Source organism: Emys orbicularis, chromosome 1, assembly GCF_028017835.1.
Source record: "Emys orbicularis isolate rEmyOrb1 chromosome 1, rEmyOrb1.hap1, whole genome shotgun sequence".
In the NCBI taxonomy this organism is placed as follows: domain Eukaryota; kingdom Metazoa; phylum Chordata; order Testudines; family Emydidae; genus Emys; species Emys orbicularis.
In genome coordinates, this window is record NC_088683.1 from 210,047,535 (window position 1) to 210,191,713 (window position 144,179).

Below are 144,179 nucleotides of genomic sequence, written 5' to 3' on the forward strand. Positions count from 1 at the left end.
GGGCAGTCTTACATATTGTCAGCATTGTTAGAGTTGAATAGCTCGATGGCTGATCAGGGCAGCACAGGACATAATTTCTAGAGAGACTTCCTGTGAAGGCTTCCTTACTGGAATGGGAACGTCTCATTTTTCCTCTGCTCTTCGTATTTCAGAGAGATTAAATTTCTGCTGCAGCAGAGCAATAATTGTGTTCATGATTATTACTCTGCCAGAATAAACGTTACTGCTGGAATGAAAGAAGGGAAGCAGTATATACAGTAGGGGTAGGCAACCGATGGCACGCGTGCCAAAGGCAGCACACAAGCTGATTTTCAGTGGCACTCTCACTGCCCGGGTCCTGGCCACAGGTCCGGGGGGCTCTGCATTTTAATTTAATTTTAAATGAAGCTTCTTAAACATTTTAAAAACCTTATTTACTTTACATACAACAATAGTTTAGTTATATATTATAGACTTATAGAAAGAGACCTTCTAAAAATGTTAAAATGTATTACAGGAACACGAAACCTTAAATTAGAGTGAATAAATGAAGACTCAGCACAACACTTCTGAAAGGTTGCCGACCCCGATATACAGGATGAGTAGTAATCATTACTGGTAATTTCTTGTTATCAGATTAATAACATACATGGATGGAGATTTTGTGATTCTTTGTGGTGTACACAGTATGGAGTGTCCAATGTATTTTCCCAAATGCCAGCTGTGGCCAATTAGGTCTTGAAATGCTGTGCACAACTACAAGAACAAGTAAATATTAGGACTGTAGGGGGTTTACTGCTATTTCAAAATGTCTACACATCTATATGCAAATGAAATGCAGCCTTGGGCTCTTTGCCAGCTGTCAATGTCATACCGGTGTTGCAATGTGTTCACGTGCCTGTGATAGGATGAGCAAAATTTACAGGGCTAGTTATCCTAAGGTTTCACATTTTCCATCAAACTATGAATTGCATTTCACTCCGTGGTTCATGACACTCAGAGTTATCCCAATGGACTCATCCTTATTTACTGGTCTCTGTCAATCTCCACTGGCTCATGTTTGTCTATTTAGCACAATCTTGTAGCCAATCAGCACTCAGCTATTGTCTGCATCAGAAAGTGTCACAGGTTTAACTTAAAACCTGTTTTTACAGCAGTTTAGTTAAACTGACACAAACCCATCTGTGGACACTTTTTTCCATTTAAAATTGGCTGATTAGCTTAAACTAGTTCCTAGTCAACTAAAACTGAACCAAAATAAACCTATCTGAAGGAAGCATGTTCACCAACTCTTTTGCCCAGTTTAAAATCACACCTTAAGTTATACTGGTGCAACCTACTGGCAGTCAAGCCCTGAGTAATCTTTGAGTTCTCCTTCTCTATATTAATCTTCATATTGTTTTATTACTGGTGCTGCTTTTACAGCTTGTCAGCGGGCATTGCCCTGTAAAACACGCTTCGTCCATTGCAGGGACAATTGTAAGGAGCATTTACTTGAAACTTTGGCCAGGTCTGATTTCACTCTTGTTGTTCTTGTTCTGTTATACACACAGTCTCTGCTGTTTTCTCATGCGTGGTCAGAGAACTCATGTCATTTTATCATTCCCTTTACACTCAACTTTCTAACAGCAGGCTCTAGCCTAGCATTTGTATCAGTGCATGAATACTCCCTCTCTTACTGCAGACTTCTCTGAGCTCTGTTGGACCTATTAAGTTTTGTCTTATAAGCTTCCATAACCATTAACGTACTATAGGTGAGCAAAGCTTGGCTTTAAAAGCTTCAGTCATTCAGGTCACATTTTAAAGGATTTCTTCATCGAACAACTTCCCTGATGCTTCCTGCAAGCTCTGTCTGTACTGGAGCTTAGGGGAAGATTCATGTCATGGTTCCATTGAAGTTAATTTACATCAGCAGGGGATCTGCTGCTAGAAGCTTAGGCCTTGGCTACACTTCTGAGTTGGAGTGCATTAAATCAGCCCTGGGTGCCCTAACTGCTGAGGTGTCCACACTGGCAAGGCATGTAGAGCACCCGGACTCCGCAGCTGGAGCCCCCCTGGTAATCCACCTCCATGAGAAGCATAGAGCTTGCTGCGCCCCGGCTGGAGCACCGCGGTGCTAGTGTGGACACCCTGGTCAATAAATGCACCCTGATTGGCCTCCATGAAGTGTCTCACAATGCCTGTTCTAGCCACTTTGGTCATCACTTTGAACTCTACTGTCCTGTCCTCAGGTGACCAACCGTCAGACCCGCCCTTCAAATTCTCTGGGAATTTTGAAAGTCCCCTTATTGTTTGCTCAGCAAGGCATGTAGTGCTCTCAGCGCATCTTTCCAGGTGACCATACCTCCACGCGCCAGGTGATCCCCAGTATGGAGCAATGGCGAGGTGCTGGACCTCATCAGTGTTTGGGGGGAGGAAGCTGTTCAATCCCAGCTGCGCTCCAGCCGTAGGAATTACGATACCTATGGGCAGATATCAACGGCCATGATGGAAAGGGGCCATGACCGGGACGCACAGCAGTGCAGGGTTAAAGTGAAGGAGCTGCGGAACGCCTACCACAAAGCGCGGGACGTAAACCACCACTCCGGTGCTGCGCCCATGACCTGCCGTTTCTACAAAGAGGTGGATGAGATACTTGGGGGTGACCCCACCTCCACTCTGAAGAGCACCATGGATACTTTGAGGCCGTGGTAGCCCAGAGTGCAACAAGGCAGGAGGAGGAAAACGGGAGCGAGGGTGCTGAGGAGGGGGGTCCAGAGCCAGAGGACGGCCCGGCATCCATAGATGCATGCAGCCAGGAGCTGTTTTCAAGCCAGGAGGAAGGTAGCCAGTCGCAGCAGACGGTGCTTGTGGAATAACAAACAGCAGAGTAAACGGCTTTTATTTTGGGAAGGGAGTTGTTCGGTGCGGGCTGCTGGGGCGAGGAGGGTTGCAGAAAGAAGGGTCAGGGCTGCGTGCATACCTAGATGCGGAATAGGGCATTGATGTGCTCTCTCACATCGCGGTAATTGGCCTCAGTGATCTCATCGAAGGTCCCATGCAGAAGCTGGGCAATCCGCTTGCGCAGGTTCCTTGGCAGAGTACTGTGCTCCTTGTCCCAGTAAGGCTAACATGTCCGTGCCACTGTGCTGAGAGGGGTTGGGGGGACCATTGCTGCACACAGACAAGCAGCATTGTAATAGAAGACCCTCAGCAGCGAGATATCTTCCAGGACAAACTCATCCTGTGGAAAATGTTGGGACAGTGTTCAGTATAGGGGCCTCCTGCAGCTGTTGGCTCTCCCCAAGGCACAGAACCCCAGAGGACAGTACAGCCCTGAAACAATAAGTCACGCTTGCCCCTATGGTTACTCACCATTTCGGAACTCTTGTGGGTTATGTGCGCTTGCTTTGGGACAGGCATTTCTGCTATTTGCACTGTGCTTGTCTTTTAGTTCGGCAAAATCATTGCTCTGTCTAGTGTTAACAATGTTGCCTCTGTTAAATGTTGCATTTTGGCTTTACAGATGCAACCCTGAGATCCCAGCCATCCTTGTTATCAATGGCCGAAAGGCTGCAAAGAATCAGGAAGTGGCCGCGAAGAAGCAAGGAGGACATTCTGCATGAAGTCATGCAGCAGTCCCTTACTGAAAATCAAAAAGTACAGGAGTGGCGGGAGACCGAAAGGAGGCTCCACCAAGAGAATGCAGATCGCCGGCAAAAAACCACGGAGCAGCTCCTAAGCATTATGGAGCGCCAAGCAGACTCGATGCAGGCGCTCATAGCACTGCATATGGACCAGATCCGTGCCAGCTCCCCCCACCCCCGCAGCCCTTTTCCCAAAACTCTTTCCCTTGTGCCCCCATGTCACCGCCTAACCACTTTTCCCAACATCTGGTTTCTTATCACCACCAGCTGCCTCCAACACCTGTAGCTTCACCACCCAGCCCTGCAAACTACAACCCTTACCCACTGCACTCAACCCCCATCACCATGCATTTTAGCCAGCTTGAAGTACAGCACTCATTGCACGGCCCTCCAGACAGGAAGGCCGTGCAATGATATGATAATAGGACATTTGCAAATCTGTGATTGTTCCGTTCCCCACCCGGCCCCCTTCCCTCCTCCCACACAGCACAGATGTGTCATGCCATGTGTGTTTCCCCAGCAGTTGTGTTTCTTTTCAATAAATGAATTTTTTGGCTTTGCAAACATTCTTTATTGCATTAAGTAAAAGATAGCGTAGCCCAGGAAAGCAACAGGCACTGCAAGTCAGTGCATCATATGTAGCAAACACAGATGCCTACTAGAATTGGAACCACTGCACTTCACTCCTGTGCAGGGCACCAAACATTACTGGTGGCTTTCAGCATCAAATTGCTCCCTCAAGGCATTCCTAATCCTTACAGCCCCACATAGGCGCCGACTCCATGGGTGCTCCGGGGCTGGAGCACCCATGGGGAAAAATTAGGGGGTGCTCTGCACCCACTGGCAGCCAAGCTCCCCGCCCCACCTCACCTCCTCCTCCTCCCCTGAGCACGCCTCGTCCCCGCTCCTGCACTTACCTCCCAGCACTTGCCGCCGCCAAACAGCTGGGGGAGGAGCAGGAACGTGGCACGCTCAGGGGAGGAGGCGGGGAAGAGGTGGGGCCGGGGTGGGGATTTGGGGAAGGAGTCAGAATAGGGGCAGGGAGGGAGCGGAGTTGGGGTGGGGACTTTGGTGAAGGGGTTGGAATGGGGGCAGGAGGGGCTAGGCAGGGGTGGAGTCAGGGCGGGGCCGGGGGCAGAGAGGGGTCGAGCACCCGTCGGCGCCTATGCAGCCCCGTGCTGGGCCCCTCTAATAGCCCTGGTCTCTGACTGTTCAAGTTCAGCCTCCAAGTGTTGAACCTCCATAGTCCATGACTGAGTGAAGCTTTCACCCTTCCCTTCACAAATATTATGGAGGGTACAGCTCGCAGCTAAAACCGTAGGGACGTTGTCATCAGCCAGGTCCAGCTTTCTATACAGACAGTGCCAGCGGCCTTTTAAACGGCCAAAAGCACACTCAACAGTCATTCTGCACCGACTTAGCCCGTTCTTGAACTGTTCCTTACTGCTGTCAAGGCTCCCTGTGTATGGTTTCATGACCCATGGCATTAAAGGGTAGGCGGGGTCTCCAAGGATCACATTGGGCATTTTGACTTCCCCTACGGTGATCTTCTGGTCTGGGAAGAAAGTCCCGGCTTGCAGCTTCCTGAACAGACCAGTGTTCCGAAAGATGTGTGCGTCATGCACCTTCCCAGACCAGCCTGCATTAATGTCCATGAAACACCCACGGTGATCCACAAGCGCCTGGAGAACCATCGAGAAATACCCCTTCCAATTTATGTACTCGGAGGCTAGGTAGTCTGGTGCCAGAATTGAAATATGCGTCCCATCTATCGCCCCTCCGCAGTTAGGGAAACCCATTTGTGCAAAGCCATCCACGTCATGCACGTTGCCCAGAGTCACAGTCTTTCGGAGCAGGATGTGATTAATGGCCCTGCACACTTGCATCAACACAATTCTAATGGTTGACTTTCCCACTCCAAACTGGTTAGCGACCGATTGGTAGTTGTCTGGAGTTGCCAGCTTCCAGATTGCAATAGCCATGCGCTTCTCCACCGGCAGGGCAGCTCTCAATCTCGTGTCCTTGCACCGCAGGGTGGTGGCGAGCTCAGCATACAGTCCCATAAAAGTGGCTTTTCTCATCCGAAAGTCCTGCAGCCACTGCTTGTCATCCCAGACTTGCATGACAATGTGATCCCACCACTCAGTGCTTGTTTCCTGAGCCCAAAAGCGGCGTTCCACTGTGGTGAGCGTGTCCGCGAATGCCAAAGCAATCTCGTGTTGTATGCGTTATGTGTGTCGACATCATCGTCAGACTCCTCACTGTCACTTTGTAGCTTAAGGAGTAACTCGACTGCAATTCGTGACGTGCTGGCGAGACCCATCAGCATAATCCTAAGCAGTTCGGGATTCATTCCCGCAGACCAAAAGGGAAGATAGCGCACAGTAAAAAAACCGCTGAAAGATGGCACCAAATGTGGATGGCAGTACAGGGATTGCTGGGATGCGAAGCGATGCATCACGGGGCATTGGGACAGGACCCAGGATGCCCCACACTCCCCATTCCGCCTTCCCACAAACCACAGTGCCAGAATGGGAAGAGGTGCTCTGTGGGATAGCTGCCCAAAATGCACTGCTCCCAATGCTGCTGCAAGTGCCGCAAATGTGGCCATGCCACCGCGCTTGCAGCTGACAATGTGAATACACGGCAGCGCTTTCCGGGCTGCGGTCTCCGAGGGCTGGTTTAACTCCCGGCGCGCTACATTTGCAAGTGTAGCCAGCGCACTTAGAGTCAAGTTTTAAATGAGTTGGGAATGCAGATACAAACATAGCTAGAACTTGGTTTGTGGCAACACACAACATAGACCTTAATAATTCTGTTACAATCATGTTCTAACCCTTCTGGGGACCCGGGGCACCGACACATCTATGTTCTATTGCCTTGTCTGCACCAGATAGTTTTCAATGGTATATTTTTGTTGGTTTTTTTCCCAGCAGGAACTACCTTGACTTCACCAACATTTTGTCTCTTTTTGATTTGTCTCATACTTTTTATCAGAATAATTACACCTCTTTGGAAGTGACTTAGCTCTGTTTCAGTAGGACTTCTATAGGTAAAAGGTTCATGTGACTTTATCTCCGTGTTGGCATAACTATACCGCTACAGTTAGTTCTTCCACTGGTATCATACACTGCATTGCTTCACACCTGGAATGGCTTGTCTGGTTACCTATGTGCACTCTAGGGTCATCTGGACTGGATAGCGGAGATGTTGGGCACAGGCACCATCTCCAGCTCTTCATAACACTCTGACAGTCCCTCCATCTCTGCCTGCCATGCATCACTGAGGCCCTTTCCCTTGGTTTTAACAAATGTTGTGCAAAACTCAGCAAGCACCAGTAACACGAGGCAGCTACCTCTAGGATGCCTCAAGTCATGTCATGAGACACCTCCACCTTCCTAACAGTCTTCCAGATATACACTCCACAGATTTTACTATAGTTAAACAGCACCTTCAAAGGCTTCCTAAGCCCCGGAAGCACAGGGTAAGCTGGGTCTCCCAGGATAACAGTTAGCATTTTAACACCATTAATGCCCATGGTGTCTGCCAGGAGCAAAAATTTAGCTTTTCATTGCATTAAATAAGAGTGAGTTTCAAAAGATTCTGGCTTCATGGATGTTTTTCCAGGCTACTCCACACTAATGTTAGTGATCTTGCAGTGGTGATCAAACAGACCTTCCAGGACCATGCAGAAATATCCTTTTCTCTTGAACTCTGAGGCCTGGTGTAGGGGGCAAAAAATAGGTCTCATCACTGGCCCCTGTATAATTTGGGAACCCCAAACATTCAAAGGCATCAGTTGTTCTCTGTGCATTGCTAAGCTTTTTGACCCAGTAGCTCATGTACCTTCATCACAACTGAATGGTGGTGCTCGGGGTGGTGAGCTTTGCTACAAACCTCTTGATACGGAAGGGAGCGCTCACATAGGGCCCAGCATTGCCGCTCTGCACAGATTTCCAGGAAAGTGGCCTTCTGCATCCAGGTTCTCCAGCCACTGCTGGTCATCCCAGGTGTGCAACACTATCCTTCCCTAACACTCGGTGCCGGCCAGCCAGGCCCAGGAGCATCACTCCAGCAAGTGCAGCTGGTCAAGGAATTTGTCAGAGTGCCTACCTGGGGCCTTCCACTTCCTCCTCCTCCTCTAAAAGTAGCTGTGTGGAATCACACTGGTGATGGTGATCTGCAAATCTTCCCCGGCTGCATGCTGCCAGTAAGTTACTCACCCGTTTTGTGTTAATAAACGGGATCACTGTGCTTCCTCCATGCTGCGTGACAGCAGTTTGAAAATGGCTCTCGTTAATGAAAACAAGATGAAGCATGGAATATTGCAGGAGGGATCATAGGAGCTTGACCCCTGAGTCCCACAATTCCCCTATGTATTGATACAAATCCCACAGTCTACTGCAAAAACCAACTGTAATGCATAATGCTTAGTGACATTACTTTGGATCTTGGGACACACTTCGAAGTCCTTTGAATAACATCTGTTTATTTCAATAAAGCCAGCTTCTTCCCCCTATTTATAAACTCCCCAAAATGTATAATTTTTTTTTGGGGGGGGGGAGGGCCACAATAATCTAACTACTTAATTTCCAGTACTGGTCACATGGGATAAATCAAGGCACTAAATGAAGACTATTCACTACAAAAACATTCAATTCAGAGCAGGTGTAACTGACACAGTGCTTCAAAGGGTGAGCTCCCAGCTTTATTAACACTAGATAAGATAAACTGTTTGCCTTGTTTTATTACTAGTGAAACGGACATCAAAACCGAAAACAACTAGAACTAGGGTGTGTCAGATGATCTGTGTTTGGAAGCCATCAGACTTTACTCCCACTACAAAAGGTTCTATTAAATGTAACCAGAAACAGATTGCTTCCAGATCTCAGCAATCTGGAGAAGGAGGTTGACTCTTGAGCCTACTGAATCTGGGATACAGGAAGAAAAAGACGGCAACAAGGTATTAAAGCTATTGATAAGTACTACAGCTAGTAAGGTACTATTTATTCCACCACAATATTTAAAGAGTGAAGGCTTTCATGAAAAACAAATTTAAAACAGGTTCATCTGACTTCAAAACAGTTCAGCCCTTGTGACTCTCAAATTTTTTTGTGTGAACTGAAAAAAGCAATATACCGAACTATCATTTCCTTTACACCAACAAAACCCAAACAAAATACCTTTTCATTTGCATAAAACCAAGTAATGAACAACAATTTCACTAAGAACTGTAATAAACAGGTTGAACACGTCAATAAAAACTTGTTTAAAAATGTAATAGCGATCTTAAAACATTATCTGTTTTATCCCTGTTTGTTTCTGGAGTTTTTCATAATTCAAGTGTTTCAGAAGATGCAGTGAGTTTTTCAGAGCCAGCTATACTTTTACTTATTTATTAAAATAGCACAATTAAACTTTTAAAACTAAATAGGCATTTCCTCAAAGTTGGTGGATCAGTAGCATTACGTCTGACTATGGGGGACCACAGCCCCAGCAAGTTAAATCTTGGAGAAAGGGAGCTGGGAGATGTACTGATGCTCACTATCAGATTAACTGCTTAATTTCCAGTATTGGTCACATGGAGATAAATCAAGGAACTAAATGAAGACTATTCACTACAAAAACATTCAATTCAGAGCAGGTGTAACTGACACAGTTCTTCAAATGGTGAGCTCCCAGCTTTAGTAACACTAGGTACGATAAACGTGTAAGATAAAATTGTAAGGTTTTTACCAAAGCCTCCAATGTGGATGGAAGTGCTGAGCGTGCCTACATACACACACGCAGACAGTCACACTTTTTTTTCCTGTTGCTTACTGGCTTCCAATGGTTTGATTAAAAACATTAATGGGAGAACACCCCTCAGTTGAAAAGTATGTGATTAGACTTTGTTTTTTGCCTTTTACTATACTTTAAAATTAAACACTTTCTTGAGTTGATAGTCCAGGAAATTAGAGACTATCACCATTTTGATTTCATCATGGGATGGTATTTGGTCAAGGTAAGAAAACAAATCCAAAGAAAACATATTTTAATAACTTGTGAGATTTTACTCTGATCAACATCTGCACATAGTGAGTATTGTATATTCTTGGATCAGAAATAGTATGAGTCCCACTAAGTGCTCTTGGCATCTTTTTCTTTTACTCACCCCTATCTAACTTCATTTGTGATATCAGTCTCATATTTTGTGATAACCCTTTGATTTATGGCATATATTCTGGGAAGTTTATATATTGTATTTTTTTCATTCAGTGCTAATTAGGATCCACTGAATTTTTTAGTATATTGGCAAATTTCTGCAACGAGGCGCTTTACATCCATTTCTACTAATTTTCTAACATTGAATATTTGTAGCATTGTGCAAAACCCCTTTTCATGGAAGCTCTTGCAACTATGTCTTTATCTAATGCATTTTATAGTTTCTCAGCTATAAAACGACCCATTAGCCATAACAGCTAATTAAGGGACAAAATGCATTTATTCTAAGGATTCCACCCTAAACAGAACAAGTTTGTATATATATTAAAAAGAAGTAGCTACAGGATTCTTTTTATGTATCTGACTTGACTTGCACTTGATTTAATGTAACCAATTATGCTGCATTGTGTCATCAATGAGTTCAGAGGCACTGGGGCCCCACTTTAGCAAATCACTTAAATGTGTGCTTAACTTTAAGCCTGTGGTTAAATCCCAAATCAAAGTTAAGCCTATGTTCAGTGCTTTGCTGAACAGGGATGGAACTTTTAAGCTTTACATTGTTTTTTGTCTTGTGCTATTTGAATAATAAAAAAAATGCTGTAGCGTGATGCAGATGCAAGACACATCACCAAAATTGTCTAAAATTGATTTTAGAAGATTGTGTTCTGAGTCTTCTGCACAGATGTAAAAGTAGAAGACACCAATGCTGCATTTTTGTTAATATGTTGGGATCTTCATTTTTCTTAATGTGTTGGCTTCATCGGTGAAGAACCATAACACCAGTGGGTAAGAGGAAGTTGTTGTTTCTGTAAAAGTATGCATCTTATCTGTCACTGTTTCCAACACTGTCACATTGCAAGCTATGTTACAAACACAAGAAAACTGGAAATGACAGCGTTATTGATAGACATAAATCATAGCATTACAAAGTATATAATATAGCTGGTTTGGGTTTTTTTTAATTGATGTAAGCAAGCTTAGCCCTAATAAATAATGAGAATTTCAAATAAATACACCAGTGTTCATGACAGAGCAGTAATTAATTTTAGCCTCTTTGGCTATGGAACTAGGTATATTGAGACCACAGCAATCTTTTCCCTTCTGCAGGGCCTATGGGAAGCTCAGTTGCTATTATTCATGGCAGCTGCAAACTCAGTTCTCCAGCAGCTCCACTGAATTTGAATGAAAAATTCTAAAGCAGAATCTAATACACTCCACACAATTCCAATTGTCTTTGATTAGAAAGGATAAAGAAAAGAAACAATAAAAATAAAAATGAAATTTCTTGTCTTCTGAAACACTAGAGTTATAAAAAGCATCAAAGTTGACTTTTAGCACACTAATTATTAGAGATGGACTGAATTGGACCAAAAAGGTTGGCTATCCTTGAAAATAAAGAATGTGCTGCCTATAGTTCAGATTATTTTATTCCCTATGTATCACCAGCAGGTCATATGGTTTGGATCACTTTTGAAACACGTTATCAACAAAACCCTATGAAATAAATTAAACCTGTCATTCTTCTGGGAGCTCTTCTAGGATTATGTTCAGGCACCTAACAAACAACATGTTGTTGTTTTTTTCCACGTATTATTTGGATTGGGTTATCTGGCTAGTGGCAGGGATTCTGATACAGGTAACTAGCTAGATTGAAATGATTCAATCCAAGTCCACCTCTACTAATTACTTGTATATTTTTAAGCTGCTATATTTTGCATACACTTGCAGAATAAAAATATGGGGAAAATGTAAACAGTTGATGTCATAATACTCCAGCGACTATGTCTCTACACTTCACACTCTAGGATTTTGAGGTCTTCAAGCAGTTCTTGCGCCAGTGTTTGCAGCTCTGCGTTGCGGCTCTTTGACAGCGCTATGATACGTTGAAATGGCAAGGTGTCACGCATCTCAGGCGCTGACTTTGCTAAAACTTCTGGCTCTAGAATCACAGACTGGAGAAGCCGTAGAACATGCAGACATACTTCTGTATCTGGGTCTAGAAATGAGGAAGAAACGATTCCAGCTACTTGTTACATGCACCCTTATGCCAGGACTAACATTATAGCTCTACATCACCATCCCCCATGGACCCTTGGTAAAGAGAGAGTGGCTGAAGTTCTGCTATTCTCAGCTGCTGAAATGGCCCTTTGGGGCTGGCCGGCCCCAGAATATGAGAAGATATAAAAGTGGCTTAAAACCACCACTGCACTCCTCCTCCGTTCCCTGTGCTAAGCAGTGGTTGGGAGTAACTGGTAATCAGGAATATTTTGTTCCCTTCTTCTTTACTCCAAATGGAGCAAATCCCACAGATATGTGGATTTATCAACAACTTTGTCAGTAGCCAAGATTTAGTTTGCTGCAGTTTCACTTGGAGCAGGATAAACTATGTCCCATTACTATTTAGTCTGTTTTAAAACACTCATTCTGCAATTCTTATAAGGCTTTTCTTTATCTATATAAGATTCAGATTCCATTTAAACTCAATAAAACCTCAACTTTAATCAAATACACTTGGTAATAATATGCCAGTCCTCCAAATACTAAAAATTCAGTTGACACAAACTGAAGTGTTGGGTATATTTGATTTTATGGTAGTGGGACAAATCTGGTTTAACTGCTTAGGAACATGTCAGAAAAACATGCCTAGGAAGATGTACAATTAATTTTGATTTCCATTGTTAAAGGAACAGGATGCATTTATTACTACTGAAATATTAGGAGTGATTCTATTTTAATTATACCCAATAGTTTGTTGGGTGTCTGTTTGTGCCTTTGCTAGACGCACCCAGTAGGTGACTCCTTTTATTTTTATGTTCTCTATTTTGCATATTCCAAACTTGTTTTTCTAATGTATTTTATAGCTAAAATATCTATTTATTTGTATCAGGTGCTGTGCATTTCTACTATGTCTGTCACTGTCATACCTAGATTTCAGGAAAGCCTTTGACAGAGTGTTGTACGAAAATGTTGAGAAAAATTAATTGAAATTAATTTGCATACCAGCATTGCCATGGGGACTGAAGTCTTGCAGTAGGACCACAAATCAAGTGCAGTGATAAATCACAATGCCTTGAGCTGGAAGGAGGTGTCAAGTGGGCTAGAACAAGGTTCTCTTATTAGTCAGCTTACTTAACACCTTTATTAATGATCTGAAATCAGGGTAAGCAGAATGCATTAAACTAATGCATCACATACATTAAATTGGGAGGTGTTGAAAACACCAAACAGGATAGGGAAACAGAACAGGCCTTAGAAAGATGAGAAATATAGTCAAAAAATGACAAAAGCTTTGTCTAGATGGGGAATTTTATGAAATTCCCACTGGCACTGCCAGCAGTTCAGCAGAACAGGCATTAAGCACTGGTGGCTTCTTGCAATTTTAACACTATGTTAGTTAAACCTGACTCTGCCAGACTTCCAGTGTGACTGAGGACAGGTCACAATCTTTCTGTGCCTTAGTTCCCCAGCTGTACAATGGGGTAACATATTTCCTTTCTCCCGCCCTTTGCCTCCTCTGTTTAGATCGTAAGCTCATAAGGGCAGTGACAGTCTCTGACTATGATCATGTCTACCCTACAGAGCCTATGTTGGCATAGCTATGCCAGCCTAGGCCCCTAATGCAGACACTGTGTATTCTCACAGAAGCAGTTCTTCTGCCAGCACAGTAACACCACCTCCCAGAACCATGTTAGCTATTCCAACAGAAGCACTTTTTTGTTGGCTTAGCTGCGTCTATACTGTGAGTTCTGCCCGCATAACTATATCACCTGGGGGGCTAAATTTTTCACACCCCTAGCTGACATAGCTATGTCAGCAGAACTTTGTAGTGTAGACTAGGCCTATGTGTCTATACCAGTGGTTCTCAACCAGGGGTACATGTACCCCTGGGGGCATGCAAAAGTCTTCCAAGGGGTACATCAACTCATCCAGAAATTTGCCTAGTTTTACAACAGGCTGCATAAAAAACACCAGTGATGTCAGTACAAACTCAAATTTCATTCCACCAATGACTTGTTTATATAGTTCTATATTTTCAGTGGTTCTCAAACAATGGATCGCGACCCCAAAGTGGGTTGTGAGTTCGTTTTAAGGGGGTCACAAGGGCCAGCATCAGAGTCCCTGGGTCCTAGGGCAGAAAGCTGAAGCCCGAGCCCCACCACGTGGGGGGTGAAGCCGAAGCCTGAGCCCCACTGCATTGGGCTGAAGCTGAAATCCGAGTTTTTAAGTGAGGTGAAACCCGGGGTACCCAAGACAAATCAGACTCTTGGGGGTACAGTAGTCTGCAAAGGTTGAGAACCACTGGTCTATACAGTAATTAGCATAATGGAGGCCTCATCTCATCATATTTTCTGCTTGCTACCAAATACTGTGTCACCTTAAGTGAGTCATTTATGGCAAAATTTCCAAAACTGTCCCTTAATTTTGGGTGATCAGCTTGAAAACAACTAGAGGCCTGATTTTCAGAATGCTGAGCACACACAACTCCAGCTGAAGTCACAGAGAACTGCAGCTACTCTGCACCGCTGAAAGCACCCACAAATTAGGGTACCCATACTTAGGCCTGGTCTACACTAGGAGTTTATATCGAATTTAGCGCCGTTACATCGAATTAACCCTGCACCCGTCCACACCACGAAGCTATTTAGTTCGACATAGAGCTCTTTTAAATTCGACTTCTGTACTCCTCGAAAACGAGAGGAGTAGCGCTAAATTCGAAATGGCAATATCGAATTAGGCTAGGTGTGGATGGAAATCGACGGTAATAGCTCTGGGAGCTATCCCACAGTGCACCACTCTGTTGACGCTCTGGACAGCACTTCGAGCTCGGATGCTCTGACCAGCCACACAGGAAAAGCCCCGGGAAAATTTGAATTCCTTTTCCTGTCTGGCCAGTTTGAATCTCATTTTCTGTTTGGACAGCGTGGAGAGCTCAGCAGCACTGGCAACGATGCAGAGCTCTCCAGCAGAGATGGCCATGCAATCTCAGAATAGAAAGAGGGCCCCAGCATGGACTGATCAGGAAGTCTTGGATCTCATCGCTGTGTGGGGCGATGAGTCCGTGCTTTCAGAGCTGCGCTCCAAAAGAAGGAATGCAAAGATCTACGAGAAGATCTCTAAAGCCATGGCAGAGAGAGGATACAGCCGGGATGCAACGCAGTGCCGCGTGAAAATCAAGGAGCTGAGACAAGGCTACCAAAAAACCAAAGAGGGAAACCGACGCTCTGGATCCCAGCCCCACACATCCCGTTTCTACGAGGCACTGCATTCCATCCTAGGTGCGGCCGCCACCACTACCCCACCAGTGACCGTGGACTCCGAGGATGGGATATTGTCCACGGCCGGTTCCTCGTCGGAAATGTTAGCTGACGGGGAAGATGAGGAAGGAGATGAGGAGGACGAGGCAGTCGACAGCGCTTGCACCGCTGATTTCACCGACAGCCAGGAGCTCTTCATCACCCTTACCAAGATCCCCTACCAACCGTCCACAGCCCTTACCCCGGACACCGAATCAGGGGAAGGATCAAGCAGTGAGTGCTTTAAACATCTAAACAATTAATTTTAACATAACTGGAATATTTATATTGTTAAGAATGGGCTTTTCAGTCACTCATTTAAACATAGAAACTTTTATTTATAACAAAACGGGAATATTAACTATATTAGCAATTTGTTGTTCATGATTTAGTTGGCTTAGTCAACTATTTAGTCCTAACTATGTATAGAAAATCAAATAATGTCCGGATATTCATGATTAGTCCACCACAGGACGCTCCACTCTGTAGTCCCTTATGCTGCACTTAAATGAAAAGACGGTCAATGTGCCCGGGAATGGACAGAGAGTCCTCCTGGGATAGCTCGGCATAGCTCTCCTGGAGGTACCGCTCAAGCATGCGCATGAGGTTACGCGGCAGGGCGATCTTGTTCGGTCCCCCGTGGTAACACACGTTCCCACGCCATGAGTCCATCAGGTAGTCCGGGATCATTGCACGGCACCGCATGGCGGCATACGGCCCTGGCCTCTGCATGGTCTCACGAAGCATCCTTCCCCTCTCAGTCTCCGAGATCCTCATCAGTGTAATATCACACATGACGCCCTGCTTTAAATTAGGGAGGGGAATGTTAGTATTGGGACTGCTTTACAGCCACGCGGTGAAGGCGGCAGAGGGGCAGCATACAGGGAGCTTTCCCGGGGACAGCCGCGAGGTGGTGGGACAGGGGCAGAGCTCATGCTTCCCTGATTGCTGCCAGCAGAGAGTGGCCTTGCATTCAGTGCGAAAGGAGCCCAGTGCTACTATTACATTTTTAAGCTGCAACAAGTCTACGGCTTACCATGTTTTCCTGCAACAGAGGTAGAGGTGTCCTGCAACGCTTCTCTGATCGCAACTGCAGGACCCCAGGCAATGAAGGCGAGGGCAGAAAATTCGACCTTGTCCTGAGTGCGCATGTGAAAGGTCCAGTGCATGGTGTGGTTCACAGAGAAAGACTATGTTCTTTGTTAGCAACTTCATTTATCTGTCTCAGGAATTTACTCCCTTTTTCCCATTCCCACAGACACATCTGCGACTGTCTCCCAACCCAGCCTGGCATCACACTCCCAGAGGCTAGCGCAGATTAGGAGAAGGAAGAGAAAGACGCGGGAAGACATGTTTTATGAACTTATGGAGTGCTCACGAGAGCAGGCAGCCCAGACGACACAGTGGAGGGAGAACTTGTCACAAATGCACAGAGCAGTCATGGAACGGGAGGAGAGGTGGCGCCAGGAGGACCAGCAGGCTACTCAAACCCTGCTTGGACTAATGAGGGAGCAAACGGAGACGCTCCGGCGCCTAGTGGATGTTCTGCAAGACCGGAGGCAGGAGGACAGAGCCCTGCTGCTGTCTATCTCTAACCGCCCTCCCCCGCCACCAAGTCCCACACCCCCCTCACCAAAAGTCCAAAGAAGGAGGGGCGGCAAGGGCCGTTAAAACTTTCAGTCGGCCCCTGCATACTGCTGCAGCAATGGAAGGCTCTCGTTCCAAAGTTTGAAAAGTCCTTTCCTACCCATCTCACAATAGCCCACGTCCAAGTTTCCTCCCCCCCCCTTTTCATGTGCGGTTCATAATAAAACATCTGTTTCTGTTAAGTACTGTTTCCGAGAGTGTCTTTTACAGGGGATTCTGTCTGAAGGGGGGGAAGGGGTTTGTTACTTGGACAGGACAGTCACCTGTAGCAGGCTACAGAGGCGGGGGCAGGTCCAGCATCAGGACACATACACAGTACAGTCACCAGTTACCCTGGTCAGTCTGGGAGGCGTTTTTCATGTTCTGGGGTGCGAGGGGGTTGATCTGTGACTTTGTGGCGGGGGAGGGCAGTTAGAGATCTTATGCCGCGGTCCTTATCCTGGATCACAGAGCCACGCAGCAGGGGATCTGTTACCCTCCGCCCCCTGCCAGAAAGTCACTTGGCCGACACATACATGCAGTCCCACCCAGGACTGCTGGCAGGCTGCGTTGAAACAACCAATCCAGCACTGCGGAGCCTGTCATTCCCGGAGTTTAGAAGCATCATTTGCATCAAAACACTAAACCCGCCCCCCGCCACAGTCTGCGTCCCCGGTTTAAAACATTCCCGCGAAAACAGTAAGAAAGAGAACCTTGTTCATTAACAAAACGGAACAGATTTTATTTGTTGGGAAGGTGGGGAAGGGGGTATGTAACTTGGAAGGATAGTCAACAGTAACTGGGTAAAGAAACGGGGGCAGGTTCAGCATCTGTGTCCACAAAGTAAACAGTCACTGGAGACCCTGCTCAGTCAGGAACCTGGCTTTCAAAGCCTCCCTGATGCACAGCGCGTCCCGCTGGGATCTTCTAATCGCCCGGCTGTCTGGCTGGACGTAATCAGAAGCCAGGCTATTTGCCTCAACCTCCCACCCCGCCATAAAGGTCTCCCCCTTGCTCTCACACAAATTGTGGAGCACACAGCAAGCAGCTATCACAATGGGGATATTGGTCTCGCTGAGATCACAGCGAGTGAGTAGGCTTCTCCATCTCCCCTTGAGACGGCCAAAAGCACACTCCACCACCATTCTGCACTTGCTGAGCCGGTAGTTGAATAGTTCTTTCCCTGAGTCCAGTGCGCCAGTGTAGGGCTTCATGAGCCAGGGCATTAGCGGGTATGCAGGGTCCCCGAGGATGACTGTAGGCATCTCCACATCCCCAACAGTTACTTTGTGGTCCGGGAAGTAAAGACCTTCCTGCAGCCGTCTAAACAGACCAGAGTTCCTGAACACCCTAGCGTCATGAACCTTGCCAGGCCATCCAACGTAGATATTGGTAAAACGTCCCCGATGGTCCACCAGTGCTTGCAGCACCATGGAAAAGTAGCCCTTTCGGTTGATGTACTGGCTGGCCTGGTGGTCCGGTCCCAGGATAGGGATGTGAGTCCCATCTATAGCCCCACCGCAGTTTGGGAATCCCATCTCGGCAAAGCCATCTCTGATGAGCTCCACGTTTCCCAGGGTCACTACCTTAGATAGCAGTAGCTTGACGATTGCCTTGGCTACTTGCATAACAGCAACCCCCACGGTAGACTTGCCCACGCCAAACTGGTTAGCGACGGACCGGTAGCTGTCTGGCGTTGCGAGCTTCCAGAGGGCTATGGCCACTCGCTTCTGGACAGTCAGGGCTGCCCGCATCCGGGTGTCCTTTCGCTTCAGGGCAGGGGACAGCAACTCACACAGTTCGAGGAAAGTCCCCTTCCGCATGCGAAAGTTGCGCAGCCACTGGGATTCATCCCAGACCTGCAGCACTATGCGGTCCCACCATTCCGTGCTTGTTTCACGGGCCCAGAATCGCCGTTCAACAGTATCAACAAGACCCAGTGACAGCGAGATGTCCTGGGCGCTGGGTCTCATGTTCTCAGAGAGGTCGGAGCTAGTGTCCGACTTCATGCCGTCACGGTGGTGCCGTAGCCTCCTCTCATGATTGATCTGCAGCTGCCTCTGGTACAGGTGGAGGAGAAGCTGCGAGGCGTTGAGAACTGCCACAACTGCAGCGATGGTCGCAGCGGGATCCATGCTCGCACTGCTGTGGCGTCCGCGCTGTCAGTAATCAGAAAAGCGCGCGAACTGATTTCCCGGCGGCGCTTTCAGGGAGGGAGGGAGGGAGGGCGTGAGTGACGGACGGATGACGACAGGCGCCCAAAAGCACCCTCGACACATTTTTTTACCCAGAAGGCATTTGGGGCTCGACCCAGAATTCCAATGGGCAGCGGGGACTGCGGGAACTGTGGGATAGCTGCCCACAGTGCACCGCTTCCAATGTCGACGCTTGCCCCGTTAGTGTGGACTCACAAAGTCTCACAAAGTCGAATTACTGTCCTTAGTGTGGACACACACGTTCGACTTAGTAATATCGATTCCACATAGTCGAATTAACTAAAATCGAAGTACTCTCGTAGTGTAGACAAGGCCTTAGTGGATACTCTTAAAAATACAGGCCACAATCCAACATTTTCAGAAGTTTTTATTTTTCTGATTGTAGATCTATCCAAAATAAGAGAAAAAGATTGTAAATGTGTCTTCAATTTTTGTCTTTAGGCTTCTAAGACTTTATTGTTTATTTCTGGCAAAATTGAGATTGAAATCCAAACACATACATTTCAAAAAGAATATGACAAAGCCAAACTGTTCTCTCTAACACAGGACCAGGTTCTGCTACCTTTACTTGTGTTGAACATTACATTACTTGCAATGGGGCTGTCGTGGAGAAAGGTGCTGTGTACTGAGAGTAAGGATAGTAAAATATGGTCCAGTGAGGCGGAAAAGAAGCTTATTGAAATGAACTGGATATAGGTAGTCACACCCCTCTTGTGTTTCAGTTTGCCCACCTATAAAACAAGTCTACGACTTTTAGTACCTCACAGAAGAATTGTGAGGCTTAGTATATATAAGTTGCTTTAAAATCCTTGATGAAAGGTGCTATGTTAGCAAATACTATATGCATTTACATTAGTATAATCTGCAAACATTAGAAGTGTGTACATATTAAGGAAGAGAGGAATTGCCTAAGGAGGTATAACACTATGCAACAAAGCTAAGGAAAATTATATCTAGTTGCACAATAGGAAAAATTTCCATTGAGATCTACTGGATTCTGGAAAGAGTCTCCAATGGCAGTCATAGAATCCCTATTGATTGAATCACTTGAATGAAGAATATATTAGGCACTTGGTGAATATAATGTTGCATCAGAAGAGGTATGGATAAGATAAACTCAGTATCTCTCGTCTCTGATTTCTATTGTTCTACATGTATTGCAAGACACTTAGAGTTACACAAATGGATACATGTTAAAACACACACATATACACCTTATCATGACTGTATATGGTTTTGGAAATCTGCTTGTTAGGGATATTTATATTTTTGTAATTTTCTACTTGGATTTTAAAATATACTCAAACAGCCCTTTTTTTGGTCTCCCCAGTTTCATTAAGGATTTCTCTTTTAAAAGAAAATAAATTCTAGTAGAGAACAGGCAAAAGGAAAGTAAGTATGGCAGGGATCTTCATTACTCAGCATTATCTTTATTTCAATAGCTTCCAGAATTAGTCATTTCTATACTAGTTGAGTAATTTTATTTACATGAAGCCAAAAAAAGTCTTAGCTGTAATCATATCACTTCATCACATCCTCTCAACAACAGGCGCACACATTTCTTAGCTAACATATTCAAGTCTAATCATTAAGGGGAAAAAATGTAGCTGTTTGTCTTGGTCTTGAACAGCATGTGTAATATAAGCCTACCACAGTTATAACATACTGATGCAATTTTAGCAAGGAACTGTGCTGATGTTTTGTTAACTGCTAACAAGGTACTGTCTGATGTCACTGGCACTCAGTCACTGATAAAAACAGCTGATAAAGCAGGCAGATTTTACAGTCACATCTGTCATTAGGAGTGTGCTCTCAGATGAACTATTCCCTACAGCAGAGTTTAAGTAACTGCATTACATCAATGAGAAACCGCCTATCTACAATTGGCTCTGTGAGTGGTGTGAATCCAATGTACATGTGCCTGTAACATTTCCTGGCCAACCTGGATGCAGTATTTATTGTTGGCAAATGATCTGCAATAGAGTTTAAGGTTCTGCCTATGCCAGGACAATATTTCAAAAGTTTCACATCTTGGCTAACACTACTTCAGCACCACCAGAGTTAGCAATCCTGGGAGATCTAGTGTGGAGGGGCCACCAGCTGCTGCCCCCATTTTAAGCACTATCTCACTACCCATGATCACACTAGGTCGAGCTAATGGTGAGGCAAGCTGATGGCCCACCCATACAAAGGCTCCTTATATTGCTAACGCCTGTAGACCTGAACCAGTGTCGGCAGTAGCAGAGAGATTTTGAAAAATTACCCTACTGTTGATAGGGCCAAAGAGATAAGAAGAAACATAATAAACAAAGTATCTGCAGTGGGGAAAATGCTAACACAGAAAGCATTTACAAAGAATGAGCTATGCTGCAACAAGTCCTAATATTGAAAGTTTGCTTTTTCTATGTAACATACCCTTTTATACTCTCTTTTTTTAACTCCAGTTCCTGTATAACTGATGTCAGTTCAATCTTCCCTTTTGTCAGGGGACTGTTCTCATTGCTATCTGAGGAGATCAGCCAGTCAGCAATCCTATCTGTTAGGACCAAAACTAGTTTCCACGTGTAAATCCATTAAAGCCAATAGTGCTACTTTAGATTCACATCAGAGCTGAGAATGTGTCCCATCTCCTCCACAACATACCTGATTATTCACTGGACATGGAAGTGAGAGTCCAGAGGTCTTTCACATGGCAAAGTGATGCACTGTACATGTACCTCTTAACTAGACAGCTGTTTAAGTAAAATCTTAAGCACAGTACCTAGCACACACTGAGACTTCGATCATGGCCGGGAACTCTGCGCACTATCACAATACAACTAACAGAACAATGAAGAAATAGCAAATTATTTCTTATACTGATGGTCCACTGAAGCACTAAAATATATTTATCAGATTATTTATAAGAAATCTTAAAGGGTTCTAAACTTAAAGACAAATATAAATTCACTGTGCTACTCATGAGAGACTTGATTTGGAGGAATTTGTTTTTAAGCATGAGGATGAAGACTTAGTCATTAAATGAGTGCTGCAATGAATGCAGTCCTGAAGTGGATAAGGGCACTCTTCTGAAAACTGATTTCAAAGTCTGAAGAATTTGAATTGTTTGAGAGTTGGCTACTGTGAGAATTAGAGAATCTAAGAATTAGAGGATCTGATTAATAAGACATTGAGCTAATAGAAAACCAAGATGACTTCTAAAAGAGGTGCTACCATGAGAAGGACCTGGATCTTCAAAAAATTCTGAGACACACAGATGATCCAAACAGAAAAGCTATATATTGGAAAAGTTTAGGATCAAGTCATGAAAAGCAAATATTGAAGATGGCAGGGAGTATTAGGAATATGAAGGTATCTTTCGTTGAGATCTATATAGTAGAGATAGTCATTTGCAGAAACTTCTTGGATCAACAATAAGGGTTTTCAAATGGAACTGTGATCGCTTCAGGAGAAAATTGAGAGAAGAGAGATCTAAGAACACTCAAGAGCTTCCTGCCCTCTTTTGTTTTATGAAATACCTGAGTAATTTCCCTAGAGCTGAGGGGAATATGGCACAGCGATAATCCCTCCAAATTCTGTAACACCTCTGAGTCCAAATTCAACAGCACCAATCTTTTGGCTGTGTTCAAAAAAAGAAAAGTGGCCATAAAGAGATAAGAATGAAGGGGACTATCAGAGTGTGATGGGGCACAGTTGCCCCTCATTAGTATGTAAGGGGTTTTAAAGCAACCCTGGGGAGGCTGTGCAGGAGGCAGCCAATAAGGAAAAGGCTTGTAGTGCCAGCCAGTTAGGGGAAGGTTTATTGGAGGAGCCAATCAGGGCCAGGCTGGCCCATATAAGAAGGCGCTGCTGAGCAGAGGAGGTGGCAGTCACTCCCTGAAGGGTGAGGGAGAAGGACCATGGACAGAGCAGTGCTGGGTGGGGTCAGCAGAGTATGAGAAAGCTCCAGGCTGACGGCTGCCAAACTAAGGCCCTGATACAAGGGCAGAGGAGGTACTAGGGCTGTGGGCCAGGGAAGGAGATGGTGGAGTTGGAGGAGGGGCAGTACATGGCTGTTGGCTATAGGGTACCTGGATTGGGGCCCGGAGGAGGGAACCGGCCCGGACTCCCCTCCCTTTTGCCACCACTGGCCACTGAGGAAAGTGACCCGTGCACGGACTGCAGTCTGCCACGGAGACAAGTGGCTAGAACCTGGACTGCAGATTGCCACCGAGGCAAGTGGTTGGACTGAGGACTGTTGGTCCCCTGGAAGGGGGGAAAGAACTGAGTGAGGCACAGCCGGAGGACTGTGTCCAGAAGAGGATGCGAGTCCTGCATGAGGAAACAGGAATGACGACAGGCAAGACACCATCTGAGGAGGGCGCACTGGCAACCACCAGCTAATTCCCAGGACAGCCAGCAGGAGGTGCCGCAGTGGTGAGTTGAGCCCCGTCACACAGAGAATAGCCCAATGAATTCCCTGTATGCTCCTTTTCTTGTAATTGTTTTAGCCCAGGAGAAGTGGCAAATCTGAGTCTACTCCCAAACCGTAACACTTGGGCCAACTTCTCCTTGATGCTTAATGTGGTGATTAACAGAGAAAGGTGTTCTTGGTCTAGCACTTTGTAAGAGAGAAGATGAGACGTTCCTGTTGTATTCGGAGGAATGAAGCACTAAGAAATCAGAAGAGTCTCAACAGGCTTTGTATCAGAAAGGAAATGTATGTTGCTGAGAAAGATGGCGCTTCTTTATATTTGCAGATAATATAATAGCATTATCCAGGACAACACCACAGAGACACTGGCCTTTGAAAAGCGCTCCTATCACACAGGTGAAAAGGTGAAGAAAGTCCTGAGCGCAGAAAAAGCTGCCTGGACCTCCTGCTGAGGAAGATGATGGGAGTGAGGGTAGATCCTGGGCTCATCCTCTGTTCAGTACTGTTGGTCTAGTTGCACAAACTACTCCCCACCTCTGTCAACTGGAAGCAGGCCTTCCCAGCACTCAGGAATCTGAACTGGCAGATGCACACTGCCTGGGAATCCTTGTCCTTTCTCAGAATGTAAGAATTTCAGCTTCAGAAAGTAAAGGTATTATATAAGCCTGTCTTTTTTCCTCACTCCAGACACAGATGAGCAACACCTTTAGAATGCACAACAGCCTTTCAACCTCTTTTCCCATCAACAATTGCAAATTAAATACTATCAATTGTGTATCATACTTTGTCTGCTTATGTGACCGTAGGCACTTTAATTAAAAAATAAAATCACATCAACTATCTAGCTCCAAGCAAGATTAACTTATTCTATCAAGGTCTTTTGAATGGGACATTTGGGAACTTCAGTCACCTTATTTTTGTTAGAATAATGACCTAAATATTAGTTTGTCATAAAGAAGAAAATGTGGAGCAATGCGTGTAAGGTTTCTTTGTACTGTAGGGCAAAAGACCATATACTCAGGTTCCTCCACTGAGCGATTCATCTCCCCCAACTATGTATAAATCTATAAAATGAGTATGATATTTTATAGGGGTGTTGTGAGGTTTAATTAACTGTGATCCTTTGAAGAAAGTTATTTGATAATGAGCCTGAGTACATAATTTGTACATAAAAATGTATGTGAGAGCCATGTAGCATATAGGAAATCCCTAAGTTTATTGAAATACCATAGATCAAACAACTCCAAGCATCAATCTGATCCTTGCATCAGCAGGTGCAACTCCCATTAACGTCTATTATTATTATTTGTACTACAATAGCCCTGCTGCACTAGGCACTGTACAAACACAGAGACAAACCCAGTGCTGAAGAGCTTAGTTTAAACAGAAAAGACATGTGAGAAGAGAAACCAACACAGAGGAGAATTTACTTACATGAGGTCACACAAGTGGCAGAGCTGAGAATATACCCTGTATCTCCTGACTTTCAATCCAATGCCCCATCCACTAGACCATGCTGGATCTTATCAATGGGAGCTGGACTCACACCAGGGATGCATTTAGTTGCAAAGGTTAATTTGTTTCAAGATCAAAGACTAAGCCTGATCTTACCGTACATACTTTTCAGCAGTTACATTTTTATAGTGTCTCATAGATCAGCGATATTATTTTAAAGTCCATAGATGCAAGTACAGGTGGCTGTCTTCCATTTGCTTTATCAGATTTCTCCCCTCCCCCCATTGGGATACTGCCATCAATAACTCTTACATGAATTGAATGTTATACACTAGAATCATTGATAGAAATACTTATATTCATCCCTTCAGTTATTTCCCTCTCTTTGGACCTTTATTATCTCATAAATAGAACAAGGTCACAGATCTGAATTTCTACTCAGCTATTATCTGTATCTATTCACAGCTATTATCAAAAAGTCCACAATTTGAACTGTTGTAACAATCTTACCGTTCAATAGCCACCAAAGTAATGGAATAAAACCTGGACTTTCACTAATGTACTTCAAGCCTTTCAAGTTGATGCTCACATTGTACAGTGACATCAGCATTAGCCTAAAATAAAATTAAAAAGGTGATTAAATTGCATCTTAAACTGCATCATTACAATAACTGCATCCAATACTTACGATGAGCATCTACAGATGGCTAGATCCTGATGCATATTTCAAACTCAATATATAAGATACAAGATACGTACCTATGTCATGTTATATACATACAGCTACATGAATGCAACAATGTGAGAGATTTTATTTAAATTTATAAATCAAAATATATTAATCATGTAAAAGTCAGCCAATCTGACAGCATTTAAATTCCTCTGAACTGAATGGGACTAGTCACATGAGTAGGGCAAGCAGAATTTGGCCTTACATGATCACTCACCATATGCAACAGAATCCTCTTAACTGGGACTCCCCAGAAGGCAGCCTATCATCCTGATTAAGCCGCTTGTCTCAACAAATGAAAGGGCCACTTAAAACAAATAAAAGGCTGCAAAGATTTTATAACAATTACTATACTGAATCAAAAGAACTAAATGAAATTTGCTGCATTTCATTCATTCTTCTTTTGATCTTTGACAACTTCTGTATTAAAAAAAAGACAGCAGCTTAGAATTTCACAACTTTAATACCTAGCTATGCATCTCTTAATCATCCGACACTGGCCACTCGTGTCCCTGTCAAACAAAGTTTATGCTAATTCTATACCAATTAAAGCAGCAGTCAATCATTCTCCTTATTAGGATAAATCTGTTCTCTGGAAGACATCCTGATAAAGGAGATGTCCCGAATCTAAGAGGTGCTGAGCACCCTGACTTCAGTGGGAGCTGAGGTCACTCAACACTTTAAAGGATCAGGCTACAGGTAAAGCACACTCTAAAATAAAATCCGACAGAGAGGTTAAGAGAGAAAAGGTGAGACTCCATTGTAGTATATTGCAGATGATGTATTCCTTACGCCATCTGATCTTAAATCGAACTTCGCACCCCTTGATAATCTGTACGTTATTCCCTGATAACCTGAAACTTCTACGCTTAAACTCTGTACCGTTCACTTTTTTTAAACATCATCTTAATAAAATTTTTACTCTTTGCCAAACAATGTGTCTTAATAGCCAGTGGGACCATGAAATTATCCCAAGCAGACACAATGCCTCCTGGAGTGCCACCCTTAAAGAAGGCACAGTGGTATCCTCTGCCACCATACTGAGCCAACTCCACTGGCTGTTGTGGACAGGGTTGGGGCCACACCCATCTTTTTTTCATCCCACACTAAGTCTAGTGCTAGCAACAGCACTGGACTCTAATAGTCTTTGTGCTGAAGGGACTCATAAGGACTGTGTGTCTGGCATCTGTGCAGAAGGTAAGGGGGTATTACGGGAGAAGACACACTTCTTGTTGCCCTGCTCACCCTTGCTTAGGCATGAAGAAGCCAGGCAAAATTCAGGCCCAACATATATAAGCCACTAAGAGTAACTGTTGCAGCCACAGAAAAGCAACAAGCCTTGAGTGTGCTGTATTCTCAGCTGACTGCCAATCCACATGTCAAGAGTGAAGGGGACGATTCCGGCCCCAGTTCTGGCAACATATAGGACTTGCAAGAGGTTGGAGAAGTCCCCTGAAATAGGAGCAGCATAGGACTTATGCAGCCTCCCTCATCAGCCCTAGCATAGGGCCTGCACCGGGGCAGATATGGAGGGAGGGGACATACCCACAGCGCAGAGTACTCCAAGGGATTCTGGACTGCTGCAGGGCTGTTCTAATTTATACCAGGGGCCCTGGCAGCAGCCCAGAAGCCAGAGGATGCAACGGTGATGTAAAGCCACCACTGCCCCCTGGGCTGCACCTCCCAGAAAGTACAGCACAGAATCTGTCCCTGGCATATGGAAACGACTTAAGCCATCCTTCAAGCATCTACCCAGGGCCCCTGCAAGTACAACTTAACACGACCCCCATAATGTGACAGGATGGGAACTCATCCGTTCCTGTATAGGGGAACTGAGAAGGAAGCCACTGTTCTGCCACCCTCTGAAATGTGTTTAGGAGTCCTTCACCAGTTCAGAGAGGATCGTTCCTGACAGTGCCAGCCTAGTTCAGTACTTGCACCCACCAGCCATACAGTACTGTCCCTGTCAATGTCTCCATGTGCTCCCCCAAACACCTTCGCATTCACACAGGGCCAGACAATTTGGTCCTTAAACTGTGGCTATACTGTGAAAAATGTATTTTTGACTCTTAAATTTCATCATGGATCTATTGTGCCTTATGGATTCCACATCAAATTTGCTCAGTCTACAGGTAAAAAGATTTTTTTTTTAATTGCCAGCCCTGCAAATTCAATCTGCATCTGAGTCAAAATGCACTCTTGCCTTTGCACACATCACCAGCAGTCACAAAGATGATGTAAACCAAATGATGCTCTCAGTTATACCTGCATAACTTCACTGCCTCCAAATACCTTAACACCTGTGCAACCCCACAAGCCTTCAGTGGGTTTTCATAGGATGTAACTGAAGGCTTCTGTTGGCCTTTTTATTTTTGGTGTTGATGTCTGAAAAGGAAAGAACCCAGCTTAGCTTTCAGATCACAGGTTGAGTCTCTGGGACTAGCAGTTAGAAAAAACATCTTTTATTTATATATCAAAAAATTTGACATGGCATCACACACACATTTTTAAAGTCAAATTACATTTAATGTTTATGCAGCAGAATGAAAATGCAAACATTTACAACAGAAAAGGTTAATATCTTTGGACATGGTCTTTCAATCTGTTCCTCAATGAAAATGTCAAACAGATTTAAAATGATGTAAAAGGACACTGCTAGTTTGTATTTTCCTTTCGCTTGTTTGTTTTGTGTGGAGCAGAGGGACTGGTTGTGGTGAGCTAAAAATGTTGGAATGTTGTGGGGAGAAGAAGAAGAAGAAAGTTTCTGAGTTTTAAACCCATTTTGCTAGCCACTCAGAAGATCTAAGCCCAAAGTAATAATATATTATTAACAACACCATAATGTGGAAAAACTCTTTATGCCACTTTCAGCTCTACTGCTCCTTATATTCTCTCTATATAAACACACTGTTTTTCCTTTGCTCTTCTCCCTATTATTACCGTATATACTTGTTCATAAGCCGAATATTTTTGGTAAAAAATTGACGCATCAAAGAGCAGGGGTCGGCTTATAAACAGGTCTACACCAAAATTTAATGATTTTAAACTCTATGGCAGGGATCGGCAACCTTTGGCACGCAGCTCACCAGGGTAAGCACTCTGGCGGGGCGGGGCGGTTTGTTTACCTGCCGCGTCCGCAGGTTCGGCCAATCGCGGCTCCCATTGGCCGCGGTTCGCCGCTCCAGGCCAATGGGGGCTGCAGGAAGCGGTGGCCAGCACATCCCTCGGCCCGCGCCGCTTCCCACATTGGCCTGGAGCGGCAAACCACGGCCAGTGGGAGCCGTGATCGGCCAAACTTCTGGATGCGGCAGGTAAACAAACCGGCCCGGCCGGCCAGACTGCTTACTCTGGCGAGCCGCATGCCAAAGGTTGCCGATCCCTGCTGTATGGAATCATTAATTGAATATCTAATATACTGTCGTTTTGTTTACCTGGAGCATCTGCAGGCATGGAGCCCCTCAGCTCCCTGTGGCCACAGTTCGCCGTTCCCATTGGCTGGGAATGGCAAACTGTGGCCACAGGGAACTGAGAGGCTCCATGCCTGCAGACGCTCCAGGTAAACAAAACGTCCTGACCCTCCAGCGGCTTACCCTGACAGGCTGGGAGCCAAAGTTTTCCAACTGAAATATAGGGTCGGCTTATGAAAGGGTCATACAGTTTTTGCTATTTTTCCTTATCCATCTTGGGGGGTCGGCTTATAAACGAACGGGCTAATGAATGAGTATATATGATATATTCCTCTCACTCTTATTTTTGTTATTTCCCCCCATCCTCCAAGTAACAAAAATTGGAAATGCATAACTTAGTCACCACATCTCTGAAGTAGCTACACTTATTTATAAAGTAATTAGTTGAAAAAAATCCCAAAATGTTTCAAACCAGTATTTCCTTTGGTCAGTAGAAAAGATGTCATTTGATTTCGGAATCTGGACTCACACTTGTTTCTACAGCTTTTACTTGTACTGGTTTCTTAAAAATAAATTGTGTGACAACCTGTGCAGGCCTCACAAGTTTGACTATCAAACTCTCTAACCCAAGAGCCAGGTTTCAAGGCACGAGTGGGAACAGAATGTTTTTTGTCACTTAAAACAGGTTTGTGATGAATCTTTGGTTTGAATCCAAATCATACATGAATCCAGCCACCTTGATCAGCAAACAAGCATAAATATCAGTCACAACACCAAATATTAGGTAGTAGTCTTCATCGAATGAAGAATATAAATAGGATCAAAGATGATCATTGCATTATGTAAGATACTGTAAAATTTATTGTAGCACTGCTGTAAAATTAATTTGTGCAGTGCCTCTTCTAGGCTGTATGCTAACCCAGTTTGATGGACTTTATATACTGATATTCTACAAACTAGATGTCCCCTGTTGAGTCTTTGGTTTGTCTGTAGGATTGACTTGCACATGTTTTCAAATGGTTGTTGCGAGGTAGCTGGAGATTACACCACCATGAGAAACTGTTTGGCAATCAGCTTTCGTTGTCTTTACAATAAATAACTTATTTTTTAAACTCATTTACAAAAGGAAGCCCTTGAAACACTGAATGATGACAATATTGCCAAGTGTTCAAAAATCAAGAGCCAGCCCCCAAAGCTCATAATATTGGCTTAACAATCAAAAGATTTGTAGAAGTCTGGGCTCTTTTTATTTGCCTTATGGATTTTGAGTCTTTAGAGCAGGGGTTCTCAAACTGGGGGTCGTGACCCCTCAGGGGGTCATGAGGTTATTACACGGGGGGTTGTGAGCTGTCAGCCTTCACCCCAAACCCCGCTTTGCTCCCAGCATTTATAATGGTGTTAAATTAAAAACACTTTTTAATATACTTATAAGGGAGGGTCGCACTCAGAGGCTTGCTGTGTGAAAGGGGTCACCAGTACAAAAGTTTGAGAACAACTGCTTTAGAGGTCACATTTTCAAGCTTTTCTCTGCAATCATGAGGGCAAGAAACTTGAATTTTAAAAAAATGAAAGTTGTGATTCTCACATAATCATATGACTTCAGAAATTGGGGCTTTCAGAAAAATACCAAATAATATGAAAGTTGGCTATCCTATTTTGAATGTTGACTTCCAAACCCTTTGCTTGGGAAACAGCATGATAGACATTAAGTAATGCTAAGGCACTCTGTAATGATATACATAAATAACAAATCATTAATAACATGGTCATTCAATATTTATGCTTTTTCACAGATCAACATTCAAATATCTACTAAAATAAAATACTGCATACATGAATCAAAGATTATTCACATCAATAATATTTATCTTATTAATTTACTGTATCTTAATATTCACCATCACCATATTAAAGCTCCCAATCCCTATAGTATCCAAGCGCCATATACATATGTCTAAGACAAGCTGAATTTCATACCTGCCAGGTACAACTTGCTTCAATTAGTAATATTGCTCAGAAAATGGCAAAGAATGTTAATGTGTTTCATTTTTTCATTTACTGGAAAGTCTGACTTTTCCCCTTTTTGGATTGTGTATCATAGTATTTTTTTTTCAATATTTCATAGCATCATAGATTCATTTGTCTCACAGGGCTTCTTTACAGACACCCCTTTACCAATGTTGATGATAGCAGCTTGTGAGTAATAAGGTGGCAGGAGGTCATTTACGCTTTGCTGGCCTAAGACAAATGCACATTTGGTACATATGTAACCTATTTATTTAACTAACCAGGCATAGTATTTTAACAGATTATTTTTCATTTTGGATGGCGATACAGGGTGAGTCCTACATTTCTCTCAGTTCTTTTCCCTACTTTAATACTCGAGCCTCCCTTAAATACCATTCATCCCAGCAACTCTACCTCTTCCCAAGGCAGTGATGGGCACATCTCCACATTGCCTATTATTCTGGTGCTTGATGGACCTTGCAGAGACACTGATGTGCCTGCAACACTGGCTGAGGGGAATCGGTATGCAGCCACCAGCCTTGCAACCACACCTAGTATATTTGTGAGGAATGGATGCTGTGAATATTATTTCCAATGGACATATTTCCTCTCCAGTAAAGTAAATAATGAATGAATCTGTGACGTGGTGTGTAAACCCCACACCAGCATGGAAGGAGTTAGGGAGCTGCTTGGGGCTGGAGTAGCCCCATCCTGCAGCACCTGCAAGTCATGCCAGGAATGGACAAGGAGCCTCAAAGGAGGAAGTTCCCCTCAATAGTGGACAGCCCTGGAAGAATGCAGGGTGCTATGCTTCCCAGCTCCCAGGAAGGCCTGATGTCTAGTGCAACCTCTGCCCTCACAAAAAGGAAACACAGATCTCCTGTGCTAAAAGGAGGAAGAGACTTATCCTATAGCTTTTGCTGGAGACCCAGAGGATTCTAAGGTGGACTATAACCCATCCAGGGCCTCTATGAAGAAAGAGGTCAATATCCTGGTCAGAACTGCCTATATGTTTTCTTTTTTTCTTGGCCCCTTTCTTTGGCCTGGTCTACACTGGGGTGGGGGGGGAATCAATCTAAGATGACTGCTGCCACTCCCCTGTCGACTCTGCCTGCGCCTCGCACGCCGGTGGAGTATAGGAGTCAACAGGAGAGTGCTCGGGGGTCGATTTATCACATCTAGACTAGATGTGATAAACTGACCCCCGCTGGATCAATCGCTGCCCACCGATCCGGTGGGTAGTATAGACATAGCCTTTAACTTCTTGTGCTGCCTTCGGATTGTTTGTTTCACCTGTGACTCTGAAAAGGGGAGAAACTGCCAGAAGGAGGGCTGAGAGCCCACCTCCACTAGACTGTCACTGAACATTCCTGCTAAAAGGACTGGATTTGTGTGACTGCTACTTTCCAAGTGGCATCCAAAGGAGGCATAGAGTAGTAAAAGAATCACTCAGTGAATGGAGGAGTACTGTGCTAGTGCCAAAACTTGTTGGCATGACATGTTTCTGCACTGATTTTCAAAAGGTCAATGTGATTTCAAAATTTAATGCATAGCCAAAGCCAACAGTGAATGAACTATTACAATGGCTGAGAGCTGCCAGATATATATCCACTTTAGAGCTCACAAAAGGGTACTGGAAAATACCTTTGCCAGAAACTGGGGGAAAAACAGCTTTTTCCACAACCTTTGGTCTATATCAGTGGTGCGCAACCTACAGCCCACCACTGGTCTATATCAAGTCCAAGAAATGTTTTTGGTCACTCTGAGGCAGCAGAAACGTTCCAGAAGCTAACGGACCGAATCTTGTGGCTGCATGGGCAGTATGCAGTGGCCTACTTAGATGATATAGTTCTCTCCAGCCAGGACTGGGACAGTCGCTTAAGAACGGTCACAGCAGCGCTCCAGTTCCTCGCAGATGAAGTAAGGCCGGGAACCGCAATGTCACGTACTTAGGCTACACCAGGGGTCAGCAACCTATGGCATGCATGCCAAAGACGGCACGTGAGCCGATTTTTAATGGCATGCTGCGGCCGCCGCTGGCCCTGCTCAGCTGAACAGGACCAATGGCTGGGACCCCGGCAGGCAGCAGCATGCCATTAAAAATCCTGCCCGGCCCAGCCTGCTCTTCTCCGCCCCCCACCTACCGCTCTCTCTGGCGGGGGCATGGGGCAGAAGCAAGCTTGGTTCTGCCGGCTGCTGCTGTAGGGCAGGCTCCGCCGGCAGCCAAGCTTCCCCCTCCCCGGCCTCTTCCCTCAGCGTGCTGCGTCGTGCCCCGCCTCCTCTCCCTCCCTGCCGCCGATGGCCCTTGCGAGGGAGGGGGGAAGAGGAGCCCCAGCGCCATCGCTGCTCAGACCGGGAAGGAGGCGGAGAAGAGGCAGGAGCAGGGCCTTGGGGAAGGGGGATGGAATCAGGGCGTATCCCTCTAGCCCCCTGCCATGAGCCGCTCAGGGCAGGGGGCTGGGAGAGCACCCCCCCAATCCCAGCCCACCCCTCTGCCCTGACCCCTGCACCCCCCTCACACCCCAGCCCCTTGCACCCCCCCATGACCCCAGCCCTGACTCTGGCACCCCCCACACATACCCAGCCCCCCACACCCCATGCCCTGACTCCTGCACCCCCCTCACACGCCCCCAGCCCTGACTCCTGCACCCTCCTCATACACACCCTGCCCTGACTCCTGCACTCCCCAAACATACCCAGCCCCCGCACGCCCCCTGCCCTGACTCCTGCACTCCCCACACATACCCAGCCCCCCTACACCCCATGCCCTGACTCTTGCACCCCCCACAACCCCACCCTGAGCACCAAACGGGAGCTCCTGCACCCCCCCCCCCCCACATTCCCACTTGCACCCCTCGCACCAAATGGGAGCTGCCCAGGTAAGCGCTCCACACCCAAACCTCCTGCCCCAACCCTGAGCCCCCTCCCTCATTCTAGCTCCTGGCCAGACCCTGCACCCCAACCCCCAGCCTGCTCCTTCACCCCCAGCCCTGTGCTCAGTGCACCCCCACCCTCAGCTCAGTGCAGAGAGAGGAAGAGAATGGGCCAGAACCAGGGAGAAGGTAGGTACCCACTCTATGTGGGCAGGGCCGGGACCCCAGACCGGCAGTGGGCTGAGAGGGGCCGGCAGCCGGGACCCCAGCTGGCAGGAACCAGCAGACAGAACCCCAGACCGGCAGCGGGCTGAGCCGCTCAGCTGGCTGCTGGTCTGGGGTCCCGGCCCCCAGCCCCACTCAGCCCGCCGCCGGTCTGGGGTTCTGGCTGCTGGCCCCTTGCCAGCTGGGGTCCCGGCCCCCAGCCCCACTCAGCCCGCTGCCGGTCTGGGGTTCTGGCTGCTGGCCCCTTGCCAGCTGGGGTCCCGGCCGCCGGCCCCGCTCAGCCCGCTGCCAACCTGGGGTTCTGGCTGCTAGCCCCTTGCTAGCCGGGGTTCCGGCCGCAGGCCTCACTCAGCCCGCTGCCGGCCTAGGTGAACGGAACCCCAGACTGACAGCGGGCTGAGCAGGCCGGCAGCGTAAGATCAGCATTTTAATTTAATTTTAAATGAAACTTCTTAAACATTTTGAAAACCTTGTTTACTTTACATACAACAGTAGTTTAGTTATATAATATATAGATTTATAGAGAGAGACCTTCTAAAAAACATTAAAATGTATTACCGGCATGCGAAACTTTAAATTAAAGTGAATAAATGAAGACTCAGCACACCACTTCTGAAAGGTTGCCGACCCCTGGGTTACACCATGAGAGAAAGCCAACTACGACCCCTATTGAACAAGCTCCAAGCCTTGATAGATTGTCCTGTTCCCACGACAAAAAAACCCAACCAATTATGGCACTTGTGAGTTGCAGGCTGTTATCAACGTTTTGTGCTGGGATTCACCACTACCGTGGCCCTCCTCACAGATCTCGTAAAGGACAGATGCCCAGAAAGGGTCCAGTGGTTGAAAAGCCTGCAATAAGGCATTTAGGACACCAAAGGAGCATTTATGTAAGGAGCCAGTCCTTTTTAATCCACACTTTTCAAAAAGATTTATTCTGCAAATAAATGCCTCACATATAGGACTAAGGTTGATCCTTTTGCAAAAACATGAGGGGGAAGGACATCTGGTATTGTACAACAGCCAAAAGTTGTTCCCCAGAGAGAAAATATACTCCGTGATCAAGAAGGAGGCATTGGCAGTGAAATGGGCTGTGGATTCAGTGGATACTATCTGCTGGGAAACCCTTTTTTAAAAAAAATCATAGACCACACTCCACTTAGGCGTCTGAACACCATGAAAGACACCAATCCAAGGATAATCCGCTACAACCCTATAGCTTCCAGGTACTCAACTGACCTGATAAGGCACATCAAAATGCTGACTTTTTTTCACAAGACAGCAATTCCAGCACAGGGGATGGCACCCTTGCCCCTGCCTTGAGAGGGAGGATACGTAAACCCTACCCCATTATGGAGGCGGTTAAGGCACTGCTTTGGGCTGGAGAAGCCTCATCACACCACACCTGCAAGTCATGCCAGCAATGGAGGAGTTTGAAAGGAGTAAGCTCCACTCAGTAGTGGGCAGCCCTGAAGGGGAGCAGACTGTTAAGTTTCCCAACTCCCAGGAAGAAGCCTGATAGCTAGCAGAATCTCGGTCCTCACAAAAAGGGAACACAGATCTCCTGTGCCAAAAGGAGGAAGGGACTGTATCCGATAACTTGTGCTGGAGACCTACAAGTTTTCCTTTTTATTTTTCCCTTTTGTAGCCTTTGGATTGTTTCACCTATTACTCTGAAAAAGGGGAGATATAGCCAAAACGAGGGCTGAGAGCCCTCCACCGCTAGACTATCACCAAATGCTCCTGCTAAAAGGACCGGATCTGTATGAATGCTACTTTCCAAGTAGCATCCAATGTGGGCGCTCTGATGGGGGCAGATCCTTAACAGGATCATTAGGTAAAGAGCTGTAGTAATAATGGTCTACATTGTAAGATAACATGCTTCATTTTAAAAATATCTGGCCTTCATACACTTTCAGTTTGGTACAGAGTCCTGGCTTCATGTCTCCCAGAAGCTGCATCATTGTGTCCAACAACACCCGACTTGAATTAACCAGGAATTCACGGCCACATGCCAATGCAGCAACATCTACAACAGAACACAAAATAAAATAATAAAAATCACATTCCAAAAAACAGGAAAATTAGTTTGTATCTAATACAATCAAATATTAACTACCTGTAGGAACTGTGAAGACTGAGCTGTAACATCTATAAACCTTTCCCTAAATGTAGAGACAGAGTCAATACGGAATTGTATAATATGTTACTGAAGCAGTAAACAATACCTAGCAGTCAAAAAACCTGTTTATAATTATACATTGTTCATTAAAATATGTATTCAGGGTGGCTCCGTAGCAAAATTTGTAATGCAATGAGTTATGAAACAGGTATGATTCAAAAAGCTCTGAACTGGCAGCATCTGTGGAAATAATGCAAAGTTGATCCTAATGGTCTCAGTTTTAAAGGAAGGAAGATGTAGATCAGTGGTGGGCAACCTGTGGCCCATCAGGGTAAGCTGATTGCGGGCCGCGAGACAATTTGCGGACGCTCAACGTCCGCAGGCACAGCCCCCCGCAGCTCCCAGTGGACGCAGTTCGCCGTTCCCGGCCAATGGGAGCTGCGGGAAGTGGCAGCCAGCATGTCCCTGCGGCCTGCAGCTTCCTGCAGCTCCCATTGGCCGGGAACAGTGAACCGCGGCCACTGGGAGCTGCACGGGGCCATGCTGTGGACACTCAGCGTCCGCAAAATGTCTCACGGCCTGCAATCAGCTTACCCTGATGGGCCGCATGCAGCCCACGGGGCTGCGAGTTGCCCACTACTGATGTAGATTGTTTTATATTTATTCCCCCTACGTTCCCGGCTAGAGTACACATCTAAAGCAGCAACAGAGGTCAATATGCAAGATCTTCCCTGCTCTTGTAGGAGTGCTTCCTTATGCAGTGGACAACACAACAGGCAAAAAATGCAGAAAGACTATTACTCTGCTAAGGATACAGTTTTCTCTTGAATAAACTTCTTGTACTATAGGAAGCAAAACAAGTTCAAATGTTAAGCAGTGAGGAATGAAACAACATTACAGCAGCTTGCTTTTAAAAAAAAATGAGCCTGACTCTCCTCAGACAGATGTAAATCAGGAATAACTTGACTGAAACCTACAGAGTCATGGCAGGTGTAAAACTGGAGTAAGTGAGATGAGGATCAGGCCCATTGCAGTGTATTGTGACACACTGAACCCTTAAAGAGAAAATATATTGTAATCCTCACATTAACATGACAAAATTATGAGAATATATACATGTAGTCTTGCTATATTATCAATCACAAAATGGTTAAAAAAGGGAGAATATATATTCACCAACAGTAGAGCGGAAAGAAAGAGAAATAAGTGCAAAAACGCGACATTTTAGAAATTACAACCCTCGTCTGGAATGGATTTACTGTAAGAAAATCTGGCAGGTGGTATTAGGCATCTTTTTTCCTATTTGCTCTTTTTACTGCTGTTTTTTTAACATTTGCAGGGTGCTTTTAAGTAATGACTGTGACACTGACAGACCACTTCAGCTTGATGCTGAGAGACCAGCTCAAATCAAAGCCATAGGCCAATTCACTTGTGGTTTGAATACCAAAGAAATTTTAACGTTATTGTCTTCACTTACCTATAATCTGTTGTTTACTATCGCATTACATTATGTATACCCTGTACTTAATTAACCCTAGATCAAAAGTGTATGTTAGTGAGAATTTAATTGATGTGTAAACTTCATGAAAACTAATGAAAGATTGTTTGGATTGCTGTAACTAAATGCATTGTGTATATCTCTGTAATTGGATTGCCCATCAAATGGGATTGAAGCCTTGGAAATATAAATGAAGAAGCATGCTAACTTCAAAGCATGGGTCATTGTGTTCGACAATGGGAACTCCACAGACCCAGTCTGCATTTAGTCAACCAAGGAAAAGCCCATTCTGTAATGGAAACATTTGCCAAATTGCTTTCCGGGGAAGACAGCTGTAAGAATGGATCCAGGGAATGATCCTGAATATCTGAACTGTTTGGATTCTAACAGGGTTGAATACTGAGCAAGTAGACAGAGATCCCCAGAATTATTTGGATAAACCCTGAGAGACTTAGGGAAAGCTAGCAGATTACTACATCTCTGCTACTGATTTGGATGTACAAACTTAGACTCACCTGTTAATGTGTTTTACCTGCTTTAACTTCTCAATAACTCATTTCTTTTTCTTAGCTAATAAACCTTTAATTAGATTACTTGAGAAACTGGCTGCCAGTGTTTTTGGTGCAAGATTGAGAGTATCCATTGACTAGGGAAAAGTGACCGATCCTTTGGAATTGGGAGGACTAATGTGAGGTGATTTTTGGTTTTAATAACACTGGTCTACAATTTTTGAGAAGTTGTCTGCTTCAGAGATAAAATGTGCTATTTATTATGTATTTTGATGTGCTGAATTCAAATATGACAATTAAAACAACTGATTGGCTACTGTTTCTAAGATAATTAAGTTTTTACATTTTATGTCTATGTATATTGTGTAGATAGTAGAGTTTTAATCATAAATTGTAAACCTAGGTCTTTTCATGTGTTTATGGTTGCTTTACATGACAATATTTCACCTGTCCTGTTTATGTAACACTTTAAAAATCAGCAAAAGGGTTATATAAATAAAATTTATTATGAAACAAAAGGCAAAAAACTATTCTGTACATAGTTTAGTCCTGTTCAGTGTCTACTCGGCGCTTCTTGGCTTGTCTCTTGTATTCATTAAATGGAGCATCTCTTGTCACTGTCCAGCAATAGTCTGCAAGCATTGATGGGCTCCATTTGCCCTGATAGCGTTTCTCCATTGTTGCAATGTCCTGGTGAAATCGCTCGCCGTGCTTGTCGCTCACTGCTCCGGAGTTCGGTGGAAAAAAATCTAGATGAGAGTGCAAAAAATGTATCTTTAGTGACATGTTGCAACCAAGGCTTTTGTATGCCTTGAGGCGGTTTTCCACCAACAACCTGTAGTTGTCTGCCTTGTTGTTTCCGAGAAAATTTATTGCCACTAACTGGAAGGCTTTCCATGCCGTCTTTTCCTTGCCACGCAGTGCATGGTCAAATTCATCATCTCGAAGAAGTTCACGAATCTGAGGACCAACAAAGACACCTTCCTTTATCTTAGCTTGACTTAACCTTGGAAATTTTCCACGGAGGTACCTGAAAGCTGCTTGTGTTTTGTCAATGGCCTTGACAAAGTTCTTCATCAGACCCAGCTTGATGTGTAAGGGTGGTAACAAAATCTTCCTTGATTCAACAAGTGGTGGATGCTGAACACTTTTCCTCCCAGGCTCCAATGACTGTCAGAGTGGCCAATCTTTCTTGATGTAGTGGGAATCTCTTGCACGACTATCCCATTTGCAGAGAAAACAGCAGTACTTTGTGTATCCAGTCTGCAGACCAAGCAAGAGAGCAACAACCTTCAAATCGCCACAAAGCTGCCACTGATGTTGGTCATAGTTTATGCACCTCAAAAGTTGTTTCATGTTGTCATAGGTTTCCTTCATATGGACTGCATGACCAACTGGAATTGATGGCAAAACATTGCCATTATGCAGTAAAACAGCTTGAAGACTCGTCTTCGATGAATCAATGAACAGTCTCCACTCATCTGGATCGTGAAGGATGTTGAGGGCTGCCATCACACCATCGATGTTGTTGCAGGCTACAAGATCACCTTCCATAAAGAAGAATGGGACAAGATCCTTTTGACGGTCACGGAACATGGAAACCCTAACATCACCTGCCAGGAGATTCCACTGCTGTAGTCTGGAGCCCAACAGCTCTGCCTTACTCTTGGGTAGTTCCAAATCCCTGACAAGGTCATTCAGTTCACCTTGTGTTATGAGGTGTGGTTCAGAGGAGGAGGATGGGAGAAAATGTGGGTCCTGGGACATTGATGGTTCAGGACCAGAAGTTTCATCCTCTTCCTCTTCCTCGTCTGACGCAAGTGAGAATGATTCTGGTGCATCAGGAACCGGCAGTCCTTCTCCGTGGGGTAGTGGGCGTATAGCTGATGGAATGTTTGGATAATGCACAGTCCACTTTTTCTTCTTTGACACACCTTTCCCAACTGGAGGCACCATGCAGAAGTAACAAGTGCTGGTATGATCTGTTGGCTCTCTCCAAATCATTGGCACTGCAAAAGGCATAGATTTCCTTTTCCTGTTCCTGTTCAACCACTGGCGAAGATTTGTTGCACAAGTGTTACAGCATATGTGTGGGGCCCACCTCTTGTCCTGAGCTCCAATTTTGCAGCCAAAATAAAGGTGATAGGCTTTCTTAACCATAGTGGTTATACTGCGCTTTTGTGATGCAAAAGTCACTTCACCACAAACATAGCAGAAGTTATCTGCACTGTTCACACAAGTACGAGGCATCTCTGCTCACTTTGGCTAAACAGAAATGTGTCCCTTTGCAAAATCAAACACTGACAAATAAGAGAGCACGACACTGTATGATTTCTGGAGCTGATATAGGGCAATTTGTTCAGCAGAGTGATGTAAGCTTCGTTATGATTGCATCATCCATGACTTCTAGGAATAACATGATGCAATTCATATCATGTATGCTTCAGATTGCATCATTCATTGTTTTGCCTAAAAAGCAAGTACTGTCCAAACCCAGTCATAGATTTATTCATAGATCCAGTCAAAGATGTATTTTAGTCATTTCTGGTTTAAATTGAGATCCCTTCCCTTTATAACTCACTTATCCTCCGCCATTCCCAAGTCAAGGGTCGTATATACTGACCCAATAGCATATCTTGAAAACTAGAGCCAATCAACAATTTTAAGCATCATTTTCGTTCTCAGTGACCCAGAATTAGTAAAGTTTGACTACATTTATTTCAGAAGTATTTTGGCTGTAGAGCAGTGTAACCTTTCATCACAAAGTCTAGTTTGTCTGGGTAGCAAGATGTGCTGGAGAGCCTAAGGGGACTGTTTGTGACTCCATGGTAAGACTAATATAGTGATCCAGGAGTGCACATGTGCTACTGGTGTGGTGAAATCTAATTATAGAATATACTACCAGTTTGGGGGGTCTGCCCTGTTTTCTGACAGTCTGACCTGAGATTGGCACTCTCAGTTGTGGGCTACTCTAGACAGTGTGACAATGATTTTGCAATCAACTGATGGTTTAGGTTGTTTGGAAGAGTAAATCATTGCTGGACTGGTTTACTGTTTCTGAAACTCCACATTGGTCTTGTTTTCTTTTTTTCTCTCCTGCTTAATAATTATTTTTACAAAAATCACCATAAAATATTTTTTTCTTCTTTATTTGTTCTAAAGGAGAAAGCAGCATTAAAAATAATTAACAAACTTACTACATCATCCACTTCAAACCAATTTCGAAACAATTTTATATCTAAAATCTGGGGAAAACACTTGATACAAAAATCACAGATGCCCACTTGACATTTTTATACATGAAAAAAAATGACAAATGTCAAAGTATGAGTATCACTGTATGTGCTAATATTTTAAGAGATGGAGATGATGAGAGGGCAAAAGCATTTAAAATAGGTTCAGGGCCTGTACTAATGCGAATATGTTGGTTGGGTTCAAAGTCCTGCTCACCATTCTGTATCTTCAGGCGGCTAGCCCCAAATTTGTTAGACATTTCAGTAACAATAAATATCGCTCTCACATGAATACACTTCCAATGCTGAACCCAATGAACCCATTAAAGACAGAGAATACCACTTGAAGAAGTAACAACATACGTCATAAAAATATATCTTAAAAGACACAGAAACAGAGGAATTCCCATACTAGCCAGACTTACATACATCTAGTTCAGTATCCTGTCTCCAACAATGGCCTGCACCAGAAGAGTCAGGCCTGGTCTACACTAGGAGTTTATGTCGAATTTAGCACCGTTACATCGAATTAACTCTGCACCCGTCCACACCACGAAGCTATTTAGTTCGACATAGAGGTCTCTTAAATTCGACTTCTGTACTCCTCCCCAACGAGGGGAGTAGCGCTAAATTCGACATGGCCATGTCGAATTAGGCTAGGTGTGGATGGAAATCGACGCTAATAGCTCCGGGAGCTATCCCACAGTGCACCACTCTGTTGACGCTCTGGACAGCAGTCCGAGCTCGGATGCTCTGACCAGCCACACAGGAAAAGCCCCGGGAAAATTTGAATTCCTTTTCCTGTCTGGCCAGTTTGAATCTCATTTCCTGTTTGGACATCGTGGCGAGCTCAGCAGCACTGGCAACGATGCAGAGCTCTCCAGCAGAGATGGCCGTGCAATCTCTGAATAGAAAGAGGGCCCCAGCATGGACTGATCGGGAAGTCTTGGATCTGATCGCTGTGTGGGGCGATGAGTCCGTGCTTTCCGAGCTGCGATCGAAAAGACGGAATGCAAAGATCTACGAGAAGATCTCTAAAGCCATGGCAGAGAGAGGATACAGCCGGGATGCAACGCAGTGCCGCGTGAAAATCAAGGAGCTGAGACAAGGCTACCAGAAGACCAAAGAGGCAAACGGACGCTCCGGATCCCAGCCCCAGACATCCCGTTTCTACGAGGCACTGCATTCCATCCTAGGTGCGGCCGCCACCACTACCCCACCACTGACCGTGGACTCTGAGGATGGGATATTGTCGACGGCCGCTTCCTCGGACATGTTAGCGGACGGGGAAGATGAGGAAGGAGATGAGGAGGACGAGGCAGTCGACAGCGCTTACAACGCTGATTTCCCCGACAGCCAGGATCTCTTCATCACCCTTACAGAGATCCCCTACCAACCGTCCCCAGGCGTTAACCTGGACACAGAATCAGGGGAAGGATCAGTCAGTAAGTGTTTTAAACATGTAAACATTTATTTTTAACAGAACAGGAATATTAACAATATTAACAATGGGTTTTTCATGATTACTTTGCCCTAGGCGCTTAACGTTTCAGTCCTTGGCAGTGCAACTACTGAAAAAAAATCTAACAATGTCCGGTTTAGCATGATTGTTTTGCCCTAGGCGCTCTACTGTTTAGTCCCTGCCAGTGCAGCTACAGTAAAATCCGGTCTATATGTCCGGGGATAGAGCAGAAATCCTCCTGGGACATCTCCACGAAGCTCTCCTCGAGGTAATTGGAAAGCCTTTGCATCAGGTTCCTGGGGAGAGCGGCCTTATTGGGTCCTCCGTGGTAGGAAATGTTTCCGCGCCAGGAGACAAGCAAGTACTCGGGGATCATTACCTTGCAGAGCATGGCGGCATACGGCCCTGGTCTTTGCAGGCTTTCCCGAAGCATCCGTTCTTTCTCCGTCTCTGAAATCCTCATCAGAGTGATGTTGCTCATGGTGACCTGCTTTGAATTAGGTAGGGGAATGTTAGTATTGGGACTGCTTGCCTGTTCCTTTACAGAACTGTAACCGGCGGTTTAGAGCCACGCGGTGGAGGCGGGAGAGGAGCAGCATACAGGGATCTTTCCCTGGGACAGCCGCGAGGGGGTGGGACAGGGGCAGAGTTCATGCTTGCCAGATTGCTGGCAGCAGGGACTGGCATTGCTTTGAACGTGAAAGGAGGCCAGTGCTATTATTAAAGTTTTAAGCAGCCACAAGTCTACGGCTTACCATGTCAGCCTGTTACCCAAATTCCGCTGTCCTGTCCCGCTTGTCTGATCTGCACTGCAAGACCCCAGGAACTGAATGCGAAGGCCGAAAATTCGACCTTGTCCTGAGTGCGCATGTGATAGGTGCTGTGCATGGTCTTGTTCACAGAGAAAGACTATGTTCTTTGTTCACCCAAAAATTTATCTTTCTGAGGAATTCACTCCCTTTTTCCCATCCCACAGCTGCGACTGTCTCCCGAACTACCCTGGCATCACACTCCCAGAGGCTAGCGCAGATTAGGCGTAGGAAGAAGAGGACACAGGAGGACATGTTCTCGGAACTTATGGGCTGCTCCCGAGCCCAGGCAGCCCAGCAGACCCAGTGGAGGGAGAACTTGTCCCAAATGCACCGATCACACATGGAACGGGAGGAGAGGTGGCGGCAGGAAGACCAGCAGGCGACTCAAACGCTGCTTGGACTAATGAGGGAGCAAACGGACACGCTCCGGCGCCTTGTGGATGTTCTGCAGGACCGGAGGCAGGAGGACAGAGCCCCGCTGCAGTCTATCTCTAACCGCCCTCCCCCGCCACAAAGTCCCATACCCCCCTCACCCAAAGTCCCAAGAAGGAGGGGCGGCAGAGTCCGTGAAAACTCTCACTCCACCCCTGCAGACTGCTCAAGTACCAGAAGGCTCTCATTCCCCAAAATTTGATAAGTCCTTTCCTTCCCGCCTCACCCAAGCCCCCGTCCCAGTTTCATCCCCCAGTTTCATGTGTAGTTGCTAATAAAAAATACGTTTCTGTTAATTACTGTTTCCATCATGTTCTTTTAGAGGAGAGTCTGTTTGAAGGGGGGGAAGGGGGTTGGTAATTGGACAGGACAGTCACCTTTACCAGGGTACAGACGCGGGGGCAGGTTCAGCAGCAGGGCACACACACATTGCATTCACTAGTTACCCTGGTCAGTCTGGGAGGTGGTTTTCATGTTCTGTGTGGGGGGGGGGGGGCTATGTGACTTTGTGGCGGGGGAGGGCGGTTAGAGATCTTATGCAGCGGTCCTTATCCTGGATCACAGAGCCACGCAGCAGGGGATCTGTAACCGTCCTCCCCCTGCCACAAAGTCACATAGCCCCCACACACAGAGTCCCGAACAGGAGGGGTGGCAGGCTCCGTTGAAACAACCAGTCCACCAGTGCGGAGCCTGTCATTCCTGGAGTTTAGAAGCGTCCTTTGCATCACTACACTACACCCGCTCCCCACCACAGTCTGTGTCCCAGGTTCAACACTTTCCCGCGAAAAGAGTAATAAAGAAAACGGTGTTCATTAACAAAATTCAAGTGATTTTATTTTTAAACGTGTGTTGGAAGGGGGGGAACGGGGTGAACGGGGTATGTAACTGGAGAGGATAGTGAACATTTACTGGGTAAAGAAACGGGGGCAGGTTCAGCTTCTCTGGAAACAAACTTAATAGTCACAGGTTACCCTGCTCACTCAGGAACCTAGCTTTCAAAGCCTCCCGGATGCACAGCGCGTCCCGCTGGGCTCTTCTAATCGCCCGGCTGTCTGGCTGGGCGTAATCAGCAGCCAGGCTATTTGCCTCAACCTCCCACCCCGCCATAAAGGTCTCCCCCTTGCTCTCACAGAGATTGTGGAGCCCACAGCAAGCTGCAATAAGAATGGGGATATTGGTTTCGCTGAGATCACAGCGAGTCAGTAAGGTTCTCCATCTCCCCTTGAGACGGCCAAAAGCACACTCCACCACCATTCTGCACTTGCTCAGCCGGTAGTTGAAGAGTTCTTTTTCAGTGTCCAGGGCGCCTGTATAGGGCTTCATGAGCCAGGGCATTAGCGGGTAGGCTGGGTCCCCGAGGATGACTATAGGCATCTCCACATCCCCAAGAGTTATTTTGTGGTCCGGGAAGTAAATACCTTCCTGCAGCCGTCTAAACAGACCAGAGTTCCTGAAAACACGAGCGTCATGAACCTTGCCCGGCCATCCGACGTTGATGTTTGTAAAACATCCCCTATGGTCCACCAGTGCTTGCAGCACCATTGAAAAGTAGCCCTTTCGGTTAATGTACTGGCTGGCCTGGTGGTCCGGTCCCAGGATAGGGATGTGAGTTCCATCTATAGCCCCACCGCAGTTTGGGAATCCCATCGCGGCGAAGCCATCTATGATGACCTCCACGTTTCCCAGGGTCACTACCTTTGAGAGCAGTAGCTCAACGATTGCGTTGGCTACTTGCATCACAACAACCCCCACGGTAGATTTGCCCACGCCAAAGTGGTTCGCGACTGACTGGTAGCTGTCCGGCGTTGCAAGCTTCCAGAGGGCTATGGCCACTCGCTTCTGGACAGTCAGGGCTGCTCCCATCCGGGTGTCCTTGCGCTTCAGGGCAGGGGACAGCAACTCACAAAGTTCAAGGAAAGTTCCCTTACGCATGCGAAAGTTTCGCAGCCACTGTGATTCATCCCAGACCTGCAGCACTATGCGGTCCCACCAGTCCGTGTTTGTTTCCCGGGCCCAGAATCGCCGTTCCACAACATCAACATGACCCATTGCCACCATGATGTCCTCGGCGCGGGGTCCCGTGCTTTGTGACAGGTCTGTGCCACTCTCAGACTTCAGGTCCTCACCGCGCTGCCGTAGCCTCCTCGCCCGATTTCTCAGCATCTGCCTCTGGGAAAGGTGGATGATAAGGTGCGAGGTGTTGACAACGGCCATAACTGCAGCGATGGTCGCAGCAGGCTCCATGCTCGCAGTGCTGTGGCGTCCGCGCTGTCACTGACCAGAAAAGTGCGCGAACTGATTTCCCGCCGGCGTTTTCAGGGAGGGAGGGCGGGAGTGACGGTTGGATGACGACAGTTACCCAAAACCACCCTTGACACATTTTTTTCCCCAGAAGGCATTGGGGGCTCGACCCAGAATTCCAATGGGCAGCGGGGACTGCGGGAACTGTGGGATAGCTGCCCACAGTGCACCGCTTCCAATGTCGACGCTTGCCCCGTTAGTGTGGACTCACAAAGTCGAATTACTGTCCTTAGTGTGGACACACACGTTCGACTTTGTAATGTCGATTCCACATATTCTATTTAAGTAAAATCGAACTACTCTCGTAGTGTAGACATACCCTCAGAGGAAGGGGCAAGAAACCTACAGCAGGCAAATATGGAATCCCATGAAGATCTCACTCTAATCCCCAATGGATAAAAACTGGTTTAAACCCGGAAGCATAAAATATTGTCTCCCTTCAACAACTCTTTTTTTGCAGTAACTATAACAAAACTGGATAATCTTCTTAGCTATATAAATATCCAGTCCCTCTTTCAATCTTACTAAATTGTTGGCCTCAACAGCAGCCAGGGGCAATGAGTTTCACAGTCTAATTACATGTTGAATTAAAAAGTATTTCCTTTAATCAATTTTTAATTTGCTACCTTTCAATTTTATTAAATGCCCTCGTGTTCTTGTGTTGGGAGGCAAGGAGACCAGAATCTCCCAATTTAGAGCAGACCTAATCTAACCTAGAAGACCCAAATTGTAGGCCAATCTGGTTACACATGATGGAAATTCTGTTTTGTTTTTGTTTTTTCATTTTTTCATTAAGAAATTATATCCAAAAAACCTACCTTAAAAATGTTAAGGTTGCAAAACCAGGATTAAGGTTCAATCATTCATTACAGTGTATCCTTTACCATATTTCTCCTTAAACATTCTCCTTTCCAAATTAAATAGACATACTAGGTGAAATCTCAGCAGCACTGAAGTCACTGGCAATATTATTTTTATTTTTAACTCCCACCGAAGCCTTCCTCATTCCACAAACCTCTAAACATTGTCATTGTCAGTCTCTGGACCTTTATTTCTGTTATGCTTTTATAAATGAAGGGATCTGAGGCAGAATAAAATCACACCTTTAATTTGTTGAAGGAAATAATGTTTTCTATATTATTCTTAATAGTCTTTCATCTTACTCACATTTACTAGATATCTTAATGAACTAGCCACAGTGACACCTAGATCACCACCATCCCACTCTAAAAATAGGTTATTAAATTCAGAACCCACTACTGTGTATGAATAATTTATGTTGTTGTTCTTATTTGGAACATCTTGTACTTGCCAATGTTGAATTTCATCTGCCATCATTTTGGCCAGTTTTCCTAGTTTTATTAGGAATTTGTGTAGTTCTTCTCAATCCTCTCTATGCTTCCATCTCAATAGTTTGGCCCTCTTTCACGATGTTGATTCCAGGGGCACACAGCTTTTAACATTTTTCCATGCCAAGAGCAAACAGTTAGTTCTTTGGCTTCCTATCTTTTACTTCTCACCCTAGGATATCAGGCTTTCTTAATAACCATTTGTGAGGAATATCAACCTTCTGGAAGTTGAGATAATTAGCTTATGTCTTCTACTAATATTATATTAGAAGTGAAAGCCTTGTCTAAACTTCTGATTTCAAAGCGTGATTATAGCGAGAGAGAATCTAAACGGCAGCTTTTTCTTTTCAACAGATCTGCTCCCAGGATGAATTCAGAATCATATTTACCAACTTACTTTAAGTTTTATCATGTTTTACTCTTCTTAGCATGGCAGAACCAACACAGCTAGAAGATAATGAAGCTTTCTAGAACTTGAAGAGAATGGTGATTCATAAATGATACCAACATTTTAAAAAAATCAGTCATTTAGTCAAACAGCTAGATATGCATCATCCTACATTTACTGCAATATATGCTCCTTACAGTACATGTGGAATATAGTCCTGACATACAAAACTGACTTACTTGTCACAATCCCTGCCAAAGCTAATACAAACTGATTTTCATCAGAATCCAGATCTTGGTGTTTGGTATCTTCACCTAATGACCTCACAAAGCTCTCCATAGTTTGTCCCGTGATTGTGAAAAACTTTACTGCTTTGCTCTGTAAGTGCGGAGGGAAAACATTCACTTTCACAGGTTGCACTAAGTAATACTGAAAGGAACATACAATAGGATACAAGTGTTGCCTTTACCCACTGTACATGTCATATTTCTTTACATGCTATAGTTTATTGTCTCTTGCAGAACTCCTCCCTTATGAGACATCCTCCAGTGACTAGAACTCAGCTGCCAAATTCAGCAGTTACATAAATGGTAGAAGTTGTTAAATGCGGAGTGCAAACTGATCAGAAAACTGGCAAAAATGGTAAAGTAGTGCAACTTGAGCTCATCTAAGTGGCATTTAGTGTGATAGTAAAATGAGCAACTTAAATATGGCAGGGACAGAAGCAGCATTGCAGAAAAAGCAACTGATAACAGAGTGTAAGATAAAGCTGTGTAAGTTATACTCATTTTGCACATCCACTGAATGACAAATTAAGGTCAATTTATACCAAAAATGTATCTTATACGGTATGCTCCCAATTATCTGAATAGCATGGTGGACATGAATTTTGTTTAGTGAATCAGGAGTTTGGATAATCAAGAGAACAGGAGTGACACTGCAGGGAGCCCTCTGCAAGGTGCTGGGGAGGAGGCTGTACTGGCTGGGCAGAGCAGACCAGGACTCTGCTCTGACCCACCAGGACTGCAGCATTCCCTGCACCTTGCATCTGCAGGGAATGGGTGTCACCAGCCCTAGGATAGTGCAGGGAGCCGTCTGACGCTGTGCTGTCATGGCCCTGCTCACTCACTCCTGTGGCAGCGGGGCTGCAAAGGGCTCCCTGCCCTGCCCCAGGAGCCATTCACCAGCAGGGTTACCTCTCCCATGGCTGAAGGTTTCTGCTCTATTGTCCGAACCTTTCCATTAGCCAAATCCCAGGGAGCAAGGAAGGGATTTGGATCATGCAGAAGTTCAGATAATAGGGTTTGGGAAAATTGGGAGTATACCGTATTTCCATTTGTCACCCAGAGAATTCCAGAGCAGTTGCATCCATTTACACTTGGCATGATTTTAACCTTTTTTTTTTTTCAAACGATTCCTGGGCATTGAGAAATAAGTAGCCAATTCATCCTCAGTATAATGACTTTAACGCAGTGCACTGACAGTACATTTGTATATTCCACATAAACTAACCAACATATCCTAGGTGCCTATTACTATCAATGTGCAAGAAGTGCAGATATTTTAAAATCATGATCCATGGAATATTCCTCAAAGGCCTGGTCCACACTAACCCCCCACTTCGAACTAAGGTACGCAAATTCAGCTACGTTAATAACGTAGCTGAATTCGAAGTACCTTAATTTGAACTTACCGCGGGTCCAGACGCGGCAGGCAGGCTCCCCCGTCGATGCCACGTACTCCTCTCGCCGAGCTGGAGTAGCGGCGTCGACGGCGAGCACTTCCGGGATCGATCCGGGATCGATTTATCGCGTCTAGACAAGACGCGATAAATCGATCCCAGAAGACTGATTGCTTACGGCCAGACCAGGAAGTAAGTGTAGACCTGCCCTTAGGAAGTGACATAATTGATGTTTTGAATGAAATGTGTTAGTATGGCGAAGTAGTTCCAAACATGCACTTCCTTCACCAAAGTAACACGGGTTAGAATCTTAGTCGATCATAGTACTCTATCACTCTTCTCCATTTTAAATTGGTTTTAAAACAATCACTTTTAATTTTGTGGGCTAGAACAGAGGAAGAAACATCCCATTGTTCTTTGTGTTTCATGGCCTGAGAGGTAGACTGCGCATTTTCTGATGAGCACTGCAGTGCGGAGGACTGGTTGGTAGGTACGAACATTGGAGAATGAGTGGGCAAGGGAATTGCTGAAGTAATGTGAGGGATTTTTTTCCCCTGGTGGTGGGTTTGCAAAATTATTTACACTGTGATGGCAGTAATCTGCATTTTCAGTCTGATAGCTGGTGAGAGAAGAAAATGTCCCTCTTATCTGTGTCTTTTAACATCAAATATTAAATTACTGTTTGTTCCCTGCTTGCTCTACATTCAACCATTTATAGACTATAAAAATTGGATAGACCAAAAAGAATAAACAATTCAGAGAATTATTTTGCTATATGTTCAATTACTGAAATACACCTGTGTTAAGATACGTTACCTACAGCACGTTATCTACCTAGAACACCTAAGCATTCCCATTAAAATGTATACATCTGTAGTACTCACCCCTCCTAGAATGTTTTTAACTGCTTCCTCATTGCTAGAGACACCCCATAACAAAGTACAGACTGCAGCTCCCATTTCTGTACAATATTCTGCCTGCTGCAGTAGTTGTTGTCTTGCCTCATTCAGCTGCTGTCGAAGGGCTAGTTTCTCCTAAAATTAATTTAAGTAAATTTTGGGAGATTAATACTGAAGGGCATTTCATTTGGTTTCAAAGCATCCCAACTACGTTTCTACCACTAAGCCAGAGAAAGGGAGACAATATTACGGCCATATATAAAATGCGGCAATTCACAGTACTTCCACAGAGCTAAATTCTCTCTCCAGAGCAGTCTGAATAACCATGCTGTGTGCTGGGGAAGTCAACAGGAGCTAGGAGTCTGCCACCTGCAACTTATGGAGCAGTGCTAGAGTTAAACAATGACAGCTACAATACCCTCAGTGGTTCAAGTTAAAGTAGAATCAGCTTCTACTACACAAAGAATTGCATCTCTCACTGAGAGACAAGAGATTTTAGCAAGACAGGTGAGTCTTGGGGTAGCAGTCCTGTGAAAAACTGCTAAGTATCTCAGCCATGTGAGATAAAGTTGCTTGTGAGCTAGAATAATGCCCCAGAAAAAAATAGAGGCCTATCTAAGAGAAGCTAGAGGCTATACTTCCCTGACATGCAGTGGCAGAATGAGACAGGATCCCTGGAGCGCTACGCTCTAGGCCCGAGGTTTGGGATGGCCTCCAAATTTAGGACCACAGATCACTGGGCTCCAAGGATCTGTGATCCATGGTGTAGGAGCAGCAGTCCCATCAGGGGTCTGTCTGCTTCAGTGCTGGGTGAACTGGTTTTGTGCTTGGCTCACAGAGCACTTGACTGGTAAATTCAACAAGACCTGGAAGTATTTTGGAGCGGCAAATATTTCTCACAGCCATATGGGATGCTGGCAGAAAGAGGGACATGAAATGAAGATACTCCCAGGTCTCATTCAGTCTTAAATTAATCCTTACTCCCTAATCAGACAGACTAGCCTGACCAGACAAGAAAGAAGAAAGACAGGAGCAGACCACAAAGAAAACCAAGAGATACCAATATCCTAAAAAACCCTTCCAAATTGATGCCTAACCAACATCACACTAAATAATGAACGATGGCTGAAGGAAAGAGAGAGCAGAGCTACCAACACTTGTGAAGATACTCTGAGCATTGTGGTTTGGGGGCAGTTTTTGCAGCTGCTTATAAATAAACGAACAGCCATATGCACCTCAGGATTTCATACTTGCAGCCTGCAGCTTTTGCTTTGGCAGCCTGTGGTACAGACAGCAGCATAGCTGCTGCAGGCAATTCCTGAGCACGCCTGGCCACTCAATGGGGAACAGAGCATATGCAACACTGAGGGGAATGTCTACACTGAAATTATACAGTTGACTCAGGCTTGGGCTAAGGGGCTGGTTAATTGTTGTATAGATGTTCAGGCTCAAGCTGGAGCCCAAGTTCTAGGGCCCTGTGAGGTTGGAGGGTCCCAGAGCTCAGGCTGCCCGAGCCCAACGTCTACACCACACTTAAACAGCCCCTTAGCCAGAGTCAGCTAGCACGGGCCAGCGGGGTTTTTAATTGTAGTGTAAACATACCCAGAGAAGCCCTCTCCCACTGAAGTAGGAAGCAAGTCTCCTGCCCCCCATTACCACTACATTGGGGTAGCAAAGTTAAGTTAGATAGGGGGGATCCCGGCAGGGCAACCCCCCATCCCTACTCCCAGAATAGGAGCTTTTCCTGCAGGCTGGGATGGGGGGCACTTGCTGAGGCCTAAAAGGGAGGAGGGAGCTGGGGCACTGCTGGAGTACAGGATGGGAGTTGGAGGGGCACTGCTGGAGTACAGGATGGGAGTTGGAGGGGCACTGCTGGAGTACAGGATGGGAGTTGGAGGGGCACTGCTGGAGTACAGGATGGGAGTTGGAGGGGCACTGCTAGAGTCTGCTGAGGAATGACGGGTATGGGCTTCTGGGCCACTCAGACTATCCCAATGTGTGCAGTGCTATACAGGCTGGGGGAGTAACATCACAACTGGGGTGCCAGGAACTGGAAACAGGGAGATGGAGGTGGTGGGGGGCTGTACCAAACCTCTCGGGGGGGAGGCTACTGGAGAGTGCCTTGAGCAGAGGGAGTAGGGGCCAGTAAAGAAAAGGATGCCAACTGAAGAGTTAAAAATGGGGAAAGTACAGTCCATGGCAGAAGAAAGCATCCTGTTTGTGTGGGTGCCCTGTGTGTTTCCCATCCTGACACATATAAGGGCGGGGGGAGTGCGGGGGTAGTATATTTTCTTAACAAGTTTGAGTATGGAAAAAAAAACAGAGCCAAACATATGATTTAAAAAAAACCAAACCAAACGAAAAACACCACACTCAGGATTTCAAAGCTAGGGATCTCAATTTTGGGGGGTTGTCTAAATTTTTGAAGTTGTGGGGTTGAAAATACCGAAAGAGTTAAAGTCACCTAAAGATAAGCTGCTATAACATGGTACCCCTATCCATCCACAATGCTTCACAGATTCATATGTTACTGTTAGAAGTGATTACTTTAATTAGATCTCTCAGGTCCCATTGGTCTAAAAATCTACTTTGCTGATCTTTTCTTATGTCCACATCTAGCTGCCTACATCACATCTTATAGCCACCTTTGTGTTGATTAAATTTGCTGGCAGAAGGAAATGCAACGTGTGATTCACTGTTTTGCAAATGAAATGTATTGAGCAGATTTTTCAGCATCAATCCACAATATATTCTGTTACTGTAGTCTACTCAATAGACTTACACTAATTACTGATACCAAAGAATCTGGGACTTCCGTTGCTGGTAAATAAATAGTTTTTGGAACATTTTCTGGGGGTACTAAAAGCAGCCTGTTATTAAAACCAGCCATTAAAATCTTGTTAACTTAAAAATGAGTTTGTTGAATTTACTCTCTTTTCTCTAAACTCAACATCAGATCCATTAGCTTCTGACACCATCTTGCAGCAAGTCTTCTACTCAAATACACTGAACTTTCTTCCTATCCCTCTTCTTTTCTGTATTGCATTTATTCAGTGTTTGCATTTTGCACTTAGGAGGGGAAATGCGATGTTGATTAATAAGACATAACTTTGGTAATGTCATAACTGGATAAGCCTGTCAGAATGCAAAGCCACAGCAAAAAAATCAAACCCTTCACGAACAACATCATAGCAAATGAATAAAAACCAGAAATAATATTTACAAGATCAGGGGAATAAACAGACCCTGCAAAAAACACACTAACAACCCTCCAAGAAGCAATTCTACTGTGGGTGCACACCACTGACTAGTTATTGTGCTGTGCAACATCTTCCAAGAAGGGTCAAACTTCATGACTACGACAGTGATAAACTACGTAACTAGAAAGTGATTAGTTAAGACGACGGTAGTGAACCAAAGATGACATTTATGCTTCCAATTTTGCTCAGGTTCAGAGGGTGTCTTAATTTCCTAAAGACGTTATTGTTAGGGACAGAGACGTAGGCAGTTTGGCCTAGTAGTCAGAGCAGGAGTCAGGGTCACAGCCAGGACTGATCAATGCGGTTGGGAGGTGAGGCGCAAAGACAGGAGGAGAGGCAAGGATCAAGCATGGAGCAGGCGCACAAGAGGGTACAGGAGCCAAGGCAGGAACAGGGTTGGGTGCAGTAAGCAGAAACAAGCAGGCTCCAATGCAGCCACAACAGGACACCACCTTGTTACTCAGACAAACTTCCTGTTCCTCCTCCTGGTGGAGGTGGGCGATCCTCCAATCAGAGTTCCCATAGGTGTTGCCTTGGCTGAGGCTACAGCCCTAGTAGCTTCTCAAGCACACCAGGTTTCCATAGTCATTGGGTGGAGGTCAGGATGGTGCAGCTGTCTGGGGATTCCTAGGGCCTGGGTTTGAGACCCGGACATCACAGTTATCTAAGTTTGTGAAAAAACAGTGGACTACAAAACGATTATTCATTCTTGACCAAGAAAAGAGTATTAATATTATCAACAAGGCAGAAGGAATGCAAGCCAAAATAGGGAAAAAACAGGTTAAAGAATATTTAGAAAAGCTGGATGTATTCAAGTCAGCAGGACCCGATGAAATTCATCCTAGAGTGTTTATGGAACTAGCTAAAGCAATCTTGGCATCATTGGCAATTATCTTCAAGATCTCCTGGAGGAGGCTGAGGTCACAGAAGACTAAAGAAAGGCAACCATGGTACCTTTCTTTTAAAAGGAGAACAAAGAGGACCCGGGGAATTATAGACCAATCAGCCTAATTTGACACTTGGAAAGATACTGGAACAAATTATTAAACAATCAGTTGATACGCACCTGGAGGATAACAGGATTAGAAGGAACAGCCAACATGGATTTGTCAAGAACAAATCATGCCAAACCAACCTAATTTCCTTCTTTGACAGGGTTACTGGTCTACTGAATAGGGGGAAGCTCTAGTTGTGATATATCTTGATTTTTAGTAAGGCTTTTGACACAATCCCCCATGACATTTTCATAAGCAAACTAGGGAAAAGTGGTCTAGATGAAATTACTATATGAGGCGTGGCCAAAATGCAGCTCTTTAAGAGTTTGAGTGCGGATCACAGAGCTCGGGGCTGTCGCCCCGCCAGAGGAGCAGAGGCTCAGGGCTGCAGCCCCACCAGGAAGAGCCAGTGCACGGGTCTGCGGCTCCGCCAGGAAAAGCCAGTGCACGGGGCTGCAGCCTCGCTGGGAAGAGCTGATACATGGGTTTGTAGCCCCATGGGAAGAGCTGGTGCTTGGGAGTCCAGCCCTGCAGGAGGTGCCCAGGCTCGGGATTTCAGCTGCACATGCCCATTATAACAGGAAATTGCTTCACATAGTACTGTGTGGACCTCCTTGCTTGGGATCTCCCCACATTCTGCACAACATAGGCTGCGTTTACTGTTCATAATTCAGATTTCAATAGTTTTAGATTTAAGTGTTAACCCTCCGTTAATTTCGTGGATGACAATGACATCTTCAAATTGTAAGAAACGCAAGTATGAAGAAAACTGAAGTTTTAAGCCAGAATGAGAGGAAGAATTTGCATTCACTGTTAAAGGTGGTAAACCCCTGTGCCTTATCTGCAGAGCATTGCTCACTCACTACAAAGTGAGCAACTTGAAACCTCACCACAAAACTAATCATAATAACTTTTTGTCTAAATACACTCCTGAATCAGAATTAAGGAAGAACAAGCTAACTGCATTAAAATCACGCCTAAACAGTCAACTACTTTCTGTGTTCAGTAAGGAAGCTGACACAATGACCAAAGCTAGTTTTGTTATGTCATGGAATATCGCTTGTGCTAAATGTCCATTTTGTGATGGAGAATTTGTTAAGAAGAATACTGCAGAAGTGGTTGCAATTTTAGATCCAAGTAACACAAACCTTCAACAACCAATAAAGCAAATTCCAATTTCGCGCCACCCTATGGAGAGGCGGATCTCCCAGATCAGTGCTGATGTTGCATGCAAGATGCAAAACGATCTAAAGAATTCTCTAGCATTCCACCTGTCAATGAATCCACGATATACAAGATAGACCACAACTAGCTATATTTGTTCGCTATGTTTCCGTGGATGTAATTGTGAAAGAAGAAATGTTGGACTTAGTGGCACTAAAAGAAACAACCCGTGGTGTTGACATAAAGAATGCACTTGACAAAGCATTGACAAATGCCGATGTACCACTGGATAAACTTGTCAGTGTAGCAATGGATGGAGTACCTGCCATGGTAGGGGGGAAAAGTAGGCCTTATCGGACTCTTGAAAAGCAATCCCAAATTTCCAGAGTTTCTCCCTGTTCATTTTATCATCCACTGTAAACACCTCACAGGCAGATACTTCAAGTACAAAAATATTACAAAAACGGTCCTAGAATTTGTCAATTTCATCTGCTCGAATGGGAAGAATCATCAACAGCTCAAAAATTTCATTGAAAAGCTGGATCTTGAAGACAAACCTAATGACATCTCTTTCTACTGTATTGTGAGGTGGTTATCAACCAGCAATGTCTTAAATAAGTTTGTGGAACTGCTGGAGCCTTTCAATGCTTTCCTTGAAGAAAAAGAAAAGTCCTATCCAAAACTGAAAGATGAGCAATGGATGCAGAATCTGATGTTTTTCGCGGATATTATGCAGCATCTGCAAACTTTCAATTTGGCACTCCAAGGGAAGGATAAGATTATTTCTGACCTTACTCAGACAGTATTCAGCTTCCAGAACAAGTTAAAGCTTCAGCAACATAGTGTCAAGAGACTTCAATCACTTTCCCCAACTCAAAAGTAGGGTAAAAACATTCCCTGAAATTGAAGTAGAAGATCACAAACTGGAGGAATACAGAGGTAATTGACAAGGACTGCTTGATACTTTCAGTCCAGGTTTGAAGACTTGCAGAAGCTGAGATCCTGCTTCGCCTTTCTTGTAAACCCTTTCAAGGTTGATGTGATCAACGATGGCTGTCCGATTCCCAAAACCGTGATTACAGAAACATCTGCTATAGAAATGGAACTACTAGAACTTCAGGAGGACGAAGCTCTAAAGATAATGCATAACTAGGGGCAGAGCTCTTCTTGACCTGCTGCTCACAAACAGGGAAGAATTAATAGGGGAAGCAAAAGTAGATGGGAACCTGGGAGACAGTGACCATGAGATGGTCACGTTCAGGATCCTGACACAAGGAAGAAAGGAGAGCAGCAGAATAAGGACCCTGGACTTCAGAAAAGCAGACTTTGACTCCCTCAGGGAACTGATGGGCAGGATCCCCTGGGAGAATAACATGAGGGGGAAAGGAGTCCAGGAGATCTGGCTGTATTTTAAAGAATCCTTATTGAGGTTGCAGGAACAAACCATCCCAATGTGTAGAAAGAATAGTAAATATGGCAGGTGACCAGCTTGTCTTAACAGTGAAATCCTTGCTGATCTTAAACGCAAAAAAGAAGCTTACAAGAAGTGGAAGATTGGACAAATGACCAGGGAGGAGTATAAAAATATTGCTCAGGCATGCAGGAGTGAAATCAGGAAGGCCAAATCACACTTGGAGGTGCAGCTAGCACAGGGGCAGGCAAACTTTTTGGCCTGAGGGCCACACTGGGTTTCGGAAATTGTATGGAGGGCCGGTTAGGGGAGGCTGTGCCTCCCCAAACAGCCAGGCGTGGCCCGGCCCTGCCCCCTATCATCCCCCCCCCCCGCTTCTCGCCCCTGATGGCCCCCCCGACTCCTGCCCCATCCAACCCCCCCTGTTCCCTGACGGCCCCCCTCCCGGGACGAGCACAAGTCCATGGGGCCGGATGCACTGCATCCGAGGGTGCTAAAGGAGTTGGCAGATGTGATTGCGGAGCCATTGGCCATTATCTTTGAAAACTCATGGCAATCGGGGGAGGTCCCGGATGACTGGAAAAAGGCTAATGTAGTGCCCATCTTTAAAAAAGGGAAGGAGGAGGATCCGGGGAACTACAGGCCAGTCAGCCTCACCTCAGTCCCTGGAAAAATCATGGAGCAGGTCCTCAAGGAATCAATTCTGAAGCACTTAGAGGAGAGGAAAGTGATCAGGAACAGACAGCATGGATTCACCAAGGGCAAGTCATGCCTGAGTAACCTAATTGCCTTCTATGATGAGATAACTGGCTCTGTGGATGAGGGGAAAGCAGTGGACGTGTTATTCCTTGACTTTAGCAAAGCTTTTGATACGGTCTCCCACAGTATTCTTGCCGGCAAGTTAAAGAAGTATGGGCTGGATGAATGGACTATAAGGTGGACAGAAAGCTGGCTAGATTGTCGGGCTCAACGGGTAGTGATCAATGGCTCCATGTCTAGTTGGTAGCCAGTATCAAGCGGAGTGCCCCAAGGGTCGGTCCTGGGGCCGGTTTTGTTCAATATTTTGTGCATAGCAATGCCTGTGTTATATTCTATGTATTTTCCCTTTTGAAACAGACATATTATAGAAATGTTATATTAAATTCAAGGGACTAATTCCTCCAAACAGCTCTTGATGTCAACTATCTGAAAAGATCTTGCAACAAGCTTTGAGAACACCCAAGCAGTGTGTTTCTCAATCTTGATACAAAGAGCACATTTATGTAGATTTGCAGTGCTGTGTGTTAAACCAGATTCAAAAAAAGTCAATCTAAAAAAAAATTAAGGAAATTCATATTTAAGGATAAAACTGTCCTAAATTCATCCTGTGACACGTAACAATTGTGGCACATACAATATAAAAAAATCAAATTATTCTGAACCTCCTGTAGACTATGCAACACATACGTGTATAACTGAGAGACAATCTCTTTATTATACCAATTCAGGTGTAATTTTATGTTTGAAAAAAAGGAGAGATCTCGGAACACAATTATCAAACATATTTAGTTTCCCCCCCAACTCCATTTATAGGAATAATACGTAATTAGTTATTTTAGAGACATTTATAACAAGCGGTAAAGAAATTCAGACAGGAGTGTGAATTTGTTTCCCTTTAAGATTTCAGCTTCAAATAATTATTAGTACTACAGCCGTGTTTCATTTTACTACTCTTATCATATGGATCTTTCTGTTCTAGACAATCTTTCATATAAAAAGTATTAACGTAGAACTTTTAGGTGCACAATTTACATATTATTTGGCTATATGAACTCAATGCCCAACAGTTTTCCAGGTTGTCCAGAAGCCATATACTTGAAGAGATATTATATCTTGCAAGGTTCAAGTGCTGAACTGGTATTTCCCTGCACTTCTTACTAAAACTCAAGCATACAGATCATAGCTTACTTTTTTGTGAACAAATGTACCTTTTTCTCCCTCATGCAATCTGCTTGGGCTGTTTCCAGACGGGCTTTGAAGTGTTCACAATCCATTCTTACCTGCTCTAGTTCTTGCTCTCTTTTCTCCATGTCTGCAAAAAATAATTTGAAAAAATTAAACAATAAGAAGTTACAAGCAGCTACCTTATACTAAGCATGAAGATTCTGCCAAATGCAATTTGAAGAGTCTGCTTTAATATTTGGTTGTGTCAGGCCTCCTCCTTGTGGCCAACTGGGACTATAACCATGTGTCACATTATTAAACAACTATTACCAAAAAATCTATTAAATGAACATGACGTTTTAGATTTAAACCAGGAAATACATGAGAATTCACGGTGAAGGATCAATTCTCTCTTACTTGACCACAACAGGGTACAGTAAGCTATGTTGAAATTGAGCTCCCTTTTGCCCAGAATATTAACTTTATATTTAATGTCGTTCATTTTCTATTTTTTATTAGTTTTCATAATCTGCAGATTATCTGGAGTCTTTGCCCTCAACTTTAGTGGCAAAGATGAGGAAAATACCAATACCAACTAGAAGTAAATGTTGATTTAATCTATGGGGATGAAGTATGTGAACAATTAAAAAATGTAGTACAAGCACTCCAAATGTATTAATGTTTGTGGAACACTAGATAAATGCTACGCATATCTTTATAGAGCTGGCTAAAACTGATCCATGATTGCTTTAAAGAAAAAAGAAAAACAGTTAAATAAGAGAAACTGATCTCCAGATTTATTAGAAATATGATTTTATTTAAAGTGCTTTGCTGTAATAAATAGAAATCAAGTGCAAATTATTATTGTGACGTCGCACCCCATAAGGCTTCATGGAAATATCCTTATGAATGTATATATGATATAACTGGAATGTTTTATGCTACATATGCTATGTAACATATCTATGTAAAGGTTATGCACTACTGAATATATTCATCCTATTTGTATGCATGTGTCATTGTTGTGTTCGAAGTTATGAATATTGGCTGTGTACTTGCTTGATTTCTAAGTGGCCTTAGTAAAGCATTTGGTCAGCTTCTTGAGAAAGGAATGTGCAAATTAAGTGCCCAATCAAGAAACACTTAAAGGACAATGAATCTTGGAAGCCTCCAATCCACATAAGAAGTCTACCTGAGGACATTCAGGGTAGCATGTAGACAATGGCGGCTGCCTGTAAAAACTGAGTCATGCATGGACATGTGACTTGCCCATGTGACCCCAAAACTCCATCTTGGAGCTGGACTTTGCATAGGAGAGAGGAGGGGGTCTCCACCCACAAGAGAAAGTCTATTTAAACCCCTGGGAGACCCCTCCATTTGGTCTTCAGTTGGCTAAAGAGGTATCCTCTCCACCCCCAAGAATACCTGAAAGAAATTGGAACAAAGGAGAGTAACTACAGGGGGTGTGAGTGATTGCTGGACCCAGACTAGAAGGAGACTAGTCTGTAAAAGGAAGCTTACTGGAATTCCTCTGAGGGTGAGGTTTTTATCTGTATTCAGTTTTCTTACTGTATTAGACATAGACTTGCGTGTTCTATTTTATTTTGCTTGGTAATTGACTTTGTTCTGTCTGCTATTACTCGGAACCACTTAAATCCTACTTTCTATATTTAATACAATCACTTTTTACTTATTAATTAACCCTGAGTATGTATTAATACCGGGGGGGGGGGGGGGGAGAGCAAACAGCTGTGCATATCTCTCTATCAGTGTTATAGAGGGCGAACAATTTATGAGTTTACCTTGTATAAGCTTTATATGGGCATCTGAGTGTTAAAGACAAGAACACTTCTTAAATTGCTTTCAGTTAAGTCTGCAGTTTTGGGGCACGTGGTTCAGACCCTGGGTCTGTGTTGGAGCAAACTGGCGTGTCTGGCTCAACAAGACAGGGTGCTGGAGTCCCAAGCGAGAAGGGAAAGCAGGGGCAGAAGTAGTCTTGGCACATCAGCTGGCAGCCCCAAGGGGGTTTCTGTGATCCAACCCATCACAATTATAATGCTAACAAATCAAGAGATTAGCTCCATGCCACTTCAAACTAGCCTGCATCACTAGGTGGGCTGTCTTCATAGGACAGTCTCACCCACTGCAATCTGCAGAATGAGAGACCAGGACCAGGTCTCCTCTCTGAACATAGAGTACCACTTAGTTAACTGAATAATCACTTTAAATATTAATTTCTCTTATATTTGAATAACGAACTGTGAAATTCTGAAGGGAAAAAATTAATTTTAAAAACTTCCTCCAGTGCCGTCTCACAATTCCCCCCATGTGCTCAGAAGGACAGACTAGTTCTCCCACAATTCACTGGGAAAGAACAAAGTGGCTCCAGAGGTGACCCCAGCAATTACAGGCCGGCAAACTGGTTGAAACTATAGTAAAGAACTAAACCGTCAGACACATAGATGAACATAATTGGTTGGGGAATAGTCAACATGGTTTTTGCAAAGGGAAATCATGCCTCACCAATCTACTAGAATTCTTTGAGGGGGTCAACAAGCATGTGGACAAGGGGGGATCCAATGGATATAGTGTACTTAGATTTTCAGAAAGCCTTTGACAAGGTTCCTCACCAAGGACTCTTAAGCAAAGTAAGCAGTCATGGGATAAGAGGGAAAGTCATCTCATGGATTGGTAACTGGTTAAAAGATAGGAAACAAATGGTAGGAATAAACGGTCCATTTTCAGAATGGAGAGAGGTAAATAGTGGTGTCCCCAAGGGGTCTGTTCTGGGACCAGTCCTATTTAACATATTCATAAATGATCTGGAAAAAGGGGTAAACAATGAGGTAGCAAAATTTGCAGATGATATAAAACTACTCAAGATAGTGAAGTCCCACGCAGACTGCAAAGAGCCACAAAAGGATCTCTCAAAACTGGGTGACTGGGCAACAAAATGGCAGATGAAATTCAATGTTGATAAATGCAAAGTAATGCACATTGGAAAACATAATCCCAACTATACATATAAAATGATGGGGTCTAAATTAGCTGTTACCACTCAAGAAAGAGATCTTGGAGTCATTATGGATAATTCTCTGAAAACATCCACTCAATGTGCAGCGGCAGTCAAAAAAGCAAACAGAATGTTGGGCATCATTAAGAAAGGAATAGATAATAAGACAGAAAATATCATACTGCCTCTATATAAATCCATGGTTTGCCCACATCTTGAATACTACGTAAGGATGTGGTCGCCTCATCTCAAAAAATATATGTTGGAATTGGAAAAGATTCAGAAAAGGGCAACAAAAATGATTGTGATATGAAACGGCTGCCGTATGAGAAGAGATTAATAAGACTGGGACTTTTCAGCTTGGAAAAGAGATGACTAAGGGGGGATATAGTAGAGGCCTATAAAATCATGACTGGTGTGGAGAAAGTAAATAAGGAAGTGTTATTTACTCCTTCTCATAACCCAAGAACTAGGTGCCACCAAATGAAATTAACAGAGAGCAGGTTTAAAACAAACAAAAGGAAGTATTTTTTCACACAACACACAGTCAACCAGTGGAACTCTTTGCCAGAGGATGCTGTGAAGGCCAAGACTATAACAGGGTTCAAAAAAGAACTAGATAAATTCATGGAGGATAGGTCCATCAATGGCTATTAGCCAGGATGGGCAGGGGTGGTTTCCCTAGCCTCTGTTTGCCAGAAGCTGGGAATGGACGACAGGGAATGGATCACTTGATGATTACCTGTTCTGTTCATTCCCTCTGGGGCACCCGGCATTGGCCACTGTCGAAAGACAGGATGCTAGGCTAGATGGACCTTCGGTCTGACCAGTATGGCCGTTCTTATGTTCTTGAAGTGGCTCTATTTACTGCCACACAAAGAAATAATTACTTACTTACCCTACGGTAACTGTGATTCTTCGAAATGTTGCAGTCAGTGTGGATCCTATTGTAAGTGCACATGCCCCACCTGCGCACAAGCTCGGAATGTTTTCTGAACAGCAGTGATTGTCAGGGCTACAGATGCACCTTGTGCCTCCTTATGCTCCTGCACGAGGGCATAAAGGGCAGATTGGGTGCAATCCTCCCTCAGTTCCCTTGCAACTCAAACCTGTGCTGCTGAGGACTCTGACAAGCAGGGAAGGAGGCAGGTCATGGCATCATCTCAAGAAATCACAGTTACTGTAGGGTAAATATCTATTCTTTCTTCTTCAAGTATGTGCCAGCGTGGATCCTACTGTACGTGACTCGCAAACAGTATCTTCTCCAGATGGTATGAATGAGGAGTATCAGCTGTGTCAGTCAAATCAAAATTGGAGTACTGCTCTCCCAAATTTGGAATAATGCTTGAGAAATATAAGGCAATTGCAGAAGATGTTGTTTGAGTTCTGATGGAGTGAGCCGTAATATTTGGTGGGGGAGGTACACCAGCCAACTGGTAACATGTCAAGACACTTTGTGTTATCCAGTTTGACAAACTTTCCGATGAAACAACCAGCTGTAGCCAAAACTGATTAGAGGACATTTTGAAAAATGTATTCATGGCAGTATAATTTCAAAGAGCTCTGGATACATCCAGACTGTGTAGTTTCTTCTCCCTTTGTCTTGAGTGTTGTTTTGTGAGGTAAGTTAATGAATTGACTTAACTGGAACTCAGAAACCATTTTGGGTATGAATCGTCATAAGATCCCAGTACCACATTGTCTGTGTGAAACAATGCGTATGGGGGTTCAGTCATGTGCGCCTGAAGCTCACGCACTCTGCTGGCTGGTGGCCACCAAAAAATATTGTTTTGAGAGATGGTGGATGGAGCACAGTAGGAGACAGGCTCAAAAGTGGGGGGTGCGCTCCATAAGTTTTAGGAGAATAACACTGAGGTCCCACGCTGACATAAGTTCTCTGGCCAGTAAGTATACATTAGGCCAGTGGTGGGCAATCTGCAGCCCATGGGCCACATGCGGCCCATCAGGGTAATCTGCTTGCGGGCCGCGAGACATTTTGCTGACGTTGTCCATCTGCAGGCACAGCTCCCCACAGCTCACAATGGCCGTGGTTTGCCGTTCCCAGCCAATGGGAGCTGGGGAAGCAGCGAGCCACAGGGACATTTCCCGGAAGTACAGCTGGGAAAACGGACAGAGGATTTAACTGAAACTTGTCAATGTCTCTTGTCGTGAGCTGCCTCCAATTAACTCATCATCTGGCCATGAATAGATATGGATGACCCTCTTTCTCAGGTGCACTGCTGCCATCACCACAGTTAGGCATTTTGTGAAGTCTCTTGGTGATGTGAAGAGCCGGAATAACAATACCTTGTTCTGTTAGTGAGTAGACCCCACTGTAAATCTCAGGTACTTGCTGTGGGCCAGGCGGATGGTGGCTATGTGGAAGTCTATCTTGTGAGTTGAGAGCCACGAACCGATCTTGACCCTGAAGAGATGAAATAATCCTGAATCTGAGGTAGTGTACATATTTGTTTGGTCTCCTCGGGTGTAGGATAGGACGAAAACCCCATTTTCTTCTTCATAATAAGGAAGAATTAAAAGCACATGCCTCTACCCCCGTACTCTTGCAGCACCTTCTCTGTGGCTTCCGAGAGGCCACGTCTTTCTGTAACAGGCACTCGCAAGAAGGGTCCCTGAAGAGGGACAGTAGAAGGTGGTAGGTAAGGAGCAAAAAATGAAAGAGGATGGGGTAGCAGTGGGCAATGACGTTTAACACCCGTTTGTCAGCAGTGATCTCTGGCCACACCCCCAGGAAGGGAGTAAAGCATTTTCTGATGATCAACTCCAGATTGCTCTTGATGAGGCTCCCAACACTCCCATCAAACCTGCTGCCTCTGAAAGGGATTCGGGTGCACGATAGAAGATGACGGGTCTCTTCTGGAATAATAAGCTGCTTCCTGGATGGTTATTCTGCTTGGTAGTTATGGGGGTAGGATAACATTCTTTGTCGTGTAGGAGCTGGTATTAGAACAGCTTATGGTATGGTACTGGAGAATAGTTTACTACTGACCTCAGCAGAGCTCTTGAATCTTTGAAGGAAGGAGCACTTCATCCATCTGGTTACTGAAGTACTTCATGTCCTTGAAGGACAAGTCTTTTATAGAAGTTTGTACTTCTTTCGGAATACCAGATGTCTGCAACCAAGAGCCATGTAGGTGTAATGGCCATGACCATGGATCTGGCAACCATGTACGATGCATCAACAGCCACTGGCAGCACCATCTTTACTACTATTTGGCCCTCTTTGATGGTCTCCCTCAGTTCTTCTCCACAGCTGTTGAGCTTGGATAGGAAAGGGGTTACCCTCTGCCATCTCAAAAAACCTGTATTTTGCTGGGGGGGGGGGGGGGGGGAGCCTAGTAGTTTGTGATATAAAGTTGAAGGGAAGCAGATAGATATGCCTTATGTTCAAAAAGGTCGAATTTCTTCGGAGCCTCATCTGCCATTGCACTTCTCTCATGGTTTTCAGTGCAGAATGAGTTTCTTCTGTCCCAATCTCTCTTCCTTTCTGTCTTTTGATAGGAAAATGGTAGCTTGCGTGAGTCAATAAAGGTTTTGTCTTCAGTTAACTAATTTTAAAAGATTTTTAAAAAAATTAATTGATTGACATATGTCTAGCTAATTCTGAAATTTTAAAGAACACCAGGGTTATCCTTTAACAAAATATTTAAGCAGAATGTGTCAACAAAAATCTATAGCCATCTGTACAAACTGGGCTGTGTTTGTTCTAAACAGTGTTGGAAGTATTTATGATTGCTGCTAATGTGGTGCAACTTACTTGTTTCAATAACATCCAATTTCTGGAAGCTCTCCAAGACATCTCCATTCAGTATTCTAGGTAGGAAGTCTCGTAACTGCATCACTTCAGTTGTCAATCTCTCCAAATCTCTCTTTCTGACTTTAACAAATTCCTCTTTGGTCTCAGCCTTCTGAAACATGGAACAGACCACAGATATCTTTGTTACTCTGCAATATTCTCTCATTTGTATTCTAGTTACACATCCTTCCTTCACTCCCACAAATGCATTTCCCTCCGTTCAATATCTGTTCAGAAATACAGAATTTCATTTTGAAAGGAAATGTTATCTAGTGGTCTTTTAAAGCATGGGACTTTGAAAATAGCAAGTGTCATACACATGCTGAACTACTGTATTTAGAATGTCCTAAGGCTTATGCTGTACCTTTCATATTTTTAAATGAACTCAGAAGTTTTCTGAACCCCCCCCAACCATGTTGCTATAATAGTTGTTCTACTGTAAATATTTCTATTCACCACAAAAGATCAATTAAATAAAAAAAAATTAAATTAACATTCATGATGAACCAAAACCACACACAAGCAAATTCTTAGTTTAGACCAGTAACAGTCATGCAATTCCTCTTCTTGTACCTAACTATTACTATAGCATCCATTTCTACTCTGCAGCCTGAGAAAATTAGCTCTGTTTTAAAAAAAAAACCCATGATTTAAAAAAAAAAAACTCAGTTCCAAAATAAACTGAGGACTGAACTCTAATCTCAGCAGTGAAGGTGCACATTGCACTGTCTTGAAAACTCTGCTGTACATTCAAGAGTTATCACTAAGAGGTTCAGTTTTCTTTGTCTGGAATATCTGTTCTCCAACATGCTTTCAAAAGGCAGGATTGCAAAATTTCAGAGTGATATTTTGCTTATTTCAACCACCAATCCAATTATAATATTTATGTTACATCCAAGGACTAGACTGGGTGCTAAAAAAAACCCACAAATTTTTTCTCCCTAGAATGAAGCAACATATTTCTTACTCTCTTCTACTCTGATCACTTTGTATTATATGTGTCTAATTTTTTACTTACAATCCTGTCCATTTCCACAAGTCTCTCTTGTTGTCTCTCTCTCCCCTCTTGTTTCCCCTTTTTATTTAAATTCTGCTCTTTTAGGGGGGACAGGAGGGAACATCCTTCCAGGAACCTTAATTTCCCCCCTTCTCCCTCTCCAAGAACCTTGCATTATGGGGACTACCTCACCTACCAAAAAGGACACAAAACTAGAGATATGTTGAAATCCCCCAATCTTTATTTGATGTGTACTAGTCAGAGATGTTCAGATAGTAACCCTGAAAAATTTGCAAATAGATAGGCAACTGATTATCACCTCTTGCCTTGCAAATCCACCTGCCCTAACAGCTGCATGCCCACACTGGTCAGTTAATGTTTAAAATAAGCCAGCAACTACCATGCTGGCAAGAAACCTCTAGTGAAAACAGTTCCCCCTCAAACCTGTCAAACTTCCTTCTGAAGAAGAGCTCTGTTTAAGCTCAAAAACGTGTCTCTCTCACCAACAGAAGTTGGCGCAATAAAATATATTACCTCACCCACCTTGTCTCTAATATCCTGGGACCAGCATGACTACAACACTGCATACAAACTTCCTTCAGTCAGCCACAAGGGGTTGCTAAAGAACTATACATGTAGCCTTTTCCCTAAAGTGCTAAGCTGTCTCTGCAACATTCCCACCTCCAGCTGGATGAGGGAGTGAGGGTCATTCCAAGTATGCATTGCCACTAAACTATCAGGACAACACCTATGGCATTTGTATGTCTCCCACACCTTTTCTATTATTTCCTCTCCCTTCTTGGTTGCTTGCTTCCTCCTCTTTCTCTTCTCTCTTTTTCTATGCTTCCCTTCATTTTTACTTCTCATTTTGTTTGTTTCTTTTGCAGTTGCCCCCAACCACCACCCCCACTTCAAAAACACACCCGTGCTGTCTTGCATTTAACAAAATCCCAGTTGTTCTGGTTCAGGCAACAGAGTGAAAATGAAAATATTAAAGTAACATTCTTTACATAGACTGTAAGCTTTTCAGGGCAGAGAGCATCTCTTTGTCATATGTTTGTACAGTGCCCATCAACAACATTGGGGTCTCTAAGTGCTACCATATTACAAATAATAAATATTAAAATGAATTAAATCTCAAGGGACTCAGAGGGAGGGGAAGATAAATGGGGCAGCAAGACTTTAGATCAGGGGTAGGCAACCTATGGCACGCGTGCAGAAGGCAGCACATGAGCTGATTTTCAGTGGCACTCACACTGCCCGGGTCCTGGCCACTGGTCCGGGGGGCTCTGCATTTTAATTTAATTTTAAATGAAGCTTCTTAAACATTTTAAAAACCTTCTTTACTTTACATACAACAATAATTTAGTTATATATTATAGACTTATAGAAAGAGACCTTCTAAAAACGTTAAAATGTATGACTGGCACACGAAACCTTAAATCAGAGTGAATAAATGAAGACTCGGCACACCACTTCTGAAAGGTTGCCGACCCCTGCTTTAGATGAACAGTGGGACCAATCAGTGGACTGGGTAGATAAGTGATCAAACAAGGATGAAACAGCAAATCAGTAGTTTTAAGAAAAATGGAAAGCAATTTGGAATTGGCATCAAAGATGGATATATTCAGTATTGAACACTAAATTTAAAAAAGCCTGTTATTGGAACATTTGGATTGAGATGTTAAATTGAGAAAATTCTAATTTACGGTTCTCTCAGTGAATATAGTTCATCTCATGCAACATGACAGTTACAGCAGCCAAGTTTAATTTTCTTTCCTCCACTCAGAAATGAGTATTTTCAAACCTCCCACATGTTGGAATATTTTTTAAAAAGAAAGTAACTAGATACAAACTATTTTGCAGAGGAAAGAAGGATGGTTTTGTGATTAAGGCCCCAGTCTAGACTCAGAAGACCTGTTGGGATCAATTCCTGACACTGCCACAAACTTCCCTGTGCAATAGTGGGCAGATCATTTAACTGTGTGTCTCAGTCCCCCATCTGTAAAACGTGGTTACTATTTCTCTAACGCACAAAGGTACCCTGTGGTGCTCAGCTGCTATGTGGCAATGGCTGCTTCATAAGTAACTAGCGACACAAGGTGGGTGAGGTAATATCTTTTAATGGGCCAACTTCTTTTGGTGAAAGAGACACGTTTTCGAGCTTATAGCTCTTTTTTAGGTCTGTGTAAGATCAAAAACTCCCACGTGCAAGAACTGCCCTGCAACATTTCTCTCCACACTTTAAAGTCACCTCCATCCCCTAGGCAGTCAGGGCACCCCTCCCTGGGCAGATTGTTTCTCCGGCGTTTCTCTCAGCGCCCCTGGGCCTCCCTGCACTGCACAGCCTGGGTCAGGGCGCTGCTCCCCCGCCTACACCTGGGGACACGCCCCGCCCCCCACTTTGTGGACGGGAGGCCTAGGCCGGGCCCCTCGCTGCCACCTCCCCGGGGTTTGCGCGGCGGGGGAGTGGGGGCCGCGCGGGAAGGCGGGTGGCGCCGCCCGCTCTACCTGCCCGTCCCCTGCGGGGCGCGCGCTCCGCTTCATAGTGCCGGCCTCGCCACTCTGCCGCGCGGCGTGAGGACCTCGGCAGCGCCGCCACCAGCCACGCGTCTCCGCGCCACGTGACTCCCCTGAACGCCCCGCCCTCCCAGTCCCACATAGGCGAGGGGCGGAGCCTGGCGGGTTCTGGGCTTGGTTTGGAACCGCTGCCCGCGGCCGCGTGGGCGCCGGGCCCGCAGGAGGAGGGGCAGCCTCTCCGTTGTTAAGGGGCGGGGCACCCCTACCCTGAGCTGCGCCTAAGCGGGCCCGCCCCCATAGGTGCCTGGGCTAGCTCGGTAGCTGGGAGAGGGGCGAGCGCGTGTTTGGGGAGCAGACGGTGAACAACGCTGGCCAATCAAGGGGGAGCGTTTGAAGGGGGTTGGTATAAGGACCTGCCCTATTGCTAGTGCCCGTTGTGCCTGGGCTGGGCGCTGGGTACAGACGCTGCCGCTGTGTGGGTAGGGATGGCTGGTGCTGGGGGCTGTTTTTTGGTTTTTAGGTGGCTACTGATACCTATGGAGGTTTCAGCTCCAAAGGAACAAACAGGCGAGCGGAAGTTTAGCTAGTAACAATAAGTAAAGTCAATAGGAAGAGGAATGAAATCAGGCAACTTGGATTTTCTACAAAGTGCAGCTGTTTGATGTCTGGTTTCAGAGGGGTAGCCGTGTTAGTCTGTATCAACAAAAACAATGAGGAGTACCTGTGGCACCTTAGATACTAACAAATTCATTTGGCCGTAAGCTTCCGTGGGCTAAAACCCACTTCATCAGATGCATGGAGGGGAAAATACAGTAGGCAGGTATATATACACAGTACATGAAAAGATGGGAGTTGCCTTACCAAGTGAGGGGTCAGTGCTAGCGAGACCATTCAATTAAAGTGGAAGTGGGATATTCTCAACAGTCGAATACCAAGGGAGGAAAAATCACTTTTGTAGTGGTAATGAGGCCAATGTAACATAGGGAGTGCCAGTGCCATACTGAATCAGGTCTCTGGCCCTACTAGTCCAGTATCGTCTCTGACACTGGACAGCACAAGATGCTTCAGAGCAAAGTGTAAGAGCGCTTGCAGTAGGCAGATGTGGGATAACCTGCCCTGTCCCACATTAGTGCTCATCCTAGTTTCTAGTAGCTAAAAAATTGGTTTAAGCCTTGAAACATCAACTTTAATATTATTTTCAAAATGTTTACCATATTCTTGATATAATTGTTCATCAGATTTTTTTTTTTTTTAATTTTACTAAGTTCTTGAAGCCAAAGGCTTCATTGTGCTGTTCATAGTGATGCCCAGGTCCTTGTCCTGGGTTGAGAGAGTTAATCTAGACTCTATACAATGTATAAGATAATTTTTCCCTTACTTGCATTTATCAATACTGAATTTTATTCACCATTTTGTTGCCTATTTGCCTAGCTTGTTGATGTCTCTCTGAAGTTCATCACAGTCCTCTCTGTTCCTGACTAACCTAAATAACTTTGTCATTGCAACTTTTACACCTCACTTCTCACCACTATTTCCAGACCATTGTTTAATACTACAGGGCCTACTCTGGAATTTTGAGGCACCCTGTTAACTTTTTACCCTAAGGAAAACCAACTAATCCTACTCTTTGCTTACTTTCTCCTAGCCAATTTTTGATCCATAACAATGCTTTGCCTCTTACCCCGTGACTGCTTAGCTTCTTATAGTCTTTTGTGTGGGACTTTGTCAAAGACCTGTTTGGACATCTAAATAAATTGTCATCTGGTTCTCCTTTATCCACTGCTTTACCGATGTGTTCAAAGAACTGTAAGGGATTAGTGAGACATTATTTTCCTGTGTGGAAACCATGCTGGTTAGACCTTATCATCATACCATGACCTTCCAGGTGTTTTTTTTTTTTTTTAATCATTGTTTCAAATAATTTGCCGGGTATAGATGCAAGTCTTACTGGTCTGTAATTCCCCAGATCGCCATTGCAGCCTTTTTAAAATATAATTAATTACAACACTGGGCTTAATGGAGGAATCACAGAAATTGTTAAAATGTTTTAAGCTTAAAGCTTAACCACGAGAGAGGTTACAAAGACACTGCCAATTTGCAATATAGTCAGTTTTAATTAAACATTTAATTTTTTATACACTTACCCCTGAATACTGCCTCTGCTCTTTGTGATTTTACTATCATGGTTTCCTATCCCTTAAAAATACTTTTCTCTTTCCTGTTGTTTGTGAAAAATGTACACAGACAACAGGGAAACAAGATTCTCATCCTCTTTGCTGGCCTCTTGTGCCTGCATGGTGTTCCACTGGTCTCTATGGGAACGACATGGGCACAGGGATCTGACCCGGTGGAACAGCTTGTAGGATGGAGCCTTAAGTGTTGTCAAATGCACAAAGTAAGCAAGCTGGAAAAAAAATGTTTATTCCTCTGTCATTTCTAGTCATCTTAGATATTACTTGTAACTATAGTAGATATAAACAGTTTCAAACAGAAGTGTGAATTTAAAATTGATTGTGTGCCTTAAAGTAGAAAGTAGTCACAAGGTCTGGGTAAAAGTCAGAATTCAATCTTTTGTTACAAACATTTAGGGCTACAACTTTAGCTGGGCCCCAAACCTGTAGCTAGGTCCAGCCACACAGAATTTATTGCAGGATGAAGTCCCTGAATGAATAAATAAAAAACTCATTATTGGCTTTCACTTGGCAAGAGTCATTTTTGAGCAGAATAACTTCCAAAACTGATCTATCTCCCCCAAATAAATTAACTACTTAAGGTAAATATTCAAAGCATTTTGCAGACATTTTCTTTTTCATGTACTTGCATAAGGTGTATGACATGATATCTGGAAGATGAGAAAAAATACATAGTCTGAAAGAAAAAATCAGAGGTATGTGCTGTTGAAAGAATGTAGAAAAATTAGCGTGTCAAGTGTGCTGTCTCTGTTTTTGTAGGCAAAAGTCTCCATTGTAATCCTCAGAGGTATTTAGGTGCCTAACTCCCATTGAGCCTGGGCCTGTGTGTTTTGGATTCTGTGGACTGACAATTTTGGCCTGGTCTACACTATGAGTTTAATTCAAATTTAGCAGCGTTAAATCGAATTAACCCTGCACCCGTCCACACAACGAAGCCATTTATTTCGAAATAAAGGGCTCTTAAAATCGATTTCTGTACTCCTCCCCGACGAGCGGAGTAGCGCCGAAATCGATATTGCCATTTCGAATTAGGGTTAGTGTGGCCGCAATTCGATGGTATTGACCTCCGGGAGCTATCCCACAGTGCACCATTGGGACCGCTCTGGACAGCAATCTGAACTCAGATGCACTGGCCAGGTAGACAGGAAAAGCCCCGCGAACATTTGAATTTTATTTCCTGTTTGCCCAGCGTGGAGAGCACAGGTGACCACAGAGAGCTCATCAGCACAGGTAACCATGCAGGCCGATAATCGAAAAAGAGCACCAGCATGGACTGTACGGGAGGTACTGGATCTGATCGCTATATGGGGAGAGGATTCAGTGCTAGCAGAACTTCGTTCGAAAAGACGAAATGCCAAAACTTTTGAAAAAATCTCCAAGGGCATGATGGAGAGAGGCGACAATAGGGACTCAGATCAGTGCCACGTGAAAGTCAAGGAGCTCAGACAAGCCTATCAAAAAACAAAGGAGGCAAACGGTCGCTCCGGGTCAGAGCCGCGGACATGCCGCTTCTACGCCAAGCTGCATGCAATTCTAGGGGGGGCCGCTACCACTACCCCACCTCTGACCGTGGATTCCGAGGCAGGGGTAATCTCATCAGCCACACCTGAGGATTCTGCGGACGGGGAAGAGGAGGAGGAGGACGAGTTTGCGGAGAGCACACAGCACTCCGTTCTCCCCAACAGCCAGGATCTTTTTCTCAGCCTGACTGAAGTACCCTCCCAAGCCAGTATCCAAGCCCATGACCCCATGGAAGGGATCTCAGGTGAGTTTACCTTTTAAAATATAAAACTTGTTTTAAAAGCAAGCGTTTTTTAATGATTACTTTGCCCTGAGAACTTGGGATGCATTCGCGGCCAGTACAGCTACTGGAAAAGTCTGTTAACGTGTGGGGATGGAGCGGGAATCCTCCAGGGACATCTCCATGAAGCTCTCCTGGAGGTACTCCAAAAGCCTTGCCACAAGGTTTCTGGGCAGTGCAGCCTTATTCCGTCCTCCATGGTAGGACACTTGACCACGCCATGCTTGCAGCAAGTAATCTGGTATCATTGCATGACAAAGCCTGGCAGCGTATGGTCCCGGTGTTTGCTGGCATTCAAGCAACATCCGTTCTTTATCTCGCTGTGTTATCCTCCGGAGAGTGATATCGCTCATGGTAACCTGGTTGAAATACGGGAATTTAATTAAGGGGACAGAGGTGGTCGTTCCTACTGGGCTGTTTGCCTGTGGCTGAAAAGAAATCCTTCCCTGCAGTTAGCCAAGCGCGGGGGGGGAATTGGCCCTGAGCTTTTCGTGTTTGGCTAGCAGGGATCTTCCCTGATACCAGCCACTCGGTGGGGGGAGGGGTACAGCGATCATCCCAGAGAATTCATGGCGGGGGGAGGGGGGGTGTTAGTTTGGTTCCTGCAGGGATCTTCCCTGATACCAGCCACGCGGTGGGGGGAGGGATAAAGCGATCAGAGAATTGGATGTGGGGGGGGGGGGGGTTAGTTTGTTTTCTGCTGCTGAAAGTTAACAGGAAAACCGCAGCACTCAACGGGCTTTGCTTGGTATGTGGGAAAGGAGGGCGCAGAAGCCGAAAGACAATGGCTTACCATGGCCGCATGCAAGCCGAATTCTGTTGCCCGGACCTGCGTCTGTGATCTCTAGCAGCAAAGCCACAGGCACTCAATATTAAGAGGCAAAATGCGACCTTGCACAGAAATCACATGTGCTATGTAATGTGAATAGTGTTTTTTACCATGAAAGAGTATAAGCATTGTTCTGTAAAATGTTTCTTTTTAAAAAATTCTCTCCGTTTTCCCCTCCCTCCAGCAGCTGCAAATTTTTCAAGCCTCCCTCCTCCGTCCCGAAGGCTATCTCAGGCGTCGGAAAAAGGCGTCGGAAAAAGAGGATGCGAGACGAGATGTTCGCGGAAATCATGGAATCCACCCGCAGTGAAAGAGCTCATCTGAATGAGTGGAAGGACACGGTTTCAAAGTATAGGAAAGATGCCAGTGAACGTGAGAGACAGAAGGGACCAACGTGAGGAGAGGAGAGACGCTCGAGATGAGAGGTGGCGGCAGGAAGATCAGAGGAGGCAGGATGCAACGCTGGGGCTGCTGCATGAGCAAACAGACATGCTCCGGCGTCTGGTGGAGCTTCAGGAACGGCAGCAGGATCACAGACTGGCGCTACAGCCCATGTATAACCCCCCTCTCCCCTCCCCATGTTCCATAGCCTCCTCACCCAGACGTGTAAGAACGCGGGGGGGAGGCTCCGTGCACCCTCCCATTCCACCCCAGTGGACAGCCCAAGCAAAAGGCTGTCATTTTTTAAACCTTTTTTTAGTGGCCTTTTCCTTCCCGCCGATCCTCCTCCCAAACCCCACCCGGGTTCTCTCCCTCTTTTTATAATCAATTAATAAAGAATAAATGATTTTTAAACAATAGTGACTTTATTTCCCTTGAAAGCAAGCTGTGATCGAAGGGGGAGGGTGGGTTCCTTACAGAGAATGAGTCAATAAAGGGGGCGGGTTTTCATCAAGGAGAAACAAACAGAAATTTCACACTGTCGCCTGGCCAGTCATGAAACTGGTTTTCAAAGCTTCTCTGATGCGCAGCGCTTCCTGGTGTGCTCTTCTAATCGCCCTGGTGTCTGGCTGCGCGTAATCAGCAGCCAGGCGATTTGCGTCAGCCTCCCACCCCGCCATAAAGGTCTCTCCCTTACTTTCACAGAGATTGTGGAGCACACAGCAAGCAGCAATAACAATGGGGATATTGGTTTGGCTGAGGTCTGACCGAGTCAGTAACGATCGCCAGCGACCTTTTAAATGTCCAAATGCACATTCTACCACCATTCTGCACTTGCTCAGCCTGTAGTTGAACAGCTCCTGACTCCTGTCCAGGCTGCTTGTGTATGGCTTCATGAGCCATGGCATTAAGGGGTAGGCTGGGTCCCCAAGGATAACTATTGGCATTTCAACATCCCCAACGGTTATTTTCTGGTCCAGGAAGTAAGTCCCTTGCTGCAGCTGTTTAAACAGAGTAGTGTTCCTGAAGACGTGAGTATCATGAACCCTTCCCGGCCAGCCCACGTTGATGTTGGTGAAACGTCCCTTGTGATCCACCAGTGCTTGCAGCACCATTGAAAAGTACCCCTGGCGGTTTATGTACTGGGTACCCTGGTGCTCCGGTGCCAAGATAGGGATATGGGTTCCATCTATCGCCCCACCACAGTTAGGGAATCCCATTGCAGCAAAGCCATCCACTATGACCTGCACATTTCCCAGAGTCACTACCTTTCGTAGCAGCAGCTCAGTGATTGCTTTGGCTACTTGCATCACAGCAGCCCCCACAGTAGATTTGCCCACTCCAAATTGATTCCCAACTGACCGGTAGCTGTCTGGTGTTGCAAGCTTCCACAGGGCTATCGCCACTCGCTTCTCAACTGTGAGGGCTGCTCTCATCTTGGTATTCTGGCGCTTCAGGGCAGGGGACAGTAAATCACAAAGTTCCATGAAAGTACCCTTACGCATGCGAAAGTTTCGCAGCCACTGGGAATCGTCCCACACCTGCAACACTATGCGGTCCCACCAGTCTGTGCTTGTTTCCCGGGCCTAGAATCGGCGTTCCACGGATAGAACCTACCCCATTAACAACATGATCTCCAAAGCACCGGGGCCCGCGGTTTGAGAGAATTCTGTGTCCGTGTCCATGTCCTCATCACTCTCGTTGCTGCGCTGCCGTCGCCGCCTCCTCCTCGCCTCGTTTTTCTGGTCCTGGTTCAGCATAAACTGCACGAGAATGCGCGAGGTGTTTACAATGTTTATGACTGCTGTCTTGAGCTGAGCGGGGTCCATGCTTGCCATTGTATGGCATCTGCAGTGTTCACCCAGGAAAAAAGGCGCGAAACGGTTGTCTGCCGTTGCTTTCATGGAGGGAGGGGTGAGGCTGTACCCAGAACCACCTGAGACAATGTTTTTTGCCCCATCAGGCACTGGGATCTCAACCCAGAATTCCAATGGGCGGGGGAGACTGCGGGAACTATGGGATAGCTATGGGATAACTACCCACAGTGCAACGCCCTGGAAATTGACGCTAGCCCCGATACATGCACGCACACCGCCGAATTAATGTGCTTAGTGTGGCCGCATACATTCGACTTTATACAATCTGTTTCCAAAATTCGAATTCTGTAAATTCGGATTAATCCCGTAGTGTAGACATACCCTATATTGCAGTATTTTATGAGAATAGAGGAACAGATCTAGGCAGTCTCTCCTTGATTTGGCATTATAACTGCACATACAGACTCTGTTTTCCATATAACATTTTGAAGTTAAAAAAACACTGTGTAATTGCAAAGTAGGAAGCACGGTCTTGTGATTAAGGCACTGTACTGGCGTTTAGGGGATCTAAATTCAGCTTGAGTCCCTACAAGAGACTTCTTACTTGACTTTCCATAACTCAAGGCCCTCCTGACCATGAAAATTTCTCTGTGTGGGTGATGCCCACACCAATAGTTGGAGACAGGAAGGCATGACTCACCTGTATATATCCATTTGTAGCAATGGCCTACGTTGTTTGCTGTCTCACATCCCCATTTGTAAAATGGAAATAATAATACTTGTGTACCTTAATGGGTGTTGGCAGTGCTGGTCAGAGCAGTTGATACAAAGCAAAGAGATGACTAGTATATTTAAAATAAACATTAGAATTGTAGGGGAACGCTTTTTGTTGAAGAGGGTGTAGTGGCACAAACTGCAACCGGCACATTTTCCCAGCAGGAGGAAGCACCTTTCCAAGTGACTACTAGCCCTTTAAGAGCAGAACCCTCCCCGGAGAGACCTGGAACTTTTGCGACAGAGAGAGATTGTGACGCAATCAGCGGGCGTTCGATGGAACGCGTCAGCCGGTTCCAGCGGGTCGGCGGGAGGGACGCCTTCTACCCAGCAGAGGGAGGGGGAGCGAAGGGGGATGGTGGAGCAGGGACCATGGCTCCTGCCGCCGCTGCTGTGCAGCCGCCCGAGATCCAGTTCGCGCAGAGATTGGCTGCCAACGAGAAGCGGAGCCGGGACCGGGCGGTGAAGAAGCTGCGGGGCTACATCAGCCTCAGGACCCAGAGCCCGGCGGGTAAAGACTGGGAGAGGCGCGTGGTGCTGAGCGGCGGCGGTGGTGGTGGGACAGGCACGTGGTGCTGGGGCAGGCAGCCCCAGGGTGGGTAGGGGAGACGAGTAGTGGGGGCAGTGGCAACTTTGCGGAGACGCGGTGGGCGTAGGAGACGCACATGACTGGGATAAGGGTCGGAGCGGCTGAGGCAAGCACATGGTGCTATGGGAGGCATCGACATTAGAGAATGAGGGTAGGTAGGGCAGGCATATGGGATTGGCAATGGCACTGGCAGCAGACTGCTGAGGGCCAGTGGGGTTAGGAAAAGGAAGTGGAGTCATAGAATGTGTGAGAGAGGCACGTGGAGTTGTTGGGAGCCTCTGAGAATGGAGATGTGGGGTTGACACGTGGTGTGTGGTACAGCAGGGCCAAATTAGGAGAGAGTAAGCGATGCTGCTGCTCAGGTGGGAGTGGGATGTCTTGTACACTCCCATCTTTTCTAGGGAGGATTAGTATGCCCAATGTCCTTATTTTATATTATTTTTAATTGACTTTTACCACAGGAAGCATTTTTCCTGAAATATAGTTATACAAGTGTGGAGGGGATGATTAGCAGCTCTTAAGAGCACAGAGATTTCAAGTACTATAACATGGACAATCACATTTCCTCGGTGGACCATATGTACAGTGGGTGCACTTAAGTTTCTTGCGGCTTTAGAAATATTACAGGTTTCAGAGAGATTCTGTGTTCAAAATGGGGAGTATCACTAGAACCAGAATGAATTTTTTAAGCTTGTTCATTGAATTTATGTTTTGAAACTGCATGTAACCCAGTTATGGTTGCCAGATGGATACAAGCATTTGAGCTCGCAAATGAAGCACCCTAGTTGGATGACTGAGGCCTAATCTACGCTTAAAAATTAGATCGACCTAGCTATGTCAGCTCTGTAAAACTTTGCATCCTGAATGCTATAGGTATGCTGACCTAATCCCCACTGTAAATGCGGCTAGGTGAGCAAAAGAATTCCTCTGTCTACCTGGCTACTGCCTTGCGGAGAGATGGATTAACCACATCAACAGAAAAACTCCTTCCATCAGTGTCAGAAGTATCTACATTATGGCACTACAGCAGCACAGGTGCAGCTCCATAGCTGTACCATTGCAGTATAGACCTACCCTGAGATGAATGGGTGTAATTCATAGCTGTTACATGTTTTCTGCCTGACAATTCAATAGGATCTACACTTCAATTGTACATGGGAGCACCCATTTACAATATGACTGTGTACCAAACTTGTTAGAAAATGTCTTGGTATAGCTAGTATGGGCAGAATTCAGTCCCATCAATGTTAGCAATATCAGACTATATTATAACAAGATTGGTGCACAACCATATTGCATGCCTTAATATTCGGCTGCAATTATAGTGGAAAGAGGGATTTTAGGTCCTCTTTCCACCTCACTACGCATGTTGTGGCCTGTTTTGACCTCTTAGCCCTGTTCTACACTGGGGGGGGAATCGATCTAAGTTACGCAACTTCAGCTACGTGAATAACGTAGCTGAAGTCGATGTACTTAGATCGACTTACCGTGGTGTCTTCACCGCAGTGAGTCAACTGCTGCCGCTCCCCTGTCGATTCTGTTTGCGCCTCTCGCGGTGCTGGAGTACAGGAGTTTACGGGAGAGCGCTCGGGGGTCAATTTATCGCGTCTAGACTAGACACGATAAATCGATCCCCACTGGATCGATCGGCGGGTAGTGAAGACATACCCTTAGTGTAGACTAAGCATGTTTTTACTCTGTCCAGGACTTCGCCACAATCCAAGGAGAGGGTTATGGGCCTGCATACACGTCATTCTGTCTACACTGCAGGTGTGCAGATACCCCAGGGCAACATCCCCCCACATTGTAGAAGGGCCATTTCTGAGCTGTAGCTAACAATCTATTTGTACCCGCCCTAACTGAAACACTGCCCCTTCACTACAAGATACCTATAACTTAATTCAGGCCTCATCTTATGCACACTATGATCACTAATATAGGGGGTTCAGTTTTAACATACACATGAAGTGATGATATTTTAATAATCCACCTGTGGGAAAAGAGCATGAGGAATTGATAGTGTTGCATTCTAAATGTTACCCTTGTGAAATAAAAATGTTTTAAAAGTCTGTCTCCTTACCCATGGAAAAGTTCCCCTTGACCTTTTCAAAATGTAACAACTGGCATAATCTGTGACAGGCCTTATTATGGAGGCAGCAGTCATGACTCTATAATGAAGGTTGAACATACACTCAGACCTTCTTTCTGTTACACTATTGTAAATTATTGACCGTAGTGTACTTAAAATGGTGTAAAGCAGCAGACCCAGGTTCAGTATCCATATGAAAAAAAAATCTTTCAAGTAGCAAAACCTGTGTTTCAGAGAAGCTGCCAAAAACCCGAAACTATTATTTTGTAATCCACACATAACCTATAACCGGATATCTATGTAAAACTCCAAATAACAATTCTTAATTTATATATGACCATTTTTTATCTTCAGAAGGTTGGTCTACCTTGAATTCTGCTGAAGATGCATTGGCTTGATAGTCACATCTCATTTACAGTTGCTAGGGAGCTGTTTAATTTTGTCGAGATTTTGGAGGAGCAGATCCTGCTGAGATATTCCCATAACTTGCTCATGTAACTATATACCAGCTAAGAGGCAATCTTATTGTCACAAAACACCATCTTTTCTGAACATTTGCTTGGATGGCTGAAGCTGGCACAGCTTTAAAATGTTGATGTTGAGTATAAGTCTCCTTTGATTACAACTTACGATCTGAGCCTGATGGTTTTTCAAGGCTCACATGTAGCACTTCGCATGTTTCCCTCACCCACTTCTATTTCCTGTATTTGGAAATGTTGGTGGATCAGGCTGAAATGTGTGTTTGATATGGTACAGTAGTGATAGGGACGCTCAACTAGCACTCAAGTCTTGTGGTGATAAATCCTATCTTAAACCTTAGTATCACTCTGCTATAATTAAAAGGCTCTGAGCACTATTTTTAGCATCACTAATAATAGAGAACCTAAAATATGTAGGTGTTCAACTGGCTCCACTGATTCTAGTTACTTTTCTTAGAAGTCCACATGCCATATCTTGGAATTGCGTGTAAGACAACTGCACAAATTCTAGTCAAAATTAGAGACTCTTGAATTTTTAGTACTATCAGAAAGACTCTGAACAATTAAAGAGGTAGTAATGTACCTCAAGTTTAATTTGTGACTAAAATGTTTTCATTATATTTGTTTGTGCAGCTTGATTTAATAAAAAAGGGAATATGCCATATTTTGCTGATAACTAGAGACTCACATGGGTGCCCTTTAAGAGGTATCTCTTGACTTGTGCTACATATAAAGTGAAACTTTTATTAAAAACATGGTGAAGGGAAATTTAGCAATATGTGTACATAGAAGTAGTAAGATACAGTGGGAAGGAGAAAGAATGAACAGTCCGTGTTGATGTAGGAGATTACGAAACAGAAAGGGAATGCTACTTCAGTGTATCAAATTAAAAGGAAAACACAGTGGAGAGTGTGTTTTAAACCAGAAAAAAAGGAGCTGTGCAAGCTCAGGAAAAGAAACACTTTGTTCTAATATAAACATAACTTTATATTATGGTGCATGGGGTTTCTATTGGTAAGAGTTCAACTCTCACTACAATCAAAATAACTTAATTACTATCTATGTTTAGGTTTCAGAGTGGTAGCCATGTTAGTCTATATCAGCAAAAATAACGAGGAGTCCTTGTGGCACCTTAGAGACTAACAAATTTATTTGGGCATAAGCTTTCGTGGGCTAAAACCCCTTCATATGATGAAGTGGGTTTTAGCCCACGAAAGCTTATGCCCAAATAAATTTGTTAGTCTCTAAGGTGCCACAAGGACTCCTCGTTATCTATGTTTAGGACTGAGTCATGCTCAAAAATATTAAATGTGATTCAGTGATCTGCGTTCTAACATCATTTTATCCCATCCACGACTGCTGACCACTGAGAAATCAGTTCAATGTTTGAACCACATTAAAATAAGATTCCAAAACACAGACCCATTCTGAATGTATAGATTGGGTGTTCATGTTTCTTAGTGCAGAGAAAGTCACTTACTCTCCCTGGTTGGTACTTAGCCTTTCTCTTCCCCTCTCATCCTTTCCATGCAAAATTAAATATGATGCCCTCACTTAAAAATAACACTGGGACTTTGTTCCCTATAGTATGTTTTCTTTTAGTGCAATGCTGTGCTGGCAGGGGGATGGATCAGAATGAACTAACAGGTTTTTCCCATCTGACTTCTTCAAAACCCTTGTTAATGTACTATATACTTTATATGAGACAAATTGGAGGCTTAAAGGCACTGTATCACTGCATTAACCACATTTTTCCATATGCAAAACCGTCATATTCGCTTCAGTTCCATTCAAAATAGGAGAAAAAAACGTTTGCCCAAAAGGAATTTAAAGGGGTGGAAGAGGGTGAGGGGAAAATGAGAAATCTGCTTGTAAGCGTTTGGTGGAAGTGTCTTTTTTTTCTTATGCATAATTTTTTGTTTTTTTGCACTCTAGGTGGCTTCAGCCAAGAAGAATTATTAAAAATATGGAAAGGACTATTTTACTGTATGTGGATGCAGGATAAACCTCTGCTACAGGTGTGTCATCCAATGGGTTTTTGTGTATATAATGGATATCCTTCTGAAATGCACCATGAAGATGTAGTCCCCTTTCATTTTGGGTAGCAACGCTGACCCAATTTAACGCTCTTGCCACATTTCATTCATAAGGATAAGTTGGAATTAAGTGCATGTGGGAGAGTTAATTGCAACTGGCAGTCCTTCGCTAAAAGGAGGCACCTGTAGATTTACTTGAATGGGAGTGTAATTGGGCTTGGAATTTTCAGCAGCCTGTTCCAGGGAAATGTAAAACCTTTTCCTTCGAATAATTTTATTTTGTATATGTACCCCCTGGAATTGTATTGGTTTGCGTATGCCCTACCACAGTTGCCTCTGTAAACGAAGTAGGAATCCTTTAACTACAGCATATCCTGGCCTCTGATTTAACCCAGTTTGAAAGTTTTGCTTGCCCCTTTTTTTTTTTCGTGTCAGGCTACAGAAGAGAACTCTTTTCTTTGTCACGAGGGATTCAGACAATCTTTCTTTCGCTTGCCATTTGGCTTCAACGATAATTTTCTGCAACTTCAGTCAGTATTGGTACAGTTTCTATCCTGGGGGAGCAGGGAACTTTACAGTTTGTCATCCACATTTGGAATTTTGGAAGACTCTAGCGTAGCTCCTCGTCCTTCTTTTTTTTTTTTTAATTTAAGGTGGTTGGGGATGGAGAGGAAACTAAAGATTAATAGTTCTATTGAGGTAACTAGTTTTTTAGTGCAACAACTTTGGCCAGGAAGTTTGGATAACTTTCTCCTTTACCGTCAGTTCTAAGTGGGCTGTGTGGTACTCCATCCAGTGCCAGCTTTCTTCCCTTACATTGTCTGCAGATTCTTTGAAACTTGAGTGCTGCTTTGTGCTCAACACTATGCAAGCATAGAGGAAGATGTTGATTCCTGACCTTAAAATCACTCCTAATCCTAGTAACTTCATTCCTTGCAACAGTTTAAATCTCCATTTGTATAGCCAATATTCATTTTGTAAAGAATACAGTGTGTGCTGCATATAATTGAGGACTACATATTATAAGTGCCCATAAGGTTTTAAACAGATGTGTAAACTCAAAGGTGTGCATTTATTCTCCTGATAATCTAGTTTTGTCTGCTGCTGGAAAGCTGTTCTTTTGTAGACTTGTCAAGATGAGAAGATCCTTGGTATCCTTGAGTCTTCTCTTATGTGTAATCCATACTAACAGAAGTGCAGCCACAGCACGACAATGTAGGTTAAAAAAAACATTTTCAAGCTCGGCGATGCTTTGTCATATCCACAACTACATGAGATTCTGTGTGTGGAAACATGGACTCAGATACCTGCTAACTCAACATTTTTTTAGTATAAAGTTAATTTAAAAGTTTAGATTAACCAATGTTGTTTTGCTGCAGATCGGAAGGAGGCTAAACCCTGAAACAAGGTGCTAACTTTATTTTATTTTATATTTTTAAGGAGGAACTAGCAAGTACTATCTCCCAACTTATTCATGTCGTTCAGAATATAGAGGCTCGTAAGTTTACTATTTCATTTTGTTTTCTCTAATTTTTCTCCAAAGTGCCTTTATATTTTGGGACTTTTAGCCAGTTGTCTCAGAGTCCAGAACAGAGACAGGTAGGATTGTTGTTTATTTTGTTGTCATTGTTCTTTTCCAACTGTCATCCAAGATTTGTTTGTGATTGCAATATATGAGGCAGCTCTCTGTCACATGTTCAGAATCCAATCAGTTCTTATTTGTATCTAGATTTGTCTTGATAAAGTTTGTTTGCAGTATGGTAACGTGTGCTTATTACCAGTCTGACATAAAAAGTGCTCATATTACAATGATGGGTAACAACACAAAACCCTAAGATTGCCTTTCTACTTCACTCTTATTCAGCTGCTGATTTGTTTTTATGTCTTGGTTTTTGAACTGTAAGGCCTTAATTCAGTATTAAAAATGTGCGTAACTGCTTTGCTGAATCAGGGCCTAAATGGGTATAGGTACAACTTAGTGCAAAATCAACGCTTTCTTCTCCCTTGCGTAGATGTGCATTTTGCATTTAATATTTTACAAAGATCAGTCACTGTAACTGTTTGCCACACCTATCTATGTAAAGTACTTGTTTGCTCCCTATTACTGTAGTATCTGAGCACCTTACAGTCTGTATTGTATCTATCCTCTTGAGTATGTATTTCTAGGCTGGTGCTGAAACTGCTGGACCAGTATGTAGAGAAGCGTGAAAAAAAATTAAGTTGGAAAAGTAGTCTCTCTAGGCTGCTTTCAGTAACATAAAATAGTATTGGTGTTGAACATGCACATTCCCTGTTTTTGTTCTGTTGCAGAGCACCTGTTCATTCAGACCTTTTGGCAAACCATGAACCGTGAATGGAATGGGATAGACAGATTGCGCCTTGATAAATACTACATGGTAATATTAACTTTTTTCAGGTGGTGGGATTGGGGTTTTTTTTTTCCTTTTTGGTATATATATTTTGAACGGACAAAGCATGATGCTGCTGTACTGGAGAGTTGCCATCTCTTCTTATGTCTTTGCATATGTTATAGCGAAAGGATTTTGCTAGTTTCAGGATACACAATGCAAAGCATATTTGTTTATAGGCCTTTAATTGGTGCCCTGGCAGGTCTAGAAGTCATGACACTATTTTTATTTAAGTGTCTGATCCTGCACATGCTTATACATTTGCTTAGCTTCACACCACATGGGTGTTCCTCATTGACTTCAGTAGGACTACTCCTGCGGATAAAGTTAAGCACATGCATAAGTGTTTGCAATGATATCCAGAGGGCATGTTAATGGCTACCTCATCAAAATTGATATTTAAATAAAAGTAAGGCTACTTTGAGATTTTTCTGGAGGTGCCATTTAAAAACAAAAAAAGTTACCATCTATAGTAGTTAAACTTACCACAGTGTACTAGATTCCTACGTATAGGAAATATTAGATTGAAGTATTGAAGTGAGGTAAATTAATTTTTAAAGGCATATTCTAAGCATAAAATATTTATTAATTGAAATACACAGTAAAATCAGATTCGTATTTTGTCTTCCAATTTTTATTTTTATTTCCTTAAAAAAAGGAAGCTAAATTCAAAAACTTGCATTATTGTAGTGTTATGGTTGAGAAGTTAACTACTCCAAATTGAGAACATCAAAAATGTAAGGTTCCTAGAGGTTAATTTATTATGGCTGTTACATGTGTAGTGTTCCTGTCTCTTAATTAATGTATATACAACAGGACAAACTAACGTTAGTATGAAGTTGTTAACATTTTTAATTGGTTTGAATTTATTAAATTGGAATTTCTGTAAATGGGGAAGTGGAGGAATGCACCTTAACTGCTTTGGAGGATTTTGGGGGTGGGGGAGCAGCATAGAACGGTGCGGGGGGGGATGTACCATGGTCACTGTATTTTGTTTGGCTTGCAGTGTAATGACCGCAAATAGTGATGCTGTTGGAACTTCAGATCACACGCTGCCTATACCCCATCTCCCAGTAGTGGAGAGACTTCTCATGTACTCATGAAAGAACCTTTCCAGCAAACTTTGTAGGCCATCAAAAGCTCAACTAAAGAGTCTGCCTATGTGACTGTCAGAGTAGCTATTTTATTGACTCAAATAGTTAGAAAACTGTAGTGTCATATAACAAATCTTCTGCTTTATAGCTAATCCGCATGGTTTTGAGGCAATCTTTCGAGGTACTGAAAAGAAATGGATGGGATGAAAGGTAAATAAACTGCTAGATGTAATTGTATAATAAAGAAGTTGCACGGTTTGCCCATATCAAAAATATTTTAATTTAACGTGCCTTCTTCCTCTCTAGATGGCTCTTCTTAGTCATTGGCTTTCTTTGTTCTGTTTAAGCCTTTTATGTATCACATCACTTGTGGTATCTAGTTAATACATAGATTAAAGTCTACATTTTTTATTAAGTTAAACATTTGTTGTAATTGATAACACTCAAGTTTGCCTAGGCAATTAGTCTAAACGTGCATTCCACAGTAAGGCTTTTGTGAAAAAGCTATATGGGTATTGTGACAAAGTTCCTCCTCTACCTTGGTGGGTCCTGCGCTTAGTGGCGGATTTGCTCGCTTCACAGATTCACCTGTGGGTCAGGAAACAGTCCAGAGACCTTCCCCTCTGGTAGAAGCTATAGTCCAGGTCAATTCCTCCTGTGTTTGATCAGGAGTTGGGAGGTATGGGGGGAACCCGGGCCCGCCCTCTACTCCGGGTTTCAGCCCAGGGCCCTGTGGACTGCAGCTGTTTAGAGTGCCTCCTGGTACAGTTGCACGACACCTACAACTCCCTGGGCTACTTCCCCATGGCCTCCTCACCACCCGACCTTCCTCCCGATGTCTGATAACGCTTGTACTTCTCCGTCCTCCAGCAGTACGCCTACTCACTCTCAGCTTCTTGCACACCTCTTGCTCCCAGTTCCTCTCACACACTTCCTCTCCTCTGGCTCCCCCCTGGCTTGACTGGAGTGAGCCCTTTTATAGCATCAGAGGGGCCTTAATTAGAGTCAGGTGCTTAACCTGCTAAGAGTCAGGTGAGGCAGTTAATTGGAGTCAGGTGGTCTATTAGCCTGGAGCAGCCCCTGCTCTGGTCACTCAGGGAACAGAAAACTACTTATCCAGTGGCCAGTATATCTCCCTTCTGCTACTCTGCTGTTCCCAACTGGTCTGGGTCTATCACAGTATATGTACACATACTGAATATAAGGGCTTTTAGCATGATGGCATGACAGGTCTTGCATTCAGTGGTCCCCGTGCATACTGGTGTTGCCAGGCTTTTTGGCGTTGCAGCCAGGAGAACCAGCAGTGGAATTTTAGAAGTATGCATAATAATAATGAAGTCCTAGCACAGAAAATCTGGAAAAGGGAATCTTGTTATCCATGTTTTAGGAATTCCGTTTTCCTTGTCTGGGGTGACAATTTCTTGATAAAAGCAGCTTATAGCAGTCTTTCACTGTAAACTGACTTCTCTGTCCAGTCTGTCCTGTTTCGTATGCACTGTCTTGTATATTTTCAACAAGCTGTTAAACAAGATGGTGGTTCTAATGTCTAACTTCCATGCTGTGTCTAAACCTCTGACTTCAGTATGCTGGATTGGCCTTCTCTTAGAGTGGTGATGACTTTCAAAACTAGTACTTCTCATTATTAATTAAAGAAGAGGAAAGGTTGCCTAGTGGTGCCTCATGCCCTTCCACAATGTCAAGTGCATTTTATTTATTTCTCTGAAAACCAGGAAATGGAGAGTTAAGGTAATGGAAACTTAAGCTTCTGAAAACGGGAAATATAAAAGATACACGCCATCCCTACCATGTACCCTTAACTCTGTTTTCTTTGAGCAATATCCAGGCATGCCAATAACACACACGCACACTGACACACTAATCTTACAGATGCTGCAGAGTACACAAGCGCTGTAAGATAAAATCTTACATCTTCTCTTTGCTAAAGCAAAACTTGGATTTAGGTCAGGTGTAGTAAACAGGAGCTACCTACACTGATTTTAATCTACACAAACCATCTCAGACTTGCTAAATGTTATAATATTTTCACCCTTGCTCAAGTATTGCTTCAAAGACATTGCCTTCACTTACCCCTCACTCTGCCCTGGTGACTGCCACATAGGGCACCAGATTGCTGATCATCCTGATAGCAAGATCCTTCTGCACTTCTGCTGATACAATCCTCAGAACTGAGTGCTGAATTGAGAAATGTTTGATCCTTCAAGGGACATATGCTCCTTTTCTCATATCACAATCACAGCTTTGCCAAGATGCTCCAAGTAATCCCTCCACTATTTGGTACAGCTACACGTAACACGGGCAACACAACTGGAGTGCATGCAGATAAATGCTGGATGTGCAAATCTGTGGAACACAGCACCAACAATGCTGCGTTCTTTTAGTTCTCCTTATCTATTTATTGTGGCACGATGCTACTGAATCCTTCACAGTAATATTGCTAGCTCCAGGGCACAGAATTAAGGTTGTGTTGTGGGTATGTTGTGTATTGTAACTTCATATTTCCTGGTTTCCAGAGAAATAAGTATAAGTGCACTTGACATTCTTTACCCTACACCCTCCCCAGCCCCCACGATCCCTGCACTGCTCCAGCACCCCCCTCACTGCTACGACGCCTCCGCCTCCCCCTTTAGTCCTTACCACTGCATCAACCAAGGTATAAGACTCTGAAAATGTTATGAGCAGTTCACGTTAGGGGTGCTGTGTATGAGGACCTAGGGACTTGCTTTCCTTTGCTCATACTCAGTACCATTGTTCAGGATGTTTACAGTATCCCAATTGCTTCTTAGAGTCTGTCCTCTTCCTTTTGATTAATGCCAATTTCTTTGACGGTATTGTGATACAGGAGGGCCAGGGAGCAGTGGGAGAATGGTAGAGGGGGAATATATAAGCCCTAGGCCAGGGATCGGCAACCTTTGGCACGCGGCCTGCCAGGGTAAGCCCCCTGGCGGGCCGAACCGGTTTGTTTACCTGCCGCGTCCGCAGGTTCAGCCAATCGCGGCTCCCACTGGCCACGGTTCGCTGCCCCAGGCCAATGGGGGCTGCGGGAAGCGGCGGCCAACAAGTCCCTCGTCCCGCACCGCTTCCCACAGCCCTAATTGGCCTGGAGCGGCGAACCGCAGCCAGTGGGAGCTGTGATCGGCCAAACCTGTGGACGCGGAAGGTAAACAAACCGTCCCGGCCCGCCAGGGGGCTTACCCTGGCGGGCCGTGGGCCAAAGGTTGCCAATCCCTGCCCTAGACTAATTAAGGCGTGGGTCCCTGTAGACTAGGGAGGGCTGCTACAGGTTAATTGAAGCACCTGTAGTCAATTAAGGCCCTGTCAGGAACCTAATAAAACCCCCTGCTTCAGGGAGTCAGGGGAGGAGGAGGAAGGAGAGAGGACTGGAGCTTGGAGGTGTGCTGTGAGAGTTGAAAGACCAGAGAACCAAAGTAAGGGAGACCCTGCTCCAGCAGGGGAAAGAGACTTCCTTCTCCAGCGTCTAAGGACCGAAGGTACCCCACCCAAGGGGGAAGAGGGTAAGAACCCACAGGGGTTGAGAGGGTCTGGGGCTCAGAGTGAGGAGCAAACCCAGACCCCTCCCCTGCTTCCCTCCTCTACCACCTTCCCGGGCCACTAGCTGGGACCTCGGCGCCCAAGAGCAGGGGCAAGGGGTAGCATCTTAGTGCCCCTCCCCCCCGCCCCGCCAAGAAAAGCGCAGGACCCACCATGCTAACATCAGCCATCTTGCCACAGTACTTATATAATAAAATCCGTCTGTATGTGGATTTCAAAATCTCTCTTAAACCAGAAATGTTGGTTTCAGAGGGGAAGAAACTTCCAAGAAAAGCCTAGGCTTAGAGCAAGGACAACATACATACTTTGATAGCTGCCAAGGAAAAGGCTCGAACACCCAGTGCCTGGGTGTTGTTGAGATTCAGTGATCGCAGCATATCTCCTGGAGCCACTCAATTATCCTGACAGCAGGCTGAGTGGAAACCCTTTTGCTTTTAAGGGGCCCTAGTTTTGCAGGGCGTGTGCATTTCTCTTTGCCTCGAGCTACTGACGATCCAACCCCAAGTTCCTAAACTAATCCTAAATAACTTCAGTATAACACTCCCAAAGGGGCAATGGGAGCCAGACACTAGGTAAGATCAATTCTGAGCAGCTGAGATCAGTTTTTGGAGAGGACTAGAGCCATAGCCTGAGCTCCAGGTGTGCACACAAAATTAGAAGAGCTAGATTATTTTGTAAAATGCTGCGGGTGTTTTAGGGGGAGTTGTATCATGGGAACCCCTGGCTCAAATGACCCCAAATCTGGACCCCCTCACCACCATGAGACACAGTAAATTTCAAGGCATTCTGAGTCGGCATATGGATTCTCAAGCACTTAGAATAGTCTTTTAAACGAAAAAAGAGACTAAACCTTAACTATAATAGAGTTGCAACTCCACTATAATCACTTGTGTTGAGTGGATTTCCTTACTGCCGGCAAACAATATTCTGACCTCAGGAAACTCTGACAATAACAATTTTTTTAAGCAGTAAAAATTATGACTGGACTTCTCTGAATATTTTCTTTATTTCTGACAAGTGTCAAAAAGCCACCTTTTAGTAGTTGGTAAAAAAAGCAAACTAAACCCAGACTTTTAAATTTATGTATCCTGCTTGCCTTTTTTTTTTTTTTTCTTCCCCAGTCTGATTGAGCCATTTCTGCATCTGCTAATGAAGGAAGTCATACACCCAGAAAGTAATGCTCCCAATGGGATAAAATTCCATTTTATTGACATCTATCTGGAAGAACTGGCTAAAGCTGGAGCCAAGGAGGTAGAAAACACATAATTCTCTTTGTGATTATTATTGCTGTATTATACAACCATCTCTTATCAGTGTTTTTAAATCCTCGTTTATTTATATTTAATTGTTTTAAATATAAACTCATTAACACTGAAGACATTTCTGAAATCCTGTTTCCTTATCACTATTTATGCTGCTAAGTTTTGCATTTCTCCGAGCTTGGACAAGGAACGTAGATTGGTCACTTTCCAATTCTCACACTCTGCTACAATTGGTCCAATTTTAGATTGTAAATATAATGAGGGAATCTTTTTGATTTTGATTCCCTCCTCTTTTTTCTTTGGGGGGAAAAAAGAAAACCCAAGTATTGTTTCTGTTGGGATTTTTAAAATTCTCATCACTCTTTTCTTTTATAAAAATTCACTTTGAGCCCATACTTGACCTGACCGTTTAACCACATGTTGTAGAGATTCAGAAATATAATTTTAAAACTGTCTTCAATGACTTGGGCACTACTGGATTCAGACATGTGCATTTTGATAGACTGCCCCATAAAGAACAAAATACACAATTTGCCAGGTACCAGCAATATCTTTAATTTAGTTTGCCTGTTATCTCTTTCAGTATAGACCTTCCTCTCTCTTACTTAAGTCTTACTGGCTATTGCAAAGCAGCAGAATTTTGCAGCAGTCTAAAGTCTGATTCTACAGCACCTGCTGTGGAATTCTGCTGCAGGAATCTGAATTCTGCTGACCATTTCATTACTACTTGAAATCCCTCCCCATAATGTCGTTCTTCTTAGCCTGCTAGGGAGGAGTCCCTGCAGCCCCAATATACTAATTCGTAGCCTTCGCTTTGCTAGTCCATATGTGGTGCTGCTGGCAGATGCCCTCCTGGTAACTATTTTCTCTTTAACAGACAAGATGTTCTTATTAGCAGTTTTGTAGCAGTGCTCTCTAAAGAAGAGACAGCAGAATGCAATGGGTGGCCCAGCAGGCAATTCTGTTGGCAGGTGTAGGAAGTGTGTGTGGGGGGGAGCTTCTGTAGCAGGGGACAGTGTCTACAATCAGGGCTCTAATTCAGCAACAGTTCCTCCAGCCCCAGAATTGCATACGGTTCATATGGCCTATGACTGAGACTTTCAAAACAGTCTAAGGGCTGGTCCACACTAACCCCCCACTTCGAACTAAGATACGCAACTTCAGCTACGTTATTCACGTAGCTGAAGTCGAACTATCTTAGTTCGAACTTACCGCGGGTCCACACGCGGCAGGCAGGCTCCCCCGTCGACTCCGCGTACTCCTCTCGCGGAGCAGGAGTACCGGCGTCGACGGCGAGCATTTCCGGGATCGATCCGGGATCCATTTATCGCGTCTAGACAAGACGCGATAAATCGATCCCAGAAGATCGATTGCTTACCGCCGGACCCGGAGGTAAGTATAGACGTACCCTAAGGGATTTAGATTAATTGTAATGAAAGATGTGTGTAAATCCCCTAGACTGCTTTGAAAGTCTCAGCCTATATTCCTATGTTGAGCTTAGCAAAGGGATCAGATCTTATTGTTCATTACTATTTTGTTTGATGGTCTTTAGGTTAAGGTCTGCAAGTCAGAAGACACCCAGGGTTTAGTGTGCTGCAGACTTCCTTTGTGACCTTCGGCTGACTCACTTAACTTTTTCCTCTGTCTCATTTCGCCATCTGTGAATTGAGGATCAAGTGCATATTGTGCAGTTTAATAAATCGATGTGTACAAAGCACTCTATTTCTATAGTGCGTCTATCAAATATCTCGGTGGTGGTGCTGAAGTGTTACTCGTGTCAATTTTACTGGGGGGAAAACAATGAAAAGTGCTGGCGTGTAGCCTCTTAGAAAGATCTCCTACCTCACAATCTACAATGAGTTACTCGACCTGCCTGCTCTACTATACTAAGTCTTTCTGTCTCCTAATCTCATAGCTCACAGCAGACCAGAATCTCAAGTTTATTGAACCATTCTGCAAAATTGCTGCCAAATCTAAAGAGTAAGTTTGATGGATGAATATTGGATTTTCCATTTTATTTATTTATTTAGTCTAAGATCTAGGAAGTTCTTGAAATGCCATTTCAAAAGATAATAAACAAATGGACTGAAGCAAAACAAAGAACATAATAAAGTTCAGGTCATAGAGAAACAACTGCCTGGGCAGGCCTTTGTGGCTAGCTTAACTCACCTTTATGTTCCTGAAAACCATAAGTGAAGTGGGTGTGTAAATATAGGAACCATCTATACCTGTGTTTATAGAGTACCTAACACAACAGAGCCCTGACTCTGATCTGGTACTATTGGAATATAAAATATTAATTAATAAACCAAGCAAATTCTCCAGGCTATAACATTGGAAGAACCAAATACGAAACTGGAAAATCTGTTTGGAGTTAAGCAACTTGTTTAAGTAATTGGTGACTTTTTTCCCCAAAGTTAGATGCATCTCTCTCTCTCTCTCTCTCTCACCGTCTTCAAAGTGTTTTAAATGTAAATGGGAAGGAAAAGGGGCTTTTAACACTCTGCGTGTGTTCCCTCCCACTCTCATCCTTTTTTATATAATACAGTCGTCACCTGATGCAGGCAGTAGCCCGGGGTATCTTTGAAGCCATTGTGGATCAGTCCCCTTTTGCCATTGAAGATCTAATGAAAGAATTGAAAACAAGCTGCGATGGCGATGTTGAGCTGTCCGAGGGAGATGAAGCTGAAAACAAGGAGCCACTAGTGACCAAAGGTGAGGAAGAAGTGATGAAAATTTAGCCCAGACTTTAAAGCAATACGGTAACTATTGACAAGATCCAAATATGTATCCCACCTCTTAAAAATATCATTCCTACTCTCAGCCAACTTAGGGCACGCAGGTGATACAGGAACAGCAAATCTTGCTTCTGTTCTCTTCGGGTGATCTAGTAGACAAAGTAACCATATACTAGTCAATTACAAACATCTTAGTGCTCCCTTTATATACCAGGCCATACAGTTCCACATTTCAGTCTACTTACAGCAACAGCCGTAGAGAACCCAGGACTGTCCAAAAACTAGTATTTTGTGGCAATGCTCTAGGAGGGAATTGCTCCAAGCTATTTCTTCTACTATGGGGATGGTCATTTCAAAGACCCAGAAACAATACTGCTGTTCTGAATTGCTTTTTCATCCTTAGAACTAAAATGCTTGGATATAAATGGGTATGTATCATTCCCAATATAAAGAGCAGGTAACTGAGGTGTAGAGCATCTGCATTAGTTTCCGAAGGTAACACAGAATGTCTGTGCTAGAGGAAGGAAAAATATCAAGGTCTCCTGACTCAGCCCTATGCTCATATGCTAAATGATACCTGCATCCCATCTCCCTGCCTGGGGGGAGAGTTTCATGGCTCAAGTACTCCTCTTATTCTACTGTACTGGACAGCGCTTTCCCCCATTCTTTCCGACTGATCTTTAAAATCTTTTTTGTGTAATAACAGACAAACGTTTATCAAAAAAATCTGCACTGGGCATTGAAGTGCAAGAGGACCTTTCTGAAAATGCTGATGAAAACATTGGTCCTGTTCTCCAGGTTTGTGCCTTGCTTCCTTCATGTTAACATGATATCCCCATGAATAATCCTAGGCCTTTTTTATTTGTCACTTAGTGGATAGTGGAGACATCACCAGTCGAATAATAAGGTACACATCTCTTAGGGTATGTCTACACTGCAAGTAAAATCTTGTGGCTGGCCCAGACCAGCTGAGTCAGGCTGCAGGGCTGTTTAATTGCAGTGTAGACTTCTGGGCTTGGGCTGAAGCCTGGGCCGTAGGACCTGCAAGGCGGGAGGGTCCCAGAGCTCAGGGTACAGCCCAAGCTGGAACATCCCCACCACAATTAAACAGCCCCACGAGCCCCTGTGAGCTGGCACGGGCCAGCCATGGGTTTTTAATTACAGTGTAGACATACCCTAAATGTCTTCAGCTGAGTGTCATATTAATAACATATTTCTTGTGAGTAGGTTACAAAACAAATGACAAAAGAGACGTACATGTGCCAAATTCTTTTTCTTCTCTCTCCCCTGCCCCCTTTTCCCCCCCTTTCACCTCAAGAGCAGGGCCGGCTCCAGGCACCAGCCGACCAAGCACGTGCTTGGGGCAACACCTTGTAAGGGGCGGCCAATCGCGGGGGGGCAGGGGGGCGCTCGGGTTTTTTTGTTTTTTTTTTGGTTCGGCGGGGCGGCGCTCAAGGTTTTTTTTTGTTGTTTTTGTTTCGGCGGCGCTCGGGGGGAGTGTTTCGGCGGCGCGGCGCTCGGGGGGGGTGTTTCGGCGGGGCGGCGCTTGAGGGGGGGAGGTGTTACGGCTTTTTTGCTTGGGGCGGCAAAAAAGTTAGAGCCGGCCCTGCTCAAGAGGTACCAAAAAAGTTGCTAAAAGCATATTGTGTTCTGTCTGTCCCAGGAGTCAGCATATCCCTTATTGATGTTGACAGCACAAGTGATAGGGTGGGAGGGTACATAGGAGATGGGGCTGGGCACTAAAACGCGTGACAGATCTTATGAACTTGTTGGAACAAACTGCTGGGATCCAGGATTATGCTACAACAGAGATGCCTCATGTTCCTGTGTTGGGCTATGGCTCTTAAGCAGGGACTAGAATGTTGCACATTTATTTGTTTGCTTTTTCCTTCTGAATGAGAGTCCAGGTTAGAAGTGTTCTGAAAAAATATTATTTGAATGCTTCATTGTAATGTAGTGTTTTTGTAGCCATGTTTATCCCAGGGTATGAGAGAGACCAGGTGGATAAGGTTGTATCTTTTATTGGACCAACTTCTCTTGGTGGAAGACACAAGTGTTCAAGCTACACAGAGCTCTTAGGTTGTCTCTTCGACCAACAGAAGTGGGTCCAATAAGATATTACCTCACCTACCTGGTTTCTCCCATTGTTATGTAGTCAGACAAAACCCATTCATAAAGCTAGCATGTGCATTCGGGGGTTGAATCTTGGCAGAGATCAAGTGTAGTGGAAGGAATTGGAAGTAGTAAAAAGCATATGCTGCTTGAAGTATTTATAACAACAGCTATACTTGGCGGTTCAGTATGATAGCCTAACAAAGATACTGTATTGTGCTTGCTTTCTTTTGGCAGTTTAACTACAAAGCTGTTGCTGACAGACTCTTTGAATTGGCCAGCAGAAAAAATACACCTGCCTTTAACAGAAAACGTCTGTACAAATTGGTCAAAAAGTGAGTTCTCTTGAAACAAAGCTCTGTATGATGATTTGTCTAAATAGACTTGACATTCTGTTTCCCCAACCCCCTCTACTGCTAGTGTCCACATCAAGAGATTGCCATCCTTTTAATGAAAGTGTTTCTGCAGTGAATTTACTGTCCAGTACATTCCTACTTGGCCCAGATATCTTAGAAAGAAGACGTTGCTTACAGTATGTGGTAATATGAGTACAAAATCTCTGTCAGACACGGATATATGTATGGGTCTGAGACCGATTTTGGTTTTGATTTTGTGTTTTTTCACAGATTCCTAGACACTAGAGTTGGAAGGGACTTGAGTTGTCTTGTCTGTACTTCGTACCAGTTTAGGATTGTTCCCTGCGTTGCATTGTCAAGCGCTTTGTCTTGTATAGTTCTAAGTATTTCAAGTGATCAGGCTTCCACGCCTTCACTTCGCAGATTACTCCACCCTTGCTTAAATTATGCAGTATTTGAACAGCACTGTGCTCAAACTGCGGGGGGAGGGGAGCGGCGGTGTTAAATCGCACTCTTGCTAAGACTTCTTCAGTAGTTTGGCTTTGAGTTGCTGGAGTTCTGAGGCAGATCTCTTGGCGAGCTGGCCTTTTCTAGCCCTCCGATGTATTATGCTTTCCTCAAAAGTGGGACGTGTGCATCATAAATGCAGTAACGTGGTGACATTTCAGTCAAATATTGTAACAGTAAGACTTTTTTTTTTTTTTTTTACTTTTTCAGGTTCCAGGACCTAGCAGAAGGTGAGAATTGAGCATCAAAAAAGAAGCACTTTTATTCTGCTAAATGATTCATCCTGTTCTCAGTGTAGATTTGCAGTGAATGTTGTCTTTGTGTGCTGTTTTTACTTATGTTTTAAGGATATTAGTTTCAGAGGTTATTGCTGTGATGTGGTTTTCTCATTAGGAGGTATAACTTGCTCAGATTCACAAAGGAGGTCAGGTCCCCATATCTAATGCTTCACAACTTGGGGCAGCATTGTAATTTTATAAGCTGAGGTCTTGCCTTTTTATTCAAATGCTTTGCTTCTTAAGTGAGAAACATGATCAGTTTGATTCAGAATAATGAAGAAACCGCACACTTCTGTGCACATTTCTTTGCAGTGCTTTAAACGTACTGATAGACAAGTGGAGTGGGGAATCAGTGTTTGTGCCCCTTTTGCTGTATGTGAACACAGAAACTACTTGGGGGGGGAAAGGGGGTATTTTCAGACGTCTCATCAGACTTTTTACTCAACAGGAATCTTCCCACAAGATGATTTCCCTGAAGATGTTTCTACAGATGAAGATGACGATACATTCAGTAGGGGCAGGCGAAAGAAAAAAGTTGTCAAATCCATGGAGAAAGCCAAGCTGGAAAAAGAGAAAGGTAGGAGGCAAAGCTAGGGAAGTGAGACCACTCTCACCAGTCCGTAGGTATGTCTACACTGCAGCGGTGAGTGAGTCTCCTAGTCTGTGTAGATGGACTCAGGCTAGCAGGGCTCATGCTAGAAATAGATGTGTGGTTCACTGAGACTCTGGTTCTCAAGCCTAGGGGGTCCGGTGGGCTTGAGAGACTGAGCTGCAGTGCTCACACTTCTCTTTTTAGCACGCTAGTTCAAACCCTGCTAGTACAAGTTTGTCTACCCAAGCTGGGAGGCTTGCTCCCAGCTGCAGAACAGACATACCTAGTGTGGCCTGGCAATATAACAGGCTGAGATTGTTTTAAGTGAGCAGTTGCTTGGGATTTACCATTTCTGAGTCTCATTGCAATGAAGGGTAAAGGCTGAAATCTTGATCTCATTGAATTTTGCCATTGACGTCAGTGGAGCTAGGATTTCACCCAATATGCGGCAGATTGGGAAGAAGCTGTGCTTTGCCTTTACCCAGTCAAGCAGTACTATTGGTATTTACTGTGAAAGCAAGAACATCTCTGTCCCCTTGAAAGAGGAATGCCATTAGAACATAAGCCATTAGGGGGAATGTCTGGAAGAGAGGAATGGAAATAAGCTATCTAGGAGGCTTTACAGCTGTTTCTACCATCAGGGTTTGCATTTACATTGCTACAAGCTTAATGTTCTTCAAGAAAATCTACCAGAGTCAGCTGACACATGAGCTGCCTTTTAATGGGTTTACCATCAGGAAGGCCTCCAAGAGAGAGCACCTTGACGGGGTGGAGATATTACTACATTAGAACTACTCATGGGCAACTGCTGGCAACCCAGCAGTAACATGAAAAAAGGCAAGAAAAGCATTAATAGGCCTGGAAAAAATGATATGGACTCTGTGGCCGTACATGCAGTAAAGATTTAGGGATGTAAGGAAAGCAACTCCTCTATTGCAGTTGTCTTTTCATTTTATATTTGGGTTGAATGTTGCTGCTTTCTGATTTTGCCTCCTTGCAGAGAAGGATGGAAAAGAGGCATCAAGTACAGAGGAAGATGATGCATCAGGACTCCAGAAGAAGAGGAAGAGGCGGAAGAAGAGGGACTGTCAAATTGCAGACTCCAGCACAGCTGATGGGAGAAGTGAAGAGGGGGTACCTGATGCAGTTGGACCCAAAGAACCCAACAAGGGCAGAGCACCAGAAACTAGTAAAAGAAAAAGAAAAAACAAATCTCTAGACAAAGAGGCAACTGAGACTGGAATTGGCGTAACTGGCAGCGAAGGAGATGGTGACAACTGTGCACAGGATGCTCGGACTGACGTAATGCAGACTAAAAGGAGACAACTCAAGAAAAAGAACACAAAACTGCAGAAGGTTCATGTAAAACCTGTATCTCAAAATGGACCAGCTAATGCCAATGCCCTGTGGGATGGCAGTGACTGTGCCACTGTAACTACTACCAAGATGGTGAAAAAGAAACAGAAAATGAGGACTGTCTTACTCAATGGCTTATCTGAACAGGCTGCTCTGCAGTCAGAACAGGAAAGCTTGCAGAATAGCCTTACAGGAGAAGGGGACTCTGAATCCACACTGCCCCAAAGAGTCAAATTGAAGAAAAAACCTAAGTTGGGCAGTTTAGATGGGCTCAGGGTCTCAAACCAGAAACCACCATCCCTGAAAAAGAAGAGGAAGATCAAGGAGGTGATAAACTCTGTTGAAGTGAAGGGAGTTCTTGAGGCTGCATGCAAGAAAAGCAAAAAGAGTGTAAGCAGAGGGCTCTAATTGTCTTTTGCCTGTGAGGCTTGTTTGAATTCAGTATGTGCTGAGTGGTTTATGGGATGTTTTTTTACATGCATTAAATTCCCCTTGTCAAGGGATAACAATATCAATTGGGAATTAAGGGAGTGGGAGGGTCTCATGTGTATATTTCACCACCCAGGAATGTCATGGATCTGAATCTAAGGTGGGGACTTTCATTGCTCGTAGTGCTTCCATGACTACTTGTGTGAATGGGCCAAATTCTTGGAAGGAGGGCATTGCATCCAATGCTGTGCTCAACTTGTTCTTGGCCAGGAGGCCATCTCTGATGCAGCAATTGTTGTTCCTTGCAATAATTTATGGTCATTTTGGTTTTTGTCCCCTACACCCTCCCTTGTGGGTAAGTGGAGGCAGCCTGAATTTAGAAAGCATTTAGGGTCCAAAAATACTTTGCAGGTTATGACTTAGACAACACTGCAGGAATCCTGGCAGTTTTTCCTTGAAATATTCAGAGTTTTTTCCTTAATGAAAATTATTGAATATTTATAAGTTATATATTTTCATTTTGTTTACTGATGTATTTCAAACATTTTAGTCCAAGTTTTGCACCTCACACCATTCATTTTGTCTTTGCTATGGTTCAAAGGAAACTATTCTGTAAACATTTATGCACGTTCTTTGTTCCACTGCCTTAAAAACCAGGCTACTTAAGTACTGTGTATGCCTTGGTTACACACCAATTTAAACAAGTTTTAATACACATCTTTAGTTAAACCTGTGCAAATTTGTGTATAGATGAGGACTAACGGTATAGTCCTTGGAGGACTAATAACTCATACATATGATACTGTTAGAAAGTTTCCAGAGCTTTTTATACGTAATACTGTGATCATTTTTTTTAAATGGCTATGTGTTCAGAGAGTGAGTGCTTCGTGATAGTATTGGAAATTGGCATTTCCAAATTGCAAATCTCACATTTCTGCCATTGGAGAGTTTGCAAAATATTGGATCTTTAAACCTATCTCTGGTGCAAAACTAAATACTGCTTCACTCCTTTATGATGTACAAAGACGGATTCCCCTTTTTTAAAATCTTGTTTTAAATTGTGTAATATCAAGTTCTCACTTCTCTGTCTTTGATGGAGGAGGTTAGAACTCAAGAATGATGTCCCGCAAAGCTGTATCCTGAATTGCAAATTGCCCTGCTTCCAGCAGAGAGGAGTTGGAGATGTTTTGAGTCTTGGTTTCCCAAGCATGAAAAATTTTGAGAATCGGAAGAAGCTAACTCTATACATCATAAAAGAACAGGAAAGGGCAAAACCAGGAATGTTCAGAATTGCTTCACAGTTTGCCTGCTAAAATTGGGAAGCTAAGACTTCTGCATTGTTTAAAGTGGAGCATAATTTTATTAGTTCTAGTCCCAGTGGCCATGAGATTCAGATTGTGTTTAAAAGGGACCCCTCTGATCTCCCCCTCCTTTTATTTATTTGTATATTTTTAAAATAATCTAAACTAACATTACTCAGTTTGTCTATGAGGAGAGGGCAGCCACTCAGTGGCCAGTGCTCTGCAAGAGACTTTGGTTTCGTTCCTGGTAGCTTTCTTGGTCCCCAGGCTAAAATGTATTGTTCGCATATTCAGTCCCTAGAGAGGAAAGCATGCTTTGTATTTCTCAGTAGCATCCTGTCCACATCTCTGTCCATCCAGCTAAAGGAGTAGAGTTAAACGGACCCAAAAGCAATCCCATGTAATCCTTGACCCTAGTGGGGCAGAGGGAAAGGGGAAAGCTTCAGAGCTCCCAGATGGACATAGAAGGGAGTAGGGGAACCTTGTGCTCCTGAAAATGATGCCATTATCTGGACCCTGACAGGGAACTTACAAGTTCCCTTCACCTTCCAGAACTCCATCAATGCACCTCTTCTTCCCATTCAACAGTCTTGCTATTCCAGCGCTGACCTTTCTTGAACAGAGACTTCCAATCATGCAAACTTATGAGGCATTTTTGTAATGGCGGCAAATGTTAACCAGGGGACTAACAAGTGACCACAAACTAGCATTCATTCATGACGAGTGACCATTGTTTAACTATGGCCACCACTGGCAAATGGCTAGCACTAACCCTAGCACCCTCTATTTCTCAGTTAGCTGCTGCTCTTTCTCACGCTGAGTAAACTTTTGTTTTATTTTTCCCCTCATAGGAGGTTGGTGGCACTCTCACTCCATTAAAGAAAAAGAAGGCAAAGACAGGGGATGACTTTGTGAAATTTGAAAAAACAACTTTACCAAAGCCGGTGTTCTTCAGGAAAGCCAAAGGCAGCCTCTCTTCAACCAGAGCCTCCATGCAGGTAAAGTGACCCTGATTTGGTCTGCCAAAATTGGGGGGTTGCCTTTAGTATGGCTCACGGAACTCCATGACGTGGCTCATGGCCACCCGCATCTGAAAACAGAGGGCAGCTTGCCCAGATGTGGGTCTCAGCCTGTGATACTCCATCTGGATCACACCAGTGTCTCAATCTAGTTTTGCTGGGACCTATAGTCTCCATAGGCAGCATCTATGACTGTGGAAGGGCAGCTGTTGTCTGCTCCATCCTGTGCAAACTAGATGTGGCCCTGAGGCTCCTGACAAATTCTCAGCACTGTTCATACTTGATAAAAGTTTGGGAACCCTAACCTCAATGAAAACGGGCCTGGAGTTCCTCAGCAGATAGAGTTGTGATTGCCATGGGGTTTTTAATTGTCCATTCAATAATTTAATCTATATACATATATTTCCTCTCCCCTCCCCCCCCCACACAAAAGCAAAGCTGTCAATGTGAGCAGTTTAAACTCTTCAAAAGTAATATTATGTAACTTGTTGCTTGTATGTGGCTGGATTATCTGCCATCTGAGTTGATTAGAATGATCATCCCCACAGTTGCAACGTCGTCTATCTGGGTTGCTCTTGCTGGTGGTTGTCTTCCTCTTCAGGGGGTAAGGTGGAAAGTGAAGCCTCTGTCTATGTCTAACCAAACTCTGCCACCACTTTAGTCTCCCCTGCCCCCTTCTCCCCCAATAAACTGCACTAATCTTCTCGACACCTAATCTGCCTAAAAATTATTTAAAAATAATTTAAAAAAATAAAATAACCAAACAAACCACTTGAGTAGTGTAAGCTGATTCAGGCATATTTCCTAAGGCTGACAAATTGGGATGGTGACATCTTTCATTGTTTAAAAGAAATCCCTCTTGTCTAAAGTGTAGTTTTGAGGGTTTACATTATTTTGAGAATAATAAAAGAACAAATAATTATTGCTCTTACAGATGGGCTCTACGTTTTTTGCAGTTCTTTCTTTTCATGGAAGCTTGTAACAGAAGAGGTCTTCTGAAACCGCCAACTTGTTTCCATATAAGCCTCTTAAACTTTCTCTCAATCTTTCTAAGCCCTATTAAAATTATGCTTTGTAACACCCTCGTAGCTCGGTGGGCTAAGAGTGCTGTGAGGCCAGCGTACTTAACATCTGGGAGGAAAGACAATCTTCTCGATTGTTGGCGAGCTATCTAGTCAACTTTAAGAAAGATCATTCCTTCTTGTCCATTACGATGGTGGCTGCTAAGCAAAGGCTGCTATGCCTAGGCCTTTAAGGTGGGGAGGGTATCTACAACAAGGGAAGAAACTGGGACTCCTCAGAGTTCCAGCAGGGAAACAGACGTAATGTTGCCTCAAATCAATCTTTATTTGCCATCTTCATTTTATTCTGTAGTTAAACAAGCTGCAATGTTCCAGCTCCAAAAAAGTCACCTTTGGATTGAATAAGAACATGACTGCAGGTGAGTTTAATGTGTCTCCTAAATTAAGGAAATATATCCTACACGAACCTACTATAAGGTGGGTGGACAACTGGTTGGAAAACCATTCTTAAAAATTAGTTATCAATGGTTCACAGTCAAGCTGGACGGGCATATCAAGTAGGGTCCTGCATGGATCTGTCCTGTGTCCGGTTCTATTCAATATCCTTATAAATTATTTGGATAATAGTATAGAGAGCACACTTATAAAGTTTGCAGACGATACCAAGCTGGGAGCAGTTGCAAGTGCTTTGGAGGGCAGGGTTAGAATTCAAATTGATAAACTGGAGAAAAAGGATGAAATTCAATAAGGATCAAATGCAAAGTACTCCACTTAGGGAGGAGTAATCAATTGCACAAATACAAAATGGGAAATTGCTTAGGAGGGAGTACTGCAGAAAGGGATCTGGGGGTTATATTGGATCACAAACTAAATATGAGTTGTCACTGTAACACTGTTGCAGAAAAATCAAAGATCATTCTGGGATATATTAGCAGGAGTGTTGTAAGCAAGATATGACAAGTAATTCTTCCACTCTACTCAGCACTGAGAAGACCTCAACTGGAGTACTGTGTCCAGTTTTGGACTCCACTCTTCAGGAAAGATGTGGACAAATTGGAGAAAGTCCAGAGAAGAGCAACAAAAATGATTAAAGGTTCTAGAAAACATGAGCTATGAGGAAAGATTGAAAAAATTGTGTTTGTTTAGTTTGGAGTAGAGAAGACTGATGGGGATATGATAACAGTGTTCAAGTTCATAAAAGGCTGTTTTAAAGAGAAGGGTGATAAATTGTTCTCCTGTTCCACTGAGGTCAGGACAAGACGTAATGGGCTTACATTGCAGCAGGGGAAATTTAGGTTAAACATTAGGAACAATTTCCTAATAGTTAAGCACTGGAACAAATTACCTAGGGAGGTTGTGAAATCTCTGTCAAACCTGTTCTTAAAAACCTCCAATGACGAACACCTGTCAGGGATGGTCTAGGTAATACTTAATCCCCTGCACTGCGGAAGGATTGGACTAGATGACCTATTGAAGTTCTGTCCAGTCTGACATTTCTGTGAAGCTCCTTGTCTTCAAATTCCCCACTGCTTCGTTCTGCCTCCCAATAGAAACATCTGTGAAACGCTGACGGTCCATGCTCCAAGGCAGGGGAATCGCCATTATTACAGAAAAATTCCAGTTTTACTTTGGCTGCCTGTACTGACCATGATATTAACAAATAAGTATCCCCACACACGAACTCTTACATGTTCATGCTTTTCTTGGGGACATATTGATGTGTATAAAATTGAAATTGATTTCTAATGTAATAAGGCAAGGTATCCATTTTCTTACCTTTTCATCCCTCTCTAAGATGTAGATCACATCTTATTATTTCAGCACTGGAGTAGCAGACTCTGTATATTTTACCACAGTAAGTGTGTGTGCTCATAAACCATCTTAAACCCTACTGCCAGCAATGGTCATCAACCGCTAGGACCATGGGATTTAAACAGTATGAATAGTGCTTGTTCCCTTCCTTCCTTTCAATGAGAAGATGTAAAGTTTGTTAAGAAACCTAGATCAGGGGCTCTCAGTCTCAATTGCATCTTTACAGAGAGATTGTTTTGTGGGCACCTTGCCTCCCACTTACAATCGTGGAATAACTGGCAACTGCAGGAATATGAGGAAAGTATTTAGCTGGCTTTTAACACAATAGAGGATCTGGTAACAAGGAGAGTTGCACCACATGGCCAGCCAGTTCTCTCTGGGTACCACCGGTCAGTCCATGGGTTACAGCTGGAGGTGGTAGCACAACCTAAAGAGAGAGTGATAAGGCACCATCAGGAGCTGGAGATTCAGGCTGACCTCTTCCATACCCCATCCCGCAAATCTTAGGTTTTTGATTTTTGCTAACAGCCTGGATCTCGTGCATTAATGGCAGATTTCCTTGGTACCCATTTGGGTGCCAGAGCAATCAGGGAACTGTGGAACTGCCTAAATCTCTGTGTCTGGATCTCTAATAACTTTGTCCTTTAATTTTTATTTGACAGAATTTAAAAAGACAGACAAAAGTATCTTAGTGAGCCCAGAAGGAGCCTCCCGGGTGGCTTTCAACCCCGAACAAAAGCCTCCCCATGGGGTGCTGAAGTCACCTGGTACACCCACAGCAGAGCCCCAGATGAAGAAATCATTTGTAACACCAGCTAAGAAGAGACCAACCGCTATGGACTTCTTTTAAGCCAACTCAGAGTGGCCTACTTTTGTACACGACATTTCAGGAAACTAGAACTTTCTCTGGAGGTATTTTGGACTTCTCTATTTTTTTAAATTGCTCTGAACTGTATATAAAAGGTTTTGAATGTGACCTGTGACGCTGCTGCTTTTACCACCTTTTCAGCTGTACTTTGTGAAGTACCTTGTTCCACCTGTTACAGAAAAGGGATTAAAATGAGAGTCTGCCCAGGTTTCTAAAAGTTGTGGTCTCTCCCCATGACATTCTCAAGAGACTTGCTTGTTAAAGAACTGTTAGGGTCAATACTTGGAGACTGATTAAGAAAACTTGCTCTTCAAGCAGCTTGACTGTCTTCAGCAGGTCAGGATGTTAAAGAGAAAATGTAGATGTTTAAACCTACTAGGCAGCTGTCAATGTATTTACAGATTTGCTCCTGATTCTTGCCTTGTGTGTCATTCTGATCACTGGCATTCTGGTTTAGCCTGTTTCTGCTAATGAGCTGTTTAATCGACTTCTGACAATGAAAATCTAGTGTCTGTTTTAATGGACCACTTCACTTTCAGTAGCCTTACTCATGGCAGCAAAACGTTTCCATGGATTCGAAATAAAGTAGCTGTTCAGATGATCATTTCATCCATAAACCCCTGACATTGATTGGCCAATCAGCTGCTTGTATGCAAACCACATGAATATCTGTAAAACAAGTGCCAAATCTGACTTGTACTTCACTATCACTTGTGGTGGCAGAGTTGGCTCCTCCACTTTCTTCCTTTTACCTACTACAACTGAAATAATGCTATCATATTTGAGAAGTCTCTTGTATTTTAATGTTCAGTTCTGTCTTCTTTCCCAAAGAGATTGCAAAAGTTTCAAAACAATCTTTGTTTCCTCCTCTATCAATTGGTGTCACTACATTTGAGCAGAGGTCAGACTTTCATTCACTGAATGAAGTTTATACCATATTAAAGCAAGCTAGATCAGAGTAGTGCATCTTTGTTTAGGATACGCATCTCTCTGAAAACCTTGGTGCCTTTAAATCCAAGGTAGAGCTTTATAGCCCAAGCAGCTCATAGCTTTTTCTTTAAGGTAGAATCAGAAGAATTATTTCTACAGGATTTATTTCTGGTATGTTTTATTCTGCATGGAATACTCAGGTATTCTATGATTATCCCTATGATTTGACTTTGTTTTAATTTCGTTTCTTACTCTTATAACTTCAGTCAAGAATGAGAGAAACTTCTGTAACAGACCATTAATTTATTCTGACAAATTATGATGCAGAAACTATTCTATAATCTGGTGCAGTAGGTCTTTTCTGAAAGACCTACCTATCCAAAAAAGGATTTGCACCAGACCTCTGCATTGGACTTCAGTCTTAAAGCACAGTGGAGTGTCAGGACACAGCTATTCATTTAATTTCCCTCCGTTTCCTCTGGGAATCCATAGGCACAGAAAGCCTATATCATTATCTTGTCATATCAAAATGCAGATGTTTACTTTAGCCAGCGGAGTAAATATGTAAAATCTATCTAGAAAGATAGATAGATCCATATCTTTTGACCAGTATTTGGTGCCTGCTGTCCTCTGCCAAATAGTTCCAAAAGCTACTAGAATGAAACTACCTTCTGAGAAACCAGTTCATTTACAATTTCTCCAAAATGTTTGTATAATTGTAAATTAATGATGGTGCTCAGTGTTAAATGGCTCTTGCTATTACACCAAATTAATGCCAGTCCACGGCTTGTGGTACTGACATAAGAGCTTTAGAAAATAGTTTAGTCCTGCTGTTTGAATATTACTACTCAGTCAAAATGAAGGACTGAATTTCGGTGGGCTGTATTTTTTGTTATTGATCTGGCTGCTCAATAAAGAACTAAGGAACATACATCTGACAACAATATTAATATTTGCTGTTTGGTACATTATTAATTTATAAATATGAGAAATTCTCATTATCGAAGAAAATGACTTATTCTGAGAAGACAGTGGTGAGTAGGAGTTAACAAGGACTAATCAATAATATGTTGTGCTGTTTATCTTGTACTGTGGGTAAGAAGTCTCTTGTGGAATATGCATAAAGCATTTGTAGGTGCATGGACTTTAATGCATTATGTTTGAGATTCAGTATTCCTCCAAGGATGTAGATGCAACACAATCAGGGGGTTGAACTTGGTGTGTATAGAGATACTGGGGATCAGAAGTTTGAACAAAATGTCTATTTTTTTTTCCCCATCTTTCTGCAAGCATCTTTAAATTATCTTGTCCCTCTTTACTGGTTCTGGATCCTGTGACCGAGTGCTTGTCCACATGTCCTATCTCCCACAGATGCTAAATGGTGTGGGTAAAAATGGCAGTCACTGTTTAATGAATATTGTAGTGATATGATTGCTCATTGGGGCTCATAGATTTATGCATTCTGTGTCTGTACCATTATATTGGTGGAATGTCTTGTAAATATGCATGTATAATATGTATTTCATTTGCTTCAGTGGTGCCTGGAATTTCATTAAGGACAAGTTTTTAAGAAAACCCAAAAAATTGTCAATGCAATTGCTAGATTAAATTGATTAAATTACCCAGAACATTTCAGTAATGGAAATTCCAGTAAACATTGAAGATAAATAAAAGGAGAAATCGGTGCAACATCTGGGATACCCACTGTACAAACACAATTGTAGTACAAAGAGATGGATTTTTAAAAGAAGTGGGTTCTAATCAGGTTGATATCACTTAATAATTTTATTCCAAATCTGCAGCTGCCAACCATATTGAGAGTTGAAATAAACAGAAGGATGGAATTAATGTGGTTAAGATTAAAAGGACAATATTTTGTAATGGGGATCGATCTCTCTCTCTCTTTCTCTCTCTCTCTCTCTCCATTTTTTTTATAAATCTGGACAACTTTGTACTTGTGAAACTTTTCTGATGGTTTATAATTCTTTATAATTTTAGATGAACTCAAAAGCACAGAACGACTCCTCTAGGAAAACGTGTTTAAAATTGTATTTAAAATGTCTGGCTGTAAAAGCTTTTATTTTTTATCAAAGCTTAAAGCTTTGTGCACTCTTGTTCCTTTTATTCTCTTGTTTCCTGAACATAACTTTTACTGCAGGCAGGAAATTGTTTCTTGCATTACTTTGTGTACATCTTCAACTGCACTGTTAATATAAATATGGATGGTTAAACATTGGATCTTTTAGTCAAGTCCAATAAAACTCATTTCTGTGGATTTTGTATCTTGGAGTGAATTTTTAATTTTTTTTGGTAGCAACCTGGGGTCTGTTTCCTTTTTTTTGTAATACCCAGAACTGAGGAGGTATCATGTGCGTATTGGAAGTAAAGAAGTTAGTGGCTGAACATGCCTGTCCACGTTGCCCGTTGTAATAGGAACCATTGAGTAGATGTCAACAGAAGAATAAAGACTCCTTAAAAGAAACAAAGTAAGATGCCATAACTACTTGGCAATTAAAACTCCAAGCTGAGGAAGTATTGTGGGAGGAGGTATACCTCAAAGCTATAATCCCTATGCTTCACTCAGATGCCCAAATGGGTAGGGTTGGGCAATGTGATGGTTCTCTGCATATTCTCCAGCAGTAAAACATAATGTATTCAATTACAACGATCACATAAGTACTAAGAATTCCAAGAACTATGCTATATGCATGCATCTAAGACGGGTCGGCAACGTTTGGCACGCGGCTCGCCAGGGTAAGCACCCTGGCGGGCCGGGCCAGTTTATTTACCTGCTGACGCGGCAGGTTCGGCCGATCACGGCCCCCACTGGCCGCGGTTCGCCGTCCCGGGCCAATCGGGGTGGCGACAAGCCGCGGCCAGCACATCACTCGCCCACGCCGCTTCTCGCCGCCCCCATTGGCCCGGGACGGCGAACCGCGGCCAGTGGGGGCCGCGATCGGCCGAACCTGCCGCGTCAGCAGGTAAATAAAACTGGCCCGGCCCGCCAGGGTGCTTACCCTGGCGAGCTGCGTGCCAAACGTTGCCGACCCCTGATGTAAGACATTGTCAGGTCACATTTTCCTGACTGAACTAAATCTTCAGTATCTGAGAGATTGAAGAATTAGATTTCCAGTATCTCTCAGATACTGAAGATTTAGTTCAGTCAGGAAAATTTGATCTGTCCACCCACAGCAACAGGCTGTGGGAGTAATGTAAAATGAATATCCTAAAGAACCCAGAAAGAGTGACTTCTTTCCAAATAAAATCTGTTACAGGCAATGGATCTCTTGCAATGTGAAAGATTAAAAAAATACATTTCTTCAGACTTTAATAAATGTCTTGGGTGGGGTCACAGACCCATGTGACAAAGTGGGTATTCACCCACGAAAGCTTATGCTCCAATACATCTGTTAGTCTTAAAGGTGCCACAGGACTCTCTGTATATTTTTCAAGTGACAGCATAACTATTTTAAATATTTTTGCAGTTAAGATTGGAATCTTATTACAGCTGTCCTGGATTTCATTACTTAATAATAAGGCTGCGAGTTTGTCACAGAGGTCCCGGATTCTGTGACTTTCCGTGATCTCCGTGACTTCTGCAGTGGCCCATGCGCCTGGCTCAGGGGCAGCTCAGGCAGCCTCAGCCCCAGTCGCACCAGCCACTGCTGGGACAGTCTCAGGCCACCGGGCAGTCCGTCCCCACAAAGTTTTAATCGGGGTATGTAGTAAAAGTCATGGACAGGTCACAGGCCGTGAATTTTTGTTTACTGCCCATGACCTGTCCATGACTTTTACTAAAAATACCTGTGACTAAAATGTAGCCTTACTTAAAAATAATGCTAAAATAATTCTGATGTCTGCTATTTTGAAGAGGATGCAAATGGTAACTGAGGGTTCTGTTCCCAGAATTGCGGTGCCCCTGTTATCTGTCCCTAGAACATATTTATTTGACAATAGTGTACTGGTATCAGGCCTACATAGCCGCTGCACTGACGGAAGACTTGGATTTCATGGTTCATGGAATTCAGGTAACAGAACTTGAAAGATATCTGGACCTTCCTGTAACCAGCAGGGATATTTCAGAGGAGCCTGTTCTCCTTTGTAGGAATTAACATCAAACATTTGACATATGAAAGTTAAAAGGATGTCAACTCTAAAAATAACTGGTTGAAAACTTTTTAACTTACTGTTGTTGCAAGTAACCCCTAAGATTAGTAAAACTGAAGGAAGTTAGTGGTGGAGTAACAGGGGAAGAAGTTTGTTTACTTTGTGCATTTGACAGCACTTTGTGCATAGTAATTTTCATTGTTTCCCCATATAGTGAGTTAACTTGCAGAACAGACCCTACTTCTTATAAGTAGAAGAGTGGAAAACTTCTTAAAGATTCTTTAAGACTTTTTTTTTTTTTTTTAATTTCAGGACATACTAGTTACAGGGTTTTTATATCAGGAAAACGGAAAATTAGTTTTCAAAAAATTGAGGTTGACTATGTCCCTTTTAAAGAACAGATATGGATCTCTAGTGGTACTAAACAGCTGCATACATCCTTCTTGCAGTCTTCTGCCCTAAGTGTCTTTTTTTTTTTTTTTTTTTAGGCACCTGGAAAAAGCAGTTACCTTTCCGTAACTGGTGTTCTTCGACATGTGTTGTTCATGTCTATTCCACAGTAGGTGTGCGTGCTCACCACGTGCACCAGTGCCGGAAGTTTTTCCCCTAGCAGTACCCGTAGGGGGGGAGCGCTCCCTGCAACCTCTGGAGTGGCGCCTGCCTGGCGCAGTATAAGGGGAGCTGCGCGCTCCCCCCACCCTCAGTTCCTTCTTGCCAGACAACTCCGACAGAGGGGAAGGAGGGTGGGATGTGGAATAGACATGACCTACACATCTCAAAGAACACCAGTTACGGAAAGGTAACTGCTTTTTCTTCTTCAAGTGATTGCTCGTTGTGTATTCAACAGTATGTGATTCCAAGCTATATCTGTTGGATGTGGGTAGGAGTTCACAAGTTCCCAGGAGGGAGGACGGCCCTGCTGAACCCAGCGTCATTCCTGGTTTGGGATACGATTGCATAATGCGAGGTGAACGTGTGAACTGAGGACCACGTGGCAGCCCTACAAATGTTCTGGATGGGGATGTGGGCCACGAAGGCAGCCAATGAGGCCTGCGCCCGGGTCAAGTGTGCCCTCACAATGGGTGGCGGGGGAACGCCCGCCAGCTCATAACAGGACAGGATGCATGAAGTGATCCAGTTGGAAAGCCTCTGGGTGGAGATTGGCTGGCCCCTCGCACGCTCAGCTGAGGCGATGAACAGTTGCGAGGGCTTTCTGAATGGCTTAGTCTGCTTGAGGTAGAAAGCCAAAGCTCGCCGTATGTCGAGCGTGTGGAGGCGGCGTTCCTCAATGGATGCGTGAGGCTTGGGTTAGAGGACCGGTAGAAAAATGTCCTGACTCATGTGGTATGCGGAGACCACCTTAGGGAGGAACGCGGGGTGTGGGCGGAGCTGGACCTTGTCCTTGTGAAAAACCGTGTACAAGGGTTCGGAGGTCAGGGCCCTGAGCTCAGAGACTCTTCTAGCCGACGTGATAGCAACCAGAAATGCCACCTTCCACGAAAGGTGAGACCAGGAGCACGTGGTCAACGACTCAAACGGGGGCCCCATGAGACAAGCTAAGACTAGGTTTAAGTCCCACTGTGGAACCAGGGGTCTAGAGTATGGAAAGAGGCATTCCAGACCTTTAAGGAACCAGCCAGTCATAGCGTGGGAGAACACCGTGTGTCTTTGCACTGGCGGATGGAAGGCCGATATGGCCGCCAGGTGCACCTTGACCGACGAGGGCGCCAGGCCCTGGGCCCTCAGGTGGAGGAACTAATCAAGGACAAGCTGGATGGGGGCGGACACTGGGGGGACACCCTGGTCCGTCGCCCACTTAGAGAATCGTGACCACTTAGCCAAGTAAGCACGGCAAGTGGAGGGCCGTCTACTTTCAAGGAGGACGCGCTGAATCTGTTCCGAGCACGCCCTCTCCTCTCCCCCTAGCCATTGAGCAGCCACGCCATGAGATGGAGAGCCGCCAGGTTGGGGTGGAGGAGGCAGCCTTGATCCTGTGAGAGCAGGTCTGGGCGGAGCGGTAACCACCACAGCGGAGCTACCGCCAGGCTCATGAGGGTCCCGTACCAATACTGCTTGGGCCATGCGGGAGCAATCAGGAGGACCTGGGCCTTGTCCAACTTTATCTTTTCCAGGACCCTGCTGATTAGAGGGAACGGGGGAAAAGCGTAGAGGAGCCTGCCTGACCAGGACAGGAGAAAGACATCAGAGATAGAGCTCCTTCCCAGGCCTCCCCGGAGCAGAACAGGGGCCTTGCCGGTTCTGTCGAGACGCGAACAGGTCCATCTGGGGAGTTCCCCACCTTCAGAAGAGCCGGTGGGCCACTTCCGGGTGGAGGGACCACTCGTGTTGCAAGGAGAAGTCCCTGCTTAGGCGATCCGCCCTCTCGTTCCGGGCGCCCTGTAAGTGGAAGGCCTTCAGGTGGATATCGTGGGCTATACAGAAGTCCCACAGCCTGAGGGCTTCATGGCAGAGGGCAGAGGACCGGGCCCCGCCTTGCCTGTTGATATAGAACATGGAGGCCATGTTGTCCGTGAGGATCTTGACTACCTTGCCCTCCAGGTGCGAGCGGAAGGCCATACACGCCAGCCGCACCGGCCTTCTGTTCTTTGACATTTATATGTAGGGACAGGTCTTGAGCTGACCACAGGCCTTGGGTCTGAACGCTCCCCAACCCAGGTCCGATGCATTGGACACCAGCTCCAACGACGGGGCCTTGTCCTTGAACGGGACCCCTTGGAGCATGTTGCTTGGGGTGGACCACCACCTCAGGGAGGTGATCACCGAGTCTGGCACTGTGAGGACCTTGTCCATCCTGTCTGTGGCCTGGGAGAAATTCGAGAACTGGAGGGGCCTCATCCCAACGTGCACGCTGACATATGGCCCAAGAGCTGCAGGCAAACCCTGGCTGTTGTAACCAGGAACCTTGTGACCGAGTCGATGAGACCCTTCAGGGTCTCGAACCTGTCTGGCAGGAGAGAGGCCCTGGCTGACACTGCATCCAGGAGTGCCCCTATAAACTTGATGCGTTGGACCAGGACTAACGTGGACTTGGTATTGTTTACCAGCAGGCCCAAGGCGGTGCATGTGGACAGGAGGAGCGCCACGTGATCCCTCACCTGCGACCGGGAGGTGCCCTTGACAAACCAATCGTCCAGATAAGGAAATATCTGTGCCCCCCGCCGTCTGAGGTAGGCCGCTACCACCGACATGCATTTTGTAAACACCCTGGGGGCAGTGGACAGTCCAAACGGGAGGACCGTAAATTGGTAATGATTGTGTCCCACCACAAACCAGAGGAAGCGCCCATGCCCCTCGAATATGTGGATGTGGAAGTACGTGTCCTGTAGATCAAGGGCAGTGTACCAGTCCCCGGGATCCAGGGAGGGGATGATGGAGGCCAGGGAGACCATGCGGAATTTGAGCTTCATCATGTGCTGGTTTAGGCCCCGTAGGTCCAGTATGGGTCTGAGCCCCCCTTTGGCCTTCGGGATAAGGAAGTAACGGGAGTAGTACCCCTTGCCCGTGAACTCCTCGGGCACCACCTCTATCGCTCCTAGTTCCAGGAGCCGCCCCACCTCCTGCTTGAGCAGAGCTTTGTGAGAGGGGTCCCTCAGGAGGGGCGGGGAGGAGGTAAACTGGAGGGTGTAACCCCGGGAGATGGTGTTGAGGACCCATCGGTCCAAGGTGATCCATGACCATACCGGAAGGAAAACACACAACCGGTTGGACAAAGGAAGCTTTATTGGGGTTGGATCCCTGATGAGGACTGGCGGGTTGCCCCTGAGCGTCCCGTCAAAACCGCCTTTTCCCCGCCTGCTTACCCTTAGAGGGTCCAGGCTGGGGGGCAGGTTGAGACTGCCTGTGAGGGCGTCTCTTATAGTCCCGCTGCTTCTTATGGGCGGCCTCGTACTTCGGGAGGGCGGCTGGGGTAGAAGTCTGCTGCGGCTTAAATTTAGGTTTAGCCGGAGCCGGGACATATAGCCCCAGTGTCTGGAGGGTCGTGCGGGAGTCCTTCTTGCCATGCAGCCTTGTATCTGTTTCCTCTGCAAACAGAGCTTTCCCATCAAATGGGAGGTCCTGCATGGAAGATTGCGCCTCGCTGGACAGCCCAGAGAGTAAGAGCCACGATGCCCGTCTCATGGACACCGCTGAGGCCATCGACCGCATGGCCATGTCCGCAGCATCCGAAGCAGCCTGTAGGGAAGCTCGAGCTACCGTTGCCCCTTCCTCCACAAGCGCCCTGAACTCCTTATCACACTCCTGGAGGGAGTCCTCAAACTTGGGCAGGGAGCCCCACAGATTGAATTCGTACTGGTCCAGGAGAGCCTGGTGGTTCACCACCCATAACTGGAAGCTCAAAGACGAATAAATTTTTCTTCCAAAAGAGTCCAGTCTCCGAGAGTCTTTGTTCTTTGGGGTCGGGGCTGGCTGACCTTGTCGTTCCCTGTGGTTGACTGACTCGACCACCAGGGAGTTGGGCGCCGGGTGGGTATATAGGTACTCATGCCCCTTAGTGCGTACGAAGTACTTTCACTCAGACTTTTTTCATGTAGGGGCCAATGAGGCCAGTGTTTGCCACAGGGCATTTGAAATTTTAGCCACCCCTTCATGGAGCAGCAAGGCCACCCTACCCGGTGCTGATGGGGACAACACATTAAACAGGGAGTCCGCAGACTCTTCCATCTCCTCTGCCTGGAGGTGGAGGCTTGCTGCCACCCTCTTTAAGAGGTCTTGGTGGGCCCATAAGCCCTCCTGCGGGATGGAGGGGGGCGGGGCCGCAATCGCCTCCTCCAGGCGGGGTGAAGAGGCCGGTGCGGTGCCCTGGGTGTCAGCCGGCACCGGAGGATCCACCACCTGGTCGGACTCTGGCCACAGTGCCAAGGACGTGCGTCCCACCGACTCCTTCGTTGGGGGTCTGGAGAGGAAGGCCGACAGAGCCTCTGAAGCTCCGGCCACCGAGCAAGCTCCCACCGGGGGCTGCGTCGGAGGCCACGGTGCCCACTGGTACCACTGGGCCGGTCACGACGCTCAATGCCACTGCACTTGCTGTGGCACCGACGGGGCCGGCTGTCCAGGGTGGCCGGTCTGGCTTGTTGAAGGGCGGCTAGGAGCGGAGACCTGGCTGGCATAGGATCCGCTGCTGTCTCTTGACCAAGAGGAGCGGCGGTGCCAGGATCTGCGACAGTGATGGGACCGCAATCTCGACGTGGAGGACCGGTACCGATGGTGATAGCTGCTCCGTGAACAGCCTCGACGGGCGGACCCACGACAGCAAAACGCCGGCGATCGACGCCCGGGGCTGAGATGTCTTGGCGGAGACTCGGAGCGGGAGTTCGAGCGGGAATGGCGTCGACGACCGTGCCGTGACCGACTGCGATATCTTTTCCGGGACAATGACCAACGACGACATCCGCTATGGTCCTGTCGATATCCGCTCTCTGAGGAGGACCGGTGCCTTGAGTCCCGGCCGGACGGAACCCAGCCCAACAGTCTAGCCGGCGTCGGGGGCGATCCACATGGACTCTGCCCCGAGCAGACGCTGGGCGGTGATCGGTGTCGGGAACGTTCCCTCAACCGCGACCGGTACCAAGCCGGGGACGACTGCAGAGATCCCAGCGGCGGCTTGCCTCTGGAGCACTGGGCCGACATCGGCGGGGCTCTGGACACCGACATGGACATGATGTCCTGGGCCGCCTGGAGGACTTTGGGTGTGGAAGGTATCCGGACATCTGGAGAGGCCTGTTCCGAAGAGGCTGGGCTACTCCGCTCTACGTGAGTCGGAGGCCTGGGGCCCGATGGGGATCAAGGACTGCCCAAAATGGGCCTAGCATCTTTCCCAGACTTCCCTCAGTGATGTTACAAGGAGGGAATCTTGGTCCACTTAGCGTGTCCCGTGAACGGAGAGCGGTGCCGACTGGTCGAAGGCACCGGCTGATCGCCGCGTACTGACACCGCTGTGCCCGGTACCGTCTCGGAGCGGCGTGCCGGGGTTGGGGTCAGCGCCGACTCCATCAGAATGGCCCGGAGCCTAATGTCTCTTTCCCTTTTGGTCCAGGGCTTAAACGATTTGCAAATTTTGCACCTTTTGCTGATGTGGGTCTCTCCCAAACAGCACAAACAATCTGTGTGCGGGTCGCTCCTTGGCATAGAATGCCGACAAGAATCACAAGACTTAAATCCTGGGGTTCGGGGCATGCCCCGCCCCGGGCTCACTGACTAACTAAACAGCTAACTAACTACAGGTACTAAACAAACGAACAGTTCTGGGGACGAGCTACAGCGAAGCTGGAGCAGAACAGTTCCAACACACCTTCACTGGCGGCAAGAAGGAACTGAGGGTGGGGGGAGCGCGCAGCTCCCCTTATACCGCGCAAGGCAGGCGCCACTCCATGGATACTGCTGGGGGAAAACTTCTGGCACCGGTGCACGTGGTGAGCACGCACAATTATTGTGGAATACATATGAGCAATCACTCGAAGAAGAATACATTTTACAGTATTTGGCAAAAACAAAAGAACACGGGTTTTCAATCTGTACTTCCTGCAGCCACCACCTAGTGTCAGACTTCTTCACTGGCACACACTGAGCTGTACTTGTATCTTATGACCAAGAAAAAATAAGAATATGCAACTAAAGTGTACAGGCTCACTTCTAATGTACATTGCTGCAAATTGTCCAATACACTATTAAGAATTTATCTTTATTTTGTATTCATTTCTTTATATCCTGACTGTGGGCTTTTTCTCTCTTTGTTGTCTCATCTCCAGAAGAAGAATGCAGCAAACACCATAGCTAGCAATGGGAGGATGCCATCTGACTAAGATCTTCCCATAGAATAGTTCTTTTACAAAGCAATTAATTCAGTAAAGGAAACGTTACTAAGCTAGAAACACCTTAAAAATCATGCTGCTTCCATCCAAGTGCTCACCAAGTGTGAAGCTGGTTATCTTCCAAGACAGATGAGATAGGGTACATTGTAAGGTTAGTTTGGCCACAGGCTAACATTTAGAGTTTACTAAGTGCTGAACTAAACTTAATAGCTATGTTTGCATGGAGATCTGGCAAAGAGATCTCTATGCTTCTAACACTAATAAGCTTAGCATTTGGTTTTCAGTATGTGCAAAAAGTCTTTTTCTGAATTATAGGATTACTTAATATCAAATTCTTTTTCTCTTACCTCACTCTAAACACATGATATAGGGCAGGCTTTTCCATCCATGACTTCGATGGGAGAGATTGTGAACAATTGAGTTCCTGAATCATATATGGTTGAATTCTCAAAAAAAAAAAAAAAAGGAGAGAGAGGTTTGTTTGTTTTTCCGGAGAAACATTGCAACTTAATTTTAAATGAGACTCTTTGTATTTAGCTTTGGTAGGTGTTAACAAGTACTCCTCCATCTTTGCCAAGGTGGGTGTTAGTTGCTAGGATTGCCATTGCTATGCCCTGGGTGGTGGGGGGGGGGATTTTAATGCACCAAATGCAGGTGATTTATGAAAATCTGGTGGGGTTGAGGCATAGAAAAAGTCACTAGCTTTAAAAGCAAATTCATGTGACCGATTTTGGAATGCAAAGCTACCTTAATCACGTATGATAAAGCTTAAACTGGATTAGGAAATTAGCATTCTGTAAGGTCACTCTCTTCCTAATTAAGAATACACAAACTTCCACTTGTTTTTATGCTGTATATACACTGTACGTTCTGTTTACCGTGTGTGACCTTTTTTATTCTTTGATATTTTCTTTTGGATTAAAAAACCCAGCACGTCTGTCTGAATTTTTTTATTTAAAGATGACTAAAACTGAAAGATTAGAGAAGAAATGTGTCTGTCTTCAGTTGTATATTTGACAGCACTTGCTGTATAGTCATGGGCGGCCCAGATTTTTAAAAGTAATTTTTAGGTGCCCAACTTGTGACACCTTAAAGGAGTCTGATTTTGAGAGTGCTGAGTTCACATCCTCTGAAAATCAGCTCCCTTTATAAGGGGCCTTAATTTGGGCACCCAAAAATGGAAGCACCCAAAATCTCTAGTGACTTTAGAAAATTTAGGGTGTGGTTTCCCACATATAATTAGTTTATTTCGTTTTGCGTGGGTCTTTCACGTAGTAGCAAGGGAGAAAAGTACTTTAAATGTGATTGTAAAAACACATAAGTTGGCAGGGGAACTTTGAGGGGTATATTACCTGAAACTACTTTTACCTGGATTTCAAGATGACGTTGTCTCTTTATAGTAAATACCATCTGCCCTCCAAAAATCCAGCAGATGTAACACTAAATTGGAAGGATGGAATTTTCAAGTGCCCAATGTTGGCCTAACTCTGCTTCCACTGAAATCTGGCAAAACAGATCCTTCCTCCAAAGGTGGCTAGTACCAGCTGTTTCAGAGGAAAATGTAAAAATCCCACAGTAGGCAGATGTTGAATAGTCTGTCCCCCACATTAGATCTCACCCATTAGTTAGAGAGTGGCTTAAGACTTGAAACATGAGGTTTATATCTCTTCCAAATTTTTTGATATTACTCTGGATATTCTTGTCCATAGAAGTTCCATGACTTTTTGAATCTTGCCATGTTCTTGGTCTCAACTACTTCCTGTGGCAGTAAGTTCCAGAGTCTAGTTCAGAGTTGTGTGAAAAAGTGCTCCCATTTATTCCAGTGGGAGCAGAGTTAAGCCAAGGCTGAGCACTTTGAAAATGCCACCCAAAACACAGCCTGGTATAATTATCCAGTTCATGAGCTGAATGGACAGTTTAGTAAGATGTTTTTTCAGATGTGCATATCAAATAATAAAAATAAGATTTGCCTGAAGTTACTATTTTGTAAACTGTGTGAAAGAATTTCCTGCGTAGCTTCCATTCTGAGCTTTTTTTGCAGAGCTGGACAAAAATTTTCTGAGGAGAACAGTTCTTCATCAGACAATGCTGATTCAGCCAAATTGAAACTTCCCATGGAAATGACGCAGCCAGCCGCCGCCGCCACCTCAAATCTTTTCTTCCCCTCTGGCAGAGAGGGGGAAATTGAACCTGGGTCTCCCAAATTCCAGGCAAGTGCTCTAACCACTGGGCTTAAAGTCATAAGTTAGGCACCTCCTCCTCCAGCTGCCAGATTTTGAATCAGACCCAATATAGTAAGTGGCCTCTGAGCACACCTATCTGATAGTGCCCTGCAGGTGACTTAAGCAGCCGAATGCCTGTTTTCCCCAGTTCATGGATCACCCTGGGGCTTAGGTGAGAGCTAGGCATCTGGACACACAGAGTCAGGCTGCAGTGCACATGCACAGAGGCAGGAAAGTAGGTGCCCAGGGAACCTTTACAGCAAAAAGCAGGCACCTATAGGGTCAGCAGAAGTTTTGTGAATCATAGTTGAGCCAAAATGGAATTAGATGCCTGGAACAGGGACTTAAGCATCTAAGTCTAGGGTTTAGGTGCCTAAGTACTTTTGTAGATCCCACCCCAAATGTTTATTCTTTTTTAAGGCACACACATCATTCTGTGATTTCCTATGAAATCCCTTCCTTTGCTGAGCCTTGCATTAGAAAAACCAGTAGATTGCTCCACTTCCTCTGTAAAAAGAGCCAGACACGTGGTCCATGGCAAAAAGATTAGACAACTCTGAGATTTCACAAGGGCAACCAATGTTTATCACAAGGGCAACCAATTGTTATCTCAATGCTCAATGTTTATCATTAAACAAGCTAAATGAATGCAAAAGCTACATGGAGAAGGATATACTGTATGAATGATTCCAGACAACCTCCTCCTTCACTGAGAAGGTATTGTCAATACTAGATAAAGGCTCCTTCACGTATATATCACTGCCATCAACCATGCTTCTTGGCAGACCAATAGCATTGCCTGAGGCTATGTCGACACTGAAAACACTATAATGTTACAGCTGCAGTACTTCAGTGTAGACACTCACTACAGCAATGGGAGGGGTTCTCCTGTGTCTGTAGTTAATCCACCTCCCTGAGAGGCAGTAGCCAGGTCAACAGAAGAATTTTCTGTCGACCTAGCACTGTCTACACCAGGGGTTAGGTCGGCCCAGCTACTTCTCACAGCGGGGTGGATTTTTCACACCCCTGAGAGAGTGAGCTATGCCAAGGTAAGTTTCCAGTGTAGACCAGCCCGCAGACTTTTTAGGGTCTGAATATGATGCAGGTGTCATTCCTAACCATGCCTTAGGACAGTTGCAGAACTCATTAACAAAAACTGCACCTAGTATTCACAGTACTGTCCCTAGAATCCTACTTTCTCTGCTTAGTTAGAATAAAATCCAACCTTTCTTCACACACAATCCCATTACTTGGCCTTTGTATGTGCGTTTGTGGGAGGGGGTTGGAATTTACTCCTCCCAAATCACAGGCCAGCTACAGGGCTGGAAGACCGTGCCTCCACAGCCACTATTCACAAGCATAGCACCTGCTGCCCCTCTGTGCCTCTTGCATAAGGGTTCTTGGTGACTGGATCTGTAAGCAAAATCATAGGGCATTTTCCCTCATGGCCTCTCTGTGTCACCCAATTTGGATCTAACACTGAGACCTCCTCTGTGGATCCTGCCCCTCCTGTCATGAGGTTTCAGGGAAGTGGAAGGGCTTGTTATGGGCTCATTCACATGGGTGAAATTTGCTCATAGTGAAAAGTAATCAAAAATTACTATAAGCACTTGCATCTCAAGTCTGCATTCTACAATGAACATTTCCCAATGGCTGTGCTATGGAACCATGAATAAGGCAGCAAAAGCCACAGAAAATGGCTACAGAGCTGAATTAGCCAGACCCCATTAATAGACTTGGACAATGAAGTAGAGAGTATGCAGATGACACCAAGCTGAGGGGGTTGCAAGCATGTTAGAAGAGAAGATTAAAATTCAAAATGACCTTGATAAATTGGAGAATTGGTCTGAAATCAGCAAGATGAAATTCAGTAATAATAAGTGCAAAGTACTTCACTTGGGAAGGAAAAAATCAAACATACAACTACAAAATGGGGAATAACTGGAAAGCTGGAAGAACTGCTGAACAGGCTCTGGAGGTTATAGTGGATCACAAATTGAATGAGAGTTGTCAACATGATGCAATTGCAAAAAAGGCTACTGTCATTCTGGGTTGTATTAACAGGAGTACCATATGTAAGACATAGTTTGGAATTGTCCCATTTTACTTGACACTGGTGAGGCCTCAGCTAGAGTTCTGTGTCCAGTCCTGGATGCCACACATTAGGAAAGATAGTGACAAATTGCAGAGAGTCCAAAGGAGAGCAACAAAAATGACAAGGTTAGAAAACCTGACCTATGAGGAAAGGTTAAAAAAACTAGGCATGTTTAGTCTTGAGAAAAGGCTGAAGGGAGACTGGATAACAGTCTTCAAATACATTAAGGGCTGTTACAAAGGGGACTGTGATCAGTTGTTCTCCATGTTCACTGATGGTAGGACAAGAAGTAGTGGGCTTAATCTACAGCAAGGGAGATTTAGGTTAGATATTAGGAAAACCTTTCTAACTATAGGGATTGTTAAACTCTAGAATAGGCTTCTAAGGGAGGCTCTGGAATCCCCATCACTGGAGGTTTTTAAGAACAGTTTGGACAAACCCCTGTCAGGGATGGTCTAAGAGGTTTACTTGGTCCTTCCTCAGGGCAGGGGGCTGGACTTGATGACCTTTCAAGGTCCCTTCTAGCCCCACATTTCTATGATTCATACACATCACTCTTTTAAACATCTTGCTGTCTCCCTGTCCTACCCTCCCAGTTGCAGATGTTGAGATCCTTCCCCCGTGGAATCATACTGGTACCTCCTCATTTTTTTAATATGTTGTCAAAGAAGTTGTGCCCAATCTAGGATTTTTCAGAATACTAATGGCTGTGGGTGCAGTTCGACCAATTTCTATTGGGTCAGACAATAATGGAAAAAATGTCTGAGCCTGCCCAAGCCCTGAATACATTCCAGTCTCCACTAGTGGAGATACACCCCTTGGAAAATTTTGTGCCCCAAAATCCTATTGTAGCTGCAGCTTTGGATGAGCTTTCACTGATTATGCATTAACTGGATCTTGAACTCCAGCCATCATGGAATTTTTTAGTTTTAGTCCCTTAGTCTTCTGACTGCGTGTGTGCACATTTGGGCTGGATATCGCTTTCTTCAGCTGGATAGAATTATAGTTGCTGCCTAAGATCAGCCAAGGGAGATGTTATGTGTTGGCTCTAACTCCTCAGCACAGCTGTGATGTACAAGGAATGTAAACAAGAGGCAGTTTTCAAGATTATGGAGATCTTACGCTTTCCAGCAGCGCATGATGAGCAAAACTCCACCTCCCAGGGCCTAATTTTAACGTCTTTTTGTCATTAACATATAGCAGGTAATGGGGGCTATATAAGCTATGTAAGAAACTAGTTAGAGCTTTGGTGGCTGTACTGCTCCTTCAGCCATTTTGGGTGGAGCAAGGCAGGTGCCGAACTCCCTCCCTCCAGAAACACCTTCAGCACCTAAGCTGCCTGACTCCATGTAGCGGGTTCCCCTTTGTGGATCGCTAAGCAAAGATGCACATGTCCCTGCAGCCTGGCCTTAGGCTCCGAGGAGATGCAGGGCTTAGCACTCAGCCCCCAGGACAGAAGCTCACATTATCTGGCTTAGGGAGCTCCCTGCCTAGAGTGCTGGCTTTTGTGGATCCCATTCTTAGGCACCTATCTCTCCCTATTCATTGTATAGGGATCTTAGACACCTAACTCAGCTTGGTGGAGCTCAGTGGTGTTCCTGTGATTTTCTAAAAATGAGGCACCACGACACTCAGTGTTGCAGCCTGAGTCCCTTCATGGATCCCACCTTTGACGCTAAAATGCGTCAAAATCATGATTTCTCTCGTTAGATTATCCAAATCCAGATTCTGTGGCTCTGTTATAATTCTATTCTATTTTATTTGAATGTCCACATTTCTCTGGTTTTTCATTCCATCCCTTTCACTGCTACTAGAACTTCTTGGGGCTGCCTTTGAATTTTTCAGGTTGTTTACTGATATCAGAGAGCAAACACTTTTTCAGGGAAAAAGAAAATGGAACCGCAATTTTTGCATCTCTGACTTTCGAGGGTATGACCGTGAGATGTCATTACCTGTTCCTCTAAAACCCCAGAACAGAATCGTTTTAAGTCACTTGACTGCCTCTATTGCCTTTTAGAGAGACAAGGTGGGTGAGGCAATATCTTTTATTGGACCATCTTTTGTTGGTGAGCAAGCCAAGCTTTTGAGCTACACAGAGCTGTTCTTCAGGTCACAAAGAGCTCTGTGTTGCTTGAATGCGTGTCTCTCTCACCAACAGAAGTTGGTGCAATAAAAGATATGACCTCACCGACCTTGTCTCTCTCATATCCTGGGACCAACACGACTACAATAACACTGCATACATCGATTGCCTTTTGACAGTTTGGGGTTTAAGAGCTAATTAAACTAGGGGCAGTACTAACAGGCCTTCCTTCCATTTTCTTACAATTTGTCGCCTTGCACAAGTGTAGGAATAATAATGGAAACATGGTATAGATTATTTGGGGGATTTATATACAGATTATGACACCTACTGAACATTCTGGGCTCTCCCAAATGCTTGCAGTTAGCTCCCCAGAGTGGGATTTGGTACAGCATGACTTCAGAATGGAAAGACATATACTTATGATGATCTGGTCCTGGATTTGACAGTTCATGTGAATTTGCAATTTACTTGAGCGGGCGGTGGGAGGGGTTGTCTGAGGATGCAAGCAGGTATCAAAGCCATAGTTTACTTTTCCACTAACCTTATCTTCCCAAATAAATCTGTTAGTTTATTCAAACCTAGGATCCTTCTGAAACCATTCACAGCTCTGCCTGTTACATTTGGGAGCGAAACCAGATAGTAGGGGTAAAATCGTGGCCTCATTTAAATCAACTGATTTCACCCTAGAAATATATTTTTGAAGTAGATAGGGAAGGGCAGGAATCCTTCAAAACTAAACAACCATACAGCCACGGCTAGTCAGTAAAAGCAGAGCTGTGATATCATAAAGGTTGCATTATTACACAGGCAAACCAAATGCAAGTTAGCGGTAGGAATGTAAAATATTAAACGGTTAACTGGTAAGTATTGGTCTGATCGTTAATCCACCCTAACCGTTACCCCCTCTGTGTGCAGGTCTTGAACCGGTTCTCCAGCCCCAGGCCACACCGGCCAGCCCTGGCGCGCCCTAGGCCGTGCTAGGGGCTTCGTGGGGGATGGCCAATCAAGAAGGGGGAGTGCATTGAGGCCGGGGAGTGTGGGCAGGGGCTATGGGTCCTGTGGGGGATAAAGTAGTCCCTGGCCTCCCCCTGTGCCAGTGAAAGGAAGCTGCTGCTGCTGGGGTGGCACAGAGCATCCGTAGAGGCTGAATCAAAACAAACTAGGTACCTGGGGCCCCTCTCCCTTTAATCAGTTAAACGATATAATTTTAATAGTTTATATGGTTATCTTTTTAAAAGATATTTACATCCTTCATTAGAGGAAGTGCAATGTGACACAAAACAGTCATCCTTATAACTCCAAGATTTTGTCTTATATTGGATATTTGGCATTTAGCTGATCAGTTATATTGTACACAGTGATGTTAAAATTTTGGGGAAGCTACTGAATTTTTAAAAATCTAAATTCCATTCACTTCAAGTAGAGGGGATATTTTTTCGAGCACTGTAGGAAAAGAGCAACAAAACAATTACTATCACCCAGGTAACAAGACTGAAAATAGATGCAATATTACTCAGCTTACCATCCACCCCCTGGAGTTCTAACTCAAATGCAAATCTGTTCCGTTTAAATCACAGCAGTGGCCTGAGTTTCTACTGCTTTGTGTGCACATTTCTACAGGGAATAAAATATGTAGAGACATGGCTTCACCAAGCTTATATCCCAGAGCAATGGGAACTGAAGTAAGTGACTCATGACTGCAAGACGACAGCATGTGACGCAAGACACACACACAGGGCAAACTGCTGAGAGAGACAGTTTACAACTAGGAGTTTTATTCTTACTGCCAGCAAAGGGCTTGCTCTTTTCCAGCTCATAGCATGCATTAGAATACAAATGTATTTAGTACAGTATCTCTCATATAAACTCTCTCCCAACTCTTTTCAGGGTTAAGTAATACAAGTTGTGTAGCAAGATGTATATGGATCTAAATTACAGAAAACAGCAGGATTTAAAACAAAAACAAAAAACAGCAAAGTGCCTAAAAAAAACCCAGCCCACTGAAAACACAGCTTTCTCATGAAACTATAATTACCACATGCCACACTGTATTGCATTGTATTACATTGCACTGTAGCTGCTTGTGGCTCTGAACAGCAGGGATCTTGCTCACTGTTAGGTTATGTCTACACTACGCAGCTTTTAGCAACACGGCTGTGCCATTACAGCTGTGCCGCTAAAAGACGTGCAGTGTAGCTGCTGTTTGTCGGCAGGAGAGAGGTCTCCTGCCGACAAAAAACTTCCATCCCCAACGAGCAGTGTTAGCGTTGTTGGCAGGAGACGAAGCGCTGTTCACACCACTGCTTGTCCTCTGCAAAACTTTTGTCTTTCGGGGGGGAAGGGTTGTTGGTGGTGTTTTTTTAACACCTCTGAACTACAAAAGTTTTGTCTTTCACTTGCCAGTGTAGACAAAGCCTTAGAAAAATGTACCTGTCAGTTAAGGGCCATGTACAGTTACCATTTTACATAAATAACAATGGCAAGACATTGTACAGTGAATAAACTAAAAGCAATTAGTTAAAAAAATAATAGGGAAAAGTTATTTTTCCACAGTTTTGATAGTAGATCTAAGCATAATAGGATTCAGTCCTTAATTCAGCTAATATAAAAAACTTGGAGCCAGATCCTCAGCAGATATAAAACAGTGTAGGTCTTTTGGTTTCCATGTAGTCATGCAGATTTACACTGGTAGAATATCTGGGTCTAGATTTCTGCTTTCTGTTCACTTTAACTTTTTACTTCAATATCGACTGGGGACAAAAACATGTAGAAGGCAGGAGCAATTGGAATACTATGGCTTATGGTAACAGGGAAAGTGATATTACATGAGTAAGGAATGTACATCTTAGGCCTGGTCTACACTAGGAGCTTATATCGAATTTAGCGCCGTTACATCGAATTAACCCTGCACCCGTCCACACCAGGAAGCTACTTAGTTCGAAATAGAGCTCTTTTAAATTCGACTTCTGTAATCCTCGAAAACGAGAGGAGTAGCGCTAAATTCGAAATGGCAATATCGAATTAGGCTAGGTGTGGATGGAAATCGACGGTAATAGCTCCGGGAGCTATCCCACAGTGCACCACTCTGTTGACGCTCTGGACAGCACTTCGAGCTCGGATGCTCTGACCAGCCACACAGGAAAAGCCCCGGGAAAATTTGAATTCCTTTTCCTGTCTGGCCAGTTTGAATCTCATTTTCTGTTTGGACAGCGTGGAGAGCTCAGCAGCACTGGCAACGATGCAGAGCTCTCCAGCAGAGTTGGCCGTGCAATCTAATAGAAAGAGGGCCCCAGCATGGACTGATCGGGAAGTCTTGGATCTCATCGCTGTGTGGGGCGATGAGTCCGTGCTTTCAGAGCTGCGCTCCAAAAGAAGGAATGCAAAGATCTACGAGAAGATCTCGAAAGCCATGGCAGAGAGAGGATACAGCCGGGATGCAACGCAGTGCCGCGTGAAAATCAAGGAGCTGAGACAAGGCTACCAAAAAACCAAAGAGGCAAACCGACGCTCCGGATCCCAGCCCCACACATCACGTTTCTACGAGGCACTGCATTCCATCCTAGGTGCGGCCGCCACCACTACCCCACCACTGACCGTGGACTCCGAGGATGGGATATTGTCCACGGCCGGTTCCTCCTCGGAAATGTTAGGTGACGGGGAAGATGAGGAAGGAGATGAGGAGGACGAGGCAGTCGACAGCGCTTGCACCACTGATTTCAACGACAGCCAGGAGCTCTTCATCACCCTTACCGAGATCCCCTACCAACCGTCCACAGCCCTTACCCCGGACACCGAATCAGGGGAAGGATCAAGCAGTGAGTGCTTTAAACATCTAAACAATTCATTTTAACATAAGTGGAATATTTATATTGTTAAGAATGGGCTTTTCAGTCACTCATTTAAACATAGAAACTTTTATTTATAACAAAACAGGAATATTAACTATATTAGTAATTTGTTGTTCATGATTTGGTTGGCTTAGTGAACTATTTACTCCTAACTATATATAGAAAATCAAGTACTGTCCGGATATTCATGATTAGTCCACCACAGGACGCTCCACTCTGTAGTCCGTTATGCTGAACTTAAAGGAAAAGGCGGTCAATGTGCCCGGGAATGGACAGACAGTCCTCCTGGGATAGCTCGGCATAGCTCTCCTGCAGGTACCGCTCCAGCATGCGCACGAGGTTCAATGGCAGGGCGATCTTGTTTGGTCCCCCGTGGTAACACACGTTCCCACGCCATGAGTCCATCAGGTAGTCGGGGATCAGTGCGCAGCACAGCATGGCGGCATACGGCCCAGGCCTCTGCATGCTTTCACGCAGCATCCTTCCCCTCTCGGTCTCCGAGATCCTCATGAGTGTTATGTCACACATGACGCCCTGCTTTAAATTAGGGAGGGGAATGTTAGTATTGGGACTGCTTTACAGCCACGCTGTGGAGGCGGCAGAGGGGCAGCATACAGGGATCTTTCCCGGGGACAGCCGCGAGGTGGTGGGACAGGGGCAGAGCTCATGCTTCCCTGATTGCTGCCAGCAGAGAGTGGCCTTGCATTCAGTGCAAAAGGAGCCCAGTGCTACTATTACATGTTTAAGCTGCCACAAGTCTACGGCTTACCATGTTTTCCTGCAGCAGAAGTAGAGGTGTCCTGCAACGCTTCTCTGATCGCAACTGCAGGACCCCAGACACATAAGGCGAGGGCCGAAAATTCGACCTTGTCCTGAGTGCGCATGTGAAAGGTGCAGTGCATGGTGTTGTTCACAGAGAAAGACTATGCTCTTTGTTAGCAACTTCATGTATCTGTCTCAGGAATTTACTCCCTTTTTCCCATTCCCACAGACACATCTGCGACTGTCTCCCAACCCAGCCTGGCATCACACTCCCAGAGGCTAGCGCAGATTAGAAGAAGGAAGAGAAAAACTCGTGAAGACATGTTTTATGAACTTATGGAGTGCTCACGAGAGCAGGCAGCCCAGACGACACAGTGGAGGGAGAACTTGTCACAAATGCACAGAGCAGTCATGGAACGGGAGGAGAGGTGGCGCCAGGAGGACCAGCAGGCTACTCAAACCCTGCTTGGACTAATGAGGGAGCAAACGGAGACGCTCCGGCGCCTAGTGGATGTTCTGCAAGACCGGAGGCAGGAGGACAGAGCACTGCTGCTGTCTATCTCTAACCGCCCTCCCCCGCCACCAAGTCCCACACCCCCCTCACCAAAAGTACAAAGAAGGAGGGGCGGCAAGGTCCGTTAAAACTGTCAGTCGGCCACTGCAAACTGCTGCAGCAATGGAAGGCTCTCGTTCCAAAGTTTGAAAAGTCCTTTCCTACCCATCTCACACTAGCCCATGTCCAAGTTTCCTCCACCCCCCCCCCTTTTCATGTGCGGTTCACAATAAAACATCTGTTTCTGTTAAGTACTGTTTCCGAGAGTGTCTTTTGGAGGGGATTCTGTCTGAAGGGGGGGAAGGGGTTTGTTACTTGGACAGGACAGTCACCTGTAGCAGGCTACAGAGGCGGGGGCAGGTCCAGCATCAGGACACATACACAGCACAGTCACCAGTTACCCTGGTCAGTCTGGGAGGCGGTTTTCTTGTTCTGGGGTGCGAGGGGGTTGATCTGTGACTTTGTGTCGGGGGAGGGCAGTTAGAGATCCTATGCCGCGGTCCTTATCCTGGATCACAGAGCCACGCAGCAGGGGATCTGTTACCCTCCGCCCCCTGCCAGAAAGTCACTTGGCCGACACATACATCCAGTCCCGCCCAGGACTGCTGGCAGGCTGCGTTGAAACAACCAGTCCAGCACTGCGGAGCCTGTCATTCCCGGACTTTAGAAGCATCATTTGCATCAAAACACTAAGCCCGCCCCCCGCCACAGTCTGCGTCCCCGGTTTAAAACATTCCCGCGAAAACAGTAAAAAAGAGAACCTTGTGCATTAACGGAACAGAAAAGATTTTATTTGTTGGGAAGGTGGGGAAGGGGGTATGTAACTTGGAAGGATAGTCAACAGTAACTGGGTAAAGAAACGGGGGCAGGTTCAGCATCTGTGTCCACAAAGTAAAAAGTCACTGGAGACCCTGTTCAGTCAGGAACCTGGCTTTCAAAGCCTCCCTGATGCACAGCGCGTCCCGCTGTGATCTTCTAATCGCCCTGCTGTCTGGCTGGACGTAATCAGAAGCCAGGCTATTTGCCTCAACCTCCCACCCCGACATATAGGTCTCCCCCTTGCTCTCACACAAATTGTGGAGCACACAGCAAGCAGCTATCACAATGGGGATATTGGTCTCGCTGAGATCACAGCGAGTGAGTAGGCTTCTCCATCTCCCCTTGAGACGGCCAAAAGCACACTCCACCACCATTCTGCACTTGCTGAGCCGGTAGTTGAATAGTTCTTTCCCTGAGTCCAGTGCGCCAGTGTAGGGCTTCATGAGCCAGGGCATTAGCGGGTATGCGGGGTCCCCGAGGATGACTGTAGGCATCTCCACATCCCCAACAGTTACTTTGTGGTCCGGGAAGTAAAGACCGTCCTGCAGCCGTCTACACAGACCAGAGTTCCTGAACACCCTAGCGTCATGAACCTTGCCAGGCCATCCAACGTAGATATTGGTAAAACGTCCCCGATGGTCCACCAGTGCTTGCAGCACCATGGAAAAGTAGCCCTTCCGGTTGATGTACTGGCTAGCCTGGTGGTCCGGTGCCAGGATAGGGATGTGAGTCCCATCTATAGCCCCACCGCAGTTTGGGAATCCCATCTCGGCAAAGCCATCTCTGATGAGCTCCACGTTTCCCAGGGTCACTACCTTAGATAGCAGTAGCTTGACGATTGCCCTGGCTACTTGCATAACAGCAACCCCCACGGTAGACTTGCCCACGCCAAACTGGTTAGCGACGGACCGGTAGCTGTCTGGCGTTGCGAGCTTCCAGAGGGCTATGGCCACTCGCTTCTGGACAGTCATGGCTGCCCGCATCCGGGTGTCCTTTCGCTTCAGGGAAGGGGACAGCAACTCACACAGTTCGAGGAAAGTCCCCTTCCGCATGCGAAAGTTGCGCAGCCACTGGGATTCATCCCAGACCTGCAGCACTATGCGGTCCCACCATTCCGTGCTGGTTTCACGGGCCCAGAATCGCCGTTCAACAGTATCAACAAGACCCAGTGACAGCGAGATGTCCTGGGCGCTGGGTCTCATGTTCTCAGAGAGGTCGGAGCTAGTGTCCGACTTCATGCCGTCACGGTAGTGCCGTAGCCTCCTCTCATGATTGATCTGCAGCTGCCTCTGGTACAGGTGGAGGAGAAGCTGCGAGGCGTTGAGAACTGCCACAACTGCAGCGATGGTCGCAGAGGGATCCATGCTCGCACTGCTGTGGCGTCCGCGCTGTCAGTAATCAGAAAAGCGCGCGAACTGATTTCCCGCCGGCGCTTTCAGGGAGGGAGGGAGGGAGGGCTTGAGTGACGGACGGATGACGACAGGCGCCCAAAAGCACCCTCGACACATTTTTTTACCCAGAAGGCATTTGGGGCTCGACCCAGAATTCCAATGGGCAGCGGGGACTGCGGGAACTGTGGGATAGCTGCCCACAGTGCACCGCTTCCAATGTCGACGCTTGCCCCGTTAGTGTGGACTCACAAAGTCTCACAAAGTCGAATTACTGTCCTTAGTGTGGACACACACGTTCGACTTAGTAATATCGATTCCACATAGTCGAATTAACTAAAATCGAAGTACTCTCGTAGTGTAGACAAGGCCTTAGAATACACAGAGTGAAACATTCTGGGGTTTTCTTTGACTGGAAGGATATTTCTAGCCTCATTTCTGGAGGAGGTCAGTGTCAGGCTAAGGGTCAGGGATTGGTAGAACATCAAAACTCTGGACTGGCTTCAGTTTGCATTTCAAGTATTTTAACCTGTCATCATTGCCCTGGCTCTCTTCATGGCACTCAGCCTTCTGGGCCTAAAATTCTTACATATATTACTCATGGGAGTCATCCCATTTACTTCAATTGGATGACTCACATAAAGGTTGCAAGATCAGCTCCTACATTTGAAGATTAGGATACGTTGCCACTGTAAAGGCTGCTCTGCAAAATGATACGGTTGGTTGCCAAAGAGGAATAAAATTGTTCACTATATAACTAATGAGTATTAATCCTGCATCGTGGCTAATCTCCTAAAGTAGCAGTTGCCCAGGGATTGCAGGGATTCACTTTTTGGGGGGCATGCAGCTGAACACCAAACATTAACCTTTGATTTTCATCGAATACTGAACACACATGACCAGTGATCTTGTGATCAGTATATTTTTCCAACTGGAGAGACTGCTGCTTCTACCAGTAAATAGATTAATGTGGCACAAACGGGCTGATTTTCACTTACAAAACTTAATTTTTATGTGTACAAAACCTATGCCGCCTACAATCGCCTCCCTAAAACATCAACACTCTTGAGGCCCTTCCACACTAAAAACAGTCAGGTTGTTGGAACTGGTTACAATTCCCTGATGACAATTAAAACCCTGTTCACATTTGTAATGCAAGTGTGTTTTAATGATCTCCCTAAGCTGTACTATGTACCACAGTCCTGTGTGACTAGTTGTACAGATCTGTTGTGGGTTAGTGACATCACACACCCTGGACAGTAGCAATGTGTGGCAGGGTTCTTCCCATTGCCTCATGCGTGTGCCCCAACTCGGACCTGGGTAAAAGGGGAATTGGCCTGTCTCCTGAGAATTCCAACTAGAAAACTAGTTGGTAGCATTAGGGGCTGGGGCACCCAGAGGAACATCAAATGGTAACTTTTGATCACTAATGGACTTAGGCTCAATTTGAACTGGAGGCATAAAAGCATTGAGAAGTTCTGTAGCCCATTACTAACCCCCTGAGCCATATGCTCTCTTAAAAATATTAAAAATAACTTATCAGTGTTCTTTTAAAGTGGACTTCAAAACTGAGGCTAGTGTTTAAAAAAACATGCTGAGGATCTGACCCTGCGGAGTACTGAAGTCAATAGGAGGTGTGGACACTCAGCACTTTGCAGGATCGGGCCCTGAGGGCAGTAATGATAGGCTTTTTATTTTTCCATCATTTACCCATCTGTTCCAGGGACCCGTTCTCTGATCTAAAGAAAGTTAAGACATCTATAAATGCTATTCAGTGCACTATAATCACTATTGCAGTCAATATGGATTTAAGTCCGGCAGTCATTCTTCAGACCAGTTCTGTTGCATCAATGCAGAAAACATGCCAGTCCTGCTAGTTTGCCGTTCCATTTTATTTAAAACTTTCTGAGAAATAGCATTGATTGCTGCCTCTTTTGCACAAAAGCCATCAGTCCAAGCCTCCCTGTCAAATCATTTAGAATGTCCATAATAACTCTCCAGCACAGAGCGAGCTCTGTGACAATATCCATTTTCAATAATCTACTTCCTGTTAGCCAGAGAAGAGCATTTTTTCCATCTTCATTGACAGTTCCTGACAACATTATTTATTTTAATACTGGTCCAATGGGATTTCTGTTTGAACAGAAGACTTAAGGCCTAATAAATAAAACACTGCTAGGACTCTTACGTAGTAAATCTTCATTTTGTACAGTACAATCAATCTTAAGCAACCACTCAAATGACCAACAAAATTAATGTCTTAGCAGAGACGGACTTCTGATTAAGGGGGTGCAGAACTGTACTGACTTAGGTCCCAATTCTGCCACCTTAAGGGGTTGTCTAGACTAGCAAGAGTGATTAGGCATTTTAGTGCACCTGGCTGGGTGTAGAGGTGCAGAGCTTGGGTAGCAGTTACTAGAGGTATTTTGCCTTTGAACCTCTAGGTGCACGGAGAAGTGAGGCAAGGGGAGGGTGCTTAGGACTGCTTTCTACATGTCCTTTTTGGAGGTGCAGCATGTGCTCCCCCCAGCAAATAACCTTAGCCTGCTAGCTAGTGCACAGAGACGGGCAGAGCCCTGCACACATGTGCTCATTCCCTTAGCAGGGGCTTGGGCACATCTAATGATGCTGTAACTCCCCTCGCTCACCAGGAATGCAAGCAGTGCTTTGTTAGCTGCCTGCACCTGAACAGGTGTGTGAGGGCTCCCTGAGCCTGGTCCCTGTCTGGAGCACCTGTGCTAGAGGCCGCCAGAATTGGGCACAAAACCCGAAGGACAGGTACTACAAGTGTGATAGGTGCTTTGCTCTTCTGGGGAGAGGAACTGATTCTATGAGAACACAAGACTCACATTGGCAGTTGTTGAAAGGGCAATCAGAAATGCCAGAACCACTTACTGACGTCTCCTTTGGATTGCCCATGAAGAGGAAATAATTACTAGGAGGAAGGAGAGGCATCATGCAGCAGGCGCTTGAGGCATGTAGAGAGAATGTGTTACTGTCAATGCACAACTATGTTAATAGACACTCAGGGTCTCCTACATGTATTGCTTCCCTACAGGAGCTATTTTCTTGAGTTCCTCCAAAAAAGGGGTATATGCCCCCACACCTTCCCACACCCTATGTGGCTAGAACAATGCACGCAGCCCCCTCACGTTCTGGGAGTGAGGAAGTGCAATAGAATCTTATCACAATCCAGGCAGTAGGATGGCAGAAGAAATGTTATTTTCCAGATTCTAAGGGGCTTTGAAAACAATGGCCAGTAATCAAATCTCAACATTACACAAATGCAAAAGAAACTATCAGTATGTCTTTAAATAATTACCCATGAGACTTGCTTCTAAATTAACACGAGCCAGAGAAAAGCAGCCAAGAATCAGATGACATGAAGTGATATTTAATTAACCCAGTATTTCAGAGCAGTCATATATGCTGGTGGTAAACTTTTTAATGTTTGTTTTATCCCATATCAAAATGTACTATCTCAATGAGATATATTCCAGCACTGATCTATGTGTATATTCTCTCCCTAAGTGCAAGTCATTTTCATTTCAGTTTATGGAGTTTTACATGTGCATGTAGCGGAGAATGTGCCCTTTATGGCAGAGCTTTGGACTCTTAGAAATATTCCACATTATGTTGCAGTTAACCCTAATGCTAGCATTTACTTGCTAGCTCTTCCTTCTCCTTCATATACTTTTAAGGTTGGTTGAGGTTTGGCTGTAAAGCTGTCTGAGAGATGTTTGAGGCAGACTTCAGAATAGCAAAGATTACAAAGCTGCTCTGCACTGTTCCCTTCTGTTCTAAAGAACATCGCTGTAAACCCAAAACCTCAGCCACTGCCTGCTGCAGTTCAGGAAACACATGTACCACTGGAGACCTCTGATTGTTAAATGTGAAATGAAAAGCAACAGTCAAACTTCCTTCACACAGTGTGTTTGGTGTCCAAATTGTGTGTGGCTTTCATGCTGTTGTTTTTATACATATATGCGTATTTACAGAGTGTGCTATGTGTTGTTTGGGTGAGCATATAACACATGGGGTACATATGGTGCAATGTGGTATTACACAATTGCATATTTGTTTCTATTCATGGTTACCGTGTGTGCATGAGCAGGTAGCATATTGTGTTTGTGTGTGTGTGTGTGTATATATATATATATATATAGTGTGAGTGTATGTTTTGTGTAGATGTGCATGTTCTATGAAACTGTTACTTTTTATGGATACATTTAGGTGGGGCTGGTAACATTGTCTCTTATTAAAGTTGCCAGACACTTCCCATTATAGAACCCTGTTTTCAGTAACTTATAACTTTGCCAAACTTCAACAGTTTAGGCTGAAATTTTCCATGCTAGTTGTTTGCCTCAGACTGAATGCTTTGTGGAAAATTTCAGCAAAAATGTTTAAGTTGATTCCAAGAATGAAATAGGGGGAAATATGTTATTTTGCCCATGTTAAAAAATTCTGGTGACCTTTTATTTGAAAAGTTCTGACACCCCCATGCTGTGGAGCAGGAATTTAATATTTGGCCAGGGGGTACTCTTTGTGTCAGGGATGTAACTTTTGCCATCCCTGTGAAAATCTGCCCAATTTTTCAGTTATAAGCCTGTGAAAAATTGCAGTTTGCACATGTTCAATGGAGACTTACCAGATGTATGCAGCTAAATTTCCTGAAGATCCCATCCATATCAGGCATGCTACAGCCCAGGGTTTTCCCAGTAATTGCATCTCTCGGCTGCTGTGGGTCCAGGTCCAGCTACCTGAATGGACAGCAGGGAGCCTGCCTGTCTGTCCTGTGCTCAAAATGACTCCCTGCTGGGCCCAGGCAGTGTGGAGGACCAAGCTGCCTGATTCAGATGCCGAGGGGGACAAGAGCCATACCTGTGGGGAGGGAGGAAGGTAGATTAAAACAAGCCTAGGAAGTGTGGGGTGTGTGTGGGAACTGGGCACTGGCAAGAAGTAGGAGACAGAAGCTGGGACTGAAAGTTAGCTTGTGGGGAGAATATGACAGGCTGAGCCAGGAGAATGGGAGCCAGTGGTTGTGGGGAGAAAGTGAAATCAGATGAGAAGCTGCCGGGGAGACGGGACTGAGAATCAGTGAGGTGGGGAAGAAGGGGAAGGGGAAGGGAAGACAGAGCTAATGAGAAGCCAGAGTAGGGAGGGAAAGAACTGAGTCTAGTTGGGCAAATAGATGGGGATAAGGAGGCAGTGAGAAGGAGACTGAGATTGGACAAGGAGCCTGAGGAGGAAGATTGGAACTGGGAGCCAGTAGAGATGGAGAACGTGGGTAGAGAGGAGGCGACTGGAGGCCACAGTGGGAAACAGAGACAGATCAGACAAGGAGCCAGGAGTGATTGAACTGGCAGGGCAAGGAGACTGTGGCTTGAATGAGAAGCCTGAGGAGTGGAGACTGGAACTGACTAGATGAGAATGTAACTAGGGTGAGGAGCCAGAGGTAGGGGTCAGAAGGGATCGCATTTTGGGGGAATGGGCAGAAGAATCCATGCCCACTAGAGCACACTCCCCTCTAGAGCCTGGAAGAGAACTTACGATTCCTGAGTCTTACCTTTCCTCTGCTATCAGTAATTATCTGTGAAACTCACTGGCAAAGTGTCCCATTGCCCTCTAATACTGGCCCACATAGAGGATAGCAACCTCCTACTGCTATCAGTTACTCTGTTAGCGCAAGTGACAGGGGCCAGTGTGGTGGATCAGAAGGTTCTAAGCCTGCTGATGACTCATGTGGGTGTCAATATGATGCCTCATGATGGAATTTCTGTTTTTTTTTTCAGTTTGCTTTCTTAAAAAAACATGTGAAATTACACACACATTCACATACATAGGAGGCCTAGAGCTAGCCAACCCTGTTCCATCAGTCCCAGGTGTGCTACTAATTAACTGCATTTTAGCCAGAAGGGCTAGGATTAAGATCAGGTGATAGCCTGAGACATCTGGGCTTTATAAAAGGGCAGAAAAGGCAGTTTGGAGGAGGTGCCAGAGGGGACAATGTGGGTTTATGCGGAAGGTTATGAACTAGGGTTTGGAAGAAACAGATAAAGTGCCTTGGGAGTCAAGGCTCTAGTCCTGAGCCTGGAAGACTGAAATGTAGCTAAGCCCAGAGAGGGCTGAGGCAATGAAAGACTCCAGGGAAGCACTCTGAGAAATCAGGACAAGACCATAAGTGCAGTTTGCCTGCTGACTTCTTCGAGCCAGAGAGTTGGATAAGGAACACAGAGTCCTGTTGGGATCTAGAAAGGACTGGGAGTGGCTTATTTTTAGAATTTTATTTTGATTGTTTTGTTAATAAATGCAGACCCCCAAGGAAGGGAGCTATTGTACAGAAAGCCTTTGTGGATTATTTCTGGGAAACTAGTGAGAAGAAACTTAGGCAGGCACACCTTAAGACCTGCACCTGTATTGAAAGAACATTAAGATTGCAAAGCCAAGTACTCCAGTTAGGAAATGCTAGACTGAAGGTTACTTGTACACATAGCTGCTGACTTTCTTTCTAGCTGAGGTGTGCTCGACCTCCCCTACTCCAGGCCTACCCCCCACTCCACTCCTTCCTCCAAATCCCCACCTCTTTCTGCCCCTGCTCTGCCTCAGGGCCTGCCCCCAAGGCTCCCCTGCTCTGCCCACTGGCCCTGCCCCCAACTCCACCTCTTTCCTCCAAGGCCCCACCCCTTTTCCCTCCCCAAGTGTGCCCCGCCCCATCCCCTTCCCTCCCAGTGCATCCTGAATGCTGTTGAACAGCTGTTCTGGGGTGTGCAGAAGGCACAAGGAGGAGGCATTGATCAGTGGGTGGAAGGCACTGGGGGGAGGAGAAGGAGTTGATTGGAGGGGGGGAAGCTTGGCTGCTGGTGGGGGGGCTAAGCACCCTCTAATTATTTTCTGTGGGTGCTCTAGCCATGGTATTTTTTTCAAAGGACCTCTGCCTCATTCACTGCACAGGATCGACCTGCTCTGGAGATGAATCAGGGTTGTGTAGTGAAGCTGAATGTTGTCTGTAAGATCCCGGTTTCATTTGTTGCAGAATTTGGAAGAGCTGTGGTGAGTGAAGCAGGGAGGGAAAGGAAGGTCTCATGTTAAGGCAGTTGAACATTGTCCTGGAGAACTAGGTTCTATCCCCTTCCTGTGCTGTAGAGTTCCTATGTGATGCTGGTCGAGTCATTCAAATCAAATTTGTCATGGATGGTTGATAATTATGTGTTCCTCATGTTTTGGGTGCCTGACTTGAGAGCATAGGTGCTGACTCCATGGGTGCTCTGGGGCTGGAGACTCCTGGGGAAAAATTAGTGGGTGCTCTGCACCCACTGGCAGCCAAGCTCCCCTCATCCCCTGCCCCTTTTCCTCCCCCTCCCACCCTGAGCATGCCATGTCCCCACTCCTCCACCTACCTCCCAGCGTTTCTTGCCGGGTGTTAGCTCCGGGGGAGGAGCGGAATGTGGCATGCTCAGGGAAGGAGGCAGGGCCAGGGAGGGGATTTGGGGAAGGGGTTGGAATAGGGGCAGGAAAGGGGCGGAGTTGGGGCAGGGACTGTGGGGAAGGGGTGGGGCCTCATGGAAGGTGTGGAGTGGTGGTGGGGAGGGGGGCAGAGCGGTCGTCAAGCACCCAGGGGGAAGAGGGGAAGTCGGTGCCTATGCTTGAGAGCATGTGGTGTGATTTGCATAAGAGCTGAGCACTCTCAGATGCGAATGAACTCAATGGAAGCTGTGCTTTGAACATACTGTATAAAGTACTATTTAATGCTAAGTAACCTGAAATATCAGGTTGTAGATATCTCAAATGGGTCACCCAAAATTAGTGGATATTTTTTACCTTAATCTCTCAGTTCCCTGTCTCTAAAATGGGGACTTTAATGCTAGTTCGCTGCACAGGGGAGTTGTGAAAATAAACTGTTTGAAGCACTTAGATTCTATAATGAGAAATGCCACAAGAAAACCCCTGAGGAAATCAATAATTCTGTTTCCATAGCAGTGTTTGTTCAGGCCTTATTTACTGCACTCTGTTCAATGAGGATAAAACAAAATAGTAGCTTTGTGCACTAAAAGAGGTAACGGTCCCTGTGACAGAATGTACCCCCATATTCACTCCATACACACTATTGTAGTAATCTTTGTACAAAATATGCCTTGTGAGGTATCATTTGAAAACTCAAACTTGCTGATGAGTATTATCCTGATAAAATGTGTGGCAACACTATGTGAAGCTGTTAATACCACCATACAGTGGAATCTTATATGCTCCAAACTGAGGTTGACAAACAGGTCTGTCTCAAACAAAAGAATGTGTGCTCTGCTTAACTTGCATTTAAGCAGTAAATAGTCATCAAGCAGGAAGGGAAACAAGGAAACTCAAACAGGTGAGGGGAAAAAGCAGCAGAGAACATCCTTCCCCCATAGACTTTTTCCTGATACCCATCTGGAAATGTTTTTCAAGAGGGGGTCCCTGGAACTATAAAAAGAAGGGACAAACACCCTAAGGTACTCCCCTCCCACTGCCCATTGATTCACTGCACCTGAAGGGCCAAAGTAAGCAGCTGATGGAGGCAGGGAGGGGTCCTGACCTAAAAAGTTTCGTCACTAAGACTGCTGAAAGTATGTGGTGAGAGAACTGTGCCTTGAATTTAACATAGTTTAAGTAGGCACCAGTAGAATTTTATCTTTTTCTTGTAATTATTTCTGATGCTCATGCTTCATTACTTGTACTTGCTTAAAATCTATCTCTTTGTAGCTAATATACTTGTTTTGTTTTATCTAATCCAGTGTGCTTGAATTGAAGTGTCTGGGAAACTCCATTTGAGGTGGTAAGCTGTGTGTATATTATTTATATAAAAGAAATAATGGACTTGTATTGTCCAGGAGAAGGTTAGATCTTCATATGTGGGGGGAAATCTAAGACTGGGGGTGTGCTAGGGTCATAATGCAATATAACCAAGGCTGGTAAGAGCCAACACACCCACGTAAATGGGAGTGATTTATATGCTGGAGGCTTTGTGAGCAGCCCCGGCTGGAGGCTACATCAGCAAAGGATTGTAGGTTAGAGGGCAGGGGTGAAACAGCTACTCACTAGTCTGGATTGTACCCTGATATGTCCCAGTCCCATGGGGGGGGGAAATAGCATGATCATATAATTAGACTGTATTATAATGAATACACATAAAGGGCTGAATTAAGGGTGCATGGGCAAGCTTAATTTTATTTCCTAACTTTTGAGTGGTTGATTTTGCAACTTTAAAGTTTTAATGTAGTTTTTTGTGTGTAATATGTATCTATATGTTGTGCAGGCTGTGTAATTGGGTAGCATTTGTGAGTAGTGTATGGAGTTTGTGTGTAGTGTCAATGGGTGCATTTTTGCATGCTGCTAGTGTGTGTAATTTCATTGTGTGCATAAATACAACCTTCTGACAAAAACTCTACGACAATACAATTCAGTTCCTTCTACTAGATAGGAGTGAAGTCTCAAGCCTGAAGCCTGCTTAAATAGCCATCTGAGACAAAATTTCATTAGAAACCCTATATGCAAATAAATTTGTGTATTAAAAAACTCCATAACCAGTGGCTGCAGAGTAGATCTTGAACAATTCTGTTCCTAATTAACATACAGAAAAAGAATACTAAACTTCTGGTACTATCTCAAGCAAAGCAGCAGTCACTCCCTCTATCACAAAGCACTAGAGAATCAAATGATAAATCCAAACAAGAACATAATCCACTCCTATATGATGTTATCCAAGGCCTCAGCACCATTGGCCTCCTGACCTGAGGAGCAAATCTCTCCAAAACTGAACATATCCAAAACTCTTTGATGTTTTAGTTTTTGGTTCAGTATGGTGCATTGGGCAGAAAAAGTCAGAACATGCTAAATTGATACAGCTCCCTGCACAAATTACCATACACCATAGCAAAATGTGAAAAACTCTATGGTAGGCTCTTACCAAACACAGAATATGTGACCATAAACTACAGGTGGAAAATGAAGGCCGTGAAGTGCAAATGCAGAGAGAGACAACTGTGCAACCGACATGACAGGAAAGGGAATGAAAGAGAGGCATTTTCTACTCCATTGTTCAAAGTATGAAGTAGTATAAGGAAAATATTGCCTCAAATTATCAGAAATAAGACCTTTGTTTAAAATGTTGACTAAAAACTGCACATTAGTAGGAGAAAGATGAGACAGCTGAGATGACTTCATGCTATGAGTCAATCCTTGACTGAATCAGGAATGGTCAATAGTGACAAATGGGCAGGCGGATTAAATCCACAAACATGCTGTGAAGTCCTATCCTGGGCTGCAGCTTAATGTATTGTATCTCTGACAGACACAAGATTTCTATCTTTACTCTTGTAGCTGGTTATGCCAAATATGCCAAAATACCATTGAACTCAATTGAAAATTGCATTGTGCATGCTATGTATGGGTAGTGTCAGTAGGTGCACTGTGCGTGCTGTGTGTGTTGTACATTCTTTGCCTATGTATGGTATCAGTGGTTGAATTGCCATAGTGTGTGGGTTCACTGTATGTTCCATGTGTATGGGGAGAGGTGGCTAAGTGTGTGTGTGGGAGTGTGATGGGTGCATGATGTAATTCTGGTTCTCACTCTCTCTCTCTGGGACTGTGAATATATATGTTATGTTTCACTGGGTGGCTCTGCATTGGTGTCCATCAGAGGTGTCAGTAGGTGCATTGAATGGCACTGTGTGGCTCAGTGCCCAGCTCTCAAAGTTGCCATGCTGCTGAGGGATGTATGGTGTCTAGGCAGTCAATAATGGACTGTGTGGTATGTGTGTTTGAGTAGCTGCCATGGTGAGTGGGTAATAGAGGTGGCAGTAGAGTGGGTATGGGGTAAGTGGGTAGGTGGTGGTTGGGGGCAAACAGCTGACTGGCGCCGCAAGCCTGGGAGGTGAGAGAAGTGGAGCAGCGACAGTGTGCTCGGGGAGGAGGCGGAGCAGAGGTGAGTTGGGGTGGGGAGCTGCCGCACGACTCCCTGGGGGGGGGGAGCTGCCGTGGGGGGGGGGCTCAGGATGGAGTGCGGGGTGGGGAGCTGCCGCGGGGGGGGAGGAGGGCCCTCAGGACGGAGGGGGGGCGGGGAGCTGCCGCAGGGCTCGGGGAGGGGGGAGGGCGCAAGGTGGAAGTTTCGCCTAGGGCGCGAAACATCCTTGCACCGGCTCTGGCAATGGGTACACTGATGTATAAGGGGGTGGTGTGTGTGGAGGTGGTAATGTGGGGAGGGGGAGGAGTGTGTGACAGCTATAGCAATTTCCTTATGAGGGGGAGACCTTATTTAATTAAAAATTCTTTGAGGAGGTCAACAAGCATGTGGACAAGGGGGATCCAGTGGATATACTGTACTTAGATTTTCAGAAAGCCTTTGACAAGGTCCCTCACCAAAGGTTCGTAAGCAAAGTAAGCTGTCATGGGGGAAGAGGGAAAGTCCTCTCATGGATTGGTAACTGGATAAAAGATAGGAAACAAAAGGTAGGCATAAATGGTCAGTTTTCAGAATGGAGAGAGGTAAATAGTGGTGTCCCCAAGGGGTCTGTACTGGGACCAGTCCTATTCAACATATTTATAAATGATCTGGAAAAGGGGGTAAACAGTGAGGTGGCAAAATTTGCAGATGATACAAAACTACTCAAGATAGTGAAGTCCCACGCAGACTGCAAAGAGCTACAAAAGAATCTCACAAAACGGGGTGACGGCAACTAAATGGCAGATGAAATTCAATGTTGATAAATGCAAAGTAATGCACATTAGAAAATATAACCCCAACTATACATATAAAATGATGGGGTCTAAATTAGTTATCACTCAAGAAAAATCATGGAGTCATTGTGGATAGTTCTCTGAAAACATCCACTCAATGTGCAGCAGCAGTCAAAAAAGCAAACAGAATGTTGGGAATCATTAAGAAAGGGATAGAGAATGACAGAAAATATCTAATTGCTTCTATATAAATCTATTGTACACCCACATCTTGAATATTGTAAGTTCATGGAGGATAGGTCCATCAATGGCTATTAGCCAGGATGGGCAGGGATGATGTCCCTAGCCTCTGTTTGTCAGAAGCTGGGAGTGGGCACCAGGGGATGGATCACTTGATTACCTATTCTGTTCATTTTCTCTGGGGCATCTGGCATTGACCACTGTCGGAAGACAGGATACTGGGCTAGATGGACCTTTGGTCTGACCCAGTATGACCGTTCCTATGTTCTTAGCTTTGCAGTCTGTTGTATTAAATGAATGGTTTATGTATGATTGTGGGCCAGGATGGTATGTAACCTTTCAAGGGGGAGGTGAATGCAAATTCCCCACCTCTGGCTATACAAAAACCCAGCCTTTTGAAGGAGGGGACCATTGTCTGCTGATGACCTGTTCTTGGACTTTCTCAAGACCAAAGGCCCAGGCTGTATCCAGGAAAGACTGAACTATTCATGGGGATGCTTCTTCTGAGCTAAGAGGCTGTTATGAACGTGACACAGAAAACCCCCTTAGTGAGGGTTTGAAGGACTGACTCCTCCCAGAGGAGTTGGGTAAGCTGATTAGCATGTGTAGATTCTTTCATTGTTGTCTCTCTAATGCTTTTACCTTAAGAATAAATGTGCTTTCTGGGGGATATCACAAAGTATAGGCATGGAACTGTGCAGCCTGGAAAATTTTTGCTCAGGTAGGAGAGAGATGCAGGTCTCTAGCCGAGAGAGGTGATAACTGAGGAGCATGGAGCCTCCAAGGGATCATGAGGGGGAAATACATGTGCAGTGGCCTTGAACTGTGGCAGGTGGCACTGGGTGTTACGGGATGGCATGGTGTGTGTGGACTGGTGTTGCAGGGTGTGCGGGTGACATACTGGGTATACCGTTGTATGTAGTGATGGGGTGGCTCTGTGTGTGCACAGTGCAATAAATGGTGGGAGTGGCTGGCATGGTGTGTGGTGAGGTGGCACGGTATGTGTGTACAGGGGGTGGCCCTGTGTGTGTGTGTGGTAG

At 44.9% G+C, this 144,179-nt stretch overlaps 2 protein-coding genes across 2 annotated transcripts; one reads left to right on the top strand and one right to left on the bottom strand.

Annotated features, from left to right (window-relative positions):
• Nucleotides 1-11,596: 11,596 nt before the first annotated feature.
• HSF2BP (heat shock transcription factor 2 binding protein) lies at nucleotides 11,597-69,910 on the bottom strand. The gene is made up of 8 exons (XM_065397578.1): nucleotides 69,834-69,910; nucleotides 66,287-66,437; nucleotides 59,540-59,643; nucleotides 50,728-50,877; nucleotides 48,402-48,540; nucleotides 35,968-36,085; nucleotides 25,325-25,428; nucleotides 11,597-11,805 (listed from the first exon to the last, which is right to left on the bottom strand). The coding sequence occupies exons 1-8, from the start codon at nucleotides 69,867-69,869 to the stop codon at nucleotides 11,597-11,599; spliced, it is 1,011 nt and encodes a 336-aa protein (XP_065253650.1). The 5' UTR covers nucleotides 69,870-69,910.
• Nucleotides 69,911-77,952: 8,042 nt separating this feature from the next.
• On the top strand, nucleotides 77,953-105,535 carry RRP1B (ribosomal RNA processing 1B). Its single transcript, XM_065412103.1, has 16 exons — nucleotides 77,953-78,147; nucleotides 82,729-82,811; nucleotides 84,270-84,327; nucleotides 85,140-85,225; nucleotides 86,480-86,541; nucleotides 91,023-91,152; nucleotides 93,079-93,143; nucleotides 93,712-93,878; nucleotides 94,608-94,699; nucleotides 96,251-96,348; nucleotides 97,087-97,106; nucleotides 97,603-97,731; nucleotides 98,747-99,492; nucleotides 101,684-101,830; nucleotides 103,226-103,292; nucleotides 105,348-105,535. Exons 1-16 carry the CDS (start codon nucleotides 78,009-78,011, stop codon nucleotides 105,533-105,535), a joined length of 2,277 nt encoding a protein of 758 aa, XP_065268175.1. The 5' UTR covers nucleotides 77,953-78,008.
• Nucleotides 105,536-144,179: the final 38,644 nt, after the last annotated feature.

Excerpts from the sequence above, each read along its gene's own strand:
- RRP1B (XM_065412103.1), top strand. The coding sequence starts at position 78,009 with ATGGCTCCTGCCGCCGCTGCTGTGCAGCCGCCCGAGATCCAGTTCGCG. Across the intron at positions 91,153-93,078 it reads CTAAAGCTGGAGCCAAGGAG|CTCACAGCAGACCAGAATCT; the intron begins GTAGAAAACACA and ends CTAATCTCATAG. Across the intron at positions 99,493-101,683 it reads GCAAGAAAAGCAAAAAGAGT|GAGGTTGGTGGCACTCTCAC; the intron begins GTAAGCAGAGGG and ends TTCCCCTCATAG.
- HSF2BP (XM_065397578.1), bottom strand. The coding sequence starts at position 69,869 with ATGAAGCGGAGCGCGCGCCCCGCAGGGGACGGGCAG. Across the intron at positions 25,429-35,967 it reads CTCTGTACCAAACTGAAAGT|GCTAATGCTGATGTCACTGT; the intron begins GTATGAAGGCCA and ends ATTTTATTTTAG. Across the intron at positions 11,806-25,324 it reads ACTTTGGTGGCTATTGAACG|ACCCAGATACAGAAGTATGT; the intron begins GTAAGATTGTTA and ends CCTCATTTCTAG.